A 124,217-nucleotide genomic window follows, 5' to 3' on the forward strand; every position below is an offset into this window, starting at 1 on the left:
CATCTTAGCCCCATCCGACAGGGCAGCAAACTGAAGCTTCAGAGAAGTCAGCCCTCACCTGCAGTCAGAGGCCAAACCCTAACCACCATGCCCTACCACATTGCACCCCACGTTTATTTCCATCTTGCTATTGCTTGGGCTGTGGTTTCTGCCTTGGGCATGAGTTTCCCAAGTAGCCCCTGCTGCCACCCTTCCTCGGGCAAGGGGGTTCTCTTAGGTGGAGGGAGGGAAAAAACAAATACCTCACTATCTCAGTCATGCTCCCTCCAATCTACAGAACTGCACAGGGCTGGGTCCGCTATGCTGTGCATTTAGGGAAGGGGTGGGGAGAAGAGAGAGTCCCTTTCAGTGCCTGAGTGTGTGTGCAACTTCCTGCCACTGAGGAAACATTCAGCTCGAATTAGCCCTGGTTCTCCTTTCCCTGCTCTGGCCTCACAGGAGGAGCTGGCGGGGAGCCCTGGACCCTCTGGTCCCAGCCAGATTTCCTGGCCAAACGCGGGAGGAGAGATGCCTTGGACTGTCCTGCTTTTTGCAGCTGGTGAGTCTTATGGCCCCTCCGGCACCCCCAGCCTGCTCCCCCGTCTCCTGCCCATGTCGCTGCTCTGAGGACAGATCCCAAGTGAGGTTGCTCATCCGCAGTGATGGAGGAGGCTCATCCTGGACTGATTTGCTTGAGAGCCTTAGAAACCTCTCAGCCTTTTCTTCTTAGGCTCCTCCTTGTGTCCCAGTCAAGAGAGCTGCCTATAGCCCCTGCCTCAGCCCCACTTGGCCTCCACAGGCTCCTGCCTTTGACAGCAGACGTTGGGGCAGCAGGAGCGCCTGCCTGGGGGCAGACTAGCCACAGGGGCCATGGGGGGCCACTCTGCTTGGGGGCCTGTGGGCAGCTGGAGAGCAACTCCTCCCTGGGTGCGGCTTCCTCTGCAGGAGCCCCAGTCCAGGCCCACACTCCTCAGCACACCCTGGGGAGAAGGTGGGCCCTCCCCCCATTTGCCGCTGCTTTCTCCCTTGCTCAACTCCCCCCAGCCACCCGCCTCCTCACCTTTCCTGGATTCTCTTCCTTCCTTCCTTCCTTCCACTAAGGATAGTACCCAGGGCCTTGCGTGTGGTAGGCAAGTGCTCTACCACTGAATGGTACCCCCAGTTTGACTCACCCCTCCTTAAACTCACCCCGTGTCCAACCATCCTCTGGGCCTTTGCCCTTGCCATCATCTTGGCCTTCGAGGCTGTCACCCAGCTCATGCCACTCTTTCATTGCTACAACTCAACTCACATGACACCTCTTCCAGGAAGCCCTCCAGCCCATGCAACTCTCCCATTGCCCAGAACTCTTTGTCTCTTTGAAAGAACATCAGCTGCCTGAGACAAGCATGTCTCTTCATTTGTCTCCTTCATTACTTTGTCCCCAACACCTTGAACAGGGTCTGGTGCGTAGCATTGCTGATTGAAGTAGTGTACTTGGGACACTATATAATAACCAAGGCCATCATTACAAAAGACTCAACCACTGTGACCCCCATGATGCGCCAGGCACCCAATGCTCTGAACATTGCAATGGGTAGAGATTGCCCGCCTCCTGGTGCACAAAAAAACAAGGCCCAAGGCCTGGGGGTACAGCTCAGTGGTAGAGTACAGGCTAAGCATGCACAAGGCCTGGGTTGGGTCCCCAGCACCAGAACTAAAATGAAAACAAAACAAGGTCCAGAGAAGTGACCTGCTTGCTAGAGATCACACAGTGCTCTCCAACCATGCACCCACACTGCCACTTCCCCTGATCCTGCATTGCAGGTTCCTTGGCCATCCCAGCACCAGCCATCTTCTTGGTGCCCCCCTACCCAAAGAGCCAAGAGGACCCCATCCACATCTCATGCACAGCCCCCAAGGACTTCCTGGGGGTGAATTTCACACTGTACCGAGAGGGACAGATTGTCCAGCTCCTGCAGGCCCCAGCCAACCAGCTGGGGGTCATATTCAACCTGAGCAGCGGTGGCACGGCTTCTGGAGGGAAATTCTGGTGCCAGTACAGTGTGGTGGGTGAGCACAGCCAGCCCCAGCTGTCGGACCTCAGCCAGCCGGTGCACGTCTCCTTCCCAGGTAAGCCCTCCCCTGGGCTCACCCAGCTGCAGCAGATGCTGTTCCCTCTCCTGGGAGGTCTTCACAGGAAGGCCAGGCCTACCACTGGCCAGGGGTCACTCACCTTTCCCTGTCTGTCCTCATAGCTTCCCTCCAAGGTGGGTGCAGTGATTGTTCTTTCTGTAGATAAGAAACACGATGCACAAGGACTTGCCCAAGGCACACAGGTAGCAGAGCTGGGAGGCCAGCAGCCCCTCAAACTCCAGACCTTGGGCTTCCGTGCTAGTAGCTCAGGGGCAGAGCACCTGCCTAGCACACGGGAGTCCTGCGTTCCATGCTCAGCATTGAAAAAAAAATCTCCATCGTCCAACACACCTTCCCCTTCCTGGACCCAACATGTTTGCTCATCAACTGTGCATCAGAGTCTCTCCTTATCACTGGAGGTCCAGCAGGGAACAAAACAATGTTCCTGACCTCCTTCGACAGATGTTCCCAGGGGGTGGGACAGATGATAAACCCAGGATCCAATAAATATTCAGTGTGCCAATGAAGTGCCCAAGGATGATACACAGCCTGGTGAAGGTGTCATTTTAAGGGGAGAGTAGAGTGACCAAGGAGGACCTGTCTGAAGAGGTTATTTGGAGAAAAGATCTGAATAAAGTCGGTTGTGGTAGGGCTTGCCTGTAGTTCCAGCTACTTGGGAAGCTGAAGCAGGAGGATCACTTCAATTGAGGAGTTTGGTGCCAGGTGAGGTGATATCATGAGACCCCGTATTGGAAAAAAAGAAAAGAAAGATCTGAATGATGAGAAGGAGCCAGCCATGTGGATTTCGATGGCAAGAGTATAGCAAGAAGAGGAAATAGGCTGTGCAAAGGCCCTGAGGCTGAAGCGTACCTTGTGTGTTTGAGAAGCACAGAGGACCCCAGAATGGCTTAAGTACAGTGAACAAGGAAGAATGTGTAGGGAGACGAGGGAAGAGAGGTGGTAAGAAGGATCACGTAGAGCTTAGTGGGCTGCAGCAAGGACTTCAGCTTTCCATCTGAGTGAGAAGGGAGCCCTGGGAGGGCTAATGTCTTTCTCTGGTCTTTCCAGGAGAGGGGGTTGGGCATGGGTTGTGGATCAAGAGGCCAAGGGAAGGGGCTAAGGAGGTAGCTCAGTGGTAGAGTGTTTTCCTGGCATGCACAAGCCCTAGGCTCAATTCCCAGCAAGCCCCCCACCCTGCGGGGGAGATGGGGAGGGGCGGGGAGACTGGGGGCGCAGGGGAGGGGGCAGAGGGAGGAGGGAGTGTCTCCAGCCCTCCATCACCAGGACTTTCCCACTGCAAAGAGGAACTTGTTACCAGCCAGTCTTCGAGCTGTGATGACAGAGGGTTCTCTGTGCCCTTTCTGGCCTCAAGCTCCTCTGTCAAAGGCTCCCTTTTCTCACCTGAGCCTTGTGGTCTGAGAGTGGGGAGGTGGCAACAGCCCTCCCACCCAGGCGAATGAGTGGACAAGGCCTACCACTGTTGGACTCTCCCCCGGACATCTTTCCTTCCCCTCCCGGCTCCACAGCTCTGACCTCCACTGGGGTCAGGGGACCTCCTCCCAGGGCCCTCAAGAGATCCTCTCTCTCTTCCAGGAGGCAGCTGACCTCTGTGTGAATCTCTGTGTGGCTTGGGGTGGATGTCAACTGACCCCTTCATAGCTAGGACAAGCAGGGCTCTTCAGGTGGCAAGTAACTGAAAACCTGACTCACACTGGCTTCAGAAACCAAGGGAGATTTCGTTGGTTTACTGAACTGAAGTCGGTTCATATTAGGGCTTCAGGCGCGGCTGAATCCAGAAGCTTGAAGTTGTCAGGAATTATTTGCCACCTCTCAACTTGGCTTTGTTCTAGGTTTATTTTCAGGCAGGTCCCCAACATCATGGTAGCAAAATCATGCCCAGAAGCCCCAGAGAAATATCCAATCAGAGGGGTACAATACAAGCCAAAGGAATAATCCTTTTCTCTCAGTGGCCCTGCAAAATCCCAGGATTACCTTTCATTGTCTTGGCTTGGGCCACACTCCATGTCTGAACCAATCACAGGGACAGGGGGAGGAAATATGCTAATGCTAATTGGCCAGATATATGCCAATTGGCTGATTCCCAGGGTCCAGCTACACCCAAATCTCATGGTTGGGAGGAGGTCCTCTTGGAGAGGGCTGGCACCTCAAAGTACCCTGGAGAGATGACAGAGGCCCCACTCTCCCCCCGCAGCTCCTGACCTGCCCACTTGCTCTCTTCCTGTTTCCTCTAGTGCCCACCTGGATCCTGGCCCTCTCGCTGAGCCTGGCTGGAGCCCTCCTCCTCCTCACTGGTCTGGCTGCTTTTGCTGTGGTGGTCAGGAGAGGTGAGAGTGCTTAAAGAAGACAGGGCCCCGTGCTGCCGGCCGGCATCTCTGAATGTGCCATGTGCTTACGGGCACATACCCATGTATGTGCCCGTAAGCACATGGCACAGAGACACGCACAGAGACAGGCCATTTGGGGAGGTCTAAATTCTGCAAATTAGCAGTGAAGGAACCGTCCATAGGAGAGATGTTGGTGGTGAGCAGGGCAAACCGATGCACGACTGTTCTTGAGATTGTTTCCAGGTTCCTCTATGGATACCCCAAACCATGGATGCTCAAGTCCCTTCTGTAGAATGGCTTTGTCCAATGGGTCCTCCCTATCGACAGATTCAATATCCTGGATTCCATATCTGCAGACTCAACCCATAATGGATTGAAAAGATTTGGAGGGAAAATTTGTGTTTAGGGGCAGAGGTGCAGCCCAACCGCAGATCAGGTGCTTTCCATGTACAGGGCCCTGGGCTCCATCCCCAGCACTGCAAAAGGGGAATATTTGGCATCTTTGTGAACACGTGCAGACTCTTTTTTCTTGTCATTATTCTCAGTATAACAATTCTTTTTATTGTGTATACATTTTATCAGGTATTGTAAGTCATCTAGAGCCAGGTGTGGTTTTGGTGCATGCCTATAATCCCAGTGACTTGGGAGGCTGAGGCAGGAGGATTGCAAGTTCAAGACCAGCCTCAGCAATTAGCAAGCCTCTAAGCAACTGAGTGAGACCCTGTCTCAAAATTTATAAATATAAGGGACTGGGATGTGTCTCAATAGTTAAGTGCCCCTGGGTTTAATCCCGAGTACCAAAAAAATAGAAAATAAGGCATCTGGAGATGTTTTTAAGTCTGTAGGAGAACTAGAAGGGAGACCAGTAGAATATGAGGAAGATTATCAAGAGGGAGGGAGGAAGGGAGGACAAGGGGAAGTACAGGGAATGAAATCTATAAATTATGCTACATCCATGTATGAAATACCACAGTGAATCCTACTTATATGTATGTAATTCTTATGCACTAATTAAAATAATAATAGTAATAATAAAAGGGGGATCAGTAGATTCGAGCAAGCAGGTAGGGGGAGAGAGGAAAAAAGGGAAAAGAAAGTAACTGGGGAAAGAGACTGATCAAACAGTTATCTGCATGTACAAATATGGCACAGTGAGTCCCACAGAATTATGATGTATCAAAAAAAATAAAAATGTAAAATGAGGGCGGGGCTGTAGCTCAACGGCAGCACACTTGCCTAGCATGCATGAGGCACTGGGTTCGATCCTTAGCACCACATAAAAAAATTAAATTATAATTAAAAATAAAGGCATCCTGTCCATCTACAACTACAAAAAAATTTAAATGTAAAATAAGTCTACAGAGGGTGTGAATAACCTAGTCACATTTTATATAAGGAACCTGAGCATCCATAGATTTTAATATATTTTGGGGGTTCCTGGAAGCAATTCCCACAGGTACTGGAACAACTTGAGTGTACATATGTACTGGGGATTGACCCCCGAGATGTTCCACTACCTCAGCCCCATTTAGACTTCTATTTAGAGACATCAGTAAGTTGTCCAGGGGCTGCTGGGGTTGTGGCTCAGTGGTAGAGCACCTGTCTAGCACGTGTGAGGCACTGGGTTCAGTGCTTAGCATCACATATAAATAAATTAATAAAATAAAGTAAAGGCCCATTGACAACTAATAAGTAAATAAACAATTGCCCAGGTTGGCCTCAAACTTGTGATCCTCCTGTCTCAGCCCTCTGAGTTGCTGGGCTTACAGATGTGCACCTAGTCGCATAGCCATGATATTTTGACTGTGGTAAAATCTCCATAGCAATTCAGTACATTCACATTATTGTGCAACCATCACCCCCATCCATCTCTAGAACTTTTTCATCATCTCAAACTGAAACTCTATCCGCATTAAGCAATAATTTCCCATTCCCTCCACCTCCAGCTTCAGCTCCTGGCAACCACTAAAACTCAAATATATTTATAGCAACTCAAACACACATACACACACATACCCGTGGCTCAGGAGGCTGAGGCAGGAGAATCACAAGTTCAAAGTCAGCCTCAACAACTTATTAAGGCCCTAAGCAACTCAGCAAGACCCTGTCTCTAAATAATATTAAAAAGGTTGGGGATGTGGCTCAGTGGTTAAACAGTGGATTCAGTCCCTGGTACCAAATGTGTATATATAACTTTGAGACAGGTCCTTGCTAAGTTGACCAGGCTGGCCTCAAACTTGAAATCCTTCTGCCTCAGCCTCCCAAATCAGTTCAATTAAAGGTGTGCATCCCCATTTCTTTTAAGAAAAACAATGTCACATGCTGTGCCTTGCTTGAAGTTTTTTTTAAATACTTTATTTTCCTATTCTTTCTTTATTTTTTAAATTTTTCTTAAATGTTGATGCACCTTTATTTTATTAATTTATCTATATGTGGTGCTGAGAATTGAACCCAGTGCCTCACACATTCTAGGCAAGCACTCTTCCACTGAGCCACAGACCCAGCTCCTTGCTTAAGGGTTTTACCAACATACATTACTATTGTTTTTTTTTTTTTTTTTTTTTTTTTTTTTTTAAAGTGAGAGAGGGGGACAGAGAGAGAGAGAGAGAGAGAGAGAGAGAGAATTTTAACATTTATTTATTTTTTCTTAGTTCTCGGCGGACACAACATCTTTGTTGGTATGTGGTGCTGCTGAGGATCGAACCCGGGCCGCACGCATGCTAGGCGAGCGCGCTACCGCTTGAGCCACATCCCAGCCCCCATACATTACTATTGTAATTGAAGAATTAAAAAAAAAAAAAAGGATTCAGGCGTGGTGAACATGTGACTCAGCTACTCAGGAGACTGAGGCGGGAGAATGGTGAGTTGGAGGTGACTATATGGGCAACAGTGAGACCCCATCTAGAAAAAAGAAACAAAAGTGTTTGTTAGCAGTAAGTTTCACAAATTTGCCACAGAGAGGCAAGACTGGGTTACAAAGGTAAAAAGGAGTTTTAGATTTCTTGGGTGAAGAAACTTGTTTGGTGCAGAAACTTGTTTGGTGCAATCAGAACCATAATCTAACAAATGCTTGTTTATTTATTTTTCAGTGAAAATAAAAAATTTACAGAGAAAACGGTAAGACCATCCCTAGGGACCCTCATAGAATGCTTTGGGATCAGAAGGGTACTCCCTTGGCTGGGTGGGCTTTCCACTGCAAACAGCACCCTCTGGTGGGAGAGTTGATGAACAAAGACAGGTGGTATTTGTTAAGCACCTACTAGGTGTTGGGCACTGTGCTAGAAGTGATCCCACCTTATCCTCACAGCCCTGGAAGTAGGAAGAATGAATAACCCCATTTTACAGATGAGAGGACAGAGGCTCAGTGCTTAGTCACTCAGGGAGCAAATGGCTTAGTCTTCCCCTTACAGTCAGCTGCCAGGAATTGTTGTGCTATTCTGGATCCCGCTGGGGTTGTACAGTGCCAAATTGCACTAGAAGTGAGCCTGGTTCTTGACAGCCAAGGACTGTTGCCCAGGGTGATAGCTCTGGAAATCAGGGCATTAACTGCTTTGTCACTTTGTGGGTAGGATGTGTAGGTGGGCAGGGGGTCAAAGACCCAGTATTGTGCCTGGTTTGGGTCTAGGACTTTCCAGAAGCCTCCTGTCTCATGAGGCAACCTTTCTTCTGAATCTCTTTGCAGAGAACAGGAATCCTGTTGGGCCCAGATTAACTTCACCACCTCAGGTTTGTGCTCCTTGCTCCTGACCTCCACAGGATGAGGTCACTGCTTCAAAATGCTATGGTGACTTGAACCTTTTCTGCAGCTGTTTGTTCCCTGTTAGGGTCAAAACACACCCTCACCCTCCTTTCCCTGGATTCTCACTTTCTCTCCCGGTCCCAGGCACCTGCCTTTCATTGGCTCCGCCCACTGCCTAGAATATTCTCCATCTCCTGGGTCTCAGTCACCTCCTCTTGGTCACCAGGCTCTCTAGACAGGGTCTGTGCTTGCTACTTACCTGCCTCTACTACCTTGTTGTTCTTACCCCTGGTAGAAAGCCAATGACATCATCTTCGGGGTCTGAGTTTCAATGCTAGAGTGCTTACCCAGCCTGCGAGAGGCCCTGGGTTCCATTGCCAATACTGAAAAAAAAAAAAAAAAAGTAATCTCTGGATGCTTGTGTATTTAATAACTCGCTTGCTTCCACCGCTAAACGGCCAGCTCCACCTGGAAGGACCGCCTAAGCCTGGGTCCCGCGGGTCTTCAGTGAATGGCCTGCTTGCCCTGCGTACCCTGTCATTCCTCTGGCCTCCACGGGGGCCGGGAGGCAGCTGGTCTGTGATGTGCGATGCTCTCTGAAAGGGGCCCAAGCGCAGAAAACTTCATTCTCTAAGCTTGATTAACTGCATGACACGTTTATTGAGCGCCTACTATGGTCTAGGAGTGTTCTATGATGACCAAGAAAGACAGCCCAGACTACATTGGGGAAAGAGCGGATGGCCGGTCCGAGCCAACTGGGAAAAGGCAGGCAGCCCCTGGAGGAAGCCATGTTTAAGCAGAGAGGAGTGTTTAAGAGAAGCATGGCATACCTGGGTGACAAGGAGGGCCATCTAGCAATGGAGGTGGCTGGGGAGTGTGTGGGCTGATAAGTGCTCCTTCTGAAAGGTGGGAGTTGACAGAAGGCTTGGGGACAGAGGCATGGTTCAAAATGTAGTTTAGATTCACTGCTCACTTGCAGGATGGGTGGGAAGGGAGTGGGAGAGGTTGCTGGGAGATGGGTCCCACCCTTGCCCCTCCATAGACTTTGAACTGGGGAGTGTGAGCAGAGGTGAGAGGATTAGGGCGGTGCACAGTGAAAACTGGCTCCAATCCTGGTTTTCCTTTCTTTTTCAGACATGTCCTTCGATAACTCCCTGTTTGCCATCTCCACGGTGAGTGGCCCCTGTTTTTGGTTCCCCTTTCCTGCTGACCATCCTACCTGGTCAGGTGGAGGCCACCCTGAGCCTGGGTCTACCCCGGACTCTGAGCTCTGGGGTGAGGAAAAAGCATAGAATCCCCAAAGTGGGGTTTGTCAGTGAGCCCAGGATTGACTGAAATTCCCAGGGACAAGGTTATCATATGGGGGTATGTACTGTCATGGTCAGTGCTCCCTTTGGATTTAGGAAAATGTGTCAGAATGGTGATAGTAGTCAAGGTAACTTGGTGGTCTCTCTGTGGTCCTTCATATCGCCTTAAACAATCTGATGTATTCTGCGGTTGGCTCTTGGCTTACTCTTGTTTAGTTTCAGGGACTTCACCTTAAGTGTCCCACTGTGGGTTTCCATGTAGGGGAGGGTCAGAACCCCCTCCTTTTCAACAGGTGTCGCTCCTCCCCTGTTACGCAGTGCCAGTGCTGGGATTCAAAGCTGGGTCTATAGGACTCCTCTGCATAGTTAAATTTGGGGGTGGTCTTGGCACTTATAAACTTTATTATTATTAACTGAATTTGCGATATCTGACCCATGAACTCCACGGATCAAGGAAATGTTCAGTCAGTTCCTCTCCACAGAGGGAGCTCCACTAGGGGGCCTCAGACGTCCCATTTGGACACAGGAAAGTTACCGAACTTTGACTTTGCTCAGGTAAAATGGGAGCCCTGGAGGGTTCTGAGTACTGACTGGATTCGGGTGCGCACAGGCGCCCTCTGGTGGTTCCTTCGGGCAAACAGATTGTGGCAGGCAGGCGGCTGGAGCTGGGGACCTGCTTGCAAGGAGGCAACTACCGTGGTCAAGGCCTGCGAAAGAGTGGTGGTTTGGTTCCGCGGGTTGGCAAGAGAGGTGGAAGAATCAACATGGTAGATCCTGGTGATGGGAAACGAACGGTCCAAAAGAGAAGGAGGAAGCCTTGGGAAAGGGCAGGCTGAGAGGGATAAGAACCAGTATTGCGATATTGCAACCGCATCAGCACCAGGAGGTGCCTGAGAGCAGGTGGAGCCTGAGCATGGAGGCCAGGAGAGAGGGCAATGCTAGAGATAAGGACTCAGATATACAGATGGTGAGGGGGGTTTGGCCCTGACTGGTTAAGCTCTCTGAGGTCTCAGTTCCTAGAACAAATCCTGAGCCATGAAGACAAACACAGCAGGCCAGGCAGGCTCTAAAACTCCATGAGAACCTGCAATGTTCAGGACGCCATCTGGGGACATACCCCCACACTTTTTTTTTTTTTTTTTTTGGTGCTGGGGATTGAACCCGAGGTCACTTAACCACTGAGCTACATCCCCAGCCTTTAAAAAAAAAAATGTTTTTATTTTGAGACAGGGTCTCACTAAGTCTTTAGGGCTTTGCTAAGTGGCTGAAGTTGGTCTCAAACTTGAGATCCTCCTGCATGCCTCATCTCCTGGGTCCCTGGGATGACAGGCGTGTGCCACCACACCCAGTGGAAAAGCCTTTTTAAAAAGCTTTTGGGGGGGCTGGGGATGTGGCTCAAGCGGTAGCGCGCTCGCCTAGCATGCGTGCGGCCCGGGTTCGATCCTCAGCAGCACCACATACCAACAAAGATGTTGTGTCCGCCAAGAACTAAGAAAAAAATAAATAAATGTTAAAATTCTCTCTCTCTCTCTCTCTCTCTCTATCCCCCTCTGTCTCTCACTCTCTCTTTAAAAAAAAAAAAAAAAAAAAAAAAAAAAAAAAAAAAAAAAATAAAAATAAAAAGCTTTTGGGCTGAGGATATAGCTCAGTTGGTAGAGTGCTTGCCTCCCATGCTCAAGGCCATGAGTTCAATCCCTAACACTGAAAAAAAGAAAAAAGAAAAAGCTTTTTTATGTGACAGGGGAGTAGCGACACCTCTTGAGAAGTAGGGGGTTCTGACCCTCCCCCTACATGGAAACCCACTGTGGGACACTAAAGGTGAAGTCCCTGAAATTAAACAAGAGTAAGCCAAGAGTGAACCCCCAAATACATCACATTGTTCTAAGGCGATATGAAGGACCACAGAGAGACCACCTCAGAACTTTAGCCTGTCATTCTTTAAGCCTCTGCTTAAAGAATGGTCCCTTCAAATGGTCATTTAAGGGTAGGTAATATAAATGGCTTTTTTTTTTTTTTTTTTTTTGCTGTACTGGGATTGAACCCAGGATTACTCTACCATTAAGCTATATCCCCAGCTCTTTTTTTAATATTTATTTATTTTTTGGCGGACACAACATCTTTGTTTGTATGTGGTGCTGAGGATTGAACCCAGGCCGCACGCATGCCAGGCGAGCACGCTACCGCTTGAGCCACATCCCCAGCCCCCCCAGCTCTTTTTATTTTGAGACAGGGTCCCTCTCAGTTGCTCAGGCTGGCCTTCAAAATTTGTGATCATTCTGTCTCCAACTTCTGAGTAGCTGAAACTACAGGCTGCTGCACGTGCACAACACAGTCAGTTTTAGTTTCTTTTTGAAGCTTTGTAAAGCTGTGTTTTTGGCTGAAATGACTACGAAGTAGCTGACTCTAGTTTTTACTGTTACCTTGCGGAGGGCCTGATATGCAACTTTATAACAGCCTGCTAAGTGAGGTTGACAGTTTCTTTTTACAAAGAAGTTCCCTGAGGTTGGACTTGGACATTACTGTAGTCTCCCAGCTAGGGAGAGGCAGGCTGGAACCCCACCTGCTCTCAACCACTTGGTTTTAGTTCTAGTAAGTTCATTTGTCCTTGACTAGAATTTCAAGTATTCAAGATAGGGAAGAGGGTGGATCTTGAAGATCTTGAGGTACTCAGAAGGGGAGAAACAAAGGAGAGCGGCAATGGATGTGTTCATCGTTTAACAAAGCTTAGAGGTGTCAGCCACTGTTTATCTGTTGTACTTCTTTAAGTCTCATAGAACCCTAGAAGGTGGGTACTAGCATTCTCTCCACGTTCAAAAGGGGAAACTGAAGCAAAGAGTTCACATTGCCAAGAAGTGACCGATTTGGACTCCTGCTCTCAGGTCCTCTACTCAGCAGGGAGGAACCCTGGAGAACAGAAGACCAGGACAGGAGGAGCAGGTCCTTGAGGCTCAGGTGTGGAGAGGTAGAAGAGCTGATATGAGACCTGATGGGCTGAAGCAGTCTCAGGTTCAGAACATGGGGGAATCCTAGATTCTGATGCTCCAAATCACTCACTTCTGATGTTTTTCTTTCATGGACCAAGAAAATGACTTCAGAAGAAGACCCAGCAGCCACCCTAGATGCTTGCGCTGGCAATTGTGGACCCCGAAAGAGGCCCACCTCCACATCATCCTCACCAGAGCCCCCAGAGTTCAGCACTTTCCGGGCCTGCCAGTGAGGCTGAGGATTGGGGAACACTTCTATTCAGCCCTGTCCCTCCACCTGCCTGGGACTTTCGGGGGCCTGAGTTTCCTTCAGCTACTTCAGGGGTGACAGGGGTTTATGTTCCCTGGCTGCTGCCTTCTCAGGGAGTTGAACAGAGATGAAGGGGTCCTCTGGCCTTGGGACCTTGCTTACAGAAGAGTGGGAGAGGGGGTGAAGGCAATGGCATGGAGGCTGAGCCCAAAGCAGGAAGCCCTTCTGTGGATTCCTCCTTCTCAAGACCATCAGGGAAGATGTCTGGATTACTTCTGGCCCCCCAGCTGGGCATAAGAGGTCCACACTCGCCATCCTGTGCCCCCCAGTTCTTCCATTCTCAGTCACTCTGATTCAGGTACCTGACTTCCCAACTGGGTTTTTGAGCTCAGGTTTGGGGGGGTGTTCTGTGTGTTCCCCTTTTGGCATGCCTAAGTTATTAATTATAACACATGTTGAGGTGTTCCCAAGGTCTTTCTGGTGTGTAATCCTTCAAACCTGGGACCTTCGGCATCCAACTCTTGGACAGTTGAGGGTGGTAGCATGCCCAAATCCATGATGTTTAAGGTACCCCTGAACTGAGTCAGAATGGTGTAGGAGACCTATGAGGGGGTTTGTGAAGAGAGGGGACAACAAGGTTGTCCCCTGCTAGGTTCCTTCAACTGTGGGGGAACAGGAGGTAGAATGATGTTGTGTAGGGGTAAAGGGGTATTGGGGAAAAGGAGGTGTAAATGAGGACCAGAAAAGGTGTCACAACTTATGCAGTCAAGGGGGAGAAATAAAGAATGTCCACGCGCTTCTGCCCTTTTCAATGCTTTATTCACTCAACTCAAATCACTCAACACCATTTCATTCTATAGGTTCTTAATCAAGAAAATAACAGGGCTGGGGCTATAGCTCAGTTGGCAGAGTGCTTGCCTTGCATGCACAAGGCCCTGGGTTCAATTCCCAGCAACACACACACACACACACACACACACACACACACACACACACACAGACAATCCTTAATGCTAGGCACTGCAAAAGACATAATCAATTCACAGCAAACAATTCTAGATTAATTCTAAGCACACCAAATACACTTAATCATGACAGGCTCATGACAGACACTCCATCTGCATGCTAAGCTCAAGTGTCAGATCAAAAGTCTAGCAGATGCACACTCACTCAGACCGCCCTGATCAGGTCAGGACCCAAGGCAGGACTCTCCTAGGGTGGAGCTGACAGCCAGTTGAAGATAGGGTCCTAGGGAGAAGAAGTGGCTCTCACCATCAAGATGTGGCTGTAGAGTTTGAGAACAGTGAGGAAGAAGCAGAGGATCAGGCAAAAGATGAGAAGAGTTGGGATGTCAGTCCAGGTCCTCATCAGGCTCTCAGCGTGAGGGCATCAGGGTCGCTGGCTGAATGTCTGTTCATTTGCTTTTTTATACTAAAATTTGGGGCTTCTGACCACCCTTTCAATCCCTACCAGCTCCCACGGGATTTCTCAGTGACATCATTTGCCCTGGGGTTACAGCATCTGGTCTGGTGGTCCCCACCCTGATTTTCTTGCCTCTCTCCATTATCAGGGCAAGGACAACATGACAGAGACTTCACTCTGAGCTTGTCTGGGTGAGGAGAAGTGACTTATGTCAGGGCTATGTCTGATAATCATTATCAGAGGGCTCCTAGGTGTGCCTGGTGAGGCTGCAGGTTTCAAAGTGGAGTTTTTAAAATGGAGTTGCTTAGGCTAAGGCCTAAGGCCATCCTTATGGAAGGGGGAAGCCGCCTCCTGGGCCCTCTAAAACGAATGAGCCCCGGAACAATGCAGACAGGAGCAGCCACAGTTGGAGTCACTACCCACCACTAGGGAAAGGGCGAGGCCCGGAGGGAGAGGAGGAGGAATGTTTTGTGTAGAAGAAAGAGAGAGACGGGCCAGGGCTGGGGAAGGGGCAGTGGGCGGGGCAGAGATAATGGGAAAGTAAGGAGCACTTGAGTGACGGAGTTCAGGTTAAAGGTGGAGGCCCAGGAGCATCTCAAACCGCTTTCCCATTAGGGTAGCCGGGATAGGGCCACGGGATGGGGGCGTGCCCTAGGCTGTGGCCACGCCCTTCTCTGAGCTCCCCTGCAGAGCCAGGAGCCTCGCAGAGTCTCAGTGGGAGGGGAACGTGGCTGGGATAGGGAGGGCCCTGGTGGCAGCTGGGCCTTGCCTCCGCGAGACGCTACCCCAAATCGAGCGGGACCAAGGGGTGGAGCGCGGACCCAGGAGCGTGTCCGAGCCGTCCAGGCTTCAAGCCCGCCCCTGACATCCCTGAGGCAGGGGAGCCGCCTCACAAAGGGCGGCCGTTTCTACGGGGCGGGGCCGGGGAGTGTCCGCGCGGCCAAGTGCCGTCCCCGCCCGCGCCTAGCATCAGCACCTCCTTACAAAGCGCGGCCGTTCGTGCGACGCGGGGTAGGGGCGGGGCCCAGGTCCCTGGGGCGTGTCCACGCGACCCGGTGCCGCCCCGTGAAGCACGCTCCGTCCCGCTCCCCGAGTCATCGCACCACTTTACAAAGCGCGGCCGTTCGCGCCACGCCGGCCTGGGGGCGGGGCCCAGATCTCCTAGAGGCGTGTCCGCGCGGCTGCGCACCGCCCCCTGACGCACGCTCCCGTCCCCGCCGTCCCTGTGCGGCGGAGCCACCTCACAAAGCGGCGACCGTTCGCGCGGGGCGGGGCCGGCCCGCCCCCGGGTGTATTCTCTCGTTCCCCGCGCCCAAGACCTCCAGCAGGGGGCGCTGTGCCACGGGGCCAGGCCGCGGCGGCGGCGAGGCGTGGCGTGGCCGGCAGGTGGCGCTGCCCGGCTCGGCCTCGGCCTCGGCCTGCGCGGCGGCGGCGGCGGCAGCGGCGGCGGCCTGGGCCCGGGCGCGGCGGCGGTGGCGGCGGCGGCGGCAGGCCCTGGAGCCGGATCTAAGATGGCAGCGGCGGCTGCGGCGGTGGGGCCGGGCGCGGGCGGCGCGGGGGCGGCGGTCCCAGGAGGCGCGGGGCCCTGCGCGACAGTGTCCGTGTTCCCCGGCGCCCGCCTCCTCACCATAGGCGACGCGAACGGCGAGATCCAGCGGCACGCGGAGCAGCAGGCGCTGCGCCTCGAGGTGCGCGCCGGCCCGGACGCGGCGGGCATCGCCCTCTACAGCCGTGAGTGGGGGCCCCGGGCTTGGGCCGAGGGCCGCGCAGTGCGCGGGGTTGTGCACGAGGCTGGCGGGTCTGGGGACCCCGGAGAGGCCCTGAGCCTGGGGGGCACCTGGCTGGGGGTCCCGGGGGCCGAGTCGGGGCTGGGAGTGAGGGGGTGTGGAGCGCCGGCGTCCAGGGACCGAGAGAGAGAAAAGAAGGCGTGCGTGGTGGCCAGAGGGGAGAGGTGCCCCGAATAAAGAGGGAAGCGCGAAATGGGGAGTGAGGGGCCTGAGATTTGGGAGGGGGCTGTGGGCAGGAAGTGGGGGACAGACAGTGGTAGGGGTATTCGCAGGAAGCCGGGCGAGGGGGTGTCGGGAGCGGGTGTGGCCGCCCAGGCTGGGAGGAGGGTGGGGTGTGGGCGGCCTCTGGCCATCTCAGGGGACCCCCTGGACCACTAAGGACAGTTGAAAAGTAATTCCCAGTCTGGGGCGGCCAGGAGGACGGGGTGCCTCCTCTATGGAGGGCTTGGCTTCCAGGACCCTCCGAGTGGGAAACTTCTAGAGCTGGGGAGAGGGCCCATGTGAGGGTGGTGCGGGCCACCGAAGGGGCTCTGGATGGAAACGTGGAAGGGGAGGGCCGCTTTCTGTTAGGCTTAGAAGTAAGAGGTAACACAGCCACCTCCTTCACCACGCGCCTGCTGTCGCCTTTTTGGGGATGTGAGAATCTAGTTGCTTTTTCAGAAGCTGCTTTCAAAACTGACATTTCAGTAGGGGGAAAATCGCAAATGTGCTTGCCAAGACGTCCCCCAGCCCTAGTCTTTGTAATTCATCCTTTTTCTTTTTTTTTTTGTTACTCTTTCTTTTCTCCTCTCTTCTCTCAGATTCCTCGTTCACATTTTGCTATTCTGTTTCATTCGCCTTTGTCTCATGGGATCTCCTGCACTGATGCTCTAGGGAGCCACGGAGAAGGCCTTTACTAGCTTTGGCCCCGTGGGAATTTTTTGCCACTTTGGGAACTGGGTGTACTGAAGGGAAGTGTGTGGAGCAGTAGGTTCACATGGGCTTCTCCCTTCGCCTTGACTTTGAAAATAGATTAAAGGAGTGTGTCTGTCACCCAAGTATGACACCTTTTGTCACACTGGAGAGGAGCGAGGGTCTTCTTGGACTAGATGAGAGGGAAGAAGGGTTGGGAGCTCAGGACAGACATCTAAGCTCAGCAGGATCTCAGATCCTAAGGAAGCCCATTCATTTGGCAAGCATTAATAAGCAGTTTCTCAAGCTAGTGTCCCTGGCCTTACACTCAAAAAGAATTCCAGGAGGCTTGGTCTTCTTTCTTTTCTTGTGAGTGTGTGTGTGTGTGTGTGTGGTATTGGTGGTTTAACCCAGGGGCATTCTATTTCTCTTGAGCTACACCCCCAGCCCTTTACTATTTTGAGACAGGGTCCAACTAAGTTGCCAAGGCTGGCCTCCAACTTGGAGTCTTCCTTCCTCAGCCTTCCAAGTTGCCGGGATTATAGGCATGTGCCACTGCAATTGCTCAAATAAACTTTAAGAAGAAAATTTAGAACAGTTTTTACATTTTGTGTTTTTGATGTTGATAATCATGAAAGTAGGCTGGGGTATCGGCGTGTGTGAGATCCTGCATTGGAACCCCAGCACCCCAGGAAAAAGAGAGAGAGAAGGAACCAAAAAGAAAAAAGATAATCCTGAAGTGTCATGAGTTACACAGGCAATCTTCTATGAGAGGTAATTCATAAGCAAAATGTCTTTAAAGAGGGAAAAAGTCCAGATTTCTCAAACGGAAATCCTCAATTCCAGATACTATTCTCAGGGGTCAGAAAGAATTTCTTCCCCTTTACACTTTAGTAACATTAACATTAGTGGAGAGTTAAAAACATGGGCTCTGGAGGCAGGCAGAGCTGGGTGTAATAATTTCCCAGGGCTGCCGTAACAAATGAACACAAACTTGGTGGCTTAAAACAACAGAAACGTGTTGGGGCTGGGGCTGTGGCTCAGCAGTAGCACACTTGCCTGGCATGTGTGAAGCACTGGGTTCGATTCTCAGCACTGCATATGAATAAATAAAATAAAGGTCTATCAACAGCTACAAACAAAACAGAAAGTGTTCTTTCTTAGTTTGTGGCCAGAAGTCCGAAATCAAGGTGTCAACAGGGCCTCGCTCCCTCTGGAGGTTCTCGGGAGAATGCTTTCTCCACTTTTCCAGCTTCCAGTGGCTCAGGCACTGCTCGCTTGTGGCAGCAAAACTCCACTGTCTGCCTCTGTCTTTACACAATCTCTCTCTGGGCTCTCATCTTTTCTTATGATACCTGGCATTAAATTAAATGTAAGACAGTGTCATCCTGAGATCCTTAATGATGTGGTCAAAGACCCCGTTTCCAAATAAGGTCACCCTCCTAATTCTGGGGATTAGGACTTTGACATCGCTTTCTTGGGTCATACTGTATAGGCTTATCTTGTGCCCTGCCACTTTACTACTAGCCGTGGGACTTTGTGTCACAGTTTCCTCATGGTTCAGGCTGTTGTAGCCCTTTGCTTAATAAATGAAGCCTTCCTTGGCAGTGGTACCTGCCTCCCCTTAGGGGCTGGCAATGGCCTTAGAGTGGTTGGACTGCTGCTCTGGGTAAAATAGCCTGAACAGTGGGGACAGAGTAAGAGCATAGGGAGGGGGGCTGGGGATGTGGCTCAAGTGGTAGCGCGCTCGCCTGGCATGCATGTGGCCTGGGTTCGATCCTCAGCACCACATACAATAAAGATGTTGTGTCTGCCAAAAACTTAAAAATAAATAATAAAATTCTCTCTTCTCTCTCTCTCAAAAAAAAAAGAGCATAGGGAGGAACTGCTCTGAGTATGCTCTGAATATGGTCCCAGGGCTGGGGTGTGTGGCTACATGCACCCCATTTGAGAGTAGGTCTGGCCCATATCCTCTGGGAGAAGTCTGAGGTACTACAGGCAGTCTGGGGTATGGGAGGGAGATGTGGCAGTTGGGTGGGCCAAGGGGGAGCTCCCCCTACGCCTCCAGGTTGAAGCAGGCTGCTGGGAGCTTCGGGCCTTCTCTTGGGATGAACTTCCTTTCCTGGCTTCAGTCTTTTTCCACCTGGACCCTTCTGGGGCCTAAATGTTTTGTCCCAGAGAGTAAGCATCAGAGCACTGACACTGACCTGTCCTCACAGATGCTGTGACCCACTTGTGCTTCTAGATTCCCAGAATTGCATCTGTGTAGGTGGGGACATAGGGAGGAATAGTCAGGATTGGCCAGGGCACAAATCTTCCATTACCTTGAATATTTGTGGTGGTCCAGAGTCTTCTGTGGGTGCTAGGGAGGGCCTTCAAAGTGGAGTCTGACAGGTTCTGGTCAGCTGTGTGGTTCTGAACTAGCTATTTGACCTCCCTGAGCCTGTTTTCTCACCTGTAGCAACACTTACCTGTGCGTGGCCTCTGTTTCCTCTGCAGTGGGAATCATGCCACTTGGGGCCCAGGAAAGTGGGCGAAGTTGATTGGGTGTGTGGAGCAGGGTGTCCAGCGTATAGCAAGCATTCAGTAAACAGTAAGTTTTTCATAGATGTTATTGAGAGTGATGGCATTGTTGTGGCCTAGGAAAGACCTGGCTGTTCTAGGACAGAGCTCCTTATGCTATAGGCCTGCCCAACCGTCTTATACCCCTGGTGTTGGGAGAGAGACTTGTGGGCCCTGTTTCTTGACACCTGTACCTTGTCTGGTGGGAAGGATGACAGCTGCAGAAGATCCTGCTGTGGTCATCCTGCTTCAACCCCAGGCAACCCTCGCTGCCTCTTCTAGCCATTTGATCACCCTGGCTTTTATCCATGGGATTGACCAAATGGCAGGCAGCTACTAAATCCACACGGTTATCCCTGGGCAGAGGTAGAGGTCCTCTGGCTGGTCCTTCTGAGCCTTGAGGAAGTTCTGGCACAGCCTTGGGCATTCTGGGAGGCAGCTCTGCTCTCCTGAAGAGGAGGTGGGGCAGGCTGGGATGAGAGCAGGTCAGACTCTCAATCCCTCAGCTTCACAGCCTCCTTTCTGGAGATAGCTGTGTGGTTTTTCTTTCTTGATCAGCACAGGTCAGTTTGGCCAGTGCTGTGTGCTCTCCCTGATGCTTGTTTTTAAGAAGAGACAGGGGAGACAAACTTTGAAAGGGACTAAATTTCGGTTTTGGCGGGGGGGGGGGCATGCCAGTGTGTGCAGAGCCCAGAGGAAAACCTTTTGTCAAAAGAAGGTGAAGAAAGGCTGGCTGCCACAGAACCAGAAGCCCTTGTGACTTGGGACCCCTCTGACAGCTGGGATGTTTGTTATGTGCCCAGCCCTTAAGACACTTTATTGTCAAGTTGGACTGACAATTGAGAAAGTTGGTAACAGCAGAAGGGCATTGTGGTTTCAGTAGTATCTGTATGTTGCTAACCCCTGCTGTCATTTATTGAGCACTTACTGTGCACCAGGCTGTGCAAAAACTTGTGTAGACAGACTCAAGTGCTTGACCTTGGGGGCAGCCAGGGAAAGGACAGTATAAATCCAGGCCTGTGGGCCAAATGTAGCCTGCAGCCTATTTTTATACAATCAGAGCTGGGAGAGGCTTTTATAGTTTTGAAGCATTGAATTAAAAAAAAAAAAAAGCCGACTCACAAAGAGGAATATTTAATCGAGACCGTGGTATCCTTTAAAACCTCAAATATTTACTTGTTGGCCCTTTTTGACAGAAAAAGATGGCAAATCCTGGGATAAAAGATTGAGGCCGGTAGGAGAAAGGGGGGCCAGTAGGGAAGATGGCCCTAGTCAGACAAACCAGATATCCTTTCTTTTCATTGTGAAGTGTCCTGATGGCTCAACACAAATGCACCACACTTTCTGGATTGTGTGGGCTGGTTAACCTGCAGGTTGTGGCCCTTGCTTTATGTTAGCACTGGTCCTTAAAAAGTCCTAGGAATCAGTGATTCTAATCCCATTTTATTGGTGGAAAAACAGGTAAAAGGGCTTGACCAGCTGAAATGACATGGTGGGCTGGCAGCAGAGCTGGCTTTGAAGTCCAGGGCTGCCAGATGCCCACCCTTCTGTGTGTGTGTGTGTGTGTGTGTGTGTGTGTGTGTGTGTGTATGTTTCAGAAAGGAAAAATAAGCAGCATTCAGTTTATCTGTGTGGAACAGAGACCCAAAGTAGCAGCGCTTAAACAAGATGGTATTTAATTTTTTATGCTCTCGTGCTTAAATCCGAAGGTTGGCAGGTACCCAAGTCTCTAGGGCTGGATGGTATAGAAGTCCCCAGACCCAGACCCTTAGTAGCTACCACTTCTAAAGTGAGGTCTTGGCCTAGCTTGGTGGTGCATGCCTATAATTCCAGTGGCTTGGGAAAGCTGAGGCAGGAGGATCACAAGTTTAAGGCCAGCCTCAGCAATTTAGCAAGACACTGTCTCAAAATAAAAAGTAAAAAAAGAGCTAGGGATGTGATTCAGTGGTTAAGTTCCCCTGGGTTCAATCTCTGGTACCAAAAAAGAAAGAAAGAAAGAAACATGCGTGAGGTCTATCTTCATGGTTCAGCATGGCTACTGGAGTCCAGTCTTCACACTCTGGTTTCCCAGTAGTAGGGTAAAGGAAGGGATGAGTGAGGAAGGGTGCAAATGTCTGTTAAGGAAGGTTTCTGAAAGATGGCTTAGGGCACTTCTGCTTCCATCCCATGGACTAGAATGTCAGTTGTATGTAAAGGAGACTGGGAAATGTAGCCTTTAGCCCAAGTAGCCATGTGCTAAGCTAGATTCAGGGCTGCTTTTTGCTGTGCGGGAAAGGGAGAACATAACTGGCAGAGTTGCCCTGGCTGCCATGGGAAGATGTGGACCTTGCCAGGACATTTCGGGCTTATGGAAAGGTGCTCAAGTACATGGTGAGGAGGGACAACTTGAAACAAAGGGGGTCCCCTTTAAGAAATGGAGTAGCAAAAGGGGAAAACGGGGTTGCGTCAGAATTGCTTTTTTTTTTTTTTTGAACCCAGGGTTGCTCTTCCACTGAGCTACATTCTCAGCCGTTTTTATTTTCTAGAGACAGAATCTTACTCAGTTGTCTAGGTTATCTTGAACTTTTGATTTTCTTCATCAGCCTTCAGAGTGGCTGGGATTACAGGTGTGTGCCACTGCACCTGGCCAGAATTGCCTTTTACAAGCCTTTCACTGTGTGGTCAGGAGATGTGTACCCTTCAGGAGATGTGACAAAAAGGGTCTTTTCTGAAGATTGCTTTAGCAGCAAAACACCAGGTCTACAGGAGCAGGGGGAGAGAAGCCTGTGGGAGCTTCCTAGGCTGGAGAATGGACCGGGAATGTGGCTGCAGAGCGGCCTCCCCTCAGCCTGCTTCAGAGCAGGTCAGAGCTCAGGAATTGTATTCTGGAACAAAAGGTGAATTCTACCGGGGGCCTCAAGGACTAGATTGTAAAGCTTTAAACCCTGTCCAGGAGTTACAAATGACCTGCCCCAGGGTTCCTTGCAGTTAAAATCCCTGCCCCCCACTTCTACTGGGGACTGAACTCAGGGGTATTTAACCACTGAGCCACATCCCTAGCTCTTCTTATTTTTGGTTTTTTTTTTTTTTTTTTAAGATAGGCTCTCACTGAGTTGCATAGGGCCTTGTTAAATTGTTGAGGCTGGCCTTGAACTTATGATCCTCCTATTTTAGCCTTCTGAATTGCTGAGATTACTGGCATGCACAACCACACCCCACTCCCAGCCTTCTTAACTTTTTATTTGAAGACAGGTTCTCACTGAATTACCCAGACTCGGTCTTGAACTTGCAATTCTTCCGCCTCAGCCTCTTGAGTAGCTGGGATTACAGGCATGTGCCACTATACCAGGCTAAGAAGCAGTTTTTTGAACCCAGGTTTCCATCAAGTGTGGATAAATGTCTCTCATCTCACACCTGTAACCCCAGTGACTCAGGAGGCTGAGGAAGGAGAATGGCAAGCTAGAGGCCAGCCTCAGCAAATTATGGAGACCCTTAACAACTCAGTGAGACGTTGTCTCAAAATAAAAAATTTTGGGAAAAAAAAAAAAAGACTGGGGATGTGGTTCAGTGGTAAAGTGCCACTGTGTTCAATCCCTGGTACCAAAAAAAAAAAAAAAAAAAAAAAAAAGTCTCTTACCTCTTTAGGCCCCCAGCCCCTTTTTCTAGGCATCTGAGTTTGAGACTGCGCTGCAGTTCCAGTAAGGTGGACTTGGCTTCCCACCCTGATTGCAAAGTCCTGGCCTCTTGGCCCTTCTCCTTCTTTACCCATATCTGGTCCCTGCATAGGCCTACAGCCTCATGTGCAGTTTGGAAACTCAAAAGTTCCAGGGTGGACATCTGTGATTGGACACAGCCCCTCAAAAATCAGACACAGCGTCCAACCCCAGCACAGTCCAGTTTTACTACTTATTTGACAGCATATTCTGTTGTAAGCTGCCATGTGGGCCTTTTTTTTATAAATTTCTGTGTCCAGTTTAGTGGCACTGAGTCATACATTCTGTTAAAAAGACATGCTTGGTTATGAGTATTATAGAGACTACAGAAGAGTAATATAAGTTACCTGTACATTATTGTCTTTCTAAAAACCAGAAGAGTTGTCATCTGAAACAAACTGGCCCTTGTGGAAGTGAAGGACTGTGATGTGTACAACCTGCCAGGGTTTGGGGGCCCTTATATGAATTTGTGAGTGGAGAGTGGCCAGCACAGGCATCAAGTGCTGGGCTCCCATGTCATGGTCTGGATGTGGTGGACAGGCAGGGCCTTTCAAACTCACCAATGACTTGGAGGTACCAGCTGAGACTAGCTTAGGGGACTCTGGAAGGCATGTGTAGCTCTTTCCAGGGAAGTCTTTCTCTAGGATCTGCTCAAGAACCTGGGGAGGTGGTGAGTTTGCCAGGACATCAGGGAAACACCACTGAGGAGAGAGGGCTGGATGGAAGGACAGGCCCAGTTGTCCCAGGCGGAGGACTGAGGCTTCTGAGGGGCTTCCAGCCGCTCAGAGCTGGCATTCTACATCTGGTCTGTAGATGGCCCCTGGTGTGCATGGGGGCTTACATAAGCCCCTCAAAATTATATATTTTTTATTTATTATTTTTCTGTGGTGCTGGGAATGGAACCCAGGGCCTTGTCCATGCCAGGCAAATGCTCTACCACCACTGAGTCACAACCCCCGCTCAGGAGTCCCTAGAAATTGATCACAGGTTTGTTTGCTTCAGGGTAAAAGGTGAAGTGTCAGTGACTATGACCTCAGATGAGCCTGTGAGATTCTCTTTCCATCCCAGACTAAAAAGGGGTTCACAGCAACATCTTCCTGCTATGGTATGAAGAAAGTACATTTAAGGCACCCCTCCTTGTGTGCCTAGGTTTGTGTATGCACCCTGTAAACGGGTTTAGGTGTTACTGTGGGTTCTTAGCCCATTTTTCTGGGCAGAGCCTCCTTTGGTTTCCATCAGTTTCTTTTTTTTTAATATTTATTTTTTGGTTGTAGGTGGACATAATATCTTTATTTCATTTCTGTGTGGTACTGAGGTTTGAACCCAGGACCTCATGGGTTTGAGCCACAACCCCAGCCCCTCCAGCAGATTCTTAGAGGGATCTGTGACCTGAGAAAGAAAGGGTGACAACCACTGGAGGAACCATCCTTAGGAGTGACTCAGTCGGCCCTGGCTGGTCAGCTGCAAGTGCTGTGAGTGGACAGGTTGGGACCCTGCAAGGGGCTGGGTCCTGGGAGACGTGGGGAAAAGACATGAAAGGAAGGAGAGGCCAGCGGTTCCAGGTGCTGAAAAAAGTCAGAGAGAGCCAGAGCCAAGGGCAGACACTAGGTTTCCGACCCACAGGGCACAGGCAACCTCGATAGCAGTCCCCATCCTGCAGGACCCGGTGGGGGCTGGGCCCAGCCAACTGGCAGCTGAGGAGAGGCCTGTGAAGCTATGGAGTGAGGTGGGAGGCTAACCTTCCTCCACCTGGGACCTGGAGACCCGCCCTTTCATTCGTTTAGCCGGAAGTAGGCCTGGAGAGTGGCCTCACTGTCTCTGGTGCAGAGGTCACCACTTATCCAGCTTCGGACAGTCCGCAGAAACTGCTGTCTGCCAGTTGCTGTTTTAGAAGCTGGGGGTATGGTGACACCTGAGGTAAACACGTGGTCCCATACCTGCAGGTCTGAGAATGTGGTACCACAGGTACTAAATCAGCCATCACTCAAAAGTTCCTTGTTCCCAAAAGGGTTAGTGCCTTGGGTATTTTTTTTTTTTAATATTTTTAAGTTATAGATGGAACACAATCCCTTTATTTTATTTTTATGTGGTGCTGAGGATCAAACCCAGTGCCTCACTGAGTTTGAGCAAGGCGTATGCTCTACCTCTGAGCCACAACCCCAGCCCCTGCCTTGGGTATTTTTAAGGATGCTGGGGGAGGGTCTCTACATAAAATCTGAGGGGAGGGCTGGTCACCAGGCCTCCCTGCTCAGGAAGGGGCATTAAGCTCACTAAAGAAGAATAAGTAAAGCAGGAGGCACAGTGGGGCTTGTGGCCAGCCACCAAGTCCTGACTCCACTTGTCACCATCCACATGACCACTCTATGCCTCAGGTTCCTTGGCTATAAAGTGGGGAACTTGATGCTTCTCTTAGAGGTTGTTGGGAGTGGTGAGCTGACGGAAGTCAAGTGCTTAAAATAGTGTCTGGAACGATGTACTTCCCTGGCAGTGGGAAGACCTGCTCTGGGAGTGAACTTTTGGGCCTGGCATAGCCAAGGGCAGCAGAGTGTGTAGTGGCTTTCATTCCAACAGTGACAGGGAGGAAGTGACACCCATGGTGGAGGTCGGGCTTAAGTCTGGCTCTGCCCTCCATCCTTTCTGAGTGGTGTGGTCCTGGACAAGTGCCTCAGCCTTCTTGTTGGTGGGGGTGGCTTTGGCCAGGGTGGACATCTGTGACTGGACACAGCCCCTCAAAAATCAGACACAGCGTCCAACCCCAGCACAGTCCAGTTTTAGAGAACAGAGAGATGTGGACTCTGTCTCCTCCCTGCTGGGGCCTGGGGAGTCCCCTGTGGAGAATGGCATTGAAGGGCTTGGGGAGAGGCTGCCTGGCCAGAGAGTTAACCGAAGGAAACTCCTGGGACGGGGCAGCAGCTGACCACTGAGTGAGTGGCAGCAGGACTGTGCAGCGTCTCAGTTTCCAATCCCACTGCACTCCTGGGTCCCCTTTGTGGCAGGCCAAAATGGCTTTCCCCTGCTGGTTTGCCTTTGCCTTCTCCCTTTCTGGGCCAGAAGCTGCTGGTGCCTGAGAACACAGGCTGCAGAGCCACCCTGCTTCCATTCCTTTCAGTTTCTTCTTGTAACGTGGAAGGCTTTTTTGAGGTTAGTGACTAGTTTGGTAAGTAAGTGATAGATAGTACTATTATTTGACTCCTAAGCCTGAAAGAGAAATGCTTCTGCAATGCTCAACTGTGAGGGTGATCATTAAACCCCAAGACTAGGAAGAGCTGAGCTGCAAGGAGTACAGAGGGGCTTTGGAAATCCTCCTAAGACCTTATTTTGGGGACCTGGCTAAACTGCTCCTGGATCCAGAGCCCCAGGAACCAGCAGAGGGCCCTCAGCATCCTTCCAGTCTACCCACAGAAGCCTTGGTCCTGCTCTGTGCTTTTGACACTGTCCAGCTCAGACTTGAGTTGAAGAATCTGGAGGCCCTGACTCCCACCCCCGCCTTTGTTCCTCCATAACCAGTTTTATGAAGGAAATTGAAAGCAGACTTAGCCTAGAGGAGTTGGCCTGGAGATTCCGAGGAGCTCCAGGCCTCCTCTGGTGGTTCTTTTATTACTTCTTTCATTGCTGTTGAGGCAACACAGGCACATGTCTGGGCCTTAGGTGTCCTGTTTGATGCATCTGACAGCTGTGGTCACCTGTGTAACCCATGTTCTGCCACCCAAAGCCAGCTTGTCCTTCACTCTCTGGGTAATTTTTGTTTATTTGAGCAGTCCCTCCTTCGCACATCTGCTCCTTTCTCTATGGGCCATTTGTCCCTTACTGCCAGGCTGGCCATTCTTGAAAACAGGTCCAGACTGGTTTTGGGAGGCTCTGCTCCCCCACCTTGCCTCTTGCACAGATCCTGAAAGCCCCTTTCCCTTTTATTCCATCTTTTTGTCTGTCTCTTTAAAGCGATTCATTACTACACACAGTTTTGGCAGGAGCGGTCTGGGCTGTTTTTCTTTAACATTGTTGGCAGGTCTCTCCTCCCGCTAATTGTGTTCTTGGAGGTGGGGTTCGTTTTTCGCTGGGTGCCTCACTTGTGTCAGAGTGTAATGGTTTTATGTATAGCAGCCTGCCTGACAACAGGCGTGGGTGAGACTCGGGGCCTGCTAGAGGGCCCTGGCTGATCAGTGCTCTAGTGAAAAAGGGGTGCCCTTGTCACATGAATAACTAATCAAAGGCATATTGAGGGACCCAAGAGGCACATTCCAGAGAATTCAACACATTCTTCCTGAAGCTATATGGGAAGGTGAAAGGTCCTTTTGACCCCAGACTGGAGCCTCCAGATTTCTGACTTGTGTCCTCTGCTTCTGAGCCCTGGGGTGAGGGGGACAGGGCACTTGACTCCTACTCCCCCTTCCCCATGCTTGTGCCCCTGCTTATCAGCGCTTGCAGTCCCTACTATGGTTAAGCATGTCCAAAGTGCCCTGCAGGCCCTGTTCCAAGTGCTTTTCATTTATCGACTGGTCCAATCATAACATCCCTGAAAGTTGGCAGGTCTTCACAGGGAGCCACAGTGGCCACAGATCACTCCCTTCATTTTTACAAATGAGGAAACTGAGGCACTGAAGGTTTGGCGGTAGTGTTTGGGCCAAGGCCTTATTCAGCCACCAGCCCTGCAAACCCTTACTCTGCCTCTCCCAGGGTCTGATGCTCCTCAGGTCAGAGCCATGTAAGTCAAGTGCTAACTTGGATTGGAGGAGGTCTCAGCTGAGGCTTGTTCCTTTTCCCCTTCTGGTCCTTATCCTTTGTCACTGGATTGGTCATGGAAGGCTCCTAGAAACTCACTAAAAACTCACTAAACTCCCAGCTTTCCTGTGTGGTGATTCCATGGCTGGTCAGGCAGCCTTGGCACCTTGTTGTCTGTGCCACATCTGGAGTCACATCTGGTGAGGCAGTCTGAGGCTCTGGGCAGGACATGGCTCTCCTAACTCAAACATCCTGTTTCGGAACTGAGGTGGGGCCGGAGAGGCTCTGGGAACCCTGAGGGGCCTGGCAGAGGCCCTTCCTACGGCTACGCAGTCCTGGGACATCCTGTTTCTCTTCTGGGCCCATGGTCAAAAGTCTTTCTTCCAACATGGGCCCTGGCCAGGAACTTTGAGTGGGCCTCAGCTGCTGGCAGCTTCTTCCTGCCCATCTCCAGTTCCCCCCGTGCCTCTTCCCTGCTAAAGCTGCCCTGGCCTGTCCTCTTATCTTGTGTAGTTTGGCCTCTTGGGAGCCGGCCCTGGTCCTCAGCTGGAGGCCCCTGAGTGGCCTGTGTGCTGCTATTCTGAGGGCCGGTTTCCCTGTGCAGTTTGGGGTACTCCTGCTGCTCCCCTTTCAGCCTCATTCTGTCCTGGTCTTTGGGGACTCTGAAAATGGCCCCTCTGCTAAGGATCTCACAAAGCACTGCTCCCTCAGCCATGTGTCCCAGGCTATGGTGACCCTACGAGGCAGGCTCAATTACCTCCGTGCAGTGGGGAGGGCAGGGGTCTGTGTCGTTGCCATCCTGGACATGGTGTCTGTGGCCTTCCCAGCCAGATTTTCCTTTGATTCCAGAGGCTGGGATGGAGTTTGTTTACTCTTGGACCAGTTGCTGGGTCCCCAGGCCTCGCTGCTCTTGAAAATGGGGCTAAGGGGGCTGGGGATGTGGCTCAAGTGGTAGCGCGCTCGCCTGGCATGCGTGCGACCTGGGTTCGATCCTCAGCACCACATACCAGCAAAGATGTTGTGTCTGCCGAGAACTAAAAAATATTAAAAATTCTCTCTCTCTTTCCTCTCTCTCTCGCTCTTTTTTTTTTTAAAAAAAAAAAAGAAAAAGAAAATGGGGCTAAGGTAGCGCAGAGGGTGATTTGGTGCCTGCAATGAGACTCTGCACAGATCACGCTCCACTGCCTGGTGTTCCATAAATCACAGCTTCAAAGTCTCAGCCAAGAAGAAAGGACAGGCCAGCCTGTGGAGTGAGGGGGCTGGGGTTTTGTTGCCTTGCCCCCCTTTTTCATAATTATCCACTAAGCTTCACATTTGCAGGGGCTGCAGAACTCCCCAGGCACATCTGCCATCCCTTTTGTAGCCACAAAGCAGGGGCCAGTCACAGCAACTGATTAGCATGGCCAGGGAGACATTTGCATGTAATTGCCCCTAGTGTTCTTTTCAGAAAAGCCAAGTCCTTTCTTTGTCTTGTACTATTCTTGGGGTTGCTCTTCTACACACCCCACAATTAGACTCCTGTTTAGGGTCTCCACACCAGGCCAGCTAGAAGCCTTTACCCTTGAAGGCAGGGCTGGCTTTACCTCCTCTGGACCAGCCCTTTGCTAGGAACCTCCTGCCCAGTGTTTTCCCCAGGCCTCTGACTTCCCAAAGCTGATTTGTGAGGTCTGGATGTCCCCAGTGAGGGACGTTTTCTCTATCCCATGGTCACCCCAGAGGCAACTTGACCTTTCTCCACATGCCACCTGCAGAAGTGTCTTGAAATCAGACCTGGTGGGGGTAGGGTGAGGATAGGTCAGCCTGGGGCCATGGAGATGCTATCAGGAACCCTGGAGGAAGATGTCACCATCCCCAATTGGTTACCTCTTGGCCAAGTCCTGTCTCTGAGTGGTTTCAGAATTGTTGCCATTCTTCTGGACACTTATGTTCCTGGGGATTCTCCTAAAATAGATTAAACTCTTTTGAGTTGCCAGCCCTATATTGGAGAGTGGGCTTTTGGGGCTGTCAGATTCTTTAGCATGTTAAGGCCAATATGCTGGGCTGGGGATGTGGCTCAAGCAGTAGCACGCTCACCTGGCATGTGTGCGGCCCGGGTTCGATCCTCAGCACCACATACAAACAAAGATGTTGTGTCCGCCGAAAACTAAAAAATAAATATTAAAAAAAAAGTTCTCTCTCTCTTTAAAAAAAAATGCTCAATATTTTAAAAAAAAGATACTGCGTCCATCTACAACTAAAAAATAAAATATTAAAAAAAAATATAAAAGGGGGCTGGGGATGTGGCTCAGTGATTAAGTGCCCCTGGGTTCAGTCCCCAATATCCAAAAAATTTAATAAATAAATAAAATTAAAACACTGAGTAGAGAGTGGAGAATGAAGGGGGACTTTCCAATTCTAACTTCCCACATCTCTGCTGAGGATCAACCTTTAGAGGGTCATTTTGAAATGACCTGAAAACTTAAGTTGTAAACTATGAAACTTAAAATGAAGAATGAAGAGTGTTGGGGATATAGCTCAGTTTGTTGATTATTTGCCTCGCATGCACAAGGCCCTGGGTTCAATCCCTAGCACCATAAAAGGGGGGGGGCCGGGAATATAGTTCAGTGGTAGAGCACTTGCTTAGCATGTCCAATCTGGCTTCTATTCCTAGCAAAACACACACACACAAAGATCTCAAATGGTGTGGGTGGTATGGGAAACCAATTTCTCTGTTGGCTGTAGGCTCAGCCATGTGTTCAGATGGCCACTCCCTGGCTGTAAAGATTGACTCTTGAGGGGCTTCCAGGCAGATGGGTCTGGGGTTGGCTACTTGGGGAATAGGGTCAGATGCCTGGACTGGATCTATCATGAACTTGTGTTCAGAATTCTTTCTGGGGTTCCTGCTCTGCCTCACCCTAGAGCACCTTGGGGTCATGGGGGCTGGGACCTATGTTTTGTACCAGCACCACCCTGCTTTTCGTCTGTGGGCACAGGGTGTGTCCATCCTAACAACCTGAGCCATGCTTCATTTTATTTTTCTACACAATAAAGCTGAGGCTTAGGGAGGGGAAGGGCCCTTGCTTGCAGGTGGCCAAGCCTAGGTTCAGATGTGGGTCTGACTAAGTCTAGAGCCAGGCTCTGGTAACTGCACCTGGCCTTGGTCTTCCTGGCAGTAAAGGGGAAGGGCTTTCCCAGGTGACAGCTGCCTGGAATGCAAGCCAAAGCTCTGCTGCCCCGGGGCAAGCTGATGTGGTCCAGCCTGCTGCCCCACCTCCATCACATCCCCTGGGACTGGGGGCCTTGGCATGGGTGCGGGGCTTTCTTTGGAAGATATTGTGCAGAGAAGATAGAGCTGACCTTCCTCCTCCAGCTGGGGCACAGCAGAGGCCCACGCCTGTCCTCACTGCTCTTCCCACCTGGGCAGGGTCTGAAAGGGTGGGTGGGTTGGGGTCCAGAGTCAGTCCTGCCCACTCTGGAGTGGACTGGAATGGACGTCAGGCCTCTCCTGCTGTGGCAACTGCCCTTTGGTTATCTTTATGTATGTATAGGGTAGAAATTCAGCTTACTGGAGAGTGACGTGATCTTCCCTGCACACCGCTGCCAGCTTCCCTTGGGTTTTTTAGGCCCACGTGCATAAATCTCTTGGCTTGAAGTTATGCACATTTCAACAATGGAGGGGGGGAGCCGATGGAAGATCATTGCCTTCCCAGAGCCAGTCCCTAAAGTCATTTTATTGTTTCTAGACCAGCTCTTCTGCTAGTACCCTCATTTTTACTCATATGATACAAGTGATCACTTTAACATCAGTGTCTACAGATTGAAACCTGCGTCTTTTAATTGGCTGCATCTTCATTCATTCAATGGATGTTAAGTTTCCTGCTGCTTTGGACTTATTCATATCTAGGTATGTCTTTCCTCATGTTTGCAAGTAGGGCCTTGTAGGGTCAAGCCCTGTAGGTGGATTTTGGGGTCACTTGCCCTTGGAAGAGTTGCCCAGATTTGGTGCTTCAGTGTACCAGGAGCAGTGCCAGACCAGGGCCCCCAAGTCTGCATGACCAAGGGGAGGGGCTGGGATTCACCCAGAGAGTGGGGCCTGGCCATAGGAGCCCAGGGTGACTTCATGGTCCTTAAATACTACTTGAAAGGGCAGAGTGTGGCAGCAGCTGCTCTGGATTTTCTCTAAGGACAGCACTAGAGAATGGAGCTTAGGTTATGGCAGGTGAGGGAGGCTAGGCTGGGTTAGGATTCCTGTGGCTGGGATTTTTTGCTGAGATAGGCGTTGATCTGTCACTGATGACAGTAATAGTGACTGATTCCATTTATTAAACCCTTGTTACAATTACTACTACCTCTATTATCATGGAATCCTAGAAGCAGGGGAAGATTTTCATCCTTAATTTATGCCCGGTTTTCCAGGGGAGCTCCTGAGGCCAGGTGGAGGCAACAACTGGGGTGAGGAGGCAGGAGGTTAGGAATCCCACACCAGCACGGTTCTCCAGGCTCTGCTGCCTGCCAGCTGTGACCTAGAGCAGTTCCAGGAGAGTGCACTGGGCTGGCTGCCAGGCCTTCCACGTGGGTTATGTCATCCCACCCTTGGGATATGTCAGGATGCCATTGGACAGATGAGGAAACTAAGGCCCAAGGTCATACAGCTGGAGAAGGGTCTTTCTAGTTTCCAAAAGCCATCACTCTAACTCCATCCCTGCTGGATGACCCCAGAGCAATTTCTTCCTTCTGGCCACGGGGATGTTAAACCATGCGAGACAGAGAAAGCTTCTGATGCTGACTGGTTTGGAAGCAAGAATTTCACTGCAGGGGTAGTGGTGGGGGTGGAGGGGGACTCCTCTCCTTTACTCTAGTGTGACTCTCACGCTGTCTCTATGCATCAGCCTGTTTTGCTTCCTTCCAGCACTTACCACCAGCTCCTGCTGCCCTGTGTTCTCACTGGTGTGCAGAGTTGTCTACCTCTCACCCTCAGCTCTCAGGAAGGGCCTGGCCTTCATGTTCACCTCTGGGCCCCTGTCCCCACCTTGGCATGGAGCAGGGTGTGCCTGGGTGAGTTTAGGAAGGCACCTGTCTTCAGTTGGGAAGGGGTGGGGGTCTTTCTTTTTCTCACCTACTCCTTCGCCGTGGAATGTTTTCCTCTGGAAGGTATGCAGGCTGTTTTTTTGGCAGTAGGAGGTGATTTAATAAAAGACCTAACATTTGGACAAGCCTTTCACATCTCTTCCCCCACAGGTCTGCCAAGATAAATAGCCTTAATTATTCCTCTGTTTGGTGGCAGTAATAGTGTCCCACTAGAGAGGCAAAGGCTTGAGATGTAGCCTTTTTGTTCCCCCCTGAGCTGGTGACTGTGTTTCGGTCTCATCCTCAACCTCCTCTGTCTTGTGCAAGGTTGGAAGGTTCCACAGGAGGAAAAAGCTTAACTCCAGTCTGTCCAACTGTCCCCCTTCTGCTAGGTCCCTCTGACACAGGTCTGCCCAGCCTGGGGTGCAGACAACCCTTACTTTTTCACTGCTTTCTAGAAACAAGGAGGAAGGGAAGGAGGGCAGAACAGCAGGGAGCATTACTGTGTTGCTGCCCACCATCTCCTAGTAGTGGAGGGGCCCCCAGCTAAGGCCATACTTGTGGGCAGGGACAGGCTGGCTTTGGACTTGGGTCCCTGGGCTTCCATACCCTCTGTCTCTTGTGCTTAGGAGAAGAGTCAGGGCCTGGGGACACCATTCAGATCAGCATCCTAGCCATGTACAGAGCCTGAGTCCATACTTCACAGATTGGTCAGGTGGATGGGCAAGGCAGGCATCAAATGAGGAGTCACCATGCAATTAGAGCTTATCCAGAAAGTGCTGGAGCACCTTTTGGTGGAGGTGCCAAAGAGGCAGGGGAAGAGGGGAGGATATTCCTGGCTAAGGAGCCTCAGAGGCTAGAAATAACTTCTGCCAGTGGTCTGGGGGTGCTGAGCGAATGGCAAAACCAGTGTGACTGCAGGAGGGACAAGGCGCTGCACTGAGGCTGCAGATGCTGGCAGGGGATATGACCCTGTGTGGGGTTGGAACTTGTTCTGGAAGGCTCTGGAAAGTCATAGAGAACTGTTTTTGTTTTGCTTTTCATTTGTTTGTTTGCTTTGGTATCAAAGCGAAAAAAAAAACCCGGTGCTTAACCACTGAGCCACATCCCCAGTCCTTTTTTATTTTGAGACAGAATCTTGCTAAGTTGCTTAGGGCCTCGCTAAGTTGCTGAGGTTGGATTTAAACTTGGATTTTCCTGCATCAGCCTCTCAAGTCATGGGAATTGCAGGCACGCACCACCACACCCGGCTCATTTTTGTTTAGAAGATGGCATCTCACTGTGTTGCCCAGGCTGGTCTCCTAGGCAGTGATCCTCTTACCTCTGCCTCACAAGTAGCAGGGGCTTTAGGAATGCACTAGCAGGAGGGGTGTTAAACAGAGGAGAGAGCCAAGCAAATGGGCTGTGTTAGATACTGTGTGACTTGTAGGGTGGACCAGGAGATGACTAGGGCTTGGCGTGTTCCCTTGCACAATATGGTCCAAGTGCCCCAAGACAGGTCTCTTTGTTTGTTGAAGCCCTTGGGTATCAAGTCCTGGGGCAGGTCCAGGTCATGCCAGTGAATGGTATAGGCAGGCCTCCAGTTAGCCACAACCACTGTTTCCTTTTTCTTTAGCTTTTTTTTTTTGGTTGTGTGTGTGTGTGTGTGTGTTTTAAGTTCTGAACCATGGAGCCCCCTATATCTCAGGGTTCCCAGATTCTTTTGTGGAGGATCCCATGGTACTGCCTTGGGGAGCCAACAAGGAAAGGGCCTGCAGGGTAGGGAGCAGCAGCCTGAGTCCTGCGGGAGCTACCCTCTTGCCAGCTGCCTAGCTGCTTTAGCCCCTCCAGCTCTAGCCCCACACCTTCCACCTGTCTCACAGCATGTGGACACTCCTGGGGCTGCTCATGCCTGAGGAAGCAGCTAGGTTCTTGTCCAGGAGCCCTCCAGAGCCTCCTGGGACCCGCAGCAGCTTGCTCATACATCAGCCTGTCCTGTGCGGAGGCCTGTCAGCGGCCTCCCTGGCCAGTGTGCCCCTTTCCTACCCTTCGTATGCTCCTTCCTCTCACTGGAGGATTTGTGCTCAGTCTGCTCCCCAGGCTGGGTCAGGTGTACCTTTAGGCTCTCATAGTACACATGAGCCCCTCACCTGGGGATACTTGTCACTTTGCCACCTGGCTATCCTTAACTCCTCTGGGAATGGGAAGCATGTCCTCTTGCCCAATGCCTGGTGAACAAGTGAAGGAGGGGGCTCAGCTCCTAGTTTCTGCACCTGTAATTCCAGACATGGTGACCTTGCATGGATTTGTAGATTGTTTACTGGCACATAGCCATGTTCCCTCATTTACTTATTTTCTGCCGCAAGGCAGAATTGAGTCACTGGAGCAGAGATCATACTGCCCACAAAGCCAAAATATTTATTGTCTGGTCCTTTATAGGGAACATTGGCCTAGTCCTGCACCAGGGTGCACAGAGAACTCATAGGGCACAGGGGTTAGAAGCAACAGCCTCAGCCCCCTCTTGGTATATGACCTTGAGTAAGAGACTTCACCTTTCTAAGCACTCTGGTGAGGTGAGGGGGAAACAAGGGGCCCTATGAAAAGCTAAACAGAGCCTGGCCTCTGCTAAGGATTGTCACTTGTTTTTTAGCCCCAGATCTCAGTCTCAGCAGGGTGTGAAGGGGCTTGAGGCCTCATGATAGAAATTGGGTGTTTATGACATGGGACCAGGGATCTTGCTTCCTGGGGAGCAAGACAGGATGCCTCAAAGGTGGGGTGGTTTTCCTACTCATTAGGAATCTGCTTGAGCAGTACTTGCCTTATGGAGCTGTCGCCTGCCATTTTGGCCCCAAAACTTCAATAGGACAGGCTGCTGTGCGGTAGATGAGCAAGTAGTGCCAGGCTAGACCCAGGAGTAGGACGGCAGACTTTGAGGGGGGGGGCCCTGCAGCATTATTCATCCTCAGTCCGGTTTGATTCCTCGTGCTCCTTTTTCCATTCCTCCCTAGAGAGGCTGCCCAGACAGGGCCTCTTCACAGCTGTGGCCCACCCCCTCCTTTTATTTATGGGAAGAGAAATCCCGGCTCTGACCTGGTTGTGGTTGGCTGGAACTCAGCACAACCACCTCACCTGAGAGATCCCACTGAGTCATCCCTAATACCCCTAATTGCCCCTACCTCTCTATCCCATGCGCAAATAATCCAGTTTGTGTGACAACTGTGGGGCCTTCTGGATTGGTTTCTAGAAGCTGACATAGAAGACCTTTTCAACTTTAGGGCCCTTGAGGCCCTGTTCCTTCCATGGTTCACACTGTGATGGCTGAATGGCCAGTCAGTAGGAGGGCAGTTGACAACCTTGCAGTGTACCAGGAGTTTGCTGAGGAACAGAGCCTAGGAGTGTGTGTGTGTGTGTGTGTGTGTGTGTGTGTGTGTGTGTGTGTGTCTCTTAACTCCACTGACAGATCCAGCCCCTAAAGCTTCCAGGCCCTAAAGCCTGTGGGGAGGAGAGGTGCCCTTGCAGGATGTCTTAGCCCTGGGGCCCATCCAGGAGGTAGGGGGTCTTCTCTGGCCACAGGTGTTCCTTGGCCATTGGCTGAGTATCAGCCCAGGAATGCAGTTGTCCAGAGGGTCCATTTTGGCCAAGGGAGGAAGAAAAAAGGAGAAGGAGGGGCAGCTTGTTCATTTGGCTTTTTGGAGCTGGAGGATTGTGTGGAGCCCTGGGGAAGGGGTGCAGTGGGGAGAGGCTGGGTGAGTGAGTGGACAAATCATGTAGGACCCTGACTTCCAGTTCAAGAGCTCAGGTGTCTCCTAAAGGTAGGTCACCCTGCCCCTACAGTGCTGGGACCTTGAGCCCAAGACCTCAAGCACGCCTGGCAAGTGCTGTACCACTGAGCTCCATCCCCCAGTCCCCTCCCCAACTAAAATTTTAAAAAGCAGGAGGGACACAGTTGAGTATTGGTTTGTCAGATATTTTCCTGGTGCCTCTTGTGTGTCAGAGACTGGCTTGAGGTCCACCTGTGACTTGTCAGGAAATGCTGGCATGGGCTTTAGCTGCTGCTGCTATGAGGAGACAGGTCCTCTCTCCCTCAGTCCAGACTTCCCTGGCCTAAGCCCAGCTCCTATTGCTGGCCAAAGCCAAGCATCCTTTAGCCGCAGGTGCTGTGGTCGCCTGCCTGGCGCCAGGTTGCAGAGGGGCACCTAGGACAACCGGTTAGGTTGCCAGGTTGCCTCATAAACAGAGGCTCTCTCTGAGTCTCCTTATTGTCAGCTAGGCACAGCTGGCAGATGAGATTTATCTTCACCTCAGGAGAGGCATTTATAAGGCACCATGCCAAGATCCCTTCCTTGGACCCACTTAGAGCTGAATTTGGAAGCACCTTGTCTCGGGTCTGCTGTGGCTATAGTGGGACCAGAGCCGGCAGTGGCTGATCCATACCCTCTTCCATTCTGCTTATGGGAGGGAGTGTGGCAGGGCCCGGAGTGTGGGGAGCCCTCCTCCTAGCCCTTTCCATTGCTCAGGCTACATAGCAGCAACCTAGAGCAAGGGCCTGTGAGTACCTGTAGGCTCTTGAGTCCAGTCACAGATCTGGAATCTTCAATTGGTAACATTTCTCTTTTTCTATGGAAGTAGAACTCCCATAACCTAAAATGAACCTCCCTCCCTCCCTTTCTTCCTTTGCTTTCTTTTTTTTTTTTTTTCATTCATTTATGTACTGGGGCTTGAACTCTGGGGCAGGAATGCTGTGACACATCTCCAACACGTTTTTTCATTTTGAGGCAGTCTTGCTAAATTGCTGAGGGTCTTGCTAGGTTACCCCAGGCTGTTTGAATTTGCAGTCCTCCTGCTTCAGCCTCTGGAATCTCTGGGATTACAGACTTATGTCTCCATACCTGGCTAAAATAAACCATTTTAAAGTGTACAATTCAGTGGCATTTAGTGTATTCAGTGTTGTGTAACTGTGACCTGTGTCTAGCTGCCAAACATTTTCATGCATTTCAAACATTTTCCTCCAAAAGGAAACCCCCCACCCGTTAAGCACTTGCTCCCCTTTCCTGCCTTCTTGCAGTGCCTAGCAACCCCAGTCTGCTTTCTGTCTCTATGAATTTTCTTGTTGTGACCTTGTTGTGATCTTCTTTCACTGAGCATAATATTTCTAAGATTCTTCCAGGTTGTAGCAGGTCTCAAGACTTGGTCAAGTTATAGTCTATTTTATTCTTTAAGTGACTGTAAATAATATGCTTGTATTTTTTTTTTTTTTTTGTACCGTGGATTGAACTCAGGCACTTGACTACTGAGCCACTGAGCCACTGAGCCACATCACCGTGCCTGGCTTGTTTGTTTGTTTTGTAGTGTTGGGGAATCAAACCTAGGGCCTTACATATGGTAGGCAAGGGTGCTACCACTAAGCTATATAGAACCCAAGTGTTTGTAAATTTGATATAATCCAATTTACATCTTTTCCTTTCATTGCTCATTTTGATTTCCTTTCATTGCTTTCATTTTGATTTATGTGTTAGGTTTTTTTTGGTGTGTGTGTGTGTGTGTGTGTGTGTGTGTGTGTGTGATTTTCATAGAATACCTGAGAAAAACAACATAAAGGAGGAAAGATTTATTTTGGTTTATATTTTCAGAGGTTTCAGTCTGGGTCATCTGCTTCATTGCTTTGGGCCTGAGGCATGATGGAGGAAAGCCGTTCACTTCATGGCAGCCAGGAAGCAGAGAGAATAAGGGGACAAGATATGCCCTGGAAGGACATGCCCTCAGTGACCTCCTTCTTCCCACTAGGCCCCTTCCTCTATAGTTTCTGCCACCCCCCTATAGTTCATTCGATTACTAACCTCTCAATGGATTAATCCATTGATCAGATGAGAGTCCTTGTGATCCATTCACTCCCCAAAAGCCCTGCCTATAAATATTACTGCGTTAGGGATCAAGCCTTAAAGATATAATGAGCCTTTGGGCTTCCAGGTCCAAACTACAGCAGTTTCATACCCAGGAATCCACTGCTAAATTGAAGGCCATGAAGATTTACTCCTGTGTTTTTTTTCTAACAGTGTTAATAGTTTTAGCTCTTATATTTAGGTTATTGATGCATTTTGAGGTTTTCTTTGTTTTCCCCCAGTGCTAGGAATCAAACTCAGGGCCTTGTATGTGCTAGGTAAGTGCTCTATCACTGATATAAATCCTGAGCCCGTTAGTTTTTGGTATGGCATGAGGTAAGGATCCAGTGTCATTTTTTCCCAAGTGGTGGATACCCTGTTGTCAGAGCACCCTTTGTTGATGAAACTTCTTTCTCCTTTAAATGTTCTTGAAATCTTGATCTAAAATCAACTGGCCATAAGTGAAAGGTGTTCTTTTGCAAGTAGTACACTGATTACTGTACCTTTGTGTAGTGTGTTTTGAAATTGGAAAGTGTCAATTCTGCAACTTTGTTATTGTTTTTCAACATTATTTTTGGCTACTGGGGGTGATTAGAAACATTTTTTCCCCAATACCAGGGATTAAACTCAAGGCCTCACTAGTGCTAGACCTTTAACACTAGGTCACATTCCCAGCCCTTTTAGTTTTATTTTAGACAGGGTCTCACAGGGCTGGCCTTGAACCTGGTGATCTTCCTGCCTCAGTCCCCCTTGTAGCTGGGATTACAGGCATGTGCTACTGTACCCCATTTGGAAACATTTTCTTTGACAACACCAGCACTCTATAAATTTAGTTATTATTGATGAGCCATTTGAAAGCAAGGGGCAAGACATCACACAAATTCACTCTAAACACTTCTGCATGTATCTTCTAATAAGGGCATTCCTCTGAAAACCACAGTGCCATTGTCATATCCAGATAATTTCAGACTGTTGCACATACAGTCCGTGCTTGCATTTCCCCAATGGTTGTTTATAGGTTTTCTTTTGCAGGAGTGGGTACCAGGAATTGAACTCAGGGGCACTCAACTACAGAATCACATCCCCAGCCCTATTTTTGTATTTTATTAGAGACAGTATTTCACTGAGTTACTTAGCACCTCCTCGTTGCTGAGGCTGGCTTTGAACTCGTGATCCTCCTGTCTCAGCCTCCAGAGCTGCTGGGATTCAGGTGTGCGCCACCGTGCCTGGTTACCTATAGGTTTTTAAAGAACCTTTTGTCGGGCTGGGGATGTGGCTCAAGCGGTAGCGCGCTCGCCTGGCATGCGTGCGGCCCGGGTTCGATCCTCAGCACCACATAACAACAAAGATGTTGTGTCTGCCGAGAACTAAAAAATAAATATTAAAAATTCTCTCTCTCTCTCTATCCTCTCTCACTCTCTCTTTAAAAAAAAAAAAAAAAAAAAAAAGAACCTTTTGTCAGGCCCCAGTTCAGGATCCACTTGGCATTTGTTATCCTCCATTCTTGTGTCGCCTTCACTCTGGAATAGCCCCCAGCAGTTTTTCTCTCTCTTGACATGGGTTGTTTGGGGATACCAGACTGGTTCTCTCTCAGACTGTGCCACGATCTGACATACTCTGTTGTCCCCTTGTGATGGAACGATACTACACAGACACTGGCTATCCTGCTACAACATGGCAGGAACACAAGACACTGAGTTTCATCCTTTGGCCAAGGAGGGGGCACACTGCTCATTTGTAGAATGGTAGCAGTGTTGATGGGCATGGAATGTGGTGCTTCCTCTGTGCTGCACCCTCTAAGGACACATAATAACCCCACCTGCATCAGCCCCATTTAATAGATGAGAAAATTGAGGCTTTGAGAAGCTAAGTGACCTGCCCATATCACACTAAGAGGTGTGGATGGGACAAAAAACAAACCCAGGAGGTCTGGCTCCACAATAACTATACCACAGCCTGAAAGGGTTCAGCAGGGTGGGCAGAGCATTTCCAGGCTGATGGCTGTGAAGGTATTGAAGGCCAGTGACCCCTGAGGATCTGAATGAAAGCTCTTGGTCAGCTGAGTCCAGGGCACCCTGCCAGGTTTTTTTTAATATTTATTTTTTAGTTATCGGCAGACACAACATCTTTGTTTGTATGTGGTGCTGAGGATCAAACCCGGGCCGCACGCATGCCAGGCGAGTGCGCTGCCGCTTGAGCCACATCCCCGGCCCCCCTGCCAGGTTTTAATGACCCCATAACCTTGCTCTCGTTGTGCCTTACTATGTCTTCTCATGGAGGAGCCCCTGCCAAGTGGCTGTCTGCCTGTCTCAGCCCTCATGGGGTCAGGATGCTTCCCTTGGCACCCAGGCCCTTCCCCTGTGGATGCCTGCTTCTTCTCCCACTTGACACAGTCCTGGAGGGCACAGGCTGTGTTCTCCTTCCTGATTGGGTCCAGCTCATCCTCACTGTGGGCTGGACTGGCAGGGCACTTCCAGGTTGGGAAGACAGAGTGGGAAGGTGGCAGGGACACAAAATTAAACAAAGGAAGCCCACAGGGTGTTGTTGCTCATACCAGCTTCTCTCTCTTGCAGATGAAGATGTGTGTGTGTTTAAGTGCTCAGTGTCCCGAGAGACAGAGTGCAGCCGCGTGGGCAAGCAGTCCTTCATCATCACCCTGGGCTGCAACAGTGTTCTCATCCAGTTCGCCACACCGAGCGGTACATGTCTATGCCATGGTGGGTGGGGGGCCTGGAGTCCAGTGAAATAGTGGTCTGTCCATCCCAGCCAGTGTTCCACCACTATCAAAAATAATTCCAGCTTGGTGCTACATCTCAGTCCCCTTGTATGACTATATTCTAAAGTGGTTCTTTCAGTTCTAGCTAGGATTTTTAAAATTGTGGTAAAATATACATAACAAAAATTGATCATTTTAACCCTTTTTAAATATGTAGGTCAGCGGTATTAAGTACATTTACATTGTTGTGTAACTATGACTATTATGTCTCCAGAATTTTCTCATCTTTCCAAACTATTTTTGTTGTTGTTCTTTTTTAGGAGTTGGGGTCTCACTATGTTGCCCTGGCTGGCCCCAAACTCCTGGGCTCAAATGATCCTCTTCTCTAAGACTCCTAAGTAGCTGCAACTACAAGATGCACCATTGTGCCCAGCTTCACACTGTGTATTTCATTTATTTAATTTTTAAAAAAATATTTTTATTTTTTAAAAATAAATGTTTAGTTGTTGATGGACCTTTATTTTATTTATTTTTATGTGGTTCTAAGAATTGAACCCAGTGCTTCACACATGCTAGGCAAGTGCTCTACCACTAAGCTTACCACCCAGCCCCTATTTATTTATTTATTCCAATATCTTTATTTTTTTATTTGTTTTTATGTGCTGCTGAGGATTGAACTCAGTACCTCACACGTGCGAGGCAAGCACTCTACCACTGAGCTACCACTCCCAGCCCCTATTTATTTATTTATTTGTTTGTTTGTTTTGGTACCAGGGATTGAACTCAGGGGCATTTTAACCATGGATCCACATCCCCAGCCCTTTTCTTTTTTATTTTGGACAAGGTCTCACTAAGTTGCTTAGGGCCTCACTAAGTTGCTTAGGGCCTTGCTATGTTGCTGAGGCTGGCTTTGAACTCACAATCCTCCTGCCTCAGCCTTATGAGCTGCTGGGATTTCAGGAATGTGCCACACACCTGGCTGTATTTTATTTTATTTTTAGTTGTAGATGGACCCAATACCTTTATTTTGTTTATTTATTTATTTTTATGTGGTGCTGAGGATCAAACCAGTACCTTATACATGCTAGGCAGTACCTCACACCGAGCCACAACCCCAGCCCATGTAAGAAATGGTTTTATAAATCAAGTACAATGATGCATGCCTGTAATTTCAGTGACTTGGGAAGTTGAGGCAGGAGGATGGCTAGTTCAAGGGCAGCATCTACAACTTAACGAGACCTGTATCAAAAAAAATTTTTTTAAGATAGAGTGAGAGAGGGGAGAGAGAGAGAGAGAGAATTTTTTTTAATTTTTAGTTCTCGGCGGACATAACATCTTTCTTTGTATGTGATGCTGGGGATGGGACCCGGGCCACACGCATGCCAGGCGAGCGCACTACCGCTTGAATCACATCCCCAGCCCCCTGTATCAAAATTTAAAAGGCTGGGGATTTATATAGTTCAGCGGTAAAGTGTTCCTGGGTTCAATCCCAGTACCTCCAAAAAAAGATGTTTTATAAATATGTTCTCTCTTGTATTTTTTTGTTTGATAAAATTTAGTGGTGGGCTGGGGATGTGGCTCAAGCGGTAGCGCGCTCGCCTGGCATGCGTGCGGCCCGGGTTCGATCCTCAGCACCACATACAAACAAAGATGTTGTGTCCGCCGAGAACTAAAAAATAAATATTAAAAATTCTCTCTCTCTCTCTCTCCTCTCTCACTCTCTCTTAAAAAAAAAAAACAAACCCTCATTTAAAAAAAATTTAGTGGTAATTTTTCTACTTCTGTATCAATAACTTTTGTTTGTAGATATACTTATTTATTTAGATGGGACTGGGGCTAGAACCCAGGCCCTCATGTAGGCTAGGCAAGTGCTCTGCCACTACACTTGATAAATTCATTTTAAAGGACTACAGAACATCACACCCAGGGAGGGAGGGTGGTGACAGGTTCTCTACTGTGCTTCTCTGGGTCCACGGAATTTATCAACTTTATTGGGTATCAAAGTGGTGTCTCTTGTGCCAACTGCCACATATAGACACTGCCATCAGCTCCTGGGTGGATGTGGGGTTGCTTGCTGGAGATGTGACACTGAGGTCAGTGGCCTATGTCTTTGAAAGCTTCACCAAGCTTTCTTTCCTTTTTTTTTTTTTTTTTTTTTTTGAGAGAGAGAGAGAGAGAATTTTTAATATTTATTTTTTAGTTCTCAGCGGACACAACATCTTTGTTGGTATGTGGTGCTGAGGATCGAACCCGGGTCGCACGCATGCCAGGCGAGCGCGCTACCGCTTGAGCCACATCCCCAGACCCCCAAGCTGCTTTCTTGATAGGAAATGCCCAGACCCATTCTCGGTGCTGGCAACCCCGCCATCTCCTCATGGTGGTCACCAAGTGGTATTTTTAGTTGACTTGCTCCTTTTTCTTTTTTAAATTTTGTGTGTGGTGCTGAGGATCAAACCCAGGGCCTCACACATGCTAGGCAAGCATTGTACCACTGAGCTATATTCCCAGCCATTTTTATATTTTATTTTGAGACAGGGTCTTGCTCAAGTTGGCCTTTTAACTTGTGATCCTCCTGTTTTAGCCTCCCAAGTAACCTGAGATTCCAGGTGTGTGTGCCTGTGCCAGGCTCTTCTTTTCTTTTACACTTGTACATTTTTCAGGTAGAAAATAAATCATCAAATCACAGAGGTTCAAGGTACAAAAGTCAGATGGTGGAGCCAGGTGGAGTGGCACACACCTGTGATCTTAGTAATGAGGAAGACTGATGCAGGAAGATTGTAAGTTTAATAAGGCAGCTTAGGCAACTTAGCAAGACCCTGTCTCAAAATTAAAAAAAAATTAAAAAGGCTGGGAATGTGGCTTAGTGGTAGAGCACCACTGGGTTCAATTCCTATGCAAAAAAAAAATACATCATGCATCCTGACAGAAAGTCAGCCATGGCTCATTCAGAACCCCTCAAATGGCTGAGTACACAGCCTTCTGGGATGGGTTGTTTGCAACCCCTTGGTGACTTAGCTTCCCCATTTCAGATTTCTGTTCTTTCTACAACATCCTGAAAACCTGCCGGGGGCACACCCTGGAACGGTCGGTATTCAGCGAGCGGACGGAGGAGTCCTCAGCTGTGCAGTACTTTCAGGTAGGTTGGCGCCCATTCTGGGCCAGGCCGCCTCTGCTGAGTGGCCCTGTCCTATCTTTCTGAACCATGGGAAGCAATGTAGCACAGGGCAGCCACATACTGGTTCTGTCCCCTACTGGCCATGTAATCTTGGGCAGGTATCCTCTGTTTGCTGGACCTCAGTTTCCTCATCTGTGAGGCTTGAGAGGATTGCTGGAAGGATCTGAGTGTGCGTGAACCCCGGCTCCCAGGTGTTTTGAATAATGATAGAATGCTTGCAATGTCCTAAAACCTCTGTGTAATCAAGGCACAGTCAAAGTATTGTTGTTTTTTTTTTGTTTGTTTGTTTGTTTTTTAAAATATTTTTTTAGTTGTAGTTGGACACAGTGCCTTTATTTTATTTATTTTTATGTGGTGTTGAGGATTGAACCTAGCACCCTGCACATGCTAGACGAGTGCTCTACTGCTGAGCCACAACCCCAGCTCCCAGTCTAAGTATCTATACATGCCCAGAAACACCCAGACCCTCCCAACAACTAGAGGAGGTAAGTGCTATTATTGTCCCCATTTTACAAATGAGAAAACTGAGGCTCAGAGAGGTTAAGTAAGTTATTCTTATGCCACAGAGCCAAGATGAGAAGCCAGGTCTGACTGATGCCAAAGCCTGAGGCCTTGCCCAGGTGCCACACTGCCTTCTTGTTGTCTCACAGAGAGACATTGTACCTCATCTGCCTGGCACTCTGAGCTCTAGCATTCTGTTCCACCTGCTCCTCTTCTTTGGAGTCCCTAAGATGGGGCACATGGCCCCTGATATCAGAACCCTTCCAGGCACATCTTGCAGTCTTCTGGGTAGCTCCCAAGTCTAGGTGGCATCTACTGTGTCCTTTGCCATGGTGATGGTGATGGTGTCCTTCCTGGGGGCTTCCCTTTGGGCCCCTCCCCGTCTTTCTGGAGCATCTGGCGGGTATTAGCAGGTCCAGGCCAGCTGAGGGTATACAGCTTCCTAGAGGAAGTTTATGCCTGAAAGGGCCTGTCACTCTGTCACAAGGCTGGCCAGGGCCTTGACCATCTATCATGTTATGTGCCCTGTGTCATTGGTGTATCTCTATTCCAGTTTTATGGTTACCTGTCACAGCAGCAGAACATGATGCAGGACTATGTGCGGACAGGCACTTACCAGCGTGCAATCCTGCAGAACCACACTGACTTCAAGGACAAGGTGAGTGGCTGCTGACCTCTACTTCCTCTGGGCGAGGTAGTGTGTGAAACAGAAGGGAGGCTGGTGGGTGCCTAGAGAGGCTGAGAGGAGCAGTAGCCTGTCTCCCTCTCCATATATCCGTTTCCTCGGGCCCTAGGCCCACCTCCCTGTTTATATTGCCTCTAATTTTTCTTTATTATTTTTAGCTCACTAATTTTATCTTAAAATTTTTTTTATTATAAAAGTGAAATCAAATGTATAAATACAATACATATGTACAGTATTGGCACGAAAGGCCTCTATCATCTCCCTTCAAAATAATCATTGCCAACTGTTTACGGTCTCTTTTTCCAAGTTGGATGTGGTGGCATATACCTGTCATCCCAATGACTTGGGAGGCTAAGGCAGGAGGATATCAAGTTCAAGGCCAACTTGGGCAACTTAGACCCTGTCTCAAAATCAAAAAGAAGGGCTGGGGTTGTGGCTTAGTGGTAAAGCACTTGCCTAGCACATGTGAGACTCTGAATTCGATCCTCAACACCACATAAAAATAAATAAAATAAAGGTGTTATGTCCATGTACAACTAAAAAAAATAATAATAATAAAAAAAGGGGGGCTGGGGATGTAGCCCCATGGTAGAGTGACACCTGGATTCAATCCCCAAGACCACCACCCCCCCACACACACACACACACAAGAGTTCTTCTGAGGGGCTGGATGTGGCTCAAGCGGTAGCGCGCTCACCTGGCATGCGTGCGGCCCGGGTTCGATCCCCAGCACCACATACAAACAAAGATGTTGTGTCTGCCAAATAAATATTAAAAAAAGTTCTCTCTCTCTCTCTCTCCCCTCTCTCACTCTATCTTAAAAAAAAAAAAAAAAAAAGAGTTCTTCTGAAATGTTCCTCATACATGTATTTTAGAATTATTTCAGCCTTTTTTTCTTTTTAATTCAAATTGTAATCTACCTACTGCTAGAAAACTTATCGCTTAATGATATGGCTTAAAACGTTCTATCCCCTCCCCCTTTATTCAGGTATGATTGACAAATAAAACTGTATATGCTGGGCTGGGGTGTGGCTCAGTGGTGAGTGCTTGCCTAGCATATGTGCTTGCCTAGCATATGTGAATCTGAGTTCATTCCCAGCACACGGGGGGAAAAGTTGTATATACCTAAAGTGATGTTTTAAGATACATATCCATAGCTGGGTGTGGCTTAATCCTCATAAGTTGGGGACTAAGTCCTTAGACCCCTCTGCACCTCCACACACACACTTAATCCTATCATCTTGGGAGTCTGAGACAGGAGGATCACAAGTTCAAAGCCAGCCTCAGCAACTTAGTGAGACCCTGACTCAAATATAAAAAAGGACTGGGTATGTGGCTCAATGGTTAAGTACCCCCGTGTTCAATCCCCAGTATCAAAAAACAAAAACCCGATTATAAAATGATGACTATAGTCAAGCTAATTAACATCCATCACCTCACCTAGTTAATTTTTTTTGGCATGGGGGTACTGGGGAATGAACTGAGGGGTGCTCAGCCACTCAACTACTGATCCTTATCCCCAGCCCTATGTTGTATTTTATTTAGAGATAGGGTCTCACCGAGTTGCTTAGTCCCTCACCAAGGCTGAGGCTGGTTTTGAACTTGGGTTCCTCCGGTCTCAGCCTCCTGAGCTGCTCACCTAGTTACTTTTTAAAAATAGTGATGTGGGGCTGGGGCTGTAGCTCAGTGGCAGAATGCTTGCCTAGCATGCGTGAGGCACTGGGTTCAATCCTCAGCAGCACCACATAAAAATAAACAAATAAAATAAAGATATTCTGTCTATCTAAACCACACACACACAAAAAAAAATTTAAAAAGAAATAGTGATGTGTAAGAAAAACAGTGCCTTTTTTTTTTTTTCACTCTCACACCATAAACAACTTCTAAAGGTGGGGATTTCCCCCACCAGCAAGCTAGCCATTTTGCTGCAGCAGATACCAGCTGCGTGTCCTCTATTCCGGTTCATTTGTATCACTCTTACCAGGAGATAGCCTTAGACCCCATAAGTTGGGGGCTAAGTCCTTAGACCCCTCTGCACCTCCTCGCACACTTTTTTTTTTTAAGAGAGAGTGAGAGAGAGGGGGACAGAGAGAGAGAGAATTTTAACATTTATTTATTTTTTCTTAGTTCTTGGCGGACACAACATCTTTATTTGTATGTGGTGCTGAGGATCGAACCCGGGCCGCACGCATGCTAGGCGAGCGCACTACCGCTTGAGCCATATGCCCAGCCCTCCTCGCACACTTAAATGCCAGTTTGCTAGTTAATAGCACATGGTGGATTTCCCTGTGTTTGTGAGGGACGGCTCTAAATCAGGCTCCCACTCAGTGTTCAGTTAATCTTCTTGAGCCGATCACAGACCTCAGGGAAACACATTTGTTGGTGTGGTATAGAGGATTACAGAAGATACAAATGAAAAGCTTCATGGGGCGAGGTGTGTAGGAAGCTCCAGGAAGCTCATGAGTTCAACTGTCTAGAAGATTTCTGAACCCAGTCCTTCTGGGTGTTAGTGGAGACTTCATTGCATATCTAATGCTGAGAGACACTTTATCTATCTATCTATCTATCTATTTATGGTGCTGAGGATCAAACCCAGTGCCTCACACATGCTAGGCAGGCGCTCTACCACTGAGCCTCAGCCCCAGCCCCAGCCCCTTTGTTCCCTTTTGAGTCAGTTGGAAGCCTTTGTTTTCCCCTCAGCATGTCTTGTGCTTTCCTCCTGGGTCTGTGTGGATCTGCCTCATCTGCATCTTTGTCATGCCTCCTGAAATTGCCAGCCATGCCCTAGGACACTAGGCCTGGATCCCAGGAAGGAATCGTCCTGATGGGGCAGCCATCACAGACCTTGCTGGCTTCTCGATGAGCCATTCTGAGTGTTTTCCTAGTTGCTGACCTGAGCTGTGCTAAAGCAGTGCTTGGGGCCTTGAAAGTCCATGCATTTTTGGTGATATCCCTTCTGACTCTCCCAGGACTGAGATCAATTTGTTGGTTCCTCCAGGGCTCCAGGAGGCACCGAGGCTCTCCTCTGGGCACTTTCTCTGGGTCCATCATCATGCCAAGTGTATTTTTCCCCAGGAAACTTACACATCACCCCAGAAACATAAGTCCTCATTCTACTCAGGCAGAAGCAGCCACAAAAATCAAGAATACCCTGGCATGGACTCTGCCAAGAGTCAGTGTGTGGGACATTGGGAGAACCCATTGGGCTGTAGCACTCAGGACTTGATCTGCCCCCACCAATGAACTGGCTGCTTCTTGGGGCTGGAGTCAGCATGGAGCCAGGAGATGCTACCTCCAGTACTCCCAGGCCCCTTCCCTTCCCGCAAGGGCTGCAAAGGTCTCAGAGGTTACTGTGCTGCCCAGGTTTCCAGGGAGGCTCACGGCCTAGGGGTTGGGACAGGCACATAGACTGTAAGTAGGTCCATGGCCTAAATGGCTCCCTGAGTGGGAGCCTCTGGAGTCTTCTCCCAGAAGCCTAGACCATGGCTCCTTGAGCCACCTTTAGCTCTAATTTCATTTGTACTCAGAGCCTGTGAAGGGCAGATACTCATACTGAGGGCAGATCTGGTGTAAGTTCTGGCTCTACCCATCAACATCTCCGAACAGGTAACTGTGCCTCTCTGTGCCCCATGACTGGACACAGGGAGTGAGTTCTGGTGACATGCACCTTTCTTCCAGTAGCTAACCTCTGCTGCTTACCAGATTGTTCTTTATTCCTTTTTTTTTTTTTTTTAAAGACAGAGTCTTTCTAAGTTGCTCAGGCTGGCCTTGAACTTGTGAGTCTCCTGCCTCAGTCTTCTGGGTAGTTGGGATTATAGGCCTGTGCCTGTATTTAAAAATATATTTCAGTTGGGCTCAGTGGCACATACCTGTAACCCCAGCCCAGAAGGCTGAGGCAGGAGGATGAAAAGTTGAAAGCTAGTCTGAGCAACTTAGCAAGACCCTTTCTCAAGATAAAATATAATAAGGAGGGCTGGGGTTGTGGCTCAGCGGTAGAGCGCTTGCCTAGCACGTGCGAGGCCCTGGGTTTGATCTTCAGCACCACATAAAAATAAATAAATAAAATAAAGGTATTTGTGTACATTACAACTAAAAAATTAAAATATTAAAAAAATATATAAGACAGTAGAATGAATTGGATATAACTTTCCTACGTTCATTTATGAATGCATGCCCAGTGTAACTCCACCTCATGCACAATCATGAGAAAGGGAAGGTATATTCCATGTATGTTTAATATTAAAATACATTCAACTGTCCTGTACAGCTAACAAAAACAAATAAAGTAAAAAGGGTTGGGGATGTGGCTCAATGGTTGAGTGCCCCTGGGTTTAATCCCTGGTATAAAAAAAAAAAACATTTAAAGTGACACATTAGTTATTGCATGTTCGTGGGTGCAGCATTGCATTTCAGTACATGTTATAATATATGATTAGGTCAGAGTGACTCGCATGTCCACCACCTCAGACATGTGTCATTTCTTCAGATCGTTCTTGATGTTGGATGTGGCTCTGGGATCCTGTCATTTTTCGCTGCCCAAGCTGGAGCCAGGAAAATCTATGCAGTGGAGGCGAGCACCATGGCCCAGCATGCTGAGGTCAGTGTCCCCTGGTATCCTGGCTACACCCCATGGTTAGCCTTCATCTCTGCCTGCTAGGAACTCTCAGGAGACCTGACCCCTGGGTCCAGAGGACCTGAGGATATATCCCTTCTGTGCTTTGTCCCTAAGACCAGGTGGTTGTAGATGGGAGGGGCTTGCTGGGCCTGAGGTAGTCTTTCCTCCATGAAACTAGTCATCCAGCCAAAGGCTGGTTTGGGGCCTACAGAGGCTGGATGGCTTCATGCTTCTGGGGCTGGGCCATGAAGTCACATAGACCCTGGTGGAACTTCTGAGACACATACATGGGCTACTCTAGTTGAGCACCAACCTCCACCCACTGGAGAGAAAGATACCTTCTAGATCCTTATAGAGCTGTTCTGTGGAGATGGAAGCAAGCATGTGTTTCTACTACTTCTACCCAATTCTTGTGCAAATGGAGACACCTCACCGCCTTGCTCCTTGCTTTACCTTTTAGAGTAGATCTGGAATTGTTTTTGTCCTTATGGAATTAACGTTCTTGCTCTTTGTATAGCTGCAGAGCATCACTGTGTATGGGCGGACTGCTATATAGGAACCCACATTTGGTCTCTTGTGCCGTTGACTCTTCCCCATCTTTTCATCATAAATATGGTCACACTGAGCCCTTTTAAACACACATCACTTTTCCTATGTATGATTGTGTCCAGAGGACAAATTCCTGGTGCTAGAGTCACTGGATTGGGGGATGTCCAATTCCTGCTTTGATGGCTGTTGCAAAGTTGACTCATCCACATCTCTACACCCACTAGCACCTGTGTTCACAGCATATGGGGGAGGACCAGGGATGCTGCAGCCCCAAGAGAGGTCTGGGCTTCAGTAAGCTCTTAAGTGGTCATTGCTGTGGTTAGGATGCTGACAGAGGAGGCAGAGAGGTGTTGGGTAATTGAATATGGACAGGGGCCCTTCTTTGAGAAGGGACCCAATGAGGGCACTAGGCAGGTAGGTGCAGGGAACCCCAAGTAACCCTTTCTGCCTGCCTGCCCACAGGTTTTGGTGAAGAGTAACAACTTGACCGACCGTATCATTGTCATACCTGGCAAGGTAGAGGAGGTTTCCCTCCCTGAACAAGTGGACATCATCATCTCAGAGCCCATGGGCTACATGCTCTTTAATGAGCGCATGCTCGAGAGCTACCTCCATGCCAAGAAATACCTGAAGCCCAGCGGTGAGTGTCTCCTCCTACATACAGGGAGAGCAGGGCCAGGCCAGGTGCCTGCAGCTATGAACTGTATGGCCAGCCACCATGCAGGGGCTTTTCTGGCCCAGACACCAAGGTAGTATCCACCAAACCAAGTATTTTGCCCCCCGTCAAGCTCCCAGGCTGCCATACAGTTTGCCCATAGATGGCTCAGTTCCATGCTTGCCAGTGTCAGTGGCCTAGGATGTAGGGCATCTTGATCTTTGCCCTGCTTCCTACCCCAGTCTTGTCCCTGCTGACTGAGGCTTTGGAAGTCCTGTGTCCCAAAGAAAGCCAGGCATCCACTTGCTCACCAACCCTACTGGGCTTAGAGGGATCCCCTTGGGCTCCCTGAGAGTGTCTGGCACCTCCACCACCTGCATCTTATACAATAGGACTACTTCTTTCTGGGAGCAGGGGTTGGGACAGGCACACAGACTGTAACTTGGTCCTGTAGTTGGTGGTTCTCTAAGGGGCTTCAGTCCTAGGCCTGGAAACATTCCTCTGGGCAGATGCCCTGACAAGCCCTGCTCTCCTCAGAGCCTGGGAAGTGAACAGACATGCATGTGTGCAAGTGAGGATGAATGGGTACATGTGTACATGTATGAAGGCATGTAGGCTCCTGCCTGGGAGTGAGTGGAGGAGGTGGCTCTCTGGTGAGCCCATCTATCACCACCTATGTTCCTGGACTGGCCTGTCCGTGCCTCTGTGTACAAGCTTCTGGGTCACTGGGCAGCTCTTTATATCAACCTTTCTGTATTGGGTTCTGTTCACTGCCCTGAGCATCTGAAGTGTATGTCCATTTCTCTATTGGGTATCCATGTCTGAATGTTTCCATATAAAAAAGCAGGCAGGGAGTTGTGCAGGAGTGTATAGAACATAGGCAAGGGCCTTGGCCAGGGCAGCAACCATGGATGGAGCATGGGAAGCAGTCAGACTGCCCTGTGGGCAGGGCTTGGTGGGTTTGCAGGGGGAAATTCCTACTTGAGTCTCTTCCTTGGGGCCTTCCATGGGTTCCACTTCCAGAGGCAGCTAAAACAGCTGTGTTTTCTGCCCCAGGTGTGAGTGTGGGACTCCAGGCTGCCCCAGTGACTGTCCCAGTCCTACTTTCCTTCCATTCTGCCCTGCTGGTGGCCAAGTTTGCATTGGGGTGGGAACAGGCCCCAGCAGAAGGAACTACTCCCCTGCTCAACATGAGGCCAGGGGCTAGCCTACAGAAATGAACCTTCCAAGCCAAGTGCCATGGTGCATATCTGTAACACCAGCAGCTTGGGGAGGCTCAGACATTAGATTCTTGAGTTCAAAGCCAGCCTCAGCAATGGCAAGGCAATTAGCAACTCAATGAGACCCTGTCTGTAAATAAAATACAGAATAGGGTGAGGATGTGGCTCAGTGGTTGAGTGCCCCTGGGTTTAATCCCTGGTACTACCCTCCCCCACACGCTCAAAAAAAAAAAAGGAAAAAGAAGAAAAGAAGAAGAAATGGGCCTTCCATCCACATCAGAAACTTCTTTGCAGCTGGTGGGTGCTGTGAACACACCTGTAATCCCAACTACTAAGGAAGATAAGGCAGGAAATTCTAAGTTCAAGGCTAGCCTTGGAAACTTAGTGAGACCCTGTCTAAAAATAAAAATAAAAAAGCTAGGGATGTAACTCGGTGGTATAGTGTTCTGGGCTCCAATCCCTAGTACTGGGGTGGTGGAAGGGGAGGGAATCTCCTTTGAGCTATGGATGTAGCTCAGTGATAGCTTCCCTAGCATGGATTTCACCCTTACCACTGCAACAATAACAACAAAACCTCTTTTGAGGATTATAGGCAACCCTCCCCCAGCCATATGCTTACTGGCCTACAAGAGCCAGAGGTGCCTTCCAGGCTAGGGCACCTTCCCATGATGCTTCAGTCCTCTGGGGCAGGTGGTCTAGCCCATGGCCCATGAGCTAGAGCTGTGGGTCTCTGTCCCCTGCTGAGCATTGCTAGCCTGCTGGAGGCTGTGTGGAGGCACCTCAACTCATCCCTCCCTTCCTCCCTCCCCCTGCATGAAAGGGTAGACTGAAGCCCACATCTGGAGGCCAGGTATTCTCCCAGAGCAGGAACAGCCTCTGGAACCCTGGCTTTCCCTGCGGCTGGTCCTGACTCATCTGTTTGTTGAATCACAGATGAGGGCCATATGCCAACCAGAATGGTGAAGTTGTCCACCCTGACTGCCTGGTGTCTGCCAGAGCCTGGGCAATACTGGTGGCGCGGATGAAGCTGAACCTAGACCCAACCTGGGGCCACCTTCACTCTGGCCAGAGTGACCCTGCTTGACTTCCCTGCCAGCTGTGCACACTCAGCATGTGTGCATGTGACTGCCTGAGAAGCACTGCTGGCTGCATCCCAGCCACTCCTGCTCATTATGAGGCTCTGACTGGTCCTTTCCTGTTCTCTAGCCCAAGTAATGGGACATAAGGACAGGCCCATCTACCTCTTAGGGTTTGTGCAGGCCAATGGCTTCCCCAGCACTCAGCACACAACAAGCATTTGGGAAAGGTGAACTGTTAGTAGATTGATTGATCCTTGGTGTGCTGATTTACTGATTTTACATATTGTGGTTTTTTAATTGATACATAGATCCATGGTTCAAAAATCAAGAGTATAAAAGAAAAGAACCTCCTACCCTCAGTCTGGATGCAGTGAGATGGTACAGGTCAAGCACTCCTCCGTGGCCACTGACAGAGTGGGCACTCTACACTGTGTGTCACATGAATGCATGAATGAATGAACAAGCAGCTGGAAAGGCCAGGGTTGGGGTTCTTGGGGCCCTTTGGAAGCTCTGCCTGGCCCTGTGGGATGTGCCACCCTGACACCAGCACCCCTCCCTGCCCCCCACTCCCAGGAAACATGTTCCCCACCATTGGTGACGTCCACCTCGCACCCTTCACGGATGAACAGCTCTACATGGAGCAGTTCACCAAGGCCAACTTCTGGTGAGTGCGCCCTGGGTGTCCTGCCCGGGCCCCACGGCCTGCCTGCTCGGGGATAACCCCCAGCCCCCAGGTGGCCCCACCTCTCCTCTTTTTCTCCTCATCCTCAGTAGGACCTGAAGAGCTTGGGCTCGACAAGGGCCAGCTGGGAGAGAAGGCAGTGCTGTCTCACCTGCCTCTCCTGCTGCTGGTGACCTTGCCGGTGGGGGTGGGGGCTTTCTGCAGGTACCAGCCATCATTTCACGGAGTAGACCTGTCTGCCCTCCGAGGCGCTGCTGTGGATGAATATTTCCGCCAGCCTGTAGTGGTAAGTAGGGGACATGGAATTCTATGGCATTACTACTGGGCATGGCCCCTCTGGAGTGACTGAGTGGGGCATGGGCTTCATCATCAGGCCTTGTCCAGGCTGTGTAGTACTACTGTCCCTCTTAGGCTCACTTCTGCCCAACACGGAACTCTCAGAGATGTTGAAGCTACAGACACACTCAGTACATAGCATGCAGAGGACATGGGGATTGGTAAATTGATCCTTGGTGAGCTGGTTTGTACTAATGGATTTTACTTGCTGAGATTTGTAAATTGATTCATAGGTCCATAGTTCAGAAATAAAGAGTATAACAGAAAAAAGCCTCCTAATCTGTTCCTGCAGTTCTCCTTCCTGCAGGCAAACGATTTCTTCTTGTCCTTCCAAAAGCTTAACACCTAGATGTGCATGTTAAATTACATTTTTGAAACTTTTTTCCACTCATAAAATATAGCTTAGTCAACAATACTATTCTGTCTTAATTTCTTTATGGTCAGAAAACATACAATGTACATTTCAGTCCTTTGAAATTTGCTGACACTTGCTCTAAGTCCAGTATGTGATCTCTCTTGGTTAATGTTCTGTGTGCACTTGAAAAAAATGTATGCTGATCACTTGCTGAGTAGTGTTATACTCATGCCACTTAGGTCACATTTGTCATCATGTTGGTCAAATCTCTATTATTATTACTTTTTTTCACTAGCCTTGAATTTGTCATCCTCCTGCCTCAGCCTCTTCAGCAGATGGGATTACAGGTGTGCACCACCACACCCAGCTTGATACTGATTTTTTTTTTAAATCTGCTTTTCCTATGTATAACTAATCGTGAAATTGGTTTTTTTCCCCCTATTTCATTATATTTATTTTTGCTTTATATATTTTGACATTGTGTTGTTAGGTTCATAACTAATAGTGTGAATTAGCATGAGCCCTAGTTTAGGATTATTATCTTCCTGTTGGATAGATCTTTTTGTCATTATGAAATATCTCTTTTTATCTCTATTACTATTTCTTGTCTTAAAGTTTTTTGTTTTTATTTCCCTGATAGTACTTCTCTGATAGTACCCGTTCAGATACACTTGCTTTCTTTTGATTAATCTTTATACAATATAACTTTTTCTGTTTGTATCCTTTCTATTTAACCTTAGTTTCTAGGAAGCAGCATGTAGCTTGATTTTTTTTTTAATTAATTAGAATGTTAGACCATTTACATCTAATTTAATGCAGACCTCCATACAGTTTATTTTACTGTTCTGTCCCCTCAATGTCTTTCACTTTTTGGGGGGATATTCTTGGACAGCATCTTTCTGACATTCTTTCTGTCTTTGGGATTCTGCTCATGTGTACAGTGGATCTCTTTGCCATGTCTCAGGTGATTCTTTTACATTACTTTATGTGTGTGTGCTACAGATTGGGCCTAGCCACATCCCCCAGCCTTTTTTTTTTTTCTTTGTAGATGAACACAATATGTGATTTATTTATTTTTATGTGGTGTTGAGGATCTAACCCAGTGCCTCACACATGCTAGGGAAGCGCTCTACCACTGAGCCACCCCAGCATACCCAGCCTTTTTAACTTTTTGAGACAGGGTCTCCCTAAGTTGCCCATGCTGGCCTCAAACTTGCAATCCTTGCCTCAGCCTACTGTGTCTCTGGGATTACAGGGGTACCCCGATGTACCTGCTCATTTAACTGACTCATCTTCCAGCTGCAATCCTTTCTTCACTGTTTAATCTGCTTTTCTAATTCTTAATTTCAGTTGTAATTTTTCAGGTCTAGAATGTGAAAATTTTTGTTTTGTTTTTGTATTACGAGTAGCTGGAACTACAGGTGTGCACCGCTGCACCCACTGTGGGATTATTTTTCATTGTCATCTTAGTTCTCTGTAAAAAAATTTTTTTCCATAGTGCTGGAATTAAATCCAGGGCCTTCTGCATAGTAGACAAATGCTGTACCACTGAGCTGCTGTTACACCCCAGCCCTTTTCAGTTTTTTTTTTTTTTTTAATTTTACTTCCATTCTTTTTTTTTTTAATATTTACTTTTTAGTTTTCAGCAGACACAACATCTTTGTTGGTATGTGGTGCTGAGAATCGAACCTGGGCCGCCCGCATGCCAGGCGAGCGCGCTACCGCTTGAGCCACATCCCCAGCCCCCTTTTCAGTTTTTTAAATTGTTAATTATGAGTCTATGATCATTTCAGTATGTGGAAAAAGGTATGTTTTCTGTGTTTGTTCCCTTAGTTTTGAGTCCTGTTTCTTTAGTCCAGGCTCTTCATATGCCTGATCATTGAATGCCAGAAAGAAAAATAGGTAGCTTTGGATGGTGTTTCTCCTTCCAAGTTTTTGTTTTCCTCTGGGCAGTTAGCTGTATGGACAGATCAATCACAGTCCTATCATGAATCTGAGATATTTGGAAATTGCTTTGTAGACTGTTTGGCTGACCTCTTCTCTGGCTTCCCTATCTCAGGACCTCTTGAAGCCACAAGATCCTCAAGAGCTTTTGTTTATGTGTATTCTGCCTCACTATCTATTAGTATTAAAAAGTAAACCCCATAAATTTTAAAATGTGCTAACCAATTGATTTAATATGCCCATTCCATGTTAACATAAAAGTATTTTTATTAAAAAGACTATTTTCAAAAAAAACTTCAGTGAAAATAATGGCATCTTAGTTTGCAAATCTAATATCTGACTTAATAGAAGGCATCTGGACTCTGCTTCTGCCTTCAGCCTGTTGTCATCATATATGAGCAGAAAGAAAACATTTTAGCATGATTAGAAAATACCCTGGGCTGGGGATGTGGCTCAAGCGGTAGTGCGCTCGCCTGGCATGCGTGCGGCCCGGGTTCAGTCCTCAGTACCACATACCAACAAAGATGTTGTGTCCGCCGAGAACTAAAATAAATATTAAAAAATTCTCTCTCTCTCTCCTCTCACTCTCTTAAAAAAAAGAAAGTGAAGCCCGCAGGGCAATGACCAGGAGCAGCATTTCCAAGGTCTCAGGGTGAAGGAGGGAGATGTGTGGACAAGCTCTGAGCCTGGGGATGGAAGGGGTCAGTTTTTAAAAAAAAAAAGAAAAAGAAAATACCCTTGACCCAAAGCTAAAGGGTGCCCTGGATGGGACTACACTTTGAGAACCACTGCTTTAGGACTAGCCTTAGTGACCATTTTTGGTTTGGGGGGATTGTTTCTATTTTTGTGGTGTCAGGATGGAATCCAGGGCCTCGCACATGCTAGGCAAGTGCTGTACCACTGAGCTGCAACCCAGCCCTTCTCCAGCAGTCTTGATACTGGACTCTCTAATGGACCTATTTAGAGGTTTTCTAGTTGAATTCTTGGCCTATAATCTCCTCCCCACACATGGCTTAGGAATTGACCAGTGCCACAAAGTGAAACTGAAAGCACAACATGCACTCCTTTTCTGCATTTTCCTGTGCTTTTATGCCTTCTTGAGTCCTAGCTGACTTGGTTACTCTGATCTCCCATTCCCTCCCCCTGCAGGTAGCTGAAAGACCTAGATGTTCTGCATGGGCCAAAATGGGCTCCCCTCAAGGGCTGAGTAGCTCAGTTGGTAGAGTGCTTGCCTTGCATGCATAAGACCCTGGGTTCAATCCCTAACACCACAAAAATAAAAAATAAAATTAAAAAATGGGCTCTCAACACATTTCCTTTGTCTCTAGGATCTTGGCCCCAAATATCTGCCTGTTGGGGTTACTCTCTGAGGCTTTAAACACTGATTTTTTTTTTCCTTTGGATTTGCTTCAGTTCTTGGTAGGAGTGGATGTCTGCACTCAGTTCTCTAATTTACTTTTTTTGTTAACTGCTTAATGGTTTATCTTGGAGATCTTTCCCCAACTAGCCACAAAGACCCTCTTCGTTCTTGTTCATCATTTATGGATGATCTGTTATTTTATATGGTTTCCAGTGTCACTAGTACAAATAGTTATACATGTAGCTTGTACATGTCCATGTATGCTTATGGGCTAAATTCACAGAAATGCAACTGCCAAGTCTTTAATGTGTGTGGACACTTGTCATTTTGAGAGCTGTTACCTAATTACTCTCCATGGTATTGTGCCAGTACATCTTCCCCTAGCATCTCTAAGAAGGGCAGGCATTTTAGCCAAATGGCCAGAGTAGGAGAAGCATTGGGGCTCTCCTTTCTCCCTGGTCCCTCCAGTAGAAACCAGGTCATGCCTGTGGTCTCTCCCAGGACACATTTGACATCCGGATCCTGATGGCCAAGTCTGTCAAGTACACAGTGAACTTCTTAGAAGCCAAAGAAGGAGATTTGCACAGGTACCAGAAGCCACACCCCATTCCCCCAAGCCTGACTTATACTGAAGATCAGGGCCACTACTGGCTCTTGCTGACTTTATGTTGCCCTGGGGCAGGTGGCCAGGGGATCCCAGCCTCTGTACCTGGCCACCCCATTTTTCCCCCAGCAGCTCATTTTGGCTTCCCCAGTAAACCACTGTCCTTTACCTTTCAGGATAGAAATCCCATTCAAATTCCACATGCTGCATTCAGGGCTGGTCCACGGCCTGGCTTTCTGGTTTGATGTTGCTTTCATCGGCTCTATGTGAGTTCAGCAGGGTAGACCATGCTACCCCCCCACACACACTCCCTGAGCTCCCTACAGCTGTGGCCACCCCAGACCTGGCTGTGCAGTCACTGCATTGGGGGCTGGGAGGGTAGGACACAACTCCTCAGGTTCCTCTGTCCCACTCAAAAGGCAGTGAGAACATGTCTTTGAACAAAAGACCCTTGGGAGGGAGGTGCATATCTGCTGTGTTCGGAGTACCTGTCCCTCATGGGCCCTTGTCTGTCTCACTGCATGTAGATGTCACGGTGAGAAGGCACCCCATGGCTGCAGATCCCTTGTGCACTTGTTTAAGCTCACATGTGTTTGCCTAGGCTGCTGGAGTTCCAGCCTGTCTTGGTTATGGGGCCTAAGGGACCAATCAGAGGGGGCAGGCACTTTTGGAGAGCCCAAGGTACAAATACAGAGCGATGACCCAAGTGGTGGCACCAACCCAGTCAAGTAAATGCCTGTCCCTGCTTGACAGAATGACCGTGTGGCTATCCACTGCCCCAACGGAACCCCTGACCCACTGGTACCAGGTCCGGTGCCTATTCCAGTCACCACTCTTTGCCAAGGCTGGGGACACACTATCAGGGACATGTCTGCTTATTGCCAACAAAAGGTATGACCTGCTGCCCAGGGCTGGGAGTGCAGGGGTTTGTCAGCTTGGCCACCTCACAACTGCCCTCCTCTACTTCTCTATAGACAGAGCTATGACATCAGTATTGTGGCCCAGGTAGACCAGACAGGCTCCAAATCCAGTAACCTCTTGGATCTAAAGAACCCCTTCTTCAGGTAAGAGGGCCTCTGCCTATGTGGGGGGTACCCTGGGCCCCACAGTCCCTCAGCCCTGCCCACCAGTCCATCTCTGCCATAGATACACAGGAACGACTCCCTCACCCCCACCTGGCTCGCACTACACCTCTCCCTCTGAAAACATGTGGAACACGGGCAGTACCTACAACCTTAGCAGCGGGATGGCTGTGGCAGGTAAGTCCACCATGCCCTTGTCATAGCTGCTGACTTTGGTGGCCTGCCTGGACTCTTCCTGCTCCCGAGCCTGCCTCTAACACTGGCATCCGGGACACTGTGTCCTACCCCTGACATCTCCCTCTCTGGGCACAGGGATGCCAACTGCCTACGACCTGAGCAGTGTTATTGCGGGCGGCTCCAGTGTGGGCCACAACAACTTGATTCCTTTAGGTAAGTGTCCCCTGGAGTCCAGGGAATGGCTGGGGGAGGGGGTAAACAGGACCACCCTGAAGCAGGGAAGGGCTGGTGGCCAGTCTGTTGATCAGTGCTTAGTCTTTCAGCACCACTATCTCCATCCTTGCCTCTTCCTTCTCCTGGGGGCTCCTGGCTGAAGCCCTGTGTTCATTCGTTCATTTGTTCCTCTCTGCCTGGCTCTGTCACTGCTGCATCTGCCCTTCCCACACCCGCTGTGAAAGCGTGAGTGGGCTGGGCAGGCTAGGGGTGGTGACGCTATCTCCCTTCCTTCCTTCCTTCCTCCCTCCCTGTCGCTGCGCAGCCAACACAGGGATTGTCAATCACACCCACTCCCGGATGGGCTCCATAATGAGCACGGGGATTGTCCAAGGTAATGGCGGGTGGAGGGGTCTGGGGTCCCTCGGGCAGGGCCGCGTTAGCATGGGAGTGTGGCCCACCTGCTGCCTCACCTGCACGCGTGCTCTCACTTTTGGGGGAGCTGGGTAGGCACAGGGGTCAAGCTGGCCCTCAGTACCTACTGCCTGCCCCACAGGCTCCTCGGGTGCCCAGGGCGGCGGCGGCGGCGGCTCCAGTGCCCACTATGCAGTCAACAGCCAGTTCACCATGGGTGGTCCTGCCATCTCCATGGCCTCACCCATGTCCATCCCGACCAACACCATGCACTACGGGAGCTAGGCACTCTGCCCTGACAGACTGACAGCACCAGGAAACCAAATGAAGCCCCCGCCCAGCACCTTCGCCCGGGCGGCTGTCCCCTTGTACTGGAGAAGCCCAAACACCCCGTCACAGCCCTCTTTGCTATGGGAACTTGGACACTTTTTTTACACGATGTTGCCGCTGACCCTACCTGACCCTGCCCACACCTTGGCCCTGAGCGAGTGTCGCTGCCACATTTTACACAAGATCATGTCGGGGGAGCCTTTATCCCCCTCCAGCCCTCTTCACTCTGACCTGGCTTTGACATCTGCTGTAACAGGCGTGTTGGGGCCAATAGCTGCACCCTGGTTGGGCAGGAGGAGGGAAGCAGATGCCACAATGGCCCAGGCTGCCCTGCCCCACCAGGCCCCCAGCCCCTGCCCCCATCACCTGTCTCCAGTGGGAAGGCAGCCCAGCTGGGCAGGACCTCTCCTTCAACTACCAGGCCACCATGGTCACCATGGGCGTGACATGCTGCTTTTTTTAATTTTATTTTTTTACGAAAAGAACCAGTGTCAATCCACAGACCCTCTGAGAAACCCGGCCGGCCGGGCCCAGCCAGCAGCCCCTCTCCCCAGGCTCAGAGGTTCAGTGGTGGGGGCAACCCTGGGCCAGGCCTCAGGCCCCTCCCCACCAAAGGGTTCACCTCACACTTGAATGTACAACCCACCCCAGCTGTCTGAAGGCCCTCCGTCCTCTGCCCCTGCCTCTTGCTGCTGTTCTGTCCCTGAGCCCCTGCAGGTCCCCCTTCAGCCTCCACCAAAAGCTAGAATAGGCAGCCTGGAGGGAAGGTCATTGTGGGTTGCTTTGGACAGACAGAAACCTCAAGGATCTGTCAGAGAAGGCGTCCTTTTCCCTTGTAGCTAACGTTAGGCCTGTGTATTTCCCCTCCAGACTCATAGATAATCCAGTCCCTACCACCATGATGGCATTTTGGTCCTTCTCCATCCTGGGAAAGGACCTTGAAGGGACTTCTCCCTCCAAAAAAGAAAGAAAACAAAATAAACAAGGAAATGTATGTTTCAGCACAGGCAATTTTCTTCTACTTCTGCTCCCCTTGTTCCTAGCACCCCCAACCTCAGAAGCTGGAGCTCAGGCTAGGCCTCACCTACTCTGTGCCCCCAGGGAAGGGCTGGGCTTCCCACCAGCCAGGCTGCCCTCCTTCCTCCTGTCCTTGGCAGAGCTGTCAGGGAAAGCATTAGGCCCACTGGCAGGCTGGAGGGCTTGGGAGTCCAGTCCTGTCCTGCAGCTGTGTTGCCTGAGCCACCTTGGAAGCTCCCTGCTCAGCTGCCCCTCCCCCACCTTTATATGAATTCTCTGGATCACCTTTGCATAGAAAATAAAAGTGTTTGCTTTGTAAGAAAAGTCTGGAAAGTAGCAGAGCGGTCTCGAGCGGTCGAGGGAGACTTCAGTCATCACCAGGAACAGGACAGGCATGTCCCTTCAGGTTTTGCCTGAAAGAGAGAGACTTCTAGAAGCAGCCCCAGAGAGAAGGGAAGGTACCCCCTCAGACAAAGCAGAAATGGTCCTTTACCTATAGGATGGGCCTTCCTAGGAGGTTGCCATGGACCGGGTCATGGTGGGTGTCAGCAGTATGTTTGGGGGCAGAGATGTGGCTTGAGATGGAGGTGCAATGTGTTCTGGAGGCAGCGGCTGGAAGAAGTACAGCTGAACAGAGACCCTTGGGGTCAGTGGCAAAGGCAGGCAAGCAACCCACTCCTGCCCCACAACCCAGCCTGGGGCCATCGGAACCATACCTTACAGCCCATGGCCAGGAGGGCATGGAGCACCACCACAGTGGACAGTAGCACTGCAGCCACCAGTCTAGTGTCTTCACGGACGACAGGCCAGAGGGTGAACACCAGCCCAGCAGCTGACAAGGTCAAGGCCAGTGCCCCAAAAAGCCACTGCAGCCATGGCACAGGGATGAGCCACAGGACCTGAGGTGACAGGGGCAGCTAGTGACTGTGCCAGATGATCCCTTTGGCTCCTACCATCTACCTATCACCAGGCCATACTCACCACAGTGGGAATAAAGACGAAGAGGGAGTAGCCATAGATGCACACGGTCTCTAGAAAAGTGTAAGGTCCCATGCGTTCCCGGATGCCCTTGCGCCACCGCAGGAAACCCCATAGCGCCAGCGGCACAAGCCACGCATAGCAATAGATGGTGATACCTGCCACAGTTACTGGGAGGCAAGGCAGCAGTTACATCTCATGACCTGGGGCCTGTGGCTGCCAGGGGCAGAGCCCATCCACTCTACTTACCCTTGTGAAATTGGGGGCTATAGTGGACAGAGGGGTCCCTCCTCTGGGCCAGCACCAGGGTCAGGTTGCCAGTGACTGCCAGGACGAAGGCCAGGGTGGCACAGATCCAGAAAGGGCCTGTGAGGAAGTCATAAGTCCAAATCCCGGGCTCAGTGCTCCCAGAGGGGGTGAATGTGTCTTGTCTCTATTGCTGGGGAGGTCAGGGGGACCCCAGCCACTCATTTGACTCTCAATTGGGACATTCTGGTGGCTGGATTTAATGCTGCCTCTTAGTTCATCCTTCTCTGCCTGGGAAGGCTCCATATGGCTAGAACCCCATGCTCTAGCTCTTGTCTCACATCACTAGCAGCAATTCCTCAACTTTTTCAACTCTGATAAAGCCATTAATGGAAAGCAGGTGGGGCTCAGTCCTTGGCCCTACTCCATGTCCCTGTTCACCCCTGGCATAGTCTTGTTCAGCCTTAGGGTTCCCTGTTATTTCTATACCAATGATTCCCAGATGGTAGAGTGTCCCAAACTGTATACTCATACATGTTCACTTTTCAAGGTGGACATTTTGAGGTGTCTCCATCTCCACCCCAAACTTGCTCCTTCCCCTCCAACCTGCCCAGCTTTTCCCATCCACCCACAGCAACTATGCTGGTGGTTCAGGCCAAAACCTTTGGGGGTACCCTTTGCTTCCCTCACCACCCTGACTAGTCTGTCAGCAATATCCTGTTGGTTCTGCCTCTATAACACATCCCAGAACCAACCACTCTCTCTGTCCTCAGCCTCCATGAGTTGTCTCCTGCCTGGTCTCCCATCTTCCATCCTTACCCCCGATGTGGCCAGAGGGGAACCTAGGAACACCTCATTAAGATCCTTTCTCACCACAGTATGGGAGCCTGTGCCACTTGTCCCAGCACTTCAGTGACATCCTAATAGCTCACTTCTTTTCAGTGACAGGGCAACCCTCCAGTGCGGGGATGTCTCTACCTTAAGGCTTGGGCCATTACTGGGACCCTCCTCCTCTAGATCTGTCCACCCCTGACCAATACTTGCCAATAAGGCTCATTCTCTTTCCTCAGAGACCTTCCCTGACCCACACAGACACAACAGCATCACCCTCCACTCTACACTGCTTCCCTTCTCTTCTCAGCCCCATCATCCACTACGGTCTGTTATGTCTCTGTCGCCCTAAACAGAACACAAGTTTCACTCTTGGTGACTACTTTGTTCTCAGCTGTACAGCAACACTTGCCATTCAGTCCACACGTGCTGAATGAATAATCAAATGCACAAACTTACTCACCATACAGATCTGGACGGTTTCGCAGATGGTGCCGTACAAAGTTGTGGCCAGGCCAAGGTAGGAGTGAGCCTTTGATCCGGTCTAGGACCTGAAAGACAAGCCACAGTCCAGGATGGAAGCCTGCCCAGGGTTCCTCCTGTACTTTGGGAGTTTCTTTCCCCAGTGACCTCTTCTCTCCTCTCTCCATGCCCTACCTGAAAGAGCTCAGCTCGCCTCTCTAAGCCTTTTTTTTTTGGGGGGGGGGTGTTGAGGATTGAACCCAGGGCCTTGTGCATGCTAGACAAGCACTCTACCAATTCAGCTATACTACCTGCCCTCCCCTCTAAGCCTTTTTTAAATTATTTTTTTAAATTGAATCCTGGAGGGTTGGGGATGTGGCTCAAGCGGTAGCGCGCTTGCCTGGCATGCGTGCGGCCCAGGTTCAATCCTCAGCACCACATACAAACAAAGATGTTGTATCTGCCGATAACTAAAAAAATAAATAAATATTTTTTTTAAAAAATCTCAAAAAAAATAAATAAATTGAATCCTGGAGCACTCTACCATTGAGCTACATTTCTTTATTCTTTTTTAATTTTGAAACAGGATCTCACTAATTTGCTAAGGCTGACCTCAAAACTTTTGATCCTCTGGAGTCAGCCTCTCAAGCAGCTTGGATTATGGGCATGCACACCACCATGCCTACCTTCCCTCTAGGCTTTTGACAAGATGTTCCCATGGCTTAGAGACTCTTCCCCTGGTCACTAAGTTGAGCTCTCACTCAACTTCCCAATACTGAAGGCTATCTTCCAGGCTGCCACTTTCCTGTTTGCTTCCCCTTAGACAACTTGGCTGCCTAAACTGCCCTTGACACTTCCCAGCCCCAATAAAGACAGCCAATAAGTCCTGGGAAATCTTCCCTCTACATCTCTGTGTAGCACCAGTGGCACGAGACAAGACACATTCACTTGCTCTCATAGTCTGTGACCCTGGTTTATTCTCATTAAGCCTGGCTGGAGCTGGGCATGGTAGCATACATCTGTAAGCCCAATGACTCAAGAAGGTTGAGAGAAAGGAGGATCACAAGTTCAAGGCCAGCAAGGGCAACTCAGAGTCTCAATAAATAAAAAGGGCTGGGGTTGTAGCTCAGTGGTACAGTACTCCAGGGTTCAATCCCAAGTATCCCCCTAGCACAGACGGAAAAAAAAAAAAAAAAATCCTGGTCTAGAGCTCTGATCCATGTGCACATCTGGTCATCTCATTCCTCTCCTGCTCTGACCCTTCTGACTCCCCAACACCCTCAGAATAAAACCCAAACTCTAACTCCTTAACACAGCTCATGGCTGGGCAAGTTAGCACATGAGTAGTCCCAGCTACTCAGGAGGCTGAGCTAAGAGATCCTCTTGAGCCCATGAGTTTGAGGCCAACCTGGGCAACAAGACCAGACTCCATCTCAAACAAAACAGTAAACACAAAACTAAAAACAGCGTATGAGGTCCTCTGTGATCTGCCTTCTGCCTGTCCCCCATCTCACACTCTCCCACCAGATTTAGTGATAGGTAGCTTCTACTACTAGAAGTAGTAGAAGTTCATGACTCCTCTCGCCTTTAGTCTTCGCATATACTGTTTCCTGTGTCTGGAACATAACTTGTGCTCCCATCCACCCTTCCTGGGTAACCCTCCTTTCTCTGTTAGGTCTCAGCAAATTCCTCACTTCCTCCTGGAGGCCTTTCCCTATTCACCAGATCATGTGCATGTAGGGGGGTTCCCCCCTCTTTGTTCCCACAGCCCATCACCAAAATCCTTAGAAAATACCACCATTCCTTTTACTAGCCTGGGTAGGAGCATTTGTTTTCCCATGTAGCTGTTACCAGCACTCTGGCTCAGCTTGGTGCTCAGTGGATACTGGCTGAACAGCCAGCATGACTCTGAGCCCCTCCCATCAGCTTCCAGGCCTCACCTGTGAGGTATCCACATCAAAAAAGCTCTGATAGTAGCTGAATGTCCAGAATCCCGGCTGTGGCTTCTCCTCCTGTAAAAGCTGCAGAGTGTGGGATTTCACTGCTTGCTCTTACACCCTACCTCAGCCAGGGGGTGGTCAGAGTCAGGGAACCGGGACTTAGGTGACTCACCGCTGTCTTGTCACCCTCTTCCTCCACCTCTTCCTCTACTCCATAGCTGCCACCAGAGCCGACAGCCACAACTACGTGCCCTTTTGGGGTCAGCTGATCACTTTTGCTGGTGGTAGCTGCATCTGGGGTCTCAGCCAGAAGATTAGTAGCTTCCTCAAATTCTATGGAGAAGAAGGAGAAATGGGACATGGCGCGTTTTGAGGCAATTGTGCATGGTCCACTGCTCATGGCGGGGGCTGAGGTTATAACAGCGGCAACCTCAACTCTCTCCCGAGACAGGGCACAACTTCCTCAGTTCCGGGGCATGGGAAGTAAGACTGTTCCCTTACTCCTAACGTGGGAATGCAACTCAGGGTTGGTCCTTGGATAGACTCAGGGCCTCGGGATACGGAGTCTAAGTTCAGGACCGGAGCGCGGTTCGAATGCGGATGGGGCTCATTCTTGAGGCAGGTTTCCGGTCTGGGGTCAGAGTACACAGCCGCGTGGGATTCGGATTAAGTAAGAGATGGAAGCTGCACGGGAGCTTCTGGCCAGGGGCGGGAGCAGAAGTTCCCGCCACGTAGGGTCCGCACTCACCGTGGAAGGCCAACCCGTCAGCCGCTGCCATGGTTGTTCAGGGGCGTCACCGCATCCCGCTCTGAAGACAGAGGCCGATCAGACTCGCGCCCCTCCCAAACCCTATTCCTCAGCCCCGAGCCCTGCCTCGTGGCTAACAACACCCACCGGGACTTAAGCTCGCCGCCCGGTCCCTCAGTGGTACCCCGCCCTCCTCACCTGAAGCTACCTTAGCCGGCGTGGCCGGGGCTCTCTGCGCCTGCGCGGGACGCCTACCCGTCAGAATCAACCCTGCTTGGATCAGAAAGCAACATCCGGTGCTGGTCCGTTTTCTATTCTCCTCCGGTGGAAAGCCATGTCCGGAAACTCACAGAAGAGACCCTACTCCCCACTCCCCCGTGGGGGGGAGCCTTTTACTTCAGGTATGAGGTGTTTCTCATCGGACTAAGGGCCCTAGGCCGGAAGAGGATGGCGACGGCTGCTCTGAAGAGATTTTGGTCCCGAGGTCGCGGAGAAGGGGGCGTTGAGGCTGGAAATGCTGCCGTGGCGGGGAAGCCAAGCGTGTGGGCGCGGCTGGGTGAGTAGTGGCGGAAGGCAGTGGGATGGGTGCCCGCAGCGACTGAACGGCTCCGACAGCGTTTCTTTTCCCTCAGGCGACTGGGCCCGCGCACTGCTCTGGGACTACGCAGAGGCTTGCCGGGACGCGGTGGCTGCGGCGCGGGCTCGGCCGGGGCGCGCAACACTGTACATGGGGCTGCTGGGCGGCGCCGCAGCCTGCTGCGCTCTGGCGCCGAGCGAGGAGGCCTTCGAGGAGGCGCTGCTCGATGCGTCTGGGACTCTCCTGCTGCTAGCGCCAGCCACTCGCAACCGCGATTCCGAAAGCTTCCTGCAGCGGCTCCTTTGGCTGCGGGGCCGCGGTCGTCTGCGCCATGTGAATCTGGGGTTCTGTTCTCTCGTGTACGAGGCGCCCTTCGACTCCCAGGCCAGCCTCTACCAGGCCCGCTGCCGCTACCTGCAGCCCCGCTGGGTCGACTTCCCCGGCCGAATCCTGGATGTGGGCTTCGTGGGCCACTGGTGGATGCTGAGCACCCGGATGCGCGACTGCGACATCAACGATGACGAGTTCCTGCACCTGCCGGCACATTTGCGCGTGGTCGGACCCCACCAGCTGCACTCCGAGGCCAATGAGCGGCTCTTCGATGAGAAGTACAAGCCTGTTGTGCTCACCGACGATCAGGTGGACCAGGCGCTTTGGGAGGAGCAGGTGTTGCAAAAGGAGAAAAAGGACAGGCTTGTCCTGAGCCAGGCCGACTCGCTAGTGCAGTCGCAGGTCGAAAGATGAAACCCAGTAAGAGCGTGAGGCCAGACTGGGGTCTGAGCCCTGGCAGACTGTGGAATGATGAGAGTGAGACGTAAATTATATGCACTGTTCTCTAACTGCTGTTGTTGAAAACAAGTTTGGAGAGCCATACTCCCTATCTCTTTGTTCCTTATTAGTGAAGCTAGTTCACAGTCTTTTTGGTCTAGGAATTGGGTAGAGCAGAGTTGACTAATGTTTTTCACTGCCAGAGCTAGTAATGAGCCTTTTACATAAGTCTTTTTAGGCAGGGAATGTAATAGCTCAAGTGGTAAGGCACTTGCCCCTGGCATCCCTAAAGCCCTAGGTTTGATCCCCACTACCACAAAAACAAAAGAAAAATACTTCATCCTTTTTCACTGTGTGACACAAGTCCCTTGACAGTGGTACTACATTGGTCTGGTGACTCCCAAACTCTCTTCCAAGAGCATGCATATTTTGCTTTATTTCTTTGTGTGTTTTCCTCCTCTTGTTCTTTTTCTTTGGGGGCAGGGTACTGGGGACTGAACTCAGGGGCACTTGGCCACTGAGCCACATCCCCAGCCCTATTTCGTATTTTATTTAGAGACAGGGTCTTACCGAGTTGCATAGTGAATTGTCATTGCTGAGGCTGGCTTTGAACTCGGGATTCTCCTGTCTAAGCCTCCCAAGCTGCTGGGATTACAGGCATGTGCCACCATGCCCAGCTCTTGTTTTTTTTATGAGTAACATTTTTGTTTAGATTTTTAAAATACGTTGAGCCAGCTGTGGTGGTACACACCTGTAACATGAGCTACTCTAAAGACTAAAGCAGGAAGATTGCAGGTTTGAAACCAACCTGGGCAGCTTAATGACACCATATTCAAATAAAAAGGGCTGGAGATGTTGCTCAGTAGTAGAGCACTGGCAGTGTGAGTGAGGCCCTGGATTCAAACTCCATTACCAAAAATAAAGTAAAACACTAAGAAATTGGCAAAATAATACATTTTGAATACTCTTTACCCAGTTTCCCTTAAATGGTATTGTTTTACATAACTAATAATAAATGAGGATATTGATATTAGTATGACCGTTTGGTTTTGGAAGGGACGTGTTTTTGTAAAAACAACTTGGTTTTACCATATGTGTATTGACAGTGATTGGAAGTGGCTTGGAAGGAAAAATAGGTCCTAATCTCAAAATCTATATCTAATTGTAAATCCTGTTGATGTCATACTTCAGGTACCCTGAAAACAGAATTCTTTGAATAAGTTAAATTATGTAGTTGGTACTTAGCTAGGTTATAATAATCACACCTCTTAAGCTAAAATATTGGGGAATGTGACTACCTCTGTCACCTTGGTGCCTGTAGCTAGTTAATAAAACCAGGAGATGAAACAGTGGTCTTTGTTGTTATGGGTTTTTGGTTTTTGTTTTATTTTTGTAGTGCTGGGGATCAACCAATGGCATCACACATGCTACACACACACCCTACCACTGAGCTACACCTCCAGCCCTTGTGATATTTGCTTTTGTATGTTTTGCCACTTCTAATTTTTAGCACTTGAACCTTCCATTTAAAATGTAGATGCACTGAACACATAATAGTTCTTAAATTCTTATTTTGGGGTCAGAGGAGTATCTGCATCTCCATTTTACTGAAAAAAAGTTGTGGTATATACAAAGTTACTATTTCCAAGGATATGATAGGTCCATCGTCAGGCCAACTGCACAACTGCCAATCCTGTGACTTAGCCTAAGATTTGTGGTACAGTATTATCTTTGTTCCTAACAACATCTTGCCAGAATTTTTGTGTATGGTACTGGGGATTAAATTTAGAGCCTCATGCGTGCTAAGCAGACACTGTACCACTAAGCTATAACCACAGCCCTCTTTGCCGGAGAATTCTTCTTTTTTTTTTTTTTAAAGAGTTAGCTTTTTTTTTTTTTTTTTTTTTTTAAGAGAGTGAGAGAGAGGGGGACAGAGAGAGAGAGAATTTTAACATTTATTTATTTTTTCTTAGTTCTCGGCGGACACAACATCTTTGTTGGCATGTGGTGCTGCTGAGGATCGAACCCGGGCCGCACGCATGCCAGGCGAGCGCGCTACGGCTTGAGCCACCTCCCCAGCCCTTTGCCAGAGAATTCTGCCATCACTTGCCATATATACAATTTGAATACAGAAATAAATAAATAAGAAAGATGCAATGAAAACAAAAAAACAAATGATTCAAAATTCTAATCCTATACTGTTAATTTGGCAGACTCTAGACTCAAACCCCTGCATTCTTTATTAGATTAGCCAACATCAGGAGAGGGTTTAAGAGACACTGGTGCTATACACACCTATAATCCCAGCCACTCAGGAGGCTGAGGCAGGAAGATCACAAGTTCGAGATGGCCAAAGTGAGATGTGTTTTCTGTGAAAGAGTATTGTACACCTTCATTGCCTGCCTGAATCAATTATCAAATGCCATTTCTGACTTCTACTTGGGTGTCTTTCATGAAGGCCTCCAAAATCTGCAGGCAGATACAAAGGTGAGAGCAATGGATGGCCACAAACTCAAGAACACTCAACTATGGCTAGAAATTGTGGAGTTTGATCAGACTGAAATCCTTGTGACTTGTTTTTTGCTGAAGGGTTTGCCTTTCTCAGAGGAGAGTCCTGCTGTATTTTGGCCCCTTCACCAGTCATATCAAAGGAGGAGCTGTTAGATGTGACACAGGACTAGGTGGGCTTGGGCTGTGCATCTTGGGCTATACACTATTTCCTGAAGGTAGATCTAGGTCTGTTCAGTGATGAGCTCCTAGCATCCCCGGACTCAGCCTAGTGTGGGCTTCAGCAAATGTTGAGAAAGTTAACAGAGTACTACATGTTTACACTGTTGATACAAGTTGGTATGGTCTTGACGGGGAAGGAAAGCAAATGGAGCCTGAATCTTCAACCTTTAACTAGCCTAAGGAAAGAAACTAACTCGTCTAAGTCCTGCTCCCAAAACTGGAATAGCAAAGTGAACATGTTGTTTGTGTTTCTGTAAGGGAAAAGTGGACTTTAAGGGAAGATTTGAATCTATCTCAGGGTTTGTAGTAAGTGATGTTCTGGAATAACTCAGTGATGTCAAGACCAAAGAAAGAAGCAGACAGATCCAGGATTGCACAGAGTGCAATTTATTGGGGACTTACTGACAAGCATAGTTGTGGGCAGTAGCAAGACCAAGTGGATGCCTCCAACTTAGGTTAGAAGGAGGAACATATGTATTGTTCAGGACAAAAATGACTTCATCCTGGCTGGAGTGTATCTGGCTTTTCTTGAGCCAATATCAAAAGAGTTAGGTGCATTCCTAGCACCAAGTTGCAAAGCTCCACACATCACTTTGATGATTTGGTCTGTTTATAGTTTGCTGGGAAACTAGGAAAAACCTGCTAGGGTTACTCAGGGGTAATCATCGCAATTATTACTCAAGATGGCTGCAGTCATTTCAAACTGAATCCGTACAGTGACCTCAGATGGATGAAGTGACTTCTCCATCCTGGCTCCTTATCTGTAAGTGGAATTATTAGAAAAATTGGAAATCCTTTGAAAGCATTTGGTACATTGTAGGCATTCACAGAACATACAACGTGACTATGTGAAACTGTGTTTGGTTTTGCTTTTTTGGTACCAGGGATTGAACCCAGGGGTGATTAACCACTGAGCCACATCCCCAGCGTTTTATTTTATTTTATTTTATTTTTGAGACAGGGTCTTAGTTGCTCAGGGCCTCACTCAGTTGGTGAGGCTGGCTTTAAACTTGTGATTCTCGGGGCTCAGCCACCCATGCCGCTGGGATTACAGACTTGTACCACCACACCTGATTGTGAGGATGATTATGGCTCTTGAGTCCATGCTGTGCCTTTCCCTTGTAGGGCGGGTTCAGTAAATATCTTAGCAGTAGAGCCAAGGTGTGCTTGTTTCTCAGGGCCCAAAGAGACTTGTATCTAATATATAAATATTTTCAAGTTCTCCCCTTTTCTTAAATTTTTTTTATTCAGTGCTGGGAATGGAACCCAGGACCTCACACATGCTAGGCAAGTGTTCTACCACTGAGCTACACTCTGTCCTTTAAAATTTATTAGCATTTTTGTGTGTGGGGGGGTGGTTTTTTTGTTTGTTTTTACTATCAGCAAAGTTCAGTTTTTATTGTATATTACTAGATTTTTAGTCAAAAAGATGAAAGCCTTCATCATTATTGGACTCTGGATTCTTTTCTCTCCTATTTCTCAACTGGGGCAGCAATGGAGGAATGGGCAGGACTTCCTGCTGGTGTTACACCAGCTATTGGAGCTGGCCAACCAGTCTCTGTTGCAAATGAGGCTCCCAGTGTTGACAGTGGCCTGGGTCTTTGCAAATAACCAGGTCAAAAGTTTGAACATTTACACCACACCAGCTGCTTTAATGATGGCATTGATCTTATCCTCTGTGAAAATTACCTCATTATCAAGTAGGATGAAGGCAGAGAAGATGCAAGCCAGCTCAGAGACAGAGGCCATGGGGCTGGCTGCTGAGAATGGTTCTGGTTGCCAGATGAAGTGTGAGGGCCTCAACCCCCAACATGGCCTTGGTTTCCTTAGAAGACTGAGCACCTTGGTGGCCTCTAAGGAAAGAAGTATTTTGGTGATGGGGATTGAACCGAGAGGCACTTAACTGCTGAGCTACATCTCTAGCTCTTTTTATTTTGAGAAAGGATCTCCCTATATTGCTTAAGGCCTCACTAAGTTGCTGAGGCTGGCTTTGAACTGGTGATCCTCCCACCTGAGCTTCTTGAGCTGGTGGGATTACAGGTGTGTACCCCTGCACCTGGCACTAAATTTATTTGTTTGTCTATTTAATTTTTTTAGTTGTAGATGGACACAATATTTATTTATTTTTATGTGGTACTGAGGATTATACCCATTGCCTCACACGTGCTAGGTAAACGCTCTACCACTCAGCTACAACCCCAGCCCCACCAAATTTATTCTTGATTAGCTTTAATCTCAAACTTCTAGGCCAGTCCTGGGTATATTTTATGGAAAAATCTCTTCCCTATTGTTGTGATTGGAAACACCAGCAGAGGGCACCAGAAACTCAGAGTTTGGCTGGCTTTTGCTGGCCTTGCTGATGGAACCTCTTTGGGAATGGCTAGCCCCATATTGCTTTTATTCCTATGAAACAAGGAGCAAGTATGCTATAATTGCTGTATGTATCCATTTACTACACTTTAAAATTGGTATGTGATTGTGAAGTCACTGCTATAAGGAGGAGCCACCTCCATCCCTGGAATCTGTACCATTAGTGGTAAGAAAGAAGGCTGGGAGAGGTTCTGTTTGGACAGGACACCCCACATAGACCTTTATTCCCAGATATCTCAGAGGGGTAGGCTCACCTTCGCCTTGAAAGTTTATCCAGTTCCCCAGTTTTCTGAGTTGTGTTAAGTGCCCAACCAAATAAGACAGGAATTAGGGTAAAGCCAGTCCAGTACCTAGGGCACAAGAGTGAAGGAGGCACTTCTCAGGGTTGTACAAGGGCATTCGTGCCCTTGAGAAGGAGATCCTCTTTAGATTCCGTCCCTGAGGCACCTCCCTGAGCCTGTCCGAGTGCTAGCCTTGCTTGCTTTGTGCCCAGCCAGGTCACATGAATATGCATGGCAGGATCATCCAGACCTGCTCTTCACCCATAAGCATTTTGTGAACAAGTATTTGAAACCCTCCAGTGATGACTAGATTTATAATTCTCAGCCAGTCATTTTCCAGGTTTGCTCACATGACAGGTAGAGGCTGCCCTCTATATCTGCAGGTTCTGCATCTGTGGATTCAGGCAACCTTGGATCAAAAATATTTGGAAAATTTGGGTCCAGTAGCACATTTCTGTAATTCTGGCTTGGGAGGCTGAGGCAGAAGTATTGCAAGTGCGAGGCCAACCTGGGCAAGTTGGTGGACTCTATCTCAAAATAAAAAGGGCTGGGGTTGTAGCTCAGTGGTAGAGTGTCCCTGGGTTCAGTTCCCAATATTGAAAAAAAAAATGTCTACAGGAGGGTGTGTGGTTTTATTTTATTTTATTTTTAAAGAGAGAGGAGAGGGGGGGAGAGAGAGAGAGAGAGAGAATTTATTTTTTAGTTTTTTTCGGCGGACACAACATCTCTGTTTGTACATGGTGCTGAGGATCGAACCCGGGCCGCACACATGCCAGGCGAGCGCGCTACCGTTTGAGCCACATCCCCAGCCTGGGTGTGTGGTTTTATGCAAAAAAATTACACCATTTTCTATGAAGAGCCTGAGCATCCTCAGTGAATTTGGTGTCTGTCCGAGTCTTGGGACCAATCCTATGGATACTGAGGAAGGACTGTATTTGGGAGCTACAGGAATGATGAGGGAGGAGCAATAGGACTTTAAGGTTTGAGAGTAGCTAACATTCTAAAACATTTTTGTGTGAAAAATTCTAATAGGGTTTGATCCCCATATACTGAGCACCCAATTAAACAGTTATTATAATTTTGTCACATTTGCTTATGCTGTCCTTTTTAAATTTTTATTTTCTTGACTGGAGTGCTTTAAAGCAAATATCAGAAATCACATCATTTTACCCCTAGAATCTTCTTTTTCTTAACCATGTTGGGGGTTCAACTCGTGGCCTTACATAACCTGGGGAAGTACTCTGCCACTGAGCTACATCTTCAGCCTCTTATGTCCCCTTTAATAATCTACAAAAGTTCCCCTACATGTATCTTTTTTTTTTTTGTACTGGGAATTGAACTCAGGGGTGCTTAACCATTGAGCCAAATACCCAGCCTTTTTAAAATATTTTATTTAGAGACAGGGTCTCACTGAATTGCTAGTGCCTCTCTGAGTTGCTGAAGCTGGCTTTGAACTCGTGATCCTCCTCTCAGCCTCCAAGTCACTGGAATTACAGGCATGTGCCACCACGCCTAGCTCCACATGTATCTTTGATCTGTTACAGAAAATGAGTCTGTCTGGCTCAAACATGCAATCCTGCCTTAGTCTCCCAAATCACTGGTATTACAGGTGGGCTCCACCATGCCTGATTTTGAGCAATAAATTTGTGAATGACAGGATAAATGGATATCTGGACTAGAGTAGAACATTCTAGGGATATCACTATGAGATATGAGGGGATGAGAAGCAAGTGGAAGATAAAGGTTACTTTTTTTTTCCATCCTAGAGATTGAACCCATGGGTACTTAACCACTAAGCCACATCCCAAACCCTTTATTTTATTTTATTTAGAAACAGGGTCTCACTGATTTGCTTAGGGCCTCAATAAGTTTCTGAGGCTGGCCTTGAATTCATGATCCTCCTCCCTCAGCCTCTAGAGCCACTGGGTTCATAGGCACTTGCCACTGGGCCCAGTGATAAGGGTTACTTCAATAAGTTTATTCCAGTTCATTGTATCATCAATTACCAGTCTGACACCTCTCACAGTGGAATCTGTTTTCTTTCTTTCTTTCTTTCTTTCTTTCTTTCTTTCTTTCTTTCTTTCTTTCTTTCTTTCTTTCTTTCTTTCTTTATTTTTTTGTGTGTGGTGCTGGAGATGGAACCCAAGGTCTCACACTTGCTAGGGAAATGCTTCACTATGGAGCCATACCTTCAGCCCAAACATATTTTGTTTCTTTTTCTTTTTCTTTTTTTTTTGTGTGTGGTGCTGGGGATTGAACCCATGGCCTCGTGCATGAGAGCACTCTACCAACTGAGCTAAATTCCTAGCCCCTAGACATGTTTTCTTTTTTTTTTTTTTAATAATTTTTAAAAAATAAATTTATTTTTTAATTGTAGTTGGACACAATGCCTTTATTTTATTTATTTATTTTTATGTGGTGCTGAGGATCGAATGCAGGGCCCTGCATGTTCTAGGTGAGCATGCTTACCACTGATCCTCAACCCCAGCCCCCAAAGGTTTATGAAACACTGAGAAAACCATACAGAATCCTGATATATTGCCTTCCCAGTTCCCACAATTTTCCCTATTTCTTTTCTTCCTCTCCTCTACCACCGAGGCCTTCCTTTTCCTCTTCCTCCTCCTCTTCTTCCTCCTCCTCTTTCTCCTCCTCCTCCTCCTTCCTTCTCTCTCTCTCTCTCTCTCTCTCTCTCTCTCTCTCTCATTTTGAGTGCTGGTACTGTGGATTGAATGCATACTAGTCAAGTGAGCTCATGCTACTACTGAACTACACCCAAGCCTAGTTTCCTCTATTAATATCTGTGGAATATTTGTTACAATTGATAAATCAGTATTGATTGACATAGCATCACAACCAAAGTCCAAAATTTGTTGGAGTTCAATCTCTGTGTTGTACATTATTTGGATTTTGCCAAATGTATAACTTTAGGTATCCATGACTGTAGTGTATAAAATAGTTTCACTGTCCTAAGCTTCTCTGTGTACCCCCTAGTAATACTTCCCTCCGTCCCCTTCAGAAACAACTGGTCTGGGGCTGGGGATGTGGATCAAGCGGTAGCCAACTCACCTGGCATGCGTGCGGCCTGGGTTCGATCCTCAGCACCACATACAAAGATGATGTGTCCGCTGAAAACTAAAAAAAATAAATAAATATTAAAATTCTCTCTCTCTCTCTCTCATCTCTCTCTTAAAAAAAAAAAAAAAAAGAAAGAAACAACTGGTCATTTTATTCTCTCTATAGTTTTGCATTTCCCAGAATGTCATATAGTTGGAATTGTACAGCACATAGACTTCAGATTGGCTATTTGAACTTAGCAAAATGGCATTTAAGATTCCACCATGTCGGGCTGGGGATGTGGCTCAAGCGGTAGCGCGCTTGGCTGGCATGCGTGTGGCCCGGGTTCGATCCTCAGCACTACATACAAACAAAGATGTTGTGTCCGCCGAAAACTAAAAAATAAATATTAAAAAAATTCTCTCTCTCTCTCTCTCTAAAAAAAAAGTATATTAAAAAAAAGATTCCACCATGTCTTTTTGTGTCTCTATTGTTCATTTTTTTAAAATATTTTTTTAGTTGTAGATGGACACAATACCTTTATTTTATTTATTTTTATGTGGTGCTGAGGATCACACTTAGTGCCTCATACATGCGAGGCAAGTGCTCTGCCACTGAGCCACAACCCCAGCCCTTGTTCACTTATTTTTATTTTGGAATATATTCCATTGTCTGGATGTTTCAGTTTGTTTACCCATTCACATATGAAAGGCCATCTCCACTACTTTGGAGCTGAATTGGTTTGGCAGATGGCTCTTAAAGGGCACAGCCAGCTGGGCCTGTAGCAGGTAGTGACCACTAGAGGGCAACAGAATCCCTCATTTTCTCTACCCTGGTAGATGTAAGACATTTCTTTTTTGGTGGTGGTAGGGGGAGAGTTTACTGAAAATTGAACTCAGGGACACTTGACCACTGAGCCACATCCCCACTCCTATTTTGATTTTTATGTAAAGACAGGGTCTCACTGAGTTGCTTAGTTTCTTGCTGTTGCGGAGGCTGGCTTTGAATTTGCAATCCTCCTAACAGCCTCCCAAGCTGCTGGGATTACAGTATGTAATCCCAACGTGCTTGGCAAATGTAAGCCATTTATTGCTGATCTAGACTTGATCTAATATTTGCTCTGAGCTAGACATTTGTGGGAAAAAGATAAATTGTACTGACTTTCTTTGATGTAAATACCAGGGTTTCATGACTAGATGTTTCCTTGAAATTGACTACAGTTTTCTTACTTCATCATTTATTGAGCTTGTCTAAACTAACAACTTGTCCCAAAGAAGCTAACTGAAATGCCAGCTGGACTGTTTAGCTATAGAGATGAGAGTGCGGACATCAAGGAGAAAAAGCTGCCCTAAGTCCTGATTTACTAGGAGGGCAATGCCAGGCAGCCCCTTGCCCAGGCATGCTTGGCCTGGTTGAATGAGAAACCAGGGGAATCAGTACAAAGTGGAATTACTTGGTGTATTAAGTTCATTTCCCATTACTGTAATGAAATACCTGAGGCTGAAGACTTTTAAAGAAAAGAGATTTAGCTGGGCATCGTGGTACAAGCCTGTAATGCCAGCAACTTGGGAGACTGGGGAAGGAGGATCACAAATTTGATGTCATCCTCAACAACTTAGTGAGGCCCTAAGTGACTCAGTGAGACCCTGTCTCCAAAAAAAGTGTGTGTGTGTGGGGGTGGCACTGAGAATGAGGCTCAGTTGTAGAGTGCCCATAGGTTCATACCCTACTACCAAAAAAAATTTAAAAAGAAATAAAAGAAGTTTATTTAGCTCCGTTTTTGAGGCCAAGATCCAGGATCAGGCGACCCCATCAATTCATCCTTTGGTTATGACCTCCTTGGCTGGATTGCATCATGGTGGAAGCATGTACAAGAGAAAGAGATCACATGCCAAGACAGAAGCCAGAAGGAAATGGGATCCCACAGTCCCTTCTGAGGTAAGCATCCCAATGACCTAACAACCTCTCCCCAGCTCCACCACCCCCAGCATTACCACACTGAAGACCAAGCTTCCAACATGTGAAACTTTGAGGGCACACACTCAAACCATACCCAAACATCAGTATTTAGGAAACATGCTTTCTCACTCTAGTCAGAGGGACTTGCCTCAAGAGGATGTATCCTCTGTCCAGTGATGTGTTGTTATTTTTAATTTTTTTTAAGTTGTCAATGGACCATTTATTTATTTATTTATTTATTTATTTATCTATCTATCTATCTATCTATCTATCTATCTATCTATTTATTTATTTATCTATTTATTTATTTATCTATTTATTTATCTATCTATCTATCTATCTATCTATCTATCTATTTATTTATTTATATGCATGTGGTACTTAAGATTAAACGTAGGACCTCACACGTGCCAGGCATCCCTCTACCACTGAGCCCCAGCTCCAGCTCCCCAGTGATGTGTTGAGCAGTTGTTGCCAGCTGAAGATGGAACTTTCTCCTAGTGTATAGGGAGTGTTCCTCAGGAAGCCTCAGACATGGGTATGCACAGCCACCTGAGCAGTGTTCATCATTGCTGTCACCAAAGCACTGTAATGCAGGTATTTATAGATACTGATCAGGTTTCGAGTTTTGTTTTGCTTTGTTTTGTACATTGAACCCAAGGGTGCTTTTTCAGACAGAGCCTCCCTATGTTATCACACTGAGTTGCCACAGCTTGCTTTGAACTTGCAATCTTCCTGCCTCAGCCTTCTGAGTCTCTGGGATTATGGGCATGTGCCACAACATGCAGTCAGAAAATATTTATTTTTATTTTTATTTTTTTTAAAGAGAGAGAGAGAGAGAGAGAGAGAGAGAGAGAATTTTTTAATATTTATTTTTTAGTTTTCGGCAGACACAACATCTTTGTATGTGGTTCTAAGGATCGAACCTGGGCCACAAGCATGCCAGGCGAGCACGCTACCACTTGAGCCACATCCCCAACCCCAGAAAATATTTTTAAATTGAGCGTTCTTTTGAGAATACAGAGAAGTCTCCAAAGTTGTATAATAGATGGTCACATATCGTCATCAGAGATGAAAGTGATGCTCACATTGCTGATTATCTATCTCAACTCCTTGAGGCATGGCTTTTTTCTTAAAAACAAAAAACCAGGGGCTGGGGCTGTAGCTCAGTGGTAGAGTACTTGCCTAGCAAGTGCTAGGTTTGGTTCTCAACACCACATATAAATAAATAAAGGTCCATCAACAAACTAAAAATAAATAAATAAATAGAAACCCAAAGAACTCAAGGAGTGGAAGGAGGAGAGGGAGGGTAGAAGTGTTGGAGAGTGATATTGGTTAAATTTTATTGTTATATTGTGTGCATGTATAAATATGTAATAACAAATACCTTCATTATATACAGCTTTTATGCACCAATAAAAATGTAGGGGACAGAACAAGGGGCTGTGGGTGTGTCCCAGTGGACCATGCACAGGTCCTGGGTTTCATCCCCAGCACCACAAAAACAAACAGAAACCCAAAGACCAAATGAGAGACTTACATGCACGTGCCACTGGCCATGTATAATAGAACTGTACACCTGCACTGGGCTTTGGTCACAGATTGGGCCCAACACACCCAGATGCACAGGTGCAGCTATTTGCTGAGAGAAGATGGCAAATGAAGACCACTTGCAATAAACCTTTTTTTTTTTTTTTTTTTTTGGTGTACTGAGCATTGAACCAAGGGGCGTGTTACCATTGACCACCATCCCCAATCTTTTTTTTGTACCAAGGATTGAACTCAGGAGCACTTAACCACTGCACTGAGACACATCCCATTTATATTTATTTAGAAATAGGGTCTCACTGAATTGCTGAGCCCCAATCCTTTTTATTTTGAGACGGGGTCTTGCTAAGTTGCCAAGGTCTCACCAAATTGCTGAGGCTGGCCTCCATCTTGTGACCCTCCTCCTGCAGCCTCCCAAGTCACTGGTATCACAAGCATGTACCACTGTGTCTGCATTGAGGCTCTGATTTTAGAAGCAAGAAATACTGTTTTTGCAATAATAATAATAATAATAACAATAATATACATACATGAAAGCGAACATATATTTTTGTCTTTCCATTCTATTGGAAATTTTAAGTTGAAAGAAAAATCTAGATCTGGGCTTCTAAAGGAGTCTGAAAAGCAGTTCTATGATATTCAATTCCACCACAACAAAGGGACCAGCAGATGATCCTTACATGGAAAGAAGTCTTTGAGCTGTTGAAAAAGCAGCAGTCCTGCCAGGGATGACCACACGTACACCAGGGCTGCTGCCTGATTGATGCTGTCTTAACTCCATTCTGTCACATGGAACCTGGAACTGACCTCAAAGGGCTAAGGAGGAGAATGTCTTAATAGGGATCTCCCTATCCCCTCGATTTTGAAACAGCCCATAAATACTGATGTCATGATCTTGGATAGATGAAAATTCTCAAGAAGGGTGCAATGGTGCACAACTGTAATCTCTGTGACTTGGAGCCTAGTCAGGAGGATCGCAAGTTTGGAACCAGCCTTAGCAATTTAAGGATGCCCTGCTTCAAGAAAAAAGAAAAAGAAAGAAAACAAAAATACTGGTTATGGCTCATAATGCTCCTCCATTCAATCCCCAGTACAAAAATAAATACAAAACCAACACATACACACAAACACACACACACACACATACACACACACACACACACACACACACACACACACACGAGTTTTCCAAATTTTCCAGGGTGATCAGATAAACAGTCAATTTTTTATTATCTTGGGTGGATTATGTCCATTTGGAAGTTAGTACCATCTCTCAGTTGGCATCTGAGGTTGGTGGTGAGGACCTAAGTAACAGTGGAAATTAGAATGGTCTGGATTGATTGCTGTTTAGGACTTTTTTTCTTTTTTTAAATTTTGAGACAGTGACTTGCTACATGGTCCAGGCTGGCCTCAAATTTGCTATCCTCCAGCCTCAGCCTCCCAAGTAACTGGAATTATAGGCATGTGCTACAGAACCTGGCTTTTCTTTTTCATTCCCTTTTCTATTTTCCCTTCCTTTTTTTCTTTTCCTGTGGTACTGGAGACTGAATCCAGGAGTGCTTTTTCACAGAGCCATGTTTCCTAGCCCTTTTTATCTATTTTGAGACTGGGTTTCACTAAATTGCCCAGGATGATATCAATCTTGTGATCCTCCTGCCTCCTGAGGAGCTACACCACAGACACTGGCTTTTCTACCTGTAATAGTGAACATCCTAAGGGTGTGAGGTGGAAGATATACATGAGTTTTAGGAGGTTGCTTCTGCCTTCTTAGAAGTGTATCTTGTGTCTGTAAAGTCATTAGAAAATTTGGTGATCAGCCCCAGGGGAAAGAAACAACCAGATGAGCCCAGAACAAGATAACTTCCTCTGGGATCAACAGAAACACTGAAGCCCAGACTGGCTGAGTTCCCCTTTCTGAAGGGATGTTTACAGAACCCCAGCTTAGCTAGAGACAACTTCTCGTTACTCTAGTTCAGGGTTGGACAACCTGTTCTGCCACAATTTCACAGAAACCATCCAGGCTTGCTTAACTTGTGCTTCAGAGTGGGGTCAGAGGGACAAAGGAAGGAGAATGTACAAGGAGAGACAAAAGAGGAGGTAGAGAGAGAAGGTAGGACAGCGCTGGATTCTATCATGCCCAGATCCTACTTCAGGATCTGTTTGCCACCAGTGTGGGTCCATTCAAACCCTGGGCTAGGTGACAAATCATTCTTGCTATGGCCTTCCCAGAAATGGGTAAAGTAGTAGAAGGGTTATAAAGTACTTAAATTATGATTGAGTGATTTTGCCCTCCTGGGGATTTCCGGTCATGTGTGGAGATATTTTTGGTTGTCACAACCTGAACCAGTCCACTTTTTATTACTATAATGAAATACTTGGAACTTTATAAAGAAAAGAGGTTTATTGAGCTCATAGTTCTAGAGGTCCAAGGGCACAGTGTCAGCATCCCCTCAGCTCTAATGAGGATCTCACAGTGGAGAAGGACAAATCACATGAGCAGACAGAAAGCCACAGTGTGACACCATTGTCTCTGTGAGGAGCCACGGAAACCACATTACTCCCTTCCTAGGCCACAACCTCAATGACTTAAGGGCCTCCCACTAAGCTCCACCTCTTAAATAATTTTTTTTTAGTTGTTGATGGACGTTTATTTTATTTTATTTATTTATATGTGGTGCTGAGAATCAAACCCAGTGCCTCACATATGTGGGGCAAGTGCTCTACCACTGAGCCACCACCCCAGCCCTAAACCCCACCTCTTAATATCACACTAAGGATCAAACATCTAACACATGAACCCTTTGGGTACACACTCAAACTATATACAAACTACAGCACAATGGGTTTTTTGGGAGGAGGGATGGTGTTTCTGTCCTTTGAGGAGTTGAGGTCAGTGTGGCTGCTTAATATCCTACAATGATCAGGACAGCCTACAACAGCAAATTATCTGTCCCCAGTTATCAGTAGTACTGAAGTTAAGAGCCCTGGCCTTATACTGTGCACGGTGGTGGTGGCATACGCCTTTAATCCCAGTGGTTAAGGAGGCTGATACAGGAGGATTGTGAGTTCAAAGCCAGCCTCAGCAACGGTGAGGTGCAAAGCAACTTAACAAAACCCTGTCTCTAAATAAAATACAAAATAGGGCTGGGGATGAGGCTCAGTGATCGAGTGCTTCTGAGTTCAATTCCTAGTACGCCCCCCCAAAAAAAAGAATCCTAGCATTACCAAATTATATTGCTATGTTGAATATATATATAAATATGTAACAACAAATCCCACCATTATGTGCATCTATAATGTACCAAAAAAAGATGTGGGGGAAAGGAAAAAACCTGTCCTTAGATCCTCTCAGACCCAACCCTTGGGAAAATAATGTAGGAAATGTGGGTCAAATCTCATACACAACTCCTAAATATTTTCTCTACACAGAATGGGAGAAAAGCTACATTTATAGGTGTTTTCAGTTTATACTCTGCTACATTCTTTTCTGTTTAGTTTTGTTTGGCCCTGGGAATTGAACCTACCATTTGGTTCTTACTAAGCACATGCTCTACCACTGAGCTGCTCCCGCAGCTTATGCCCACCAAATTATAAACTTTTTGAGATGGTGGATATGTTAAAATTAACCTGATTTGTTCTCTCTGTTTTTATATGTGTTGAAGTATCACATTGTATCCCATAAATATTTCAAAACAGCTAGAAGAAAGGATTTTGAATGTTCCCAGAACAAATAAAATAAATTATAAACATTTTTGGGGGGTGGGCTACCAGGATTGAACTCAGGGGCACTCAACCACTGAGCCACATCCCTAGCCCTATTTGGTATTTTAGCGACAGGGTCTCACTGAGTTGCTTAGCACCTTGCTTTTGCTGAGGCTGGCTTTGAACTCTCGATCCTGTATCTCAGCCTCTCAATCTGCTGGGATTACAAGCATGAACTACCATGCCCACCAAATTATATACTTTTTGAGAAGGTGGATATGTTAATTAACCTGATTTGTTCTCTGTTTTTATATGTGTTGAAGTATCACATTGTATCCCATAAATATGTACAATAATTGTGTATCAATGGAAGAAAACCCATTCGGTTTCCTTCCTTTTTAATGCTGAGTTATATTCCCACTTGGAATTTATCTAGTCATCCTTAATAGACACATGGGTGGCTTCTTTTTTTTTTTTTTTGGTACTGGGGATGTAACCCAGGGACACTTTACCACTGAACCACATCCCTAGCCTCCCCATTATTTATTTATTTTTATTTTTAATGTTACTTTAATTTTTTAAAAATTACACATAGTTGGGGCTGGAGATGTGGCTCAAGCGATAGCGTGCTTGCCTGGCATGCGTGTGGCCCGGGTTCGATCCTCAGCACCACATACAAACAAAGATGTTGTGTCCGCCGAATACTAAAAAATAAAATATTAAAAAAATTCTCTCTCTTTCTTTAAAAAAAAATACACATAGCATAATACTTTCATTTTTCTTATTTATTTTTATGCAGTGCTGAGGACTGAACCCAGTGCCTCACACATGCTGGGCAACTGCTCTACCACTGATCTACAAATCCAGCACCCTTAGTCCATTTTAATTTTTATAAATTTTATGTTAAGACAGGCTCTGCTAAGTTGCCCAGGCCTCCAACTTGATCCTTTTGCCTTAACCTCCTGAGAAGCTAGGATTACAGGTGTGTGCTTCTTCCATGTATAACATATTCATGTATCTGTTCAAGCCAACAGTGGTGATCATTAGCAAAATGATAGTATAGTATTAGAGTTAGAATATTGACACTGATATAATTCACTGATCTTATTCAGATATTTTCATTTTTACTTGTTCTCATTTGTATATGTATGTACGTGTAAACTTCTTTATAATCTAACCATTTGTATTGGTTTGCATATTCACCATCATAGTCAAAATATCACTGTCCCAACCCCTCAAGAATCACTGTCCTTTTAGGCATGGTGGTGCATGCCTGTAATGCCAGCAATTCAGGAGGCTGAGACAAGAAGGATCACAATTTCAAAGCCAGCCTCAGTAACTTAGCGAGGCCCTAAGCAAATCAGCAAGATCTGGTCTCAAAAACTAACAAGGACTGGAGATCAGGCTATGGTACAGTGCTGTTGGATTCAACTACCAGGAAAAATAAGTCAATAAATAATAGGAAAATTTAAAAAGATCACTTTCCTGCCTTTTCACAACCACACCCATTTCCCTCTTGGCAATTCCTACTCTATCTTTTGTTTTGTTTTGTTACTAGGATTGAACCCAAGGGTTCTTAACCACTGATCCACATCCCCAGCCCTTTTTTTAAATTTTAATTAAAAAAATATTTTTAGTTATACATGACAATAGAATGTATTTTAGCAGAATATACCTACATATAGTATAACTTATTCTATTTAGGTCCTCTTTTTAAAATTTGAGACAGGGTCTCACAAAGTTGCTTAGGGCCTCATTGCCTTTGAACTCACGATCCTCCTGCCTCAGCCTCCCAAGTTACTGGGATCACAGGCGTGGACCACCATGCCCTGCTCTGTCTTGTTTTGAAAATGTTACCATTTCAAAAATGTTATATGGATGTAGTCAGATAGTATGTAACCCTTTAGGGTTTATTTGTTTTTCCCCCCTCTGCAAAATTCCACAGCAATTCATTTACCTGGGTGGCGGTGTGTCTCAATATCCCCTTTTATTTTGGAATGGTAGTCCATGGAATGTGTGGCTCTTGATTTGTTGAACCATTCACATACTAAAGGATACCTGGACTCATTCCAGGCTTTGAATATTACAGATAAAGCTGCTGTGGGTATTCATATGCACATTTTTTTTAGTTGTTGATGGACCTTTATTTTATTCATTTATTTACACTCAGTGCTGACAATTGAACTCAGTGCCTCACACATGTGAGGAAAGTGCTTTAACACTGAGTGATCGCCCTCATATGCAGGTTTCTGTGTGAACATTAAGTTTTCCTTTTTGGGGGCTGGGGACATAGCTCAGTTGGTAGAGTGCTTGCCTTGCATGCTCAACGCTCTGGGTTCAATCTTTAGCACCATCACCAAAAAATAAAAAGTTTTCCCTTTACTGCTGGGTGTGGTGATGAATGCCTACAAACCCAGTACCTCTGAGTAGGAGGATACAAGTTCATGACCAGCCTCAGCAACCTAGCAAGGCCCTGTCTCAAAAGAAAACAAAAGGGCTAGAGAAGTGGCTCTGTGGTTAGGCACCCCTGCCTTCAGTCCTTGGTACCAAAAAACAAACAAACAAACAAACAAACTCCTTCTTTTTTCTGGGATAAATGCCCAAGAGTACAATTGTTGCATCCTGCTATAATTGTGGTTTAGTTTTTTCCAGAAAGTATTAGAGTATTTTCCAGAGTGGCTGTACCATTTTATAATCTCCCAATGTATTCTATTTGTGTTCCAGTTTTCCCACATCCTTACCAGTATTTGGCATTGTTGTGTTTGTTTGTTTGTTCGGTTTGGTTTGGTGCCAGGGCCTTGCTATGTTGCCCATACTGGCATCAAACTCCTGTACTCAAGTGATCCTTCTGCCTCTGCCTCTCACATTGCGGGGATAGTTTGGTGCTACCACATTCAACTAAATTATTTATTTTAGTCATTCTGATAGGTGTATAATGATCACTCATTGTGTTTTGTTTTTATTTGCAGTACTGTGGCTTAAACCTAAGGCTTTGTATATGTCAGACAAGTACTCAACTGCTGAGCTACAATCCCAGAACTTTTTTTTTTTTTTAAAGAGAGAGAGAGAGAGAAAGAGAGAATTTTTAATATTTATTTTAGTTTTTGGCAGACACAACATCTTTTTATGTGGTGCTGAGGATCTTACCCGGGCCGCACGCATGCCAGGTGAGAGCACTACCGCTTGAGCCACATTCCCAGCCCAGAACTTTTAATTTCTAATTAAATTAATTAATTAATGAATTTATGGTACCAGGGATCGAACTGAGGGGCACTTGACCACTGAGCCACGTCTCCAGCCTTATTTTGTATTTTATTTAGAGACAGAGTCTCACTAAGTTGCTGAGGCTGGCTTTGGACCTGCGATTCTCCTGTCTCAGACTCCCAAGGGGTTGGGATTACAGACATGCAACACTCTGCCTGGCTGTTTGTATGTTTAAGATAGGGTCTTGCTAGCTTGCTGAGACTGGCCTCGAATTTTCAATCATTCTGCTTCAGCCTCCTGAGTAGCTAGGAGTACAGTGTGACCACCTCTCTCCACTCATTGTGGTTTAATTTGCATTTCCCAGTGGCTGATGATGCTGAACATCATTTCATGTACTTATTTGCCATCTGTCTATACTCTTTGGTGAAACTCTAAATGTATAAAGTCTAGCCAAAGTGTGTGTATGTTTACTATGTATATTTTTATTTATAAAATATTTATTATATAATTTAAAATTTTATTTATTTTTCAGGACCAGGGATGGGACCCAGGGGTGTTCTACCATTGAGCTACAAGCCCAGCCCTTTTAATTTACTTTTTATTTTAAGAAATGGTCTTGTTAATTTGCCCATTTTTTTATCCTTTTTTTTCTTATTGTTGGTTGTTCAAAACATTACATAGTTCTTGACATATCATATTTCACACTTTGATTCAAGTGTGTTATGAACTCCCATTTTTACCCGTATACAGATTGCAGAATCACATCAGTTACACTTCCATTGATTTACATATTGCCATACTAGTGTCTGTTGTATTCTGCTGCCTTTCCTATCCTCTACTATCCCCTCTCCCCTCCCCTCCCCTCCCCTCTTCTCTCTCTACCCCCTCTACTGTAATTCATTTCTCCCCCTTGTATTATTTTTCCCTTTCCCTTCACTTCCTCATGTATGTAATTTTGTATAGCCCTGTGGGTCTCCTTCCATTTCCATGCAATTTCCCTTCTCTCTCGCTTTCCCTCTCACCTCTCATCCCTGTTTAATGATAATCTTCTTCTCATGCTCTTCGTCCCTGCTCTGTTCTTAGTTACTCTCCTTATATCAAAGAAGACATTTGACATTTGTTTTTTAGGGCTTGGCTGGTTTCACTTAGCATAATCTGCTCTAATGCCATCCATTTCCCTCCAAATTCTATGATTTTGTCATTTTTTTAAAAAAATATTTTTATTTTTTAGTTTTCGGCGGACACAACATCTTTGTTTGTATGTGGTGCTGAGGATCGAACCAAGGCCGAACGCATGCCAGGCGAGCGCGATACCCTTTGAGCCACATCCCCAGCCCCCGATTTTGTCATTTTTTAATGCAGAGTAATACTCCATTGTGTATAAATGCCACATTTTTTTTATCCATTCATTTATTGAAGGGCATCTAGGTTGGTTCCACAGTCTTGCTATCGTGAATTGTGCTGCTATGAACATCGATGTAGCAGTGTCCCTGTAGCATGCTCTTTTTAGGTCTTTAGGGAATAGACTGAGAAGGGGAATAGCTGGGTCAAATGGTGGTTCCATTCCCAGCTTTCCAAGAAATCTCCATACTGCTTTCCAAATTGGCTGCACCAATTTGCAGTCCCACCAACAATGAACAAGTGTACCCTTTTCCCCACATCCTCGCCAGCACTTGTTGTTGTTTGACTTCCTAATGGCTGCCAATCTTACTGGAGTGAGATGGTATCTTAGGGTGGTTTTGATTTGCATTTCCCTGACTGCTAGAGATGTTGAGCATTTTTTCATGTACTTGTTGATTGATTGTATGTCCTCCTCTGAGAAGTGTCTGTTCAGGTCCTTGGCCCATTTGTTGATTGGGTTATTTGTTATCTTATTGTCTAATTTTTTGAGTTCTTTGTATACTCTGGATATTAGGGCTCTATCTGAAGTGTGAGGAGTAAAGATTTGTTCCCAGGATGTAGGCTCCCTATTTACCTCTCTTATTGTTTCTTTTGCTGAGAAAAAACTTTTTAGTTTGAGTAAGTCCCATTTGTTGATTCTAGTTATTAACTCTTGTGCTAGGGGTGTCCTATTGAGGAATTTGGAGCCCGACCCCACAGTATGTAGATCGTAGCCAACTTTTTCTTCTATCAGACGCCGTGTCTCTGATTTGATATCAAGCTCCTTGATCCATTTTGAGTTAATTTTTGTGCATGGCGAGAGAAAGGGATTCAGTTTCATTTTGATGCTTATGGATTTCCAGTTTTCCCAGCACCATTTGTTGAAGATGCTATCCTTCCTCCATTGCATGCTTTTAGCCCCTTTATCAAATATAATTGTAGTTTTGTGGATTGGTTTCTATGTCCTTGATTCTATACCATTGGCCCACCCGCCTGTTTTGGTACCAGTACCATGCTGTTTTTGTTACTATTGCTCTGTAGTATAGTTTGAAGTCTGGTATCTGTATACCGCCTGATTCACACTTCCTGCTTAGCATTGTTTTTGCTATTCTGGGTCTGCCCATTTCTTCTTGACCTTGTGATATTCCTGCTTTAGCCTCCTTAGTAGCTAAAATTACAGTTGGTTTTTTTTTTTTAATTTTTTTAGTTGTAGATGGACAGAATGCTTTTATTTTATGTATTTGTATTTGTTCTAATTTGTTATACATGACAGCAGAATGCATTTCAATTTATAGTACACAAATGGAGCACAATTTTACATTTCTCTGGTTGTACACAAAGTAGTCACATCATTTGTGTCATTATACATGTACCTAGGGTAATGATGTCTATCTCATTCCACCATCTTTCCTACCCCTTTGCCCTATCCAAAGTTCCTCCATTCCTCCCACGCCCCCTCCTCAGTTTATTTTTATATGGTGCTAAGGATCGAACCTAGTGCCTCACTCATGTGAGGCAAGAGCTCCGCCAGTGAGCTATAGTCCCAGCCGAGTTGTGTGTTCTTATACATAGCTAAATTTCACTTTTTTGGTTTTATTTATTTTTGGTATCAGGGATTGAACCCAGGGGCGTTTAACCACTGACAACACCAGCCCTCTTTTATATTTTGAGATAGGGTCTTGTTAAGTTGCTAAGAACCTTGATAAATGCTGAGGATGGCTTTAGGAACTTGTGATCCTCCTGCCTCAGCCTCCCAAGTTGCTGGGATTATAGGCATGCACCATTGCATTCAACTTCACTTACTTTAGGAAACAAATTTTTTTTTTCTTTAGTTGTAGATGGACACAGTACCTTTGTTTTTATGTAGTGCTGAGGATTGAACTTAGTGCCTCACACATATTAAGCAAGCTACAACCCCAGCAGCTTTACTTACTCTTGATGAAGGCCCAAAGTGTCATATCAGAACTAGTGACTTAGAAGTTCTTAATAAGTTTAACGTAAGATAAAACATAGTAGAATTAAGATAAAACACCTACAGCTAGGGGAAGCTCACTGGTGGAGTGTGTGCTCAGCATGTACAAGGCCCTGGGTTTGGTCCCCAGAACCCAAAAAACATTAAAAAACAGCTACAAAATATATGACTGTTGGACCAGCTAGTTCAACTCACCTGTGGGTGGTGGGATAGGGTGCTTTAGCATAAACACAGTGTGACATGCCAGTTCTGTATTGAGTTGTGTTAAAACTACAACTACATGTTGAGGGATATCTATTGCCCTGAGTTTCTGCTTTGGAAGGACTACTTGCTTTGGGCACCAAACATTTTTTAAAAATGTTTTTCTTAGTGCATTATCATTATGCCTAATAGTGGGGTTGATTCTGACATATTCCTGAATATATTTAACATGGGTCAGTTTCAGTCCTTAGTAATTGCCCTTGAACCTTACATATTAATAGTCAGTTTAGGGAAATTTTTTTGTGTGTGTGCATGAGGCCAATATTCGAGGGCAATATGTTTCACAAATACATGCATGATTGGTAAATAAAAAAGTGATTTATATTTCCAGGAAGATCTGAGCTGGTTGCTGTGGCGCATGCCTATCATTCCAGTGGCCAGGGGCTGAGGCAGGAGGATTGCAAGTTCAATGCTAGTCTCAGCAATTTAGAGAGGCCATAAGCAATTTATTGAGACACTATGTTGAAGTAAAAAGGGCTGTGGATGTGGCTCAGGGTTAAGTACCCCTGGGTTAAATTACCCATAACCTACCTCCCAAAAAAGGAAGATCTGAAAATATTACTGAAAAATTATTCATCTTAGCAGAGGAGGATGCAGTTTATATTTTTAGGTGCTAGACTTAGATGAGCTTTTTATTTCAAGCTCTCAATGTTGAGTCATCAAGAGGAATCCAGTCTTCCCTAAGAGGTTCATTTTATGTACCAACTTGACTAGGTTATAGTACACAGTGATTTCTTTTTTTTCCTTTTTTTTTTTAAAGAGAGAGTGAGAGAGAATTTTTAATATTTATTTTTTAGTTCTCGGCAGACACAACATCTTTGTTGGTATGTGGTGACCTAATTACCTTGCATTAGGCCACACCTCACAAGGGACCAAGCTTCCAACACTTGAATCTGTGGGGGGGACACACTCAAACCATATCCAAATCACAGCAGAGGTCAACCCAACAACAATCCCAGGAAGGCCCCATATTATGATCTCATTCCACCCGGGGTTTTTCTTCATGCTATGGTGTATCAGGGTCATCAGCATGGAAGGCAGTCATCTAGTCTCATGGACTGTCCTTTCTATGGGCAGCAGCCCTGCTTCCTTGGCGCATTGCTATGGGTCTGTTACTAGCTCAGAGTTTATTGGCATGTTTTTTGTTTTGTTTTTGGTACTGGAGATGAATCCAGGGGCACTTTATCACTGAGCTACATCCCCAGCATAGTCTCACTAAGTTGCTGAGACTGGCCTCAAATTTGTGATCCTTCTGCCTTAGGCTCCTGAGCTGTTGGGATTATACGTGTGTACTACCTCATCCACCTCACTGGCATGTGCAAGGAACTTAAACAGTGAGTGAGGAAACCAAGGTGCAGACCTCATATGCCTCAATAATACTACCTCAGGTTCAGAGAGCTACCAGGTCACCTGCTTTCACCAATTTTGGGTGCAAACGCGTACTATTATTGTTTCCATTTTACAGATGAAAATAGTGAGGCTTAGACTAGATCCAATAAACTTGCCAGGTATCATTCAGCTGCTAACAATGGAAGTCTAGTTTTAAACCCATTCTGACACCTGCATAAGATCTGACTTTCCTCTCTATGCTGCAAACAACCTACACTGGAAATGGAAAGACCCAACTTGCTGATGCAGGTACAATGCTTGGCATAAAAATACACACATCAGGTAGGCAGTCTCATTTTTTCAACAGTGGTCCATCCCTGAGCTATACCCTTGCCTTGTTTTTTAAAAAAGGGTCTGAAGCTGATCTTGGATTTGTTATCATTCTGTTTTAGCCTCCCAAGTCACCGGGATTACAGGCAGGCAACATAGTACCTGGTTCAATACAGTTTTTAAAATTATTTAGTATGTGGCAGAGAGGGTTACTGTGCCAAATGCTGGGTATTCCCTAGAGAGTGAAATAGGTAACATTTTTGCTACTTACACTGGAGTGAGGGAGACATACCTGTTTTTACTGTTTTTTTTTTTTTTTTCAATATGGAGGCAGAGAAAAGAAGGTGGTGATCAACTACTTGGCAAGGCTGAGATGGTGTCAACTGAGACCTGAAAAAAACCTAGGAAGAATCCAGTATGATTGTGCATGCCGGTAATTCCTGCAATTTGCTAGGCTGAGGCAGGAGGATCCCAAGTCCAAGGCCAACATCAGTTTCAAAAAGGGCTGGGGATGTAGCCCAGTGGTAAAGCACCCCGAGTTCAATTCCCTGTACCCTCCTCACCCCCCCCAAAAAAACAAAGTCCCCAAACAAACCAGAAACCTAGGGCATGAGGAAAAAGAAGCAGGGGTAGGGGTATTAGGGGCTGAAAGGCTACAGGATTTAAGGTTGTTTTGGCAGAGTGCTTGTTCCAGTTGGGTGACCAGATTAGAGGTCTAGAGTCGCAAGAGTCTTCACGCTTGAACAAGGTTCTGTCCCTCTCCACTTTCGGGTCCATACTCACATATCTCCTTCACATTGAAGCCTTCCCTGGCTGCCCTATTTAAAATTCCCATGACCCTCCTAGTGTCTATCTCATACGCTGTGCATCTTACTTATTTTATCTTGCTTCTCATAGATCCTGAGCTCGACGTCCGCTGGGACACAGTAGCAGGTCCATAAATATTTGCTAAGCTAATTAACAGCACAAAGAAGGTTCTGCAGAGAAGGCTGTCACAGCAGGGCCCCACCTGGCCTCGAAGAACAGGCCCTGCCGCCCCAGGCCAAGGATCAAAGCTGTTCCCAGGTCCGCCCATGGTCTGCAGGTCGACTGTCTGATCTTGGTCCAGTCTGATCGTCTCTCAGCTTCACGCACAGCCCAGAGTGCCTATTTCCGAGCTTTCAGACCCTTTGCCATCACTACCTGAAGGAGCTAGGACAGAATGGGTCCCCTCCCCCAACTCCCCGGCGCCGCCGCAGTGGTGCCTGCTCCACGCATGCTCGGCTGCGTGAGGACGCGCAACGTGCGGAGGAAGAAGGCCGCCGTGCGCAGGCGCAGGGCCGTCCCGGATCGAGGTGGGAGGTACGTCGGGTGCGCGTGCTTTCTTTGGGTTTCGCCCAGTTCTCCCAGCCCAGGGGGGGGTGCGCACGCGTGCAGCGAGCGGAAGGGCGAGCAGGCGCGCGCACGAGGCCGGACGGGCGGCGGAAGCTGAGGCGTCCGCCCGTGGGGGAGGGGAAGTGGCGAGTGCGCGCGCAGCGGGGACGCGGGCGGTGTGGGGGGGCGGCCGAGACGGGCGCGCGCGCGCGAGGCTTCCCCTCGCTCGGCGGCGGCGGCTTCTTTGTTTCGTGAAGAGAGGCGAGACGCCCAATCTGCCCCTGGCCCCGCGCGGAGGGTTGGGGGCGGTGCCGGGAAGGCGACGGCGCCGGCAGCTCCTGGTAAGGAAAGCGGGCTGAGAGTGCAGCGCGGCGCGGGGCTTGGGAGGACGGTTTGAATGGAGCCGGGGCGCCGAGGGAGGAGGGGGCCGCCGGCGCCGGGAGCGGGGCTGGGGTACGGCGGCGCCCGAGGGTCAAGAAGCCGGCCTAGCAGTCGCGCGCGCGGGGAAGGCCACAGTGTAGCGAGGCCGCGGCGGCTACAGTATCCGCGGGCCAGTGGGGTGGGGGGGCCCGGGCCGCGTGGAGGCCGCGCGTCCCCCGCGCGCGCTCTCGGCGGGGTCTCCGGACAAAGCTCGCCCCCCCTCGGCGATCCAGGGTCCCGGTCCCTCATTCGAGAGCTCTTTGGCCACTGCTCCCACAATGGCCAGGCGTCGGGGCTTTTCTGGCTACGTTGTAACGGGTCCGACCCGAATGTTGCATTTTTGGCAAGGCTGCGGTCGGGGCACGGTAGCAGACACCTCAAATGTGTACACCGTCTCCTGGACACAAACATTAGGAGCCCGCGTGGGTCTCCACAACTAAAATTTTATTAAAAATTGCATCGTTCCAGATTTTCAAGGAAAGATAAATTACTCCCCAGTCCTTTGCAGGCAGCAACTTTAAAATGTTGGCCCAAAGTGAGGGTCGATTCATGGCAAGTGGGGGAGGACAGAGGGAGGAGATTGTCTGCTGTTGAAAGCATTGTTTTTCTTTTGCGTCCTTTTCCCTCCCTCGCAATTGATTTTCCAGATTAAGGCTTTTATTTTAAACCTGGTCCTTTTAGGCAAGTGTTATGTGCTGGTGCGGAGACACCACTCTTTATTTTTAATGTTTTTTTTTTTTTTTTTCCCAGTGACTCCTTAGGGAAAGTAGACAGGGAATGAGAGGAAGAGCCACTTCCCAGGAATTTGAAGCAAGTTTTCCGTCTCAGTTGACAGACTGGATTGGAGTTTGACTCCTGGCGCTGTTGGTCACTTAGCTATGTGAGCTTAGGCAAGTGGCTGAATCTCTCAGAGCCTCTTTGCAAAAGGAGTATAATCTCAGAAATGGAGTTGGTGAAAGCCTGTTTCAGGGTTCCTGGCAAGTGGAACGCATTGTTGTTTTTGACTGGTCTGATATTTCATTGTTCAACAAATACTCAAATCCTAAGAGAGTCACATGTTTGGAGGTTGGCTCCCTGAGGAGCCTCTTCAGTCTTATAGGGGGACAGGCCATAAATAAGGGAACAAACTCTCTGGCCTGCCAGTCATCACAATCTACACTATGAAAGGGCTACAGTAGATGTGCAGGGGAGACATTGGGGACCTTTATTCAAAATTAGGGAGGATGCCCAGGCTTATCTTTTGTCTTTCCCAGATCCCTTTGGACCAGTTACTGTTCCCCTCTCCTAAATTCCCCATCTCTATGGTTCTTTCTTATGTAGCTGTCATTCCCAGTGCCATCAGAACATGGCCTATGTCTTCCTGGTGTGCTGCAGTGTACCCCGGATCTGGGTACACTGCAGTACCTAAGTAGTTCCTAAGCAAACATATTTTGAACAAGGAAGGTCCTTGGGAGGATCACCTGAGTATCTGTAAAGCGCTTGGCACAAAATTAATAAGCAATAAATGTTAGTTGCTGTGTGTGTATGTGTTGCTGGATATTGATCCTAGGACCTCTCTCATACTAGGAGAGGCTCCCCTGCAGCCACTACATTCCCAGTCCTGTTGATGCTTTGGAAGTTTCTAGGCCTTTGTTTCCCATCCCCCTAAGTGAAGTGTGGGGTGATTGTTTCTATGGGATGGTGGTGAGAAATCAGACCTCTTTGATTCAATGCAGTTCTCTTAAGTCCTAGTTCTACCTCTCAAAAGGCACTTACCAGTAAGTCCACTTGTGAAACAGGTATGCCCAGGATGCCACCTCAAATGTTGGTTGTTAGAGTTGAATGAGATGATCTGGAAGTCTGACAGCACCTGGCATATAGTGAGCACTCCACTTTTAGAGGGAGTATGTTTATTTTATTTATTATGTTATAAACCTACCTTTTTCTTTTGGTTCTGGGGATCAGAGCCAGGCCCTCATGCATCCTAAGTCATGTGCTCTACATGTGGGCTACATTCTCAGCCTAATAGATCAATTATTTATTTATTTTTACTTTCTAGTTCTAGAGGTGGTTTTTTTTTTGTTGTTGTTGTTTTTTTTGGTACTGGGGATTGAACTCAGGGGCACTAAACAGTTAAGACACATTCCCCAGTCCTATTTTGTATTTTATTAAAGATAGGGTCTCACTGAGTTTCTTAGTGCCTCGCCGTTGCTGAGATTGGCTTTGAACTCGCAGTCCTCCTGCCTCAGCCTCCCGAGCCAACTAGAACATTAAAAAAAAATTTTTTTTTTAGTTGTAGGTGGATACAATATCTTTATTTTATTTATTTATAAGTGGTACTGAGGATAGAACCCAGTGCCTCACATGTATAGGTGAATGCTTTACCACTGAGCTACAACCCTAGCCCCCACTAGAGCATTTTTTATAAGTTCTTTTTAGAAATACTTGACAGTATATTTTGACATATTATACACACATAGAATATAAGTTATTCTAATTAGGATCCTATTCTTGTGGTTGTACATAATGTGAAGTTTCACTTGCCGTGTAGTCCTGTATGAACATGGGAAAGTTATGTTCGATAGTTTTACTGTCTTTCCTATTCCCAGCCCCTTTCCTTTCATTCCCCTTTGTCTAATTCAATGAACTTCTATTCTTCCCTCTTCCTAAATCAACTATTTAAAAAACTAATCCCCCCCCTCATAATTTAGAGTTCTCTTATATCCCAGTACACCCAGGCTTGATGTGCTGTAGACTATATATATACACACACACATAACATTTTTATGTTATGTGCTGTTGGGAACATTTGCCTCTAGTAGATCCAGCCTTAATGTTTTCTGACATCCTAGTGAGAGCAGACCCTGCACAAAGTGGATATCAGAGTTAATACTGTGAGGAGACAAAATAATGAGAATAGTTTTACCAAAGATAATGAAATATCGCATAATGTCTGCATATTACCATTGAATTGAGTGCATCTTTAGAAAACTGAATGTAACAAAAACCCACAACATTTTTGGAAATTGTATGCTCTCTAGCAACTTTGTGTGAATTTTTATACAAGCACTGTTTTATGAGTTATATAAAATGTTTTAAAAATTAAAAAAAAATTTTTCCTTAAAATCATTGCATACTTAATTAGGAAAATAATAGGTGTTCCTCTGTGTGCTATCTAAAATCATTATGTACTCAGCCCTTTTCCCCACTTTACTAGAGATTGAACCCAGGATACTTTTCCACTGAACTACATCTCCAGGCTTTTTTATTTTTAATCTTGAGACAGGGTCTTGCTAAATTGCTGAGACTGGCCTCGAATTTGAGATCCTCTTGCCTTTACTTCCTGAGCAGCTATGATTACAAATGTGTCTACCACCACAACTGCCTAGGCACCCAGCCCTTTTAGGAGACACTGATTTTGCAGTTTTTGATGAGGAGAGGTGATATATCATTAAAACTGTGGTGTAGGACAGTGTAGTTGTCTCCAAATTTTTTCTGTCCTTGAAAAGCACCCAACATATATGCATATTTATTTACATATTATTTGCATACTTTGGCCACTCCTCATTGCCACTCCTTGTGGATCCTGAAAACATTGGGAGATGACTTTAGACACATTCACTCCATGTCTTAGCCTTTTGTTGAATCTGGTAGACCAGGATGGGACTAGGTATTTTGGTGAATGTCTGCTAAAACCATTCTACCAGTGAAGACCAAAGTCCAGGGGCATTTTTTTCTCTAGGGGCTTTCAAGTCAATCAGTTAGGTTTTACTCCTGTTTCTTCAAATGACAGTCTCTGGCACATAGTAAGTCCTCAGATGTGCCAACTGTTTTTGGCCTGGTCACTGGGGCTGCCATGGCACAGAGGAACCATTCAAATTGAAAGATAGAACACATCATGACTGGTGCCCCCTGGAGTAGTGCAAGAAGTGACCCAGCCACTCATTCCTTATTCATGTAGTGAACAAATGTGCATTGAGTGCCTCCGCCAGGCACTGCTGGAGATTCAGTGGGGAATAGACAGACAAGGGATCTGTTCTGGTATGTTTATATCTAGGTCTTTATTTGCAAAGGGGGACAGTAGTAGTACCCAACTTGTGGGATTATTGCAGGGACTGAACCACAAAATTACAACTGTCAAGTGCTTATAACAGTGCCTGCACCACTGAGCTACATCCCCAGCCCTTTAAAAAAATATATATTTTATTTAGAGACAGGGTCTTGCTGAGCAAGAGTTGCTTAGGGCCTTGCTAAGTTGCTGAGGCTGGCTTTGAACTGGGGATTCTCTTGCCTCAATCTCCTGAGATACTGAGACTACTAGCATGTACCAGCATGCCTGGCCAAACTCTGGGTTTGATCTCAGGCACCACAAAAACAAAATAAAGGGCTGGGATTGTGGCTTAGTAGCAGAATGCTTTCCTTGCACATGTGAGGCACTGGGTTTGGTCCTCAGCACCACATAAAATGAATGAATAAAATAAAGATATTGTGACCATGTATAAATAAAAAAATAATAAAAAATAAAAACAGTTGGTGGCTATTATCATTTATTAGGATTTCTACATCATTCTGGTAGACTGAGATAGATAATATATTCTTGCTCTGTTGTAATGGTTCTGATCTGTATATTTTCAAGGTTGTTGCCAGTAAATCAACTCTAGTTTGTCCTAAAATTTTTTAAATTATGCTTTGTAATTTTATTAGAGGCTTTGGAAAGAAAGGGATATGTTTGGTGGTATGGCTTTTTTTTTAAATTTTTTTTTAGTCATCAATGGATCTTTATTTTAATTATTTATATGTGGTGCTGAGAATGGAGCCCAGTGCCTCACACATGCCAGGCAAGTACTCTGCCACTGAGCTACAACCCCAGCCCATGGTGGGATGGCTTTTTAAAGATATTGAACGATTGGACATTGTGGCTCTTGCCTGTAGTCCTAGAGACTTGGGAGGCTGAAGGTGCATAAGTTGGCAGCCAGCCTCAGCAATTTAGTGAGACCATGTCTCAAAATTAAAAAAAAAAAAAAAGTAAATGTTTTTCATTTTGTATATTTTTTCTTATAACCTGTGTGTAGTGTTGGTACACTTGAGAGACTTGAAATTTCTAAATAATCAGAATAAAAGGAATGTACAAAACCTACAAAAGGAAAATAACATTGGCCTGGAATATTGGGAGTGAATGAAAGAGAACATGATCAGAATCAAGGCTGAGACCAAATTGAGCTGCAGTTGCTGTCAGTCGAGTATTAGGATCAGTGATTTCCTGTGGTTACCTCTTTGTGTGTGTGTGGTGCTGGGGATTGAACCAAGGGCCTTGTATCCTAGGCAAGCACTCTACCAGCTGAGCTATATCCTCAACCCTGGGGTTACCTCAGCATGCTGCTGATACTAACCATCAGGACCTGGATTGGACAGGCATGTGAACTCCATCCTCCACTTTTCTTCCACTCCTCTTCTGGTATGGGAAAGGATCTTGAGGGAGAAGCCTAGGTGTAGCTGGGTTTGTTGGGAGATTGCATTTCACAGGGCAGAGCTGAGGAAGGGGATGTATCCTTTTCCCATAGGGAAGTTTTTTTTTTTTTTTTTTAAGAAAACAGGTAGATGTTAGGAGAAATAAGCTAGCCCTGGCCCCTTCCTGTCTTTTGATCCCCAGACTGGTTTCTAGGGCTTCATTTTGAGACTTAGTTACTGTGCTTAAGGGGAATATTTTCAGTTTTTATAGGGGAACATTTTCTTTAGGAACAGCATGGGTTTTACTCCTTTGCATTCATTAGTTGTGTGTGTGATAAAGGAGAATGGGACCATTTCTTAATGATGGCTCTTTGGGGTTTTAAGATCTCCTTTGCCAGCTGGTCATGCCCTGCTGGCTCAGGAAGCAGGTGGCCAAATGACAGTTGTTGTCTCACTTATGACAGTGGGAGACTTGGGGGTGGAGCATCTGATGTGCACCACCCTGGCTTGCCCTGAAAGTCCCAGTACAGTGGGCTGGTGGATGATCTCATTGTGTGCTGGGAGTTGAATCTGAGTTCAGGAAGGCTGCGTGCTGTGCAGCCCAGACCTCAGAGCACCCTGCAGCCCTGCAGCCCTGCCTGCCTCCCAGAACATCCTCTGGACACTCTGGCCCATTGAGTGCTACCTTTATTTGTACTTTTCGCCCTTTCAGTCCTGCAGGGCTTTCTTCCTTGTCCCTTTTGATTCTCAGCCAGAATTACTCAGGCCTCTATTCCTTCCATGGTTTCAGTAAAAGGCCACCTTCTGTCACCAGCCCTGATCAAGAGGATAGAGTTGGGCCTGAATCTAACCTACACTCTAGGGCTTGATCATTATTTTAATTTTAATTTATTTTTTAGTTGTAGTTGGACACAATCAATCTATCTATCTATCTATCTATCTATCTATCTATCTATCTATCTATCTGTGGTACTAAGGATTGAACCCAGCGCCTCACGTGTGCGAGGCTAGCAAGGCATGCGCTGTACTGCTGAGCCACAACACCGGCCTTGCTTGGTCATTTTTAAAAATTTGTGGACTTATTTTGAGATGGGGTCCTACTATGTTGTCCATGCTGGTCTTTATATTTCAAACTCCTATACTCAAGTGGTCCTGCCTCAGCCTCCCTAGAAGCTGGAACTATAGGGCTAGCTAAAGCCCTGCTGCTCACCTTTGTTATTCTTTTTATTTTTTTAGTTGTAGATGGACACAGTTTGTTCGTTCGTTCGTTCGTTCCTTCCTTCCTTCCCCTGAGGATCGAACCCAGTGCCTCATATATGCAAGGCAAGCACTCTATCACTGAGCCCCAGCTCCTCTTTATTTATTTTTATGTGGTGCTGAGGATCGAACCCAGTGCCTCATGCATGCAAGACAGGTGCTCTACCACTGAGCCACAACCCTAGCCCTCCTCTCTTATTTTTGATTCCTCGTTCACATTCATTCCCTCAGCTTATCCAGAGAAATGGCTTTTTGTTGTTGTTGTTGTGTTTTCCTTACAGGGGATTGAACCAGGGCCTCATACATGTTAGGCGAGTACACCACTACTGGGCTACATCCCCAGCCCCCTAACCCTTTTATTTTATTTATTTATTATTTTAGAGAGAGAGAGAGAATTTTAATATTTATTTTTTAGTTTTCGGTGGACACAACATCTTTGTTGGTATGTGGTGCTGAGGATCGAACCTGGGCGGCACGCATGCCAGGCGAGCGCGCTACCGCTTGAGCCACATCCCCAGCCCCACCCTTTTATTTTTTATTTAATATATATGTATGTGTGTGTGTGTGTGTGTGTGTACACATATGTAGTTGATGGACACAATACCTTTACTTTGTTTATTTTTATGTGGTGCTGGGGATCGAACCCAGTGCCTCATGCATGCTAGGCAAGCTCTCTACTACTGAGTCACACCCCAGGCCCTTATTTTTTATATTGAGGTAGGGTCTTGCTAAGTTGCTTAGGCTGGCCTTGAAGTTTGTTTGTTTGTTTTTTAATGTTTATTTTTTATTTTTTTATTTTTTGGTGGACGCAACATGTTTATTTGTATGTGGTGCTGAGGATCAAACCCAGGCTGCACGCACGCCAGGCGAGTGCGCTACCGCTTGAGCCACATCCCTAGCCCTGGCCTTGAAGTTTTGATCCTTCTGTCTTAGCCTCCTAAGTAGTTGTGATGATCAGACCTTGTCACTCCTCTGCCCAGAATATTCTAGTGGCTTCCCATTGCTACTGGATACAACTAGTATAAACTCCTGTTTCCTCATTGTGGCCCTTAAGACCTGTGATCTGCCCCCACCTGCTACCAAGACTCTCTTGCCCATTGTGATATAACCTGAAATACATTGGATCTTTGTGGCCCCCAAATGAGTGATAGGAAGTTATTTCTTGTTTACATAGAACCCCTTTTTGGTTACTTCTGAGTTCATGCCAATGAGGTGATTTAGGGTGTAGTCCCTGGCTAACTCAGGATGGGGCTGGTCACTAGAAAGTAATTAGAGAGAGGGCACATACAGAGAGGCCCTGGCATCATGTACTACTTCCCCTGTGCCTGGCTCTCTTCTATCTGGTTGTCACAGAGTTATAATTTTGATAATAAACTGGTAATAGTGAAGTGCCTTCCTTTGTTCCAGATAATTAGGAAGGCACTTTAATAATTCACCAAATTATTGAAGGTGAGGAGAGGTTTGCAGGGTTAGAGGAGAGGGAAGCCAGACATGTGATTGGCATCTGAAGTGGTGGACTCTCTTGTGGGATTGAACCCTTAGCTTTTGGATCTAACTCTGACTCTAGGTAGAGTCAATTAAAGTGTAAGGCCTGGGGCTGGGGATGTGGCTTAAGTGGTAATGTGCTCGCCTGGCATGAATGGGGCACTGGGTTCGATCCTCAGCACCACATAAAAATAAAATAATGATGTTATGTCTACCGAAATCTGAAAAATAAATATTAAAAAATTCTCTCTCTCAAATAATATTAATATTAAAAAAAAGTGTAAGGCCTCCTATTCATAGAGTTGGAGAATTGCTTGGTGTGGAAACCTCCCCTCCCCCTACAGCTGGTCTCAGGAGTGTTCTTTGTCGAGAGAAAAAACTCAGGTTCTATTGAAGTTGGCATTAGAAGTGTTATGTGAGAATATAGAGAAATGAAGTGTGTTCCCACCCTCTCCACTTCATTCACTTTGACTGACTTGCTGTGCCTCAGAATGTGCACAGCAAAGTCCTACCCCAGGGCCTTTGCACTTGCTGTCCCTTTTCCCATAGAGGCCACATGGCCCCTCACCCATTTCACTGTAAATCTCTGTTTTGATGTCCCCCCATTACTTAGACTGCCCCTGGCCACCATGATTGAAAGATTGTCTCCCTTTTGTTACCACATTAACCTGATTATTTTTTCACAACACTTCACTCCCTGTGTAACACTGTGTCATAGTTGATCTGTGTGCTTATCTCTGTCCTTTGGTTGTCCACTCCACCAGGCGGGAACTTTGTTCTCTGCTAGTCATCTGCTTGGCACATTTGGTGATCCATCATTATTTTATTTTTATTTTTAAAATATTTTTTAGTTGTAATTGGACACAATATCTTTATTTATTTATATTTGTGTGGTGCTGAGGATCAAACCCAGTACTTCATACATGTTAGGTGAGCGCTCTACCACTGAGCCATAACCCAGCCCTATTTTATTTTATTTTTTAAATATTTATTTTTTAGTCATAGTTGGATACAACACCTTTATTTTATGTGGTGCTGAGGATCAAACCCAGGGCCTTGCATGTGCTAGGTGAGCTCTCTACTGCTGAGCCACAACCCCGCGCCCTATTTTATTTTTTTAGAATTTTTATCTACTTATTTATTTTTTTAGTTGTGTATGGACTCATAAGTTGTGCCCTTATTTGGTTTTATGTGGTTCTAGGACTGAACCCAATGCCTCATATTTACAAGGTAAGTGTACTACCACTGAGCTACAACTCCAAACCCTTATTTTATTTTTTAAAATATTTTTTAGTTGCCAATGGATTTTTTTTTACTATATTTGTTTATTTATATGTGGTGTTGAGGATCAAACCCAAGGCCTCACACATACCAGGCAAGCACTCTACCACTAAGCCACTACCCCAGTCCCCCCTATTTTATTTATTTATTTTTCTTTTAAAAAAATACTTCTTAGTTTTCAACAGACCTTTATTTTATTTATTTATATACAGTGCTGAGAATTGAACCCAGTGCCCCACAAATGCTACTCAGGTGCTGTACCACCGAGCCATAACCCCAGCCCCCCTATTTTATTTATTTTTTAATATTTATTTTTTGTTTTAGGTGAACACAATATCTTTGTTATTTTTATGTGGTGCTGAGGATTGAACCCAGTGCCTCACACATGCTAGGTGAGCACTCTACCACTTGAGCCACTACCCAGCCCCTGTTTTTATTTATTTATTTTAGTTATAGGTGGGCATAGTGTCTTTATTTTATTTCATGTGGTGCTGAGAATCAAACCCAGTGCCTCATACACGCAAGGTTAGTGCTCTACCACTGAGCCACAACCCTAGCCCCCCTATTTTATTTTTTTAAAAATATCTTTAAGTAGATGAACACAATACTTTTATTTATTTATTTTTTTGGGTACTGAGAATTAAACTTAGGGGCCCTTGATCACTGAGCCACATCCCAGCCCTATGTTGTATTTTATTTAGAAATAGGGTCCCAGAGTTGCTTAGCACCTTGGTTTTGCTCAGACTGGCTTTGAACTCACAATCCTCCTGCCTCATCCTCTTGAAGCGTTGGGATTACAGGTATGCACCACCGCCCACCTTATTTATTTTATTTTTTTTTTGTTTTTTTTTGTTTTTTTTTTTTAAAGAGAGAGTGAGAGAGGAGAGAGAGATAGAGAGAGATAATTTTTTAATATTTATTTTTCAGTTCTCGGCGGACACAACATCTTTGTTGGTATGTGGTGCTGAGGATCGAACCCGGGCCGCACGCATGCCAGGCGAGCGCGCCACCGCTTGAGCCACATCCCCAGCCCCACCTTATTTATTTACTTATTTATTTTAAAAATATTTTTTGTAGTTGTAGATTAACAGAATGCTTTTATTTTATTTGTTTATTTTGTATGGTGCTAAGGATTCAAACCAGTGCCTCACATATGCTAGGCAAGTGCTCACTGAGCCACATCCCCAAGCCAGATCCATTATTATTTGTGGGGAAGTTATCATTAGTAAATCCTCTGCTCTGGTGGCTGGGAAGACCCGGGTGATATTTAGTAGGCTGGATTTTGTGTCTCCCTGCCTTCTCTGGCCACTGTTCTGCCCTCACTTATTATGCTTGAGGTTCAATGTGCAGCAGCAAAGCAGACCTTGGGGGTCTAGTGAGCTTGATTAACTCTAAGTCAGACAAAGAATAGGGGCCATCAGTGTTTTCCAGGGAGCATGGGGCAGGGCAGATTTATGAAACTGGTTGCGGTTACTTGATGTAAATTTGTGTTATGACTCTGTTATGGTCAAGTGAGTCTGAAACAGACCTATCCATTGGATAAATAGGGTAGCGTTTGTGTTCATTCAGTTTAGACCAATATCTCTCTGGTGGATTAGAGGGAACTCCCTGAGGACAGAGAATCCTCCTCCTTGTATTAGATCCTCTAGCTTGTTCTGAGTTGCGTGTATTAGTTTGTTGCACTGGGGATTGAACGCAGGGGTACTTTACCATGGAGCTACATCCCCATCCCTTTTTAGTTTTTCGTTTTGAGATAGGGTCTCACCACATTGCTGAGGCTGGCCTTGATTGAGATCTTGCTTCAGCCACAGAGTCTTTGGGAGTACCTCAGTCACCATACCCAGCTGAAGTGGTTTTTAAGGGAATGAAAATAAAAAGAGTGAAGATCCAAGTGAATGAAATGATACATAATTCCCAGTGCTAAAATTAATACCTGGTAACAAGTTGGAATGTCTACTGTATAGGTAGTACAGAGAAGACATCATGAAGAGATCCTCTTGTTTGTCTCCCAAATAACTGGGATTACAGGCATGTGTCTAGCCAGTCATTTCTTTCTTAAATGATTGATAGATTTTTGCAGGATTGGAAGTTTAGTACTGGGGTGCTTTACTTGAATTACATTCCCTTCCCTTTTTTTTTTTTTTTGGTACCAGGGTTTGAACACGGGGCATTCAACCACTGAGCCACAAGCCCAGCCCTATTTTGCATTTCATTTAGAGACAGGGTCTCACTGAGTTGCTTATTGCCTCGCAGTTGCTGAATCTGGCTTTGTACTCACGATTCCCCTGTCTCAGCCTCCCAAGCCGCTGGGATTAGAGGTGTGTACCACGCACCCAGCCAAACCCTGTTTGTATTTTTATTTAGACAGAGTTCCACTGAGTTACTTAGTGCCTTGCTTTTTGCTGAGGCTGGCTTTGAACTTGTGATCCTCCTGCCTCCACCTTCCAAGTCACTCAGATTACAGGTATGTGCCACTGTGCCTGGCTCCCTTCCCTTTTCTAAAATTATTTTTTATTTTGAGACAGGGTCTTGCTAAATTGCTGAGGCTGGCCTTCAGCCTGCATTCCTCCTAGCTCATCCTTCCTGTACAGGCATGTGCCATCACACTGGCCCAGAGTACTTTTACTTCCCATCACATGGCTTCTGACTGCCTACCAGGATTTCCAGGCTGTTTCCTTTTCTAGAGGCCCTAGGCTCACCTGACCTGAGGCCCACACACATCTGGATTAGCTCCCAGACAGACACATATGCTATTTGCCTCTTTTGTCTATGTGTGTGTTTGTCCATTGCTTCTTTCACTTGTGAGGTGTGGCCTCCTGGTTTGTTTCAGCACCCATGAAGGAACTTGTAGAGGGACTCCAGGGAGCCTAGGTAGCACCATACATGCTCCCTGCAAGTTCAAAGACCACAGTGATGATCTTAGAGATTCAAGCCCTTTCCTGAAAATACCACCAGCTTTGATTTAGAAAGGTCAGGGATGGGAAACCAAAGGGTAGGGATTGGGCATTGTCACTCTCTGATCCTATCCCTCTTGTTATTCCTGGCTGAGCTTGCTCAGTCCCTTCCCTGGGTAGGCAGCTTACTGGAGCCCAGTGGCACCTAGTTCCACAGTGTCTTCTTTTTGGGTGGGTGGGATACCGGGGATTGAATTGAAGGGCACTTGCCCACTGAGCCGCATCCCCAGCCCTATTTTGTATTTTATTTAGACACAGTGTCTTACTGAGTTGCACAGAGCCTTGCTTTTGCTGAAGCTGGCTCATTGAACTTGCCATCCTCCAGCTTCAGCCACCCAGCCGCTGGGATTACAGGGTGTGGCCACTTCGCCTGGCCATGGTGTCTTATTGTATTTTCTGTTACTATAATTGAATACCATAAACAGGGTAATATATGAAGACAAATTTATTTGGCTTACAGTTGGAGGTTGGGAAGTCCAAGGGCATGGTATTATATCATGGTAGAAAAGAGACAGCATGTGGGATGCATTCACTTTTATAGTGATCCATTTTCATGATAACCAATCTATTCCCACATTAATGACCTTAATCCATTCACAAAGACTCAGTTTATCCTTTAGTCGGTTGTATAATAACAGGCTATATAAGCCTGCTATAGATAGATGTTTGTGTATTACCAAAATTCCCATGTTGAAAATCTGCTGCCCAGTGTGATGGTATTAGGAGGTGGGGCTTTATTAAGATGACTGTGCCCAGCCCTCAGGAATGGGATTAGTGTCTTAGAGATCCCAGGGACCCCACCCCTTACCCTTTCTGCCAATTGATATAGTGAAAAAGTGATGTGAGGAAATAGGCCCTCACCAGACACTGAATATGCTGATTCCTTGATTTTACACTTTCACAACTGTGAGAAATGAATTACTATTGTGTGTAAGCCACCCTGTCTAAGGTGATTTATGATAGCAAATTCCCTTTAATCTTATTTTTTTGGGGAAGGAGTCATCCTGGGGATGGAAAACCCAGGGCCTTATCAATGCTAAACAAGCACTCTACCAATGAGTGTACCCTTAGCCTTTCCCTTTAATCAAATGATTTATAATGCCATCTCATGGTTGATACTTAGGAAACACAAAAGTAAAGAAGCCTAAAATCACCCATGATACTGCCACACACAGAGGGTGAGTGTCTATTGTCCCTGCAAATGGCAAGGAGTTGTCTGCTCTCATAACCAGCTAAATTTTGTGGCATGCAACCACTGAGCCACAGACCCACCCCTTTTTGTATTTTATTTAGAGACAGGGTTTCACTGAGTTGCTTAGGGCCTCACTGAGTTCCTGAGACTGGCTTTGAACTTGTGATCCTTCTGCCTCAGCCTCCCAAGCTACTGGGATTACAGGCATGTGCCACTGCAACAGGCTCGTTTATTCTTTTTTTTTTTTTTTTTTTTTAAAGAGAGAGTGAGAGAGAGAGGGGGACAGAGAGAGAGAGAGAGAATTTTAACATTTATTTATTTTTTCTTAGTTCTCGGCGGACACAACATCTTTGTTTGTATGTGGTGCTGAGGATCGAACTCGGGCCGCACGCATGCTAGGCGAGCGCGCTACCGCTTGAGCCACATCCCCAGCCCGGCTCGTTCATTCTTGATGAAGGCACAGAGTGTCATCAGAACTAGTGACTTAGAAGGGTTTAATAAATTCAACCTAAGATAAAACACCTACATTCTGAAGGAAATTTGTTGCCCTGAGTTTCTGGTTTGGAAGAACCACTTCTTGTTTGATGTACCATACATCTTTTTTCTTTCTTCTTCTTCTTTCTTCTTTCTTCTCTTCATTCTTTTAGTTGTCAATGGACCTTTATTTTATTTATCTATATGTGGTACTGAGAATCAAACCCAGTGCCTCACACATTATAGGCAAGTGCTGTACTTCTGAGCTATAATCTCAGCCCTTTTTAAATGTTTTTATTAGTGTATTATCATTTTACATAATAGTGGGGTTGAAAATTGAGGACAGGTGTGGTGATGCACGCCAATTGATCTAGTGATTTGGGCTGAGGCAGGAGGATCTCAAGTTTCAGGCCAGTTGGCAATTTAGCAAGACCCTATATCCAAAAAAAAAAAAGTGTGTGTGTGAAAATTCATAAAATTTTCCATCAGGTTGGGGATATAGCTCAGTGGTAGAGCAAGTGCTTAACATGCATGAGGAATCTGGGTTCAATCCCCAGCGTGCCACACATACATCTACACACACCAACCCATGGTCCTGTCATAGCAAGCTTAATTTACCAATATCATCAGTTTTCCCTTCCCCAGTACTGGGACTGGAACCCAGGGCATTGCACATGAAAGGCAAGTGTTCTACCACTGAGTTACAACCCACACTCTTTATTTCAAGACACATCATTCTATTTTTTAAAAATATTTATTTTTAGTTTTAGGTGGACACATTATTTTGTTTTTATGTGGTGCTGAAGATCGAACTCGGTGCCTCATGCATGCTAGGCCTGCACTCTACCACTGAGCTACAAATCATGCTATTTCTTTTCCTTTTTTTTTTTTAAATGGTAAGTCAAGCTTTTTTTTTTTTTTTTTTAAGAGAGAGAGAGAGAGAATTTATTATTTATTTTTTATTTTTCGGCGGACACAACATCTTTGTTTGTATGTGGTGCTGAGGATCGAACCCGGGCTGCACGCATGCCAGGCGATCGCGCTACCACTTGAGCCACATCCCCACCCCCAAATCATGCTATTTCAAGACACATCTCCAGGCTAGCCTTGAACTTAACCATTCTGCTTCAGCCTCCCAAATAGCTAGGATTACAGGTGTGCACCACCTTGACAAGCGTCACCAGAATTTTTTACACTTGTGGAGGCTGTGGGTTATAGTACTGGGTATCAGTTTTTAGTTTACAGCACTATTCATCATCTTCAGACATTTGATATTACTGTCAAAGTGTATCATGGTGCCATTTTTTGAGTGATACTTACCTTTGTATTAGCCTACTTTTTTTAAAAAATATTTTTTAGTTGTAGATGGGCACAATTCCTTTATTTATATTTATGTGGTGCTGAGGATTGAACTTAGTGCCTTGCATATGTTAAGTGAATGCTGTACCACTGATCCACTACCCCAGCCCCCAGTTTCCTGTTTTTGTTGGCTTGGTGGGGATTGAATTTAGGGCCTTGCTCTTGTTGAACATGGGTTCTACCACTGAACTACACCTCCAGCCCTGAATTTACTTTTTGAATTTAAATTCATTTAATTAATTAATCGATTATTATTTGGTGCTTAGAATTGAACCCACAGGCACTTAACCATTGAGCCACATCCTCAGCCCTTTTTATTTTTTTTTTGTTTTGAGACAGGGACTTGCTAAGTTGCTAAGGCTGGTCTTGAACTTGCAGTTCTCTTACGTCAGCTTCCTTAGTCGCAGGGATGATGTGCGCCATTGTGCCCAGACCAGGTTCATTTATTTTATTTTATTTTTTTTTAAAGAGAGAGTGAGAGAGAGGAGAGAGAGAGAATTTTTAATATTTATTTCTTAGTTCTCGGCGGACACAACATCTTTGTTGGTATGTGGTGCTGAGGATTGAACCCGGGCCGCATGCATGCCAGGCGAGCGCGCTACCGCTTGAGCCACATCCCCAGCCCCCAGGTTCATTTATTTTAAAGAAACTTGTTCTCACTGCCTTCAGTGGAAAACGGGTGTCACTTGTCATAATATTGGTTTTGATTGAATTTATGAAGTTCTAATCAGCTGCTGTTTGAGCCTTAGTTATGAAATATGAAGATTTGCAATTATTTGAGCAGTATGAAGGATAGATTAGTACTTCCTCAGGTGTTTTTTTTTTTTTTTCATTGTGATTAGAACAGGGACCTGAAGAATCTAGTAAGGCAGTGGTACATGGCCCTTATCTATGTGCCACCCCTTCCTAGGTGGACTGTGATTTGATTTATATGCCTGAGATGTATTTCTTTCTCCAAAAGGAATCAAGAAAAGATGCAGGTCAGGGTAATGGCACTGTTAGATAGATGATTCTGACATGACTTTTTTAGTCTTCCCTTGCTGCCCTTGACCTGCCTAACCCATTCCCCCAACCCCTAGAATGACTGGGACTTCTTTTCAGCAGGAGACCACCATCTGCACCTCCCGTGAAGATGTCCACTCCAGACCCACCACTGGGTGGAACTCCTCGGCCGGGCCCTTCCCCTGGCCCAGGCCCCTCACCTGGAGCCATGCTGGGCCCCAGCCCAGGCCCCTCACCAGGCTCTGCTCACAGCATGATGGGGCCCAGCCCGGGGCCTCCCTCAGCAGGACACCCCATCCCTACCCAAGGGCCTGGGGGGTACCCTCAGGACAACATGCACCAGATGCACAAGGTAGGGAGCTCTGTGCTCTTCATATCATTTACTTGCCGTTTGGCTGCCTCCCACCCCTTCCCTCTAGGCTGTGGGAAGCCTCTGAACTTGAGCCTCCCCTGAAGGCCAGTGGGAAAGCCTCCTTGTCAGTGGTGGCTGTTTTGGTCCAGACGCCTGCTCCAGGGTCCGTTGTGGGGAACAGAGGGGTCAGGCACACAATCTGTCCTGAGCTGGGAGTGGGGAGCAGCCGCCCTGGATGCCCTGCACGCCTTGTTCTGCATGGGAACTTTCAGAACAGTACTCTGAAGTTCCTCTCAACAATAAAGAAAAACGCCTGAATCACTAAAGGAGGCTTAAGGGACATGGTTTCCTTTTGGCTGCTGTGCCTACCTGGGGAATTCACAAAGCAGGGCAGGGGTGCCTCAATCCCTGCCCACAACTTATGCTTGGGCCACTGTCTTGACCTCTTACTTGAGCTGATCAGAGCTGCTTTTGCTAGGAAAGTGGATACATTAATTTCCTTCCCTTTATGTCATTTTACATCCCTTTTTGTCATTGAGGGGGCTTGGAGGAGGAAATATCCCCTTGTATGTACCAGCATCTGTAAGAAATGGCGACATTTCTGTCAGGGCCCTCAGGAGGCCGGGGTCTGCATAGATACCGGTGGAGGGGTGGGTCTAGAAGTGGGTCCCACCACCTGGCACTGACGGCTCTTTACCTCCCTACTATTCCACTTGAATACCCCCAAACCCACTAGGTCTGGTGGTTATTACATAAATTTTATAGATAAGGAATCAGGGTTGCAGTCCTCCTGATGCCGCCCCCTGAGCTCTCTTTGTTCCCTACATTTGTGCTGTTTCTGAGGCCTTCAATACATTGAGGCATTCCCTTGCCAACCCTCTCCATCTCCTGTACATTTCTCTCAACTTATGTATAATATCTGTCTTGACCCTTCTATCTTGGAAACTATTGGTAACAAGGTAGGGAGCCCTGTGCTGTTCATATCATTCGCTTGCCCTTTGGCCTATCATTCACTCTTGTTTTATACGCCAGCTCCTTCTCCAGCACAGCCCCTACTTTCCTTCTCTGCCCTCCTGGCATGGCACATACACACTGTACACCTCTGATGTATGTTTGTCAAACACCTGCCATATATTCCACACCCTGCTAGGATCAGGGTCCCATGCTGACAGGGTGCCTGTTACTGCGCAGAGCTCAGTCTCTCCCATAACCAGGGAAAGAGGGATGGGGACAGGCCCGTACCTTGGGTCTGGTCAGCATCTTGAGGGCTTAACCTGTCCCTCATGAAGCTTCCCCTTACCTGGCCCCTCTTCTCCTTGAGCACAGCACACATTGAGTTAGTTGTAGGTTTGTTTTGTCAGCCGTGAACCTGTGAGTTCCCAGAAAGGAGAATACTTGTGCTAACCCAGGCCTAGTGGGGGCCCACAAAAAGATTTTGGATGGCATCCCCTTTGCCAGCGGTTCCCCTGGAGGAATAACCTGCTACTGAGTGTAGGAGAGACATATACTTCATCATTCTGCCAAGACCTGCCCTTAACTCCTGTGGGGGCTAGAACAGGTCTGTAGTCTCATTTTCTGCCAGCAACTGAGGAGGTGCAGAGTTTGGGAGACGTCCGACGTGTTTTTACAGTCTTTGTGTGCAGACTTATCTGTCTGTCTGATTTCTAGTCCCTAAAGAAGAGGGTCCTTGGTTCCCAGATTCATATTTTGTCCAGTCACAATGAGCAGTGAGATTTGTGTCCTGGATGAAACCACTCCCTCCCTAAGATCTTTCTTGTGTCTTTTCCTTTCCTCTTGTGGTTGCTGACTGCCTCTAGAACATCTTCCTGCCCTCTCCTGTCACCCTAGTGCAGTTGCTTCCTTGCCTCCAGGCCACCAGTTGTCTGATTGGACACCCTACACTGGGTGGCATTTATTTTGTGTGTCTACCTTGGTATCGTGTCCATGCCTTGGAGCTGAGCCCTTGGTCATGTTGGTGACTCGGTGGATGCTATGGCAGCATTGGGTGGACGTTTGTTGTCGTCCATCTTATTCCCAGTGATGCTTTGCTGTGTCGCCTCTTCCTATTCCCCTTGTTGACTCTGCCTTATTGTTGGCCACTTGCAGCCTATGGAGTCCATGCATGAGAAGGGCATGTCGGACGACCCACGCTACAACCAGATGAAAGGAATGGGGATGCGGTCAGGGGGCCACGCAGGGATGGGGCCCCCACCCAGCCCCATGGACCAGCACTCCCAAGGTACTATTCTGTATTTCTTCTTGCTTAGTGTTGGTCATACATAGTGAGCCCGTATACCCCTTTTCCTAACAGGGTTCCCATAGATGGGTTCTGTGATGACCTCAGACAGTTGAACTCCAGGGAAGGCCCTGCCATAAAGAGTGTCTGGAGGTTAGGTGGTGGTCTGCTTTGGCCCTCTTGTTTTGGAGCAACCCTAGAAGAGCATACATGGTGGGCAGAGTTGAGTGTTAGAGGAGAGCTTGTTAGGAGCTCCAGTGCCATCTGGGAGCTTAGTGGAGATAGTGTCTCAGGGCTCAGGACTCGGCCTTACAAGCCAGTTGGCTTTTCCTTATGGGGATGACGGAGAAATGATATAGGAGATGACTTGCAGAGCGATTCCAGGCATCAGGGACAGGAAGCTCAGGCTTCTGAGGAATGGAAGTGAGAGGAATGGGTCTGGCTGATCTGAAGATATGTACCCTGCTCTGCCCAGGCAGGAGGGCAGGCCTGGAAAGATCCTAGATTTCATTCATAGCTTCACCATTAACCATCTGTACTCTACTGAAACATGGGCCAAAGCACGTGACCATGTGGGCTGCTAGGCCAAGGCTATGAGTTGAGAATATGTCCTCTGGGTGCCTTGTGTTTGGCTCATGAGAATGAAGCCATTGGGCTATTCTGTGTCTTGGAGGATGAGACAGTATAGGTATGACAGAACAGTTTACTGTCTCTGTCTTTATCTCAAATGTATGCTGCCAAGTGACCATTGGATTGGTCTTTCCTTGCAGGTTACCCCTCACCCTTGGGCAGCTCTGAGCATGCTTCCAGTCCAGTTCCAGCCAGTGGCCCATCCTCTGGTCCCCAAATGTCATCTGGGCCAGGAGGGGCCCCACTAGATGGTGCTGACCCCCAGGCCTTGGGGCAGCAGACCCGGGGCCCAACCCCATTTAACCAGAACCAGCTGCACCAGCTTCGAGCTCAGATAATGGCCTACAAGATGCTGGCCAGGGGGCAACCTCTTCCTGACCACCTGCAAATGGCTGTGCAGGGAAAGCGGCCAATGCCTGGGATGCAACAGCAGATGCCAACACTACCTCCGCCCTCTGTGTCTGCCACAGGACCTGGCCCTGGCCCTGGGCCTGGCCCTGGCCCAGGTCCAGGACCAGCACCTCCAAATTACAGCAGGCCTCATGGTAAGGCCCACCATCCCTGGTCCCTAGGGTGGGGAGGAAGTCCAGAGTGAACTGGCCAGAGCCTGGGTAGCAATGATAGATGATCCTGAGTCTGTTGTTGGTGGGCTTCTCAAGTGATTGCTCAGATGGCCAGGTCGTTGTCATGATAAATGTCATTTTTTCAGCTTCCCTTGAGATCTATACCTAAGGGCTTGTGGATAGGTGTGTGCCCTCAGCCAAGGATGCTCATAAATAGGTGTGGGTATGAAGACAGTTCACATTTTATTCTCCTTTCTTTGTTTCCCCCTGCATGTAGGTATGGGAGGGCCCAACATGCCACCTCCAGGACCCTCAGGTGTGCCCCCTGGGATGCCTGGTCAGCCCCCTGGAGGGCCTCCCAAACCTTGGCCTGAAGGTAAGATCACTTCTCTCTTCATCTGTGTCCTGCCTCTGTATTATGAGCTTGGAGCTTGCAAGCCCTGAGATGAGCCTGATCAGAGAGAATACTTAGGATGCTCGCTTGAACAGAACAGAAACTGCATGTTTTCCTGTGGTGTTCTCTTGGTCTCATCTATCCCTGGTCAGTTCCCAAAGTCTTGGGCTCAGATCTGCTCCACAGTTGCCCTTTTGTGTTGTGGGTCAAGGGTATCTTGGGGTTTCTTTAAACCAGTAACAAGCAGAGGAGAGCAATGAATGGGTCTACCATGAGACTCAAGGGAAAGGCCTGAGAGGTACACCTGGCACCACAGGCAAATTCCTTCCTGGAGGGCACATCTCAATCTGTCTTCCTTTCCAAGAACATCCCTGTGGGAGGCAGGTAGGATGATAAGAGAGTTTAGGGTCCTATCACCCTCACTGACGTATGTGTGTCCTTGGTCCAGTGCTCTCTGAGGCTCCATGTCCACGTATGTAAAAGTTGGTTATATTTCAGGGTCCATATATGTTTGGGATAGATATAGTGGATAAGATGGATTCATTTATGGCCATCTTAGAGTCTGAGGTGTATTGATGTTCATCAAAGAACTAGTCACTAAAATTGAATTCACTTTGAAGTAGAGTGTAGTGGTTCCCACTTTTCTTTTTTTAGGATTTTTTTTTTCCATTTTTTTTTTTTTAACAGAGGGAAGGAGAGAGAGAATTTTTTAATATTTATTTTTCAGTTTTCGGCGGACACAACATCTTTGTTTGTATGTGGTGCTAAGGATCGAACCCAGGCTGCAGGCATGCCAGGCGAGCGCACTACCGCGTGAGCCACATCCCCAGCCCCCATGGTTCCCACTTTTCCATGAAGGATATATTCGTTCCAAGATCCCCAGTGGGTGTTAGCTACCATGGATAGGCCCAAATCAATCTCTCATCCTTTTCTTTTTTTCTTGGTGCCTCCCTCCCCATTTCTTTTGTGGTACTGGGGACTGGGGATTGAACCCAGAGGTTCTTTACCACTGACCTACACTCCCAGCCTTTTTTTTTTTTTTTTTACTTTTTGCCTTTATTTACTTATTTAATTAACTATTTTGACAGGGCCTTCCTAAATTGCTGAGGCTGACCTTGAACTTGTGATCCTCCTGTATCAGCCTCTCAAATAGCTGGGATTACAAATTTGTGACACCACTCTTAGTTATTTTTTACTTAACATGAATACTGGTGACAAAGTTTAATTTATAAATTAGTCACAGATATGAGAGACAGCTAGCAATAAAATGGAACAATTGTAACAGCACACAGTAGTAAAAGTTGTGAATAAGGTCTTTGTCTCTAAAATTATCTTATTAGCTAGGTGTAGTGATGTATGCCTGTAACCCCATTGGCTCAAGAGGCTAAGGTGGAGGATGGCAAGTTCAAGTCCATCCTGGGAAACTTAGAGAGATCCTAAAATAAAATTAACCTGATCACAGTGGCACACACCTGTTATCCCAGTTTATGAGGCTGAAGCAGAAGGATCACAAGTTCAAATCCAGCCTCAGCACCTTAGTGAGGGCCTATGCAACTTAGTGAGATTTTGTCTCAAAATAAAACCTAAAAAGGGCTGGGGATGTGTCTCAGTGGTTAAGTGCCCCTGGTATGCAATCCCTGTTACCAATCAATCAATAAATAAACAAACAAACTAATTAACTAAAGATGGAGCTCACAGTAAAATACCCTTGGATTCAATCCCCAGTGCCATAAAAAAGTAAAAATACTTGGGCTGGGGATATGGTTTAATTCTAGAGCACTTTCTTAGCATGTAGTAGGCCCTGGATTCAGTCCCCAGTGCTGCAAAAAACAACCCTGGTATATTGTCCTCACTCTTTGTGATGATGTAAGTTGATAAGATGGAGGGAGGCAAATGATGTAAGCAGTGTGATGTGACTGCTCAGGACAGGTTACAATTTTAAATTAATGAGTTGTTTGTTTCTGGAATTTTTCACATAATATTTCAGACTGTGGTTGACTGAGGGTAACTAAAATAGCAGAAAAAGAAGCTGCTGGTGAGAGGGGGGACTATTGCAGAGGAAAGACAAGAAAATGTGGGTCCTAAGAGGCCAGAGGCCAGAAAGATGTGGATGAGTGAAGACTGGGGTCAGGGAGCGGAGTGGAGATCAGGAAGAGAGATGAACCCTGAGGCAGGAGGGAGGCAGATGCCTGGGTGAGAAGCAGCGTGGCATTTGGTGGGTGAGAGGAAGGAGGTGGGGAGAGGTTGGTCTGTTCCCAGGTAGCAAGCCACCTGGCAGGCTTTGCATTTTCACTGAAGAATTGTCCCTGGGCTTAACATGTCTCCATCTTGCTCACCTCTCCCCAGGACCCATGGCGAATGCTGCTGCCCCCACAAGCACCCCTCAGAAACTGATCCCCCCGCAGCCGACAGGACGCCCTTCGCCTGCGCCCCCTGCTGTCCCGCCTGCTGCTTCACCTGTGATGCCACCTCAGACACAGTCCCCAGGGCAGCCAGCCCAGCCCGCACCCTTGGTGCCGTTGCACCAGAAGCAGAGCCGCATCACCCCCATCCAGAAGCCCAGGGGCCTGGACCCTGTGGAGATCCTGCAGGAGCGGGAATACAGGTGAGACGTAGCCCACTGGCTCCTTGGATTGGCTAAGGTGTGGTTCCTCATCCTGAGAGTCACTGGAGTGGTGATAGCTTTGCCCAACTCGCCCAGGAGCCTCCCAGCCTTCCAGTTTTGCAGCGCCTCCTTCAACATAGCAGTGTAAGTCCTTACAGTTGATTTACATCCATTTCTCAGGTTGAGACCAACAAAAGTGGCTTCCCACTTTTGTCCCCATGTGGCCATTGAGGTCTCCCTTTGCATAGAAGCTCTTCCCAGACCCCCTCACTCCAGGCCTTTCCTCCAAGCACTAGCCACTCTGGAATTAGTGGAGGATTTACTCCTCTCCCTCCTCTGCCCCAGTGCTAAGGATCCATCTTCGGCAAGCACTGAGTCACAGCTGAATCATATTCCCAGCCTACTGTTTATTTTTTTATCCCTTCTGGCCTTCTCAATGAGACTGCAAACTCCATGGGAGCAACAACCTTGATGGTTGCATTCAGTGCTGAGACTCCATACCCTAAAATTGATGCAGCATAGTAGGTGCTCTGTAAGTAAGTGTGTGAAAGACTGAGCAAGAGGATTGTTTCATTTAACCTTCAGATCAAGCCTGTAGATTACTCTCAGGGGTGTCCTTAGTTTATGGATGAGGACAATGAGGCTAATAGGCTCAACAGATTTCTTATATTTTTAGTTGTAGATGGACATGGTACCTTTTTTTAAATTTATTTTTATTTTTTAAAAATATTTATTTCTTAGGTGTAGATGGACACAACCAATGCCTTTATTTATTTTTATGTGGTGCTGAGTATTGAACCCAGTGTCTCACACTTGTGAGGCAAGCGCTCTACCACTGAGCCACAACCCTAGCCTGGCTCAATAGATATAGATTTCTGTGTGTGTGTGTGCATGTGTGTGTGTGCGTGCGCACGCATGTGCACTTTTGTTTTTATTTTGATTTGATTAGAAGCCTTGGAACTATTTTTTAATCTATTTTTTAGTTGTAGTTGGACACAACACGTTTATTTCACTTGTTTTTTATTTTTATTTTTTATGTGGTGCTAAGAGTTGAACCCAGAGTGCGAGGCAAGTGCTCTACCACTGAGCCACAACCCCAGCCCCAGAACTATTTTTTTTTAATACATGACAGCAAAAAATATATGGAGTACAACTTTCCATTTTTGTAGTTGTTCATGATGTGGAGTTATACTGGTTGTGGTTTTTTTTTTTTTTTTGGGTACTGGGAATTAAACTCAGGGGCACTTGACCTCTGAGCCACATCCCGGCCCTATTTTATATTTTATTTAGAGACAGGGTCTCACTGGGTTGCTTAGCACCTCGCTTTTGCTGAGGCTGGCTTTCAATTGGTGATCTCCTGCCTCAGCCTCCTGAGCTGCTGGGATTACAGACATGTGGCACTGAGCCTGGCTCTTCTTTAAAACATATATGTTTTTTAGTTGTCAGTGGACATTTATTTTATTCATTTATTTGTAGTGCTGAGAATTGAATTCATTACCTCCCATGCACTAGGCAAGTGCTCTAACACTGAGCTACAACCCTAGCCCTGTTTGTGCATATATATATAATCATAGAAAAGTTATCTCCTATTTATTCTACTTTTTCCCGTTCCTATCTGCCCCTACTCCCCAACCTAGCTAAACCCCCCCTACCCCCCCGCCATCGGAGTCCACATCTGTATATCAGAACATTTGGCTTTTGGTTTTTGAGGATTGGCTTATTTCATGATAGTCTCCAGTTCCATCCATTTACCAGCAAATGCCCTAATTCATTCTTCTTTATGGCTGGGTAATATTCCAGCCATACATTATGTATATGCACCATATTTTCTTTATGCATTTATCTGTTGTCTGGTAGTAAGTTGGTTGCATAGCTTAGCTATTGTGAATTGATCTGCTGTAAACATTGATGTGGCTGTGTCACTATAGTGTGTTGATTTTAAGTCCTTTGGGTATATGCTGAGGAGTAGGATAACTGGGTCAAATGGGGGTTTCATTCCATGTTTTCTGAGGAATCGCCATACTGCTTTTCAGAGTGGTTGTACCAATCTGCCATCCCACCAGCAGTGTATGGTTGTACCTTTCCCCTACATCCTCGCCAACATTTATTGTTACTTGTATTTTTGATAATTGCCATTCTGATTGGGGTGAAATGAAATCTCAGTATAGTTTTAATTTGCATTTCTCTAATTGTAGTGATGTTGAACATTTTCTGGCTCAGTTGATTTCTGAGGCCCCGTGTCTCATCCATGCCAGGATAGGGACAGATTCTGGTTAGTCTGAAGCCAGAAAGTCACTACTAATATGCCATGAGCCAGCCACTAGGTGTCTTGATTTTTGTGGTTTGTGTGGCTTGGTCCTAAGAAACTTTCTTGCTGCCTTCTCTGTCCTATGTTTTGGCTGGCATCCTTTTTGAGGGAGTTCATGTCTCAAGGCCAGGTCTGTCTGTCTTGAGAGATAGAGTCTTCAGAAGCTCTGGCTTTAAAGACATCAGGTGGCTTCTTATAAATATAGTCCCTCTTACCACCTATCCTTTCTTTCCCTTTCTTTGCGCCTAGGCTGCAGGCTCGCATTGCACATCGAATTCAGGAACTTGAAAATCTTCCCGGGTCCCTGGCCGGGGATTTGAGAACCAAAGCGACCATTGAGCTCAAGGCCCTCAGGCTGCTTAACTTCCAGAGACAGGTAAGTTCCAGTGTGGTCCTGGATCTAGGGAATAGGCCTTCCCCACCACCTGTCATGCTGAGACCCCTAAAACTTCTTGCAGGACTATCATCCAGAGTACCTGTATAGTTTAGGCAGCCATGCCAACCTGCATATATTAACCCACTGTCTTACCCTCTCCTTGTGTCTTATTCCATGGTGGGGCAGTGCTGCTCACATAATATACAAGTGTGGGCCTTCCCTAAGCTCCAGTTGCCTACAGAAGCAGGAGAGTGGAGTGACTCTCCAGTGTTTCATAAGGAATTGTATTGTGTTGTGGGAAGACAAGCTGGAGACAAGAGGCACAAGAAGATTCTCTGACCAGGTGTGCAGAATGCTCACCTTCTGCTCTTGTCTGTACCACCCATGGGTGCATAAGGCAGTTAATTAGGATCCTTTGGGAGGCAGCATCGCCTGCCTTGTATATGATCGGCAATTATAAATTTCACTGTGGGCACAGCAGAGGTATCTTCTTCAGTGTCATTGTTTCTTCTTCCTCCCTGAAGCTACGCCAGGAGGTTGTGGTGTGCATGCGGAGGGACACAGCCTTGGAGACGGCCCTTAATGCCAAGGCCTACAAGCGCAGCAAGCGTCAGTCCCTGCGAGAGGCCCGCATCACTGAGAAGCTAGAGAAACAGCAAAAGATTGAGCAGGAGCGCAAACGCCGCCAGAAGCACCAGGTTAGTTCCAGAGCTGTTCCTGGGCTGCTTGGGTGCCTGCTCATTATAGCCTGCACCGGGATGGGACTTTGTATGTTTTGTTTCTAGACACACTAGTCTTTTCTGTTCATTTTACCAGTCTCCTAGGCACTGAGAATACACTGGTGGTCAAAACCAAGCCACAGGGAGGGGATGGGCAATAATGAAATCCCTGTATCCCATTGTGAAGGTGTAGGATCTGAGGAAAGTACAGCAAGGAAAGAGTGAGGAAGACATGATCAGGAAAGTTTCTCTGGGAAGGTGAGATCTGAACAGAGAGACCCAAAGGAGGGATTCACAGGGACATTGGGCAGAGAGCAGTCCAGATACAGGGGCAGATGAAAATGCCCTGGGGCTAGAATGTGCCTCTGTTTTCTCTGAGAAGCCAGGATCCCAGTGTAGCCGGAGTGGAGTGAATGACAGGGAGAGCTGAAGAGGTGAGGGCAAGGATGTGACAAGGCAGATGGTATAGGGTCTGTGACCATGGAGAAGACTTTGACTTTTGCTTGGCATGGGGTGAGAGCCACAGAGCCTGCTGAGCAAATGAGAACCTGACATGACTTTACGAGGTCAGCTTCACAGTCTAAAGTCCTCATCCGAGAGGATTTGGAGCTGATTCTGTGCATTTTGTTGCTCTTTGATATTTCCTGAAGTTTTTAAATAATGAACATGTATTTCTGATATCTTTTAATATTCAGTATTAACTACTCTTAACTTTTTTTTTTTTTAAAGAGAGAGAGAGAGAGAGAGAGAGGGAATTTTTTTAATATTTATTTTTTAGTTCTCGGCGGACACAACATCTTTGTTGGTATGTGGTGCTGAGGATCGAACCCGGGCCGCACGCATGCCAGACGAGCGCGCTGCCGCTTGAGCCACATCCCCAGCCCCTACTCTTAACTTTTTAAAAAAAATTTTTTTAGTTGTAGAGGAACACAATATCATTTATTTATTTATGCATGCTGAGGATCGAACCCAGTGCCTCGTGTGTGTGCAAGGGCAAGCGCTCAACCAACCACTGAGCCACAACCTCAGCCCTACTGTTAACTTTTTATTTTTTTAGAGAGAGAGAGAATTTTAATATTTATTTTATTTTATTTTTTTTAGTTTTCGGCAGATACAGCATCTTTCTTTGTATGTGGTGCTGAGGATCGAACCCGGGCCTCACCATGCCAGGCGAACGCGATACCGCTTGAGCCACATCCCCAGCCCAACTTTTTATTATTTGCAATTTGAATGCACAATTCCCTTTTTTGTGTATTCATGAATTAAAAGCTAGTTAAAAGCTAAGAACTTTTGTATGAAATTTACACACAATCTGTTTTTCTTGTTTATTTTGCAATGCTGGGGAAATTTTTATTATCTTTTTCAAGATAAAATAGCAGTTCATCACTGAGCTACATTCCCAGGCCTTTCTATTTTTTTATTTTGAGGAGTTTTTTTTTTTTTTTTTTTTGTACCAGGGATTGAACTCAGGGTGGTCAGACACTGAGCTATATTCCCAGCCTTTTTTAGTATTTTATTTAGAGACAGGGTCTCACTGAGTTGCTCAGTGCCTTGCTGTTGCTGAGGCTGGCTTTGAACTCTTATCTCAGCCTCCCAAAATGCTGGGATCACAGGCGTGCTCCACTGCGCCTGGCCATGCCCAGCTTTCTTTTTGTCCTGTCTGACTCTGGGTGACATTGTGATGACTTCCGTTGAGTGTTCAGTCTTCTTTTGCACATGTCTCGGCAGGAATACCTCAATAGCATTCTTCAGCATGCCAAGGATTTTAAAGAATATCACAGATCAGTCACAGGCAAAATCCAGAAACTCACCAAGGCAGTAGCCACATACCATGCCAACACAGAGCGAGAGCAGAAGAAAGAAAATGAACGAATTGAGAAGGAAAGAATGCGGAGGCTCATGGTAAGAGTTCTGTTTTCTTGCTTTTGGTCCCTTGTGTGCTTTGAGTGTTTCGGGTACCAGCAGCCTGTTAACCCAGGATCATGCTAGGCATTCTGCTGCTTGGATTAGAGTTGGAGCTTGGGTTTGGGAGGGAGCGAGTCCTGGGCTCAGATCTTCTGTTCCCTCTGGCCATCAGAGTGGCTAACATGGTCTTAGGGCTTGTTCACTGACTGTCCTGTGTCTCCGGAGAGAAGGAGCTGGTGCTCTCTGCCCTATTTGAGTGAGAGCCACAGAAGATGAAGTCTACACTCTTTACCTTCAGAATAAACGTGTTTGTTTATGAATGAGTCACTAGTTGGGCAGACACTGCTGGCCCACTCTTCCAGGCACTTCTAAGGGTACAGAGGATACACTGGGAACAGGACGTAGTCCCTGCCCTCTTGGGTGGTATAGGCACTTGAGAAAGTTAGTTTTTTGAATGAAATGAATGTGCTAGTTTGGAATGATGAAAAGACAGTGCAGAGAACAGAGCAGGGGAATGAGAAGGCCTCAGAACAGAGGCTCAAAGGGTGAGCATGACCCTGCAGAGATGTGCAGGAAGGATTCCCAGAAAGAGAGGGCAGAAATGGCAGACAACCAAGTACAAGACAGAAGAAGTGGCCCTGTGTCTGTGAAATGTTGTTGTATTGGGGCAGGAAGTGAGGTCAAGAATTTGCAAGGGTGAGCATGTGGGCCCATGGGACCTGCAGGCCATTGCTAGGACTGGAAATTAATTCTGAACATAAGGGAATGCTCCAGGAGCGCTTCAGCTCCAGATTGAAGTGATCTCAGAAAGGAGAGGGGATTGCTGTGGGGTTTTGTGGCATTGATGTAG

At 47.0% G+C, this 124,217-nt stretch overlaps 5 protein-coding genes and 1 pseudogene across 14 annotated transcripts; 4 read left to right on the top strand and 2 right to left on the bottom strand.

The window, feature by feature from the left end:
* The first annotated feature begins 371 nt into the window (after positions 1-371).
* On the top strand, positions 372-13,189 carry C2H19orf38 (chromosome 2 C19orf38 homolog). The gene is made up of 7 exons (XM_005336151.5): positions 372-538; positions 1,786-2,091; positions 4,347-4,439; positions 7,529-7,556; positions 8,122-8,165; positions 9,313-9,350; positions 12,568-13,189. Exons 1-7 carry the CDS (start codon positions 508-510, stop codon positions 12,700-12,702), a joined length of 675 nt encoding a protein of 224 aa, XP_005336208.1. The 5' UTR covers positions 372-507; the 3' UTR covers positions 12,703-13,189.
* Positions 13,190-15,605: 2,416 nt separating this feature from the next.
* Carm1 (coactivator associated arginine methyltransferase 1) lies at positions 15,606-62,729 on the top strand. 4 transcript variants are annotated; one of them, XM_078036160.1, is made up of 16 exons: positions 15,609-15,872; positions 41,270-41,395; positions 44,442-44,548; positions 45,642-45,746; positions 50,260-50,370; positions 51,400-51,577; positions 54,465-54,555; positions 54,778-54,859; positions 59,070-59,155; positions 59,349-59,438; positions 59,926-60,063; positions 60,147-60,236; positions 60,319-60,431; positions 60,567-60,644; positions 60,970-61,038; positions 61,201-62,729. In XM_078036160.1, exons 1-16 carry the CDS (start codon positions 15,653-15,655, stop codon positions 61,341-61,343), a joined length of 1,827 nt encoding a protein of 608 aa, XP_077892286.1. In that variant the 5' UTR covers positions 15,609-15,652; the 3' UTR covers positions 61,344-62,729. The 4 variants fall into 4 exon arrangements, with proteins under 4 accessions (XP_077892289.1, XP_077892287.1, XP_077892286.1 ...); XM_078036168.1 differs by lacking the exon at positions 15,609-15,872 and adding an exon at positions 19,394-19,412; XM_078036163.1 differs by lacking the exon at positions 59,349-59,438 and having other exon boundaries at positions 15,606-15,872.
* Yipf2 (Yip1 domain family member 2) lies at positions 61,837-67,960 on the bottom strand. 3 transcript variants are annotated; one of them, XM_013363335.4, is made up of 10 exons: positions 67,819-67,960; positions 67,611-67,671; positions 67,035-67,195; positions 66,863-66,943; positions 64,924-65,011; positions 63,633-63,749; positions 63,387-63,553; positions 63,122-63,304; positions 62,899-63,032; positions 61,837-62,818 (listed from the first exon to the last, which is right to left on the bottom strand). In XM_013363335.4, the coding sequence occupies exons 2-9, from the start codon at positions 67,639-67,641 to the stop codon at positions 62,916-62,918; spliced, it is 945 nt and encodes a 314-aa protein (XP_013218789.1). In that variant the 5' UTR covers positions 67,642-67,671; positions 67,819-67,960; the 3' UTR covers positions 61,837-62,818; positions 62,899-62,915. The 3 variants fall into 3 exon arrangements, with proteins under 3 accessions (XP_013218789.1, XP_040146381.1, XP_005336209.1); XM_040290447.2 differs by having other exon boundaries at positions 62,899-63,017; positions 67,809-67,944; XM_005336152.5 differs by having other exon boundaries at positions 67,809-67,944.
* A 71-nt stretch (positions 67,961-68,031) lies between these two features.
* Timm29 (translocase of inner mitochondrial membrane 29) lies at positions 68,032-70,307 on the top strand. Its single transcript, XM_005336153.5, has 2 exons — positions 68,032-68,166; positions 68,243-70,307. The coding sequence occupies exons 1-2, from the start codon at positions 68,058-68,060 to the stop codon at positions 68,929-68,931; spliced, it is 798 nt and encodes a 265-aa protein (XP_005336210.1). The 5' UTR covers positions 68,032-68,057; the 3' UTR covers positions 68,932-70,307.
* Positions 70,308-73,043: 2,736 nt separating this feature from the next.
* LOC120891523 (large ribosomal subunit protein P1 pseudogene) lies at positions 73,044-73,965 on the bottom strand (annotated as a pseudogene).
* Positions 73,966-94,261: 20,296 nt separating this feature from the next.
* On the top strand, positions 94,262-123,466 carry LOC144373099 (SWI/SNF-related matrix-associated actin-dependent regulator of chromatin subfamily A member 4-like). Of its 5 annotated transcripts, XM_078036236.1 has the most exons (10): positions 94,588-94,769; positions 106,663-106,762; positions 111,379-111,631; positions 113,738-113,870; positions 114,638-115,042; positions 115,338-115,436; positions 117,801-118,059; positions 120,617-120,743; positions 121,268-121,441; positions 123,191-123,466. In XM_078036236.1, exons 3-10 carry the CDS (start codon positions 111,410-111,412, stop codon positions 123,449-123,451), a joined length of 1,680 nt encoding a protein of 559 aa, XP_077892362.1. In that variant the 5' UTR covers positions 94,588-94,769; positions 106,663-106,762; positions 111,379-111,409; the 3' UTR covers positions 123,452-123,466. The 5 variants fall into 5 exon arrangements, with proteins under 5 accessions (XP_077892332.1, XP_077892341.1, XP_077892362.1 ...); XM_078036206.1 differs by lacking the exons at positions 94,588-94,769; positions 106,663-106,762 and adding an exon at positions 94,262-94,416; XM_078036215.1 differs by lacking the exons at positions 94,588-94,769; positions 106,663-106,762 and adding an exon at positions 94,262-94,416 and having other exon boundaries at positions 111,382-111,631.
* The last annotated feature ends 751 nt before the right edge of the window (positions 123,467-124,217 follow it).

This window comes from Ictidomys tridecemlineatus, chromosome 2 (genome assembly GCF_052094955.1).
Source record: "Ictidomys tridecemlineatus isolate mIctTri1 chromosome 2, mIctTri1.hap1, whole genome shotgun sequence".
Taxonomy (NCBI): Eukaryota; Metazoa; Chordata; class Mammalia; order Rodentia; family Sciuridae; genus Ictidomys; species Ictidomys tridecemlineatus.

Coding starts and splice junctions, on each gene's coding strand:
- C2H19orf38 (XM_005336151.5), top strand. CDS start 508: ATGCCTTGGACTGTCCTGCTTTTTGCAGCTG. Junction 2,092..4,346: donor GGTGCACGTCTCCTTCCCAG/GTAAGCCCTCCC, acceptor TGTTTCCTCTAG/TGCCCACCTGGATCCTGGCC. Junction 8,166..9,312: donor GATTAACTTCACCACCTCAG/GTTTGTGCTCCT, acceptor TTTCTTTTTCAG/ACATGTCCTTCGATAACTCC.
- Carm1 (XM_078036160.1), top strand. CDS start 15,653: ATGGCAGCGGCGGCTGCGGCGGTGGGGCCGGGCGCGGGCGGCGCGGGG. Junction 41,396..44,441: donor CCAGTTCGCCACACCGAGCG/GTACATGTCTAT, acceptor TCCCCATTTCAG/ATTTCTGTTCTTTCTACAAC. Junction 54,556..54,777: donor TTCACCAAGGCCAACTTCTG/GTGAGTGCGCCC, acceptor GGCTTTCTGCAG/GTACCAGCCATCATTTCACG.
- Yipf2 (XM_013363335.4), bottom strand. CDS start 67,641: ATGGCAGCGGCTGACGGGTTGGCCTTCCACG. Junction 67,196..67,610: donor TGACGGGTTGGCCTTCCACG/GTGAGTGCGGAC, acceptor TCTTCTCCATAG/AATTTGAGGAAGCTACTAAT. Junction 63,554..63,632: donor TAGCCCCCAATTTCACAAGG/GTAAGTAGAGTG, acceptor CTTGCCTCCCAG/TAACTGTGGCAGGTATCACC.
- Timm29 (XM_005336153.5), top strand. CDS start 68,058: ATGGCGACGGCTGCTCTGAAGAGATTTTGGTCCCGAGGTCGCGGAGAA. Junction 68,167..68,242: donor AAGCGTGTGGGCGCGGCTGG/GTGAGTAGTGGC, acceptor CTTTTCCCTCAG/GCGACTGGGCCCGCGCACTG.
- LOC144373099 (XM_078036206.1), top strand. CDS start 94,277: ATGGGTCCCCTCCCCCAACTCCCCGGCGCCGCCGCAGTGGTGCCTGCT. Junction 111,632..113,737: donor ACATGCACCAGATGCACAAG/GTAGGGAGCTCT, acceptor GGCCACTTGCAG/CCTATGGAGTCCATGCATGA. Junction 118,060..120,616: donor CTGCAGGAGCGGGAATACAG/GTGAGACGTAGC, acceptor CTTTGCGCCTAG/GCTGCAGGCTCGCATTGCAC.